At 46.5% G+C, this 124,731-nt stretch overlaps 10 protein-coding genes across 18 annotated transcripts; 5 read left to right on the top strand and 5 right to left on the bottom strand.

Moving 5' to 3' along the window:
• Positions 1-29,034: 29,034 nt before the first annotated feature.
• On the bottom strand, positions 29,035-32,535 carry LOC120681199 (LRR receptor-like serine/threonine-protein kinase EFR). Its single transcript, XM_039962721.1, has 2 exons — positions 32,453-32,535; positions 29,035-29,833 (listed from the first exon to the last, which is right to left on the bottom strand). The coding sequence occupies exons 1-2, from the start codon at positions 32,533-32,535 to the stop codon at positions 29,035-29,037; spliced, it is 882 nt and encodes a 293-aa protein (XP_039818655.1).
• Positions 32,536-36,876: 4,341 nt separating this feature from the next.
• Positions 36,877-47,994, top strand: LOC120681198. The gene is made up of 4 exons (XM_039962720.1): positions 36,877-37,043; positions 47,127-47,240; positions 47,581-47,711; positions 47,880-47,994. The coding sequence occupies exons 1-4, from the start codon at positions 36,903-36,905 to the stop codon at positions 47,992-47,994; spliced, it is 501 nt and encodes a 166-aa protein (XP_039818654.1). The 5' UTR covers positions 36,877-36,902.
• A 1,228-nt stretch (positions 47,995-49,222) lies between these two features.
• Positions 49,223-51,045, bottom strand: LOC120683017 (uncharacterized protein At4g06744-like). Its single transcript, XM_039965032.1, has one exon. It carries the CDS (start codon positions 50,815-50,817, stop codon positions 49,459-49,461), a length of 1,359 nt encoding a protein of 452 aa, XP_039820966.1. The 5' UTR covers positions 50,818-51,045; the 3' UTR covers positions 49,223-49,458.
• A 3,612-nt stretch (positions 51,046-54,657) lies between these two features.
• On the bottom strand, positions 54,658-59,554 carry LOC120682431 (filament-like plant protein 7). 4 transcript variants are annotated; one of them, XR_005678449.1, is made up of 5 exons: positions 59,173-59,554; positions 56,073-57,908; positions 55,897-55,954; positions 54,972-55,711; positions 54,658-54,879 (listed from the first exon to the last, which is right to left on the bottom strand). XR_005678449.1 is itself a non-coding variant. In XM_039964342.1 (4 exons), the coding sequence occupies exons 1-4, from the start codon at positions 59,529-59,531 to the stop codon at positions 55,274-55,276; spliced, it is 2,691 nt and encodes an 896-aa protein (XP_039820276.1). In that variant the 5' UTR covers positions 59,532-59,554; the 3' UTR covers positions 54,927-55,273. The 4 variants fall into 4 exon arrangements, 3 of the variants coding, with proteins under 3 accessions (XP_039820276.1, XP_039820279.1, XP_039820278.1); XM_039964342.1 differs by lacking the exon at positions 54,658-54,879 and having other exon boundaries at positions 54,927-55,711; XM_039964345.1 differs by lacking the exon at positions 54,658-54,879 and having other exon boundaries at positions 54,936-55,711; positions 55,897-55,939.
• A 1,461-nt stretch (positions 59,555-61,015) lies between these two features.
• Positions 61,016-64,076, top strand: LOC120683493 (UDP-rhamnose/UDP-galactose transporter 5-like). Of its 3 annotated transcripts, none has more exons than XR_005678810.1 (6): positions 61,016-61,146; positions 61,554-61,737; positions 61,910-62,094; positions 62,179-62,379; positions 62,580-62,964; positions 63,163-63,300. XR_005678810.1 is itself a non-coding variant. In XM_039965569.1 (6 exons), exons 2-6 carry the CDS (start codon positions 61,602-61,604, stop codon positions 63,499-63,501), a joined length of 1,023 nt encoding a protein of 340 aa, XP_039821503.1. In that variant the 5' UTR covers positions 61,016-61,146; positions 61,554-61,601; the 3' UTR covers positions 63,502-64,076. The 3 variants fall into 3 exon arrangements, 2 of the variants coding, with proteins under 2 accessions (XP_039821503.1, XP_039821504.1); XM_039965569.1 differs by having other exon boundaries at positions 62,580-62,741; positions 63,163-64,076; XM_039965570.1 differs by lacking the exon at positions 63,163-63,300 and having other exon boundaries at positions 62,580-62,741; positions 62,834-63,062.
• Positions 64,077-74,283: 10,207 nt separating this feature from the next.
• LOC120682619 (polyadenylate-binding protein 2-like) lies at positions 74,284-79,634 on the top strand. Its single transcript, XM_039964591.1, has 9 exons — positions 74,284-74,773; positions 75,753-75,871; positions 75,952-76,608; positions 76,698-76,775; positions 76,882-76,971; positions 77,718-77,849; positions 78,217-78,387; positions 78,643-78,846; positions 79,100-79,634. The coding sequence occupies exons 1-9, from the start codon at positions 74,497-74,499 to the stop codon at positions 79,343-79,345; spliced, it is 1,974 nt and encodes a 657-aa protein (XP_039820525.1). The 5' UTR covers positions 74,284-74,496; the 3' UTR covers positions 79,346-79,634.
• A 1,031-nt stretch (positions 79,635-80,665) lies between these two features.
• LOC120682618 (2,3-dimethylmalate lyase-like) lies at positions 80,666-84,124 on the bottom strand. The gene is made up of 8 exons (XM_039964589.1): positions 83,749-84,124; positions 83,296-83,507; positions 82,297-82,578; positions 82,091-82,213; positions 81,740-81,890; positions 81,456-81,667; positions 81,281-81,317; positions 80,666-81,156 (listed from the first exon to the last, which is right to left on the bottom strand). Exons 1-8 carry the CDS (start codon positions 84,071-84,073, stop codon positions 81,026-81,028), a joined length of 1,473 nt encoding a protein of 490 aa, XP_039820523.1. The 5' UTR covers positions 84,074-84,124; the 3' UTR covers positions 80,666-81,025.
• Positions 84,125-98,835: 14,711 nt separating this feature from the next.
• Positions 98,836-100,039, top strand: LOC120680612 (transcription factor TGA9-like). Its single transcript, XM_039962112.1, has one exon. It carries the CDS (start codon positions 98,936-98,938, stop codon positions 99,782-99,784), a length of 849 nt encoding a protein of 282 aa, XP_039818046.1. The 5' UTR covers positions 98,836-98,935; the 3' UTR covers positions 99,785-100,039.
• Positions 100,040-101,001: 962 nt separating this feature from the next.
• LOC120684044 lies at positions 101,002-102,104 on the top strand. The gene is made up of 2 exons (XM_039966140.1): positions 101,002-101,606; positions 101,703-102,104. Exons 1-2 carry the CDS (start codon positions 101,148-101,150, stop codon positions 101,805-101,807), a joined length of 564 nt encoding a protein of 187 aa, XP_039822074.1. The 5' UTR covers positions 101,002-101,147; the 3' UTR covers positions 101,808-102,104.
• A 4,808-nt stretch (positions 102,105-106,912) lies between these two features.
• On the bottom strand, positions 106,913-113,770 carry LOC120682317 (adenine phosphoribosyltransferase 2-like). Of its 4 annotated transcripts, none has more exons than XM_039964155.1 (7): positions 113,405-113,758; positions 113,116-113,226; positions 111,378-111,470; positions 110,716-110,865; positions 108,952-109,010; positions 107,486-107,564; positions 106,913-107,227 (listed from the first exon to the last, which is right to left on the bottom strand). In XM_039964155.1, the coding sequence occupies exons 1-6, from the start codon at positions 113,568-113,570 to the stop codon at positions 107,508-107,510; spliced, it is 636 nt and encodes a 211-aa protein (XP_039820089.1). In that variant the 5' UTR covers positions 113,571-113,758; the 3' UTR covers positions 106,913-107,227; positions 107,486-107,507. The 4 variants fall into 4 exon arrangements, with proteins under 4 accessions (XP_039820089.1, XP_039820087.1, XP_039820088.1 ...); XM_039964153.1 differs by having other exon boundaries at positions 106,913-107,232; positions 113,405-113,757; XM_039964154.1 differs by having other exon boundaries at positions 106,913-107,232; positions 107,490-107,564; positions 113,405-113,757.
• Positions 113,771-124,731: the final 10,961 nt, after the last annotated feature.

Below are 124,731 nucleotides of genomic sequence, written 5' to 3'. Positions count from 1 at the left end.
ATGCAAGCTATCCACCTAAGCAATGCATTATCACATACATTTAATATCCACTAAGTAAACATGCAAGTTGCATTGTCCAATTAAGCAATGCACTATTACAAACAATTAAAATCTACTACCACATACGACTATAATGTCCATGTTAGTAAGACACATGAGAATTTTATTGTCCATGTCATCATATCACGCAATCCGCTAATTCTTTGTGATATATTTATACAATATCATGTTCTTCCATACATATACATCTCCTAACTCTTAGTGATTAACATCGTAACCCTTTTATATTCCTTCGCCGTACCCGCGGCAACGCGCGGGGAATCCTCCTAGTTCTTATTTTGCTATGTACGATTGATGATCAACATGTTCCTTTCTCATATTTTTTAACTACAAAAATATATCAGCTATTTATTTGTCATTAATGACTACTCACTTTTGTGCTCCCTCGGTTCTAAATTATAATTCGTTTGACTTGTTCAATCCTAAATTTGACCACTCGTCTTATTAAAAAATTTATACATACATAGTCAAATTGAAGTCATTCTTAAAGACCTTTTGTTAATAAAGCATGCTACAACAAAAGAAGTGATATTTTCCACAAAATTTTGAATAAGACAAGTGATCAAATTTAGAATTGAAAAAGTCAAACCAACTATAATTTGGAACGGATTTAGTACTTTTTTTTATCTATGTTATAGCCCTGTTCGCTTGTACTTATCGGTTTTACTTATCAATCATGGTACAATGATCTTTTCTTACAACAAAACAACATCAGACGGTTTGGTTTATTAGTCTTTTTTTTTGAAACTGGGTATCACTTCATTACTCAGCGGCTAACAACTCGTTAGCAACAGTATCTGGTAGAGAGGTGGTGATCACCTCCTCACCCACCCGGGCATTGCCACTGTACTCATAATTAGATTTATGCCATTACAATTATCATATTTCTAAGATATACTATTACTATTCGTGATATCGGGAGCATGCCATTATAATTTCACATTTCTTGAAGATATACCATTACATGCCATTTCGATGTGTTTATAAAAAAATTTAGACTAAAATACCCCCATCTTCAACCTCCCATCTCTATCTCATTTCTCCCCCCCATCCTTGACCTCCGGAGTGGACACCGGGCCGTAGCAGACCTGCTGCTCTGCTCCTACCTGGTCGCCGTGCGCACCTCGCCGGCTCCCCCGCGTGCGCCGCCCTGCTGTGGCCCCTCCGCGCGCCCCGCGCGTCGCGCTGCCTATTGCCGCCCCTCCGTCCGCGCCCCGGCTCGCCGCGAGCCTCCTGCGTCGTCGGCCTGCGCGGAACAGATGACGTGGGAGGGCCGCGCGGCTGCGGCACGCCATTATTCTTGGCGTCGAGGGCGTCCGCGGCCGGCCGCCGTGCGGAGCGAGGCCGCAGAATCGATTTGAGGTTGCTGTGGTGCTTGGCTTCACGAGCCTGGTGGCCGGGAGCCGTGGCACCCGCGGCGGTGGTTGGGCACAGTGGGTGCGCAAGCACTGGAGTCATGGATGGAAGCTGTGCTTTTTTTTAGCGAAGTCATGGACACGGTGCTGGAGGGAGGAAGAAGACAGGGGTAATTCGGTCATGGAATGTTTATAAACATGTTGAAGGGGTATGTAATAGCATATTTTGAATAAATGTGAAATTATAATGGCACACTTCCTATATTGCGAATAGTAATGGTGTATCTCAGAAACGTGACAATTATAATGGCATAGATCCAATTAACGCTTGATTAAATCTGGACCTTTAAATTTCAGAAGAAAGAAGCCAATTAATTAAATGCAAAAAAGATTTTACATGCCGTTTCAGTTAGCATGCATGCAGCCATGCACGCAGGGGAATCTGGCATGGCGCTGAGGCCCTTTTTACTCGGAGATGATTCAATTTCAATCTACTACACACATGTTACATTTAGTTGTTGTCACATTAAAATAGAAAAAAGTATACAAATGTGTCATATTTAATTAGATCTATTTTGCTGAAGGCTTGGAGAAAATCAGATAGACTGATTCCATCGTATATGTAACCCTTTTTAAAAAGAAAAAAAATTATGTCAAGTTACGAAAAAATATTTCAACTCACACATCTTACATCTAGTATAGATCTACTAGATATTTAAATCACACGCCATGTCACTTTTTTTTTAGCAAATCCAATTTCACAAGATATGATTGGCACATGTCACGTGGCGAGATGTCAAAAATGTTGCATGCAATCTGCTATGGGTATGTGACACGCTTGGACGGGACAAAAAATATTTCTTGTCTCAAATTTAATGGCCGGCACATCATATGGTAAAAAAATCTGGTTGGCAAATGTCACGCCACGACAAAAAAAAAACGTTACACCCAATTTGCTACCAGTATGTGATGAGTGATTGGTATGTGACGTGCATGTCACGGAGGGGACAAAAAAATATGTCTCAATTTAATGGAGGGCACATCGTATGGCAAAAAAACAAAAATCTGGTTGTCAAATGTCACGTCATGGCAAAAAAAAAAAATGCCCACCCTCATTACACACATTACCCAGGGCAGCCTGCTCGTGAGCGGCTTGATTACAGACTCTACCGATGAATTCTCACTCAAAATGATTAAAGTTTAAAGCTAATAGAGACTTTACTTCATCGATCAGATGACCCACTGCGGAATCATCATAGGAACTCGACTTGATTGCCTTCACCACTTCCTGAGCGTCGGACTCAACGCTGATGCGACCAATGCCCAAATTCACCGCCCACTAGACTCCTTGTAAACAAACAATAATCTCGGCATGGAAAGGATTCAGCATTCAGCATATGCTTTATGCCTCCTCTGCCTGTGATCACCGCTTCACCGTCGCTGTCTCGAATCAAGAAGCCCCAGCTGCCCGAGCTCGTCGTAGGAAGGAAAGAGCCATCACAATTTAGCTTCAGTGTGCCTCTAGGAGGTTTTCTCCATCGAGTGGGCTGAGCCCTCGGCTGGGCGACAGTTGTGCTCCCCGCCATGTGCATCTCCTCGACATAGCACTCCACACTTCTAGCTAGAATGCTTGGGCCTCTTCTTCTCCCATCCTCTCTAATAGCATTTCTCTCTGACCACGTAAACCAGAGGGCCGTGATCATAAGCAACTTCTTTTGTTCCCTGGCCTTTAGAATCAGTTGGACCGCATCCAGCGCAGATTGTGTAAGCGCCAGTTCGTTTCTTTAGCTTCCAAACCTAGCAGGTTCCAGAGATCCCTTGCACCTTTGCATTTGAAAAAAAGATGACCCCCATCCTCATCCTGATGATCGCATACAGGGCATTTCACTGAGATCACCATACCTCGACGCACAAGGTTGCACCGAAGCGGGTGGCTGTTATGCGCGAACCGCCAGAGGAAGTGTTTGGTCTTGTTGGGGCATTGCAACTTCCACATCTGTTTCAACACACCATCCGGTGCTGAATTGCTGCCACTTTGTTGTCCATTCGTCGTTCTGTTTCTCAGCTGATCGTCACGGGCTACCTTGTACACGCTTTTCACACTGAACGCGCCACGTTTATCAAAGTGCCAAGCAGCTGAGTTGTCTCGTCCATGATGCACAGGGAGAGCTAGGATTAGTGCCGCATCTTCTTCCCAGAACAGGTCACGGGCCAACTGTTCGTCCCACTGTCCAATATGGGGATCGATCAGTTCATCTACCTCTCTCAACAGGTTATGGCCCCGTGGGGTGAATGGGTGATTACTCGTCTTGAGAATTCTCTCGGGATCCACGGATCAGTCCAGATGTTCAGACCTACCCCGTCTCCTACCCTCCATATCAGGCCCTTCTTCACCACCTCCAGTCCCTCAAGAATGCTACGCCATGAGTAGGACATACCGCTCTTCCCTCGTGCTTCCAGGACTGTGGTGTTGGCGAAATATTTGGCGTTCAGTACTCTAGCACAGAGAGAGTTGGGCTGCTGCAGCAATCTCCAGCTTTGTTTCGCAAGCATCTCCAAATTGATCGAGTGTATGTCTCGGAAGCCAAGGCCACCCTCCTCCTTTAGCTTCATCATTTTGTCCTTGCCCAACCAGTGAATTTTATGCTTTCCTTCTTGGTTATTGTTACAAGTAACGGCGACTAAACGATGAAACAAGCAAGATCAATCACAGCGGAGACACACAATTTTACGTGGAAAACCCATCCAATGCGAAGGGGAAAAACCACGGGCACCAGCCAGCAACACTTCTCACTATTTTCAAGAGTTCGGGTTACAACGCCGTATGACGGCTTACAAGAGAATGAATCAACATGGGGTATATGTATTGTACCGCGGGGGGCTCCCCCCAGACGTCCCTGGTGTGGCTCCGGCCCGGCCTTCGGCCCTCCACGGGCCTCCGCTACGATCCGTCAGAAGTCGGCCTGTGTCATGGGTAATTGAATTTGGAACATATCCAACAAACTACACCTTGAGACAAATTCCTCTTGTAGCATAAATCAACACCTTCATCCTGAACATAACAAAGAAAAAATACTTCTGGCGCCAAATAGCCTCTTGGGCTAATCAATCAAACCAACTAAGCTTGAGCACAGCTCAAACTTAGCAACAGAAACTAGCTTTGTCAATATATCAGCAGGATTATCATGAGTACTAATCTTGCATACCTTCAGCTCACCTTCTTCGATCACATCATGAATAAAATGGTACTTAATATCAATATGTTTAGTCCTTTCATGAAACATCTGATCTTTAATAAGGTAAATAGCACTTTGACTGTCACAGTAAAGATTGATGCAAGAATTAACTCCACACAGCTCACCGTACAAACCTTTCAGCCAAATTAGTTCCTTGCACGCTTCAGAAACTGCCATATATTCTGCTTCAGTAGTTGACAAAGCAACAACAGACTGTAATGTAGCCCTCCAACTCACAGCACAACTGCCAACAGTGAACACATAACCAGTCAACGACCTTCTCTTATCCAGATCAGCACCATAGTCTGAATCCACATAACCAATAAGTCCCTTGTCAGTTCTGCCAAATTTCAAATAAGAATCTGCTGTGCCTCTGAGGTACCTGAAAATTTACTGAACTGCCTTCTAGTGTTCTTTACCAGGATTAGACATGTATCTACTGACCAAACTCATAGCATATGCTAAATCTGGGCGAGAGCAAACCATGGCATACATCAAACACCCAACAGCACTAGAATAAGGAACTCTTGACATGTATTCAATTTCTTGATCTGTACTAGGACACTGTGCAGCTGATAATTTAAAGTGAGGTGCAATAGGGGTACTAACAGCTTTTGCATCTTGCATGTTGAAACGCTGAAGAACTTTCTTAACATAATTTTACAGACTAAGAAATAGCAAACCAGATTTTCTGTCTCTAGTAATTTCTATAACGAGAATTTTCTTAGCAGCACCAAGATCTTTCATGTCGAACTCACTACTTAATAATTTCTTCAATTTTGTGATTTCAACTTTACTCTTAGCAGCAATCAGCATATCATCAACGTATAACAGCAAGTATATAGGTGATCCATTAACATGCTTGATGTAAACACAGCTATCATATTTAGACCTTTTAAAATCATGCGACATCATAAATGAATCAAACTGCTTATTCCATTGGCGAAGGGACTGCTTCAAATCCTTGCCAGACACTATGAACCCTTCTGGCTGGTCCATGTATATGTCCTCCACAAGGTCTCCATGCAAAAACACAGTCTTCACATCTAACTGCTCAAGCTCAAGATCATGTGAAGCAACAATACTAAAGAATGTACGGATTGAACTGTGCTTTACAACTGGAGAGAACACATCATTATAGTCAACACCTGGAATTTGACTGTAACCTTTTGCAACTAACCTTGCCTTAAACTTTGGAGGCTCGCTTGGAGATAGACCCTCCTTTCTCTTGAAGATCCATTTGCAGCGGATGGTCTTCTTTTTCTTAGGCAAAGGCACAACCTCCCATGTACTATTCTTCTCGAGAGACTGCATCTCCTCATGCATAGCTGAAATCCAATTCTCACGATCACCACAACGAACAACTTCTGTATAAGTTGCTAGCTCATGACCATTCTCCACCTGTTCAGCACAACTCAAAGCATAATAAGACAAATTACATTTTTTAATAAGATGTTTCGGAGGTCCACAACCCCTCTTTGATTTACGTTGAGCAATAGGCAAATCCTCCTCTAGCTGCAAAACATGAGGTGTTTGTTGAACAACATCATGAGCATCATCATCAACAACATCATTGTCCTGGTCATCAACAGGCTCCACCTGCACACCTGTCTCATCATCAACATGCTCCACCTGCACGCTCATACGCTGCAGCTCCTTTTCAGAACTATCTGGAACATGATATGAGGACAAACTGTCATTAAACATCACAGATTCATTGAAAACAACACTCCTACTCATGAAAGTCTTTCCTATTTTGGGATTCCACAATTTATAGCCTTTAACTCCCGAACCATAACCAAGAAAAAGATATTTAACGGCTCTAGGCTCTAATTTTCCATTATCAACATGAGTATAAGCAGTGCAGCCAAAAACTTTCAACTGTGAATAATCAGCAGGCGTACCAGACCATACCTCAATGGGAGTTTCTTAGTCAGCGGGATAGAAGGCGACCTGTTTATCAAGTAACATGCAGTATTAGCAGCTTCAGCCCAAAAACGCTTGCTCATCCGTGCATTGGACAGCATGCAACGAGCTTTTAAAATGATGGTTCTGTTCATACGTTCGGCCACACCATTTTGTTGCGGAGTGTGCGGAATGGTGTGATGCCTAAGAATGTCTTCCTTCCTGCAATAATCATTAAAGGCATGCGAACAAAACTCTCCACCATTATCAGTATGAAGCAATTTTACCTTCCTTTCAGTTTGCCTTTCTATCATAACTTTCCAGTCCTTAAAAACAGCAAAGGTATCATCTTTATGTTTCAGAAAATATGGCCATACTTTTCTAGAGTAGTCATCAATAATAGTAAGCATGTAACGAGCACCACCAAGAGAAGGCTTACGAGAAGGACCCCATAAGTCAGCATGTACATAATCAAGAGTACTTTTGGCGGTATGAACTGAAGTGTTGAATTTCACCCTTTTATGCTTCCCAAAAATACAATGCTCACAAAACTTCATGCTACTCGAAGTGCAGCCATCCAGCAAGTTTTTCTTCATCAATTCTGCCATACCAAGTTGACTCATATGTCCCAAACGCATATGTCAAAGGTTAATTTTACTAGGTTCACCATTAGTAACAGTAGCAGCGGAAACAGAACCAGGTAATGTACTTCCTCTAAGAACACATAACTTAGCAGAATTCAATTCACCTTTCAAGCAAATAAGAGAACCTTTTGGTACCTTTAGAATGCCATTTGAACCGGAGTATTTAAACCCTTCTGCATCAAGCGTGCTCAGCGAAATAAGATTTCTGGACATCGATGGTATATATCTGATATTTTGCAGCGTGTGTGTCATGCCATCATTAGTCTTGATCCGAACAGAGCCAATGCCCACAATGTCACATGGGCTATTATCTCCCATGCGCACAACATCTCCTTTCTGCACAGGCTTACAGGAACTAAACCAATCTTTGTTAGTGCAAATATGAAATGAACATGCAGAATCAAGAATCCATTCATCATGACCAGAAACACAACCAGCAAGTACAACCAGACAATCTCCCGAATCAGAGTCAGCAGCAGAAACAACGGAGGCCTTACCATCAGAATTATTTTTCTTCTTCTCCTTATTCTTCAATTTCCATCAATCTTCAATCATATGAGATTTCTTCTTGCAATAGTTACAGAATTTCATCTTGGGACCTTTGGACTGGGAGCAGCCTCTACCGTCATTGCTCTTGTTATGATCGTTGTTGTCACTCGAGGATCTATGCTCAGATCTGCCTCTCACATGCAAGGCATTGCCCTTGGAGGACGATGTCCCGTCAGACTGCACCATGCCTTTCATCTTCTCCCTGGACTGGAGTGACTCATAAATTTCCTTTAGGGTGAGTTCATCATGGCTCAAAAGTATGGTGTCACGAAAATTAGCATACGAATTTGGCAATGAACATAATAGTAAAAGACCTAATTCCTCATCATCATACTTCACCTCCATCGACACTAGGTCGGCAACGATCTTCTTGAATTCAGATATGTGGCTCATCACCGAATCATCCTCCTTCATCTTAAGAGTGAACAACTTCATCTTCATATGTATCTTACTGGTTAGATCCTTGGACATACAGATCGATTCCAGTTTCAGCCAGAGTTCTGCAGCAATATTTTCCTTCAACACCTCCTGCAAAATATCATTATGTAGATAAAGCTGAATTAGGGCAATTGCCTTCTAATCCTTGCGGATATCCTCAGGAGTCCAATCGGACTTCCTCTTGCCGAAATTATCCAGCGCCTCATCATAGTCATGAGTTTGCACCAGAATCCCTCGCATCTTGACTTGCCATAGCGAGAACCTCATGTTGTAATCCAGCAATGGAAGATCAAACTTCATCGACGCCGTCATGGAACCCTAATATGCAACCACAGCTCTAGTACCACTTGTTACAAGTAACGGCGACTAAATGATGAAACAAGCAAGATCAATCACAGCGGAGACACATGATTTTTCGTGGAAAACCCCTCCAATGCGAAGGGGAAAAACCACGGGCGCCGGCCAGCAACACTTCTCACTATTTTCAAGAGTTCGGGTTACAAGGTCGTATGGCGGCTTACAAGAGAATGAATCAACACGGTGAAACCCTAATCAAGGGTATATGTACCGTACCGCGGAGGGGCTCCGCACCCCCCCAGGCATCCCTGGTGTGGCTCCGGCACGGCCTTCCTCCCTCCACGGGCCTCCACTACGCTTCGTCAGAAGTCTGGCTTGTGTCATGGTCAATTGAATTTGGAACATATCCAACAGTTATTCCACCAGAAATGACAAATCATCACGCCGATTTAGTCACACGGGGTTTTAGTCAAATCAAAGCAGCCCATGGCGTAGGTTGGGATTGCCTGTGCCACGGCCTTGGTTAGGACTTCCTTGCCGGCCCAGGACAAGAACTTTTCATTCCAACCTTGCATGCGCTTCCAGATTCGATCTTTTAGATAGGCGAAATATTTATTTTTGACTTCCCCACATGAACCAGCAGCCCAAGGTACCTTTCATTCATGGTTTCCTTTGTTACTTGCAGCAGGTTACATACCAATTTCTTGTTTTCTGGTGTTGTGTTCTTGCTGAAAAGAACAGCAGATTTGGCTTTATTTATCATCTGGCCAGAGCAATCTTCATATAATTGGAGTATAAATTGTAGGTGCCTGCAATCCCCTTCATTTGCCCGAAACAAGATTAAGAGTCGTTGGCGAACAATAGGTGTGATATGCTTGGTGCACCATGACAAATTTTAACTCTTGCAAGTAAACCATCATCTTCACCCTTTTTCAACAGAGCTGAGAACGCTTCAGCAGACAAAAGGAAGAGGTAAGGGGACAGAGGGTCCCCTTGTCTCAGGCCCCTCTCTGGTATGAATTTTCTAGGTTGCCACTGACCTTCACTTGATAGCTGACCGTTGTAACACACTCCATAATAAGAGATATCCAATTTTCATGAAATCCCAACCTTTGCATCATTTTCTCCAAGAAACTCCATTCAACCCTATCGTATGCCTTACTCATATCGAGTTTAACAGCTGCATAGCCCATATTCCCTTTCCTTTTATGTCGGTACTTTTACCACTCGCCTACCTTAGGATGCCCTAAGATAGGAGATGGTTGAGAGCAGATCGCCGAATCTGGAACTTGAAGGTAAACGCAAGAACACAAGACACAAATTTAGACAGGTTCGGGCTGCCAGAATAGCGTAATACCCTACGTCCTGTGTGGTGGTTTGAAATATTGCGCCCTGCGCTGGTTCATCCCGATCTAGGTACCCCGCCCTCCTTTATATAGTCCAGGGGGTGGAATCCTAGTCGGTTTATAAGGTAGGAGTCCCAGGAGGATTACAAAGTAGAGTTCTAGGAGGATTACAATTTCTTCCTTCCTTGTGTGTATCCGGGATCTTCCTTATCTATGCGGTGTGCACAGTCCCGTGGGCCCGGGTCTGACAAGCCCCCGAGCTCTTCGTACTGCAGGCGTGAGTACTTCTGAAGTCGTCTTCGAGTATTTCGAGTGCTCCGTCGAGTGCTTCAAGTGATCTTCCGAGTACTTCCGGCTGCATCGAGGCTGTGAGGTGCTCAAACCCCGAAAGTCTTTTTTTATATGGTGCGCGATGAACTCCGCTCCATATGGAGTAGCCCCCGAACCTTAGGTTGAATCGCAGAATCAGGCTGAGGGTCAAATCAGTCTTCAATCTTCTGGTCTTTATCTTCCAAAATTTTGAAAAATAAACCGTCGATGACACGTGTCCCGCAGCCCCCGAGCCTTGAATCCAAATTCTAAGATTTGGAATAAAGGATCCAAAAGTCGTGGTAGGCAGTGTAGAATTTTTCTTGCCTCCGGTCTTCACATGAGTCAGCATCGAGTAGTTTTGCGGCGTCCAGCCCCCGAGCCTGCGAGCTAGGCAAGCCATGGAAGCCACGTCGAATAGTTTTTGGTGTCCAGCCCCCGAGCCTGAGCGCAGAACGTGCCAGCAGCATGCTCCAAGTCTGATTTCTTGTGAGACAAATATAAAAATATATTGTAAAATGATATACATGATATCAAGTTGGGAGTGAATCCCTGCATTGCAGAAAATGCTCGTAAAAGAATGGGAGAGAATCCATGCATTTAAAAATGCATATAAAACTTTTTTTTTGTGCCTTGCGGTCAGTAGTTTCCCCGAGCAGTTAGCCTATTACGTGTAAGCACCTGATCCCTGATAGCTGTAGCCCATAGCGCAGGGAACGTGGCCACATGCACGCGTAGGAACATAGGCGTACAGAAGAGTCAAGGTTGGCGTGTGCTCCTCGAGTACTCGAGTACTTTAGCGACCGTTGATAGAAGACAACGAAAACAGAGAAGAAGTCGACAAGGCGACAAATAAGATGCGCGGCGCGCATAAAGCACTTGAGAGTGCGGGTTGCGGACAAAAAAGTCGGCAAAAGTGCGGGTTGCGCACAAAGTAATCGATTACGGTGTAGCCCCCGAGTGTAGGTTCGGTCAAGAGGCATACACCAAAAAGCAGTCGATCTTGTGAAAAACAAGTCGAAAAAGGTATAAGTGACTTAGCTTGACTGAAGCCGACGAGTCGGAATCGATTCCGACTAGTTAGTGACGGTGCGAGGCCCACTCTCGACTAGTTTTCTAGTCGAGAAAAGTAGTCGAAGTAATCAATGTAGTCGATGACAGGTCGAAGTAGTCAACAGCAAGTCGTTGAGTGCCCTCGCGGCACAAGCTGGAGTTGAACCAGGTAGTCGAGGTCGATGGCTGGTCGATGGCGGCGTGTCGGTGTTGCAGTGCGAGTCGAAGTCATGAGCTAGACAAATAAACTCCGATCCTTGCATGCATGCCAAGACACACACGTTAGCTAATAGAAATAATTAGGAATACATATTATCCTAATCATGGGAAGGAAGAAGTTAAAATAAGAAAGAAAAACACTTCCCGTGCATATATAGTCTTGCGTGATGAGTGGTCAAAGGCTCAAGGCAGATTGTTTGCCCCAACCCACGTGATTGATTATTGCATGGGTCCATGTGCATGCACATGCATAGGTAACGCACGGACTCCGTCTTCGATTCCACCTCGAATATTATTCTTGTCTCAGTCTTGATGCTTGGTATGGTTGGATATTACGTATCCGCTTCATACTCGAACTCGACAAGAACAGCTCGACGATGGACATGCTTGTCCGCTCCGGACTCGTATTCGACGAGAATAGCACTTCTCCGCTTCAATCTTGATGCCGCATCTTGGGAAAAGAACCAAATCGCTGCTTGAATTGGTTGATGCAGAGGCCGTCGACTCGCCGAGTAGATCGATTGTGTTGATAATGTCCTTCAAGCTCACCCAATAATCGCGACGATCAGCCCCACGGTGGGCGCCAACTGTCGGTACTTTTACCGCTCGCCTACCTTAGGATGCCCTAAGATAGGAGATGGTTGGGAGCAGATCGCCGAATTTGGATTTTGAAGGTAAACGCAAGAACATAAGACACAAATTTAGACAGGTTCGGGCCGCCAGAATAGCGTAATACCCTACGTCCTGTGTGGTGGTTTGGTATATTGCGCCCTGTGCTGGTTCATGCCGATCTAGGTACTCCGCCCTCCTTTATATAGTCCAGGGGGTGGAATCCTAGTCGGTTTACAAGGTAGGAGTTCCAGGAGGATTATAAAATAGAGTCCTAGGAGGATTACAATTTCTTCCTTCCTTGTGTGTATACGGGATCTTCCTTATCTATGCGGTGTGCACAGTCTTGTGGGCTCGGGTCTGACATTTTATTCACCAAATAATGAGTTAACTCATAAGCCATGAGGATATTATTCGAGATGAGCCGTCTCGGAACAAAGGCACTCTGATTAGGCATGATGAGATCGGGCAAGACTTCTCTTAATCTATTAGCAAGCACCTTGGAAATCACCTTGTACACCACATTGCAGAGGGTGATGGGTCTCAAATCGGTAACCTTTTTTGTGTGCTGGACCTTCGGTATAAGGGAGATGATTGTGTCGTTCCATCCCTCATGCATCCGGCCACCCCTCAGGACAGCCATCACTTCTTTGGTCAATTGCCCACCCACAACATCCCAATATTCCTTGAAGAAAATGGAAGGCATACCGTCTGGCCCAGGAGCTTTTAGATCCCCGATAGCATCCAGTGCCCTTTTTAATTTCATCCTCCGTGAATTCAGCCATGAGAAGTGCATTCATATCGGCTGTGACACCGGGTTGCACTGCATCGAGAAGTTGCTGCAGGCGTCCCTCGTCATTCTCGGCACCGGACTTGAAAAGCTGCGAAAAGTGGTTAGCAATAAACTATTTTTTCTCCTCCTCCTCCACTACCCAACCTCCATCTTCCTTCTCTAAATCACTTATTCTATTCCTTCTTCTTCTAGCCGAGCACGCGTTATGAAAATAAGTGGTGTTGCGGTCTCCATATTGCAGCCAGTTTACATGTGCTCTTTGTCTCCAATAGATATCAATTTGCTCCTCCAAGCGATCCACTTTGAAACTCCACACCGCCTCCTTCTGAACCGACTCATCACTGATCGGTTGTTTTCTCCACTTCCCTGATTCTTTTTTCGCCTTTCTAACACGTTTCTCCAAATCTCCCAGAACGTTCATACTCCATTCCTTTAGACTGGTCGCCACCCCCCTTAGGCTCTCCCTCAAGCTACTCTCATTTTCAGGCCTTAAACCCCAAGCATCCTCCACCACCTTCCGACAACCATCCTCTTTTAACCAGCTCGCCTCAAATTTGAACCCACCACCTCCACCCCTACTCCTTGAAGTTAACCCTACTTCCCCGAAGGGCCATACTGGCAACTTTTGGAACAAAAAAACTCAGTTGATTTTTTCGCAACGAACGGACCAGATGCACCCCGTTTCACCCAAAATTCTTGTTTCTTGTGTTATCGAAGTTTCGGTTTCCAGCGGTGTCGGTATTTTTACTGCTCGCCTACCTTGGGATGCCCCAAGATAGGAGATGGTTGGGAGCAGATCGCCAAATCTGGAACTTGAAGGTAAACGCAAGAACACAAGACACAAATTTAGACAGGTTCGGGCCGCCGGAATAGCGTAATACCCTACGTCTTGTGTGGTGGTTTGATATATTGCGCCCTGCGCTGGGGTGTTGTGCTCTGTTGAGCTATCTGTTGGTTCATCTTCTGCCGATCTAAGTACCCGACCCTCCTTTATATAGTCTAGTGGGTGGAATTCTAGTCGGTTTACAAAGTAGAGTCCTAGGAGGATTATAGAGGAGTTCTAGTTGGAGTCCAGTTTCTTCCTCCCTTGTGTGTATCCGGAACCTTCCTCACATCTATGCGGTGTGCACAGTCCCGTGGGCCCGGATCTGATAAGCCCCCCGAGCTCTTCGTAGCCGAGTACTGCAGGCGTCGAGTACTTCTGAAGTTGGCTTCGAGTACTTCGAGTGCTCCGTTGAGTGCTTCGAGTGATCTTCCGAGTACTTCCGGCTGCATCGAGGCTGTGAGGTGCTCAAGCCCCGAAAGTCTTTTTTTATATTTTGTGCAATGAACTCGCGCTCCATATGGAGTAGCCCTCGAGCCTTAGGTTGAATCGCAGAATTAGGCTGAGGGTCAAATTAGCCTTCAGTCTTCTAGTCTTTTATCTTCCAAAAATTTGAAAAATAAGATGTCGATGACACGTGTCCCGCAGCCCCCGAGCCTTGAATCCAAATTCCAAGATTTGGAATTAAGGATCCGAAAGTCGTGGCATGCAGTGTAGAATTTTTCTTGCCTCCGGTCTTCACATGAGTCAACATCGAGTAGTTTTGTGGCATCCAGCCCCCGAGCCTGCGAGCCAGGCAAGCAATGGAAGACACGTCGAGTAGTTTTGGTGTCCAGCCCCCGAGCCTGAGAGCAGGACGTGCCAGCAGCACGCTCCAGGTCTGATCTCCTGTGAAACAAACATAAAAATATGTTGTAAAATGATATACATGATATCAAGTTGGGAGTGAGTCCCTGCATTGCAGAAAATGCTTGTAAAAGAACGGGAGAAAATCCCAGCATTAAAGAATGCATAAAATATTTTGTTTCATTTCTTGCGGTCATGTAATTTCCCCGAGCAGTTAGCCTATTAAGTGTAAGCACCTGATCCCTAATAGCCGTAGCCCATAGCGCAGGGAACGTGGCCACATGCACGCGTAGGAACATAGACATACAGAAGAGTCGAGGTTGGCGTGTGCTCCGCGAGTACTTTAGCAACCATTGATAGAAGACAAAGAAAACAGAGAAGAAGTCGACAAGCCGACAAATAGATGCGCGGCGCGCATAAAGCACTCGCTGAGAGTGCGGGTTGCGGACAATAAAGTCGGCAAAAGTGCGGGTTGCGCACGAGAAAAGTCGGCAAGAGTGCGGGTTGCGCACAAAGCAGTCGATTACGGTGTAGCCCTCGAGCGTAGGTTCGGTCAAGAGGCGTACACTAAAAAAGCAGTCGATCTTGTGAAAAACAAGTCAAAAAAGGTATAAGTGACTTAGCTTGATTGATGCCGACTAGTCGGAGTTGAATCTGACTAGTTATTGATGGTGGGAGGCCAACTCTCGACTAGTTTTCTTGTCGAGAAAAGTAGTCGAAGTAGTTGTTGATGAATCGCAGTAGTCGATGACGGGTCGAAGTAGTCGACGACGAGTCGTCGAGTGCTTTCGCGGCACAAGCTGGAGTCGAGTCACGTAGACGAGATTGATGGCGGCATGTCGACGTCGCAGCACGAGCCCAAGTTAGGAGCTATATGAATAAGCTCCGATCCTTGCATGCATGTCCAAAACATACCCATTAGCCAATAGAAATAATTAGGAATATATGATATCCTAATTATATCCTAGAAGGGAAATAATTGGAAATTTAAAAAGAAAGCAAAAGCTTCCCGTGTGAATAGATTTCGGTTGCATGGTGCTGCAGCTTTCCGTGGATGTGGCTGTTCAAATCCCGAAGTCCCCTCCGAGGTGATAGCTTCCAAGATAATTATCGCACCATAGCCTCCAAACAGATCAGATCAGGACTCAGGCGATAGCCTCTAATCCGATTCTGACCAGAACTCGTCAGGTACCGAGTTGATGCGAGCCGGTACCCGGCGATTCAGATGCAAAACTATGTAACCCTTCCAATCAGGTGCGGCCGTGCGGGATCCTTCCTCCGGCAGTGCTTCAGCATGCACCACCGATTAGCCCAACGCCAACCTCCATGATGGATCAGATCAGGTTGGGACTCGATGGAGGGGCGGGTTATGATGCCGTTCGATGGTTTACCATCGCTTTGCACCGAGTAAATGGATCTCGATGATGAGGTCCTTCAAGCTCTCCCAATGATCGCGACGATCGGCCCCACGGTGGGCGCCAACTGTCGGTATTTTTACCGCTCGCCTACTTTGTGATGCCCCAAGATAGGAGATGGTTGGGAGCAGATCGCCGAATCTGGAACTTGAAGGTAAACGTAAGGACATAAGACACAAATTTAGACAGGTTCGGGCCCTCGGAATAGCGTAATACCCTACGTTCTGTGTGGTGGTTTGATATATTGCGCCCTGCGCTGGGGTGTTGTGCTCTGTTGAGCTATCTGTTGGTTCATCTTCTACCGATCTAGGTACCCGACCCTCCTTTATATAGTCCAGGGGGTGGAATTCTAGTCGGTTTACAAAGTAGGAGTCCTAGGAGGATTACAAAGTAGAGTCCTAGGAGGATTACAGAGGAGTTCTAGTTGGAGTCCAGTTTCTTCCTCCCTTGTGTGTATCCGGAACCTTCCTCACATCTATGCGGTGTGCACAGTCCCGTGGGCCCGGGTCTGACAGGCGGTACAACGGTGCGAAACTCACCCGGGAGGGCCGTTCTCGCCACTTTTGGAAAAAAAAACTCAGTTGAATTTTTTGTAACGAATGCACCCAATCCACCCCGTTTGACCCAAAACTCAAGTTCCTATAGTACAATGGCGCGAAACTCGCCTGGGAGGGCCGTTTTGGCAACTTTTGGAACAAAAAACTTGCAGTTCAATTTTTCTCAATGAAAGCACCCAATCAACCCCGTTTGACGAAAAATGCTTGTTTGGTGTGTTTTCGCAGTTTCGGTATCCAATTGTACAACGACCCGAAACTCACCCGGTAGGGCCATTCTGGCAACATTTGGAACAAAAACCATGGTTCAACTTTTCGCAACGAACACAACAAAAAACTTGGTTGAATTTTTCACAACGAACGCACCTGATGCACCCTGTTTCATCCAAAATTCTTGTTTGTTGTGTTTTTGAAGTTTCTGTTTTCGTCGGTACAACAGTGCGAAACTCGCACAGGAGGGCCGTTCTTGCCACTTTTGGAACAAAAACTCAGTTGAATTTTTCGCAACGAATGCACCCAATCTACCCCATTTGACCCAAAACTCAAGTTCCTATAGTACAATGGCGTGAAACTCGCCCGTGAGGGCCGTTTTAGCAACTTTTGGAACAAAAAATTTGTAGTTGAATTTTTGTCAATGAATGCACCCAATCCACCCCGTTTGACGAAAAATGCATGATTGGTGTGTTTTCGTATTTTTGGTTTCCAATTGTACAATGGCGCGAAACTCACCCGGTAGGTCCGTTCTGACAACTTTTGGAACAAAAAACATGGTCAACGAACGCACCAGATGCACCATTTCACCCAAAATTCTTGTTTGTTGTGTTTTTGAAGTTTCTGTTTTTGGCAGTACAACTGTACGAAACTCGCTCGATAGGGCCGTTCTCGCCACTTTTGGAACAAAAAACTCTCGCAACGAACGCACCCGATCCACCCTATTTGACCCAAAACTTTGGTGTGTTTTCACAGTTTTGGTTTACAATTGTACAACGGTGCGAAACTCGACTGGGGGCACCGTTCTGGCACGTTTTGGAACAAGAACTCGTTTGAATTTTTCACAACGAACGCACCCAATCCACCCCGTTTGACCAAAACTTTGGTGTGTGTTCACAGTTTCGCTTTACAATAGTAAACGGCGCGAAACTCGCCCGGGAGGGCCGTACTGGCAACTTTTGGAACAAAAAACTCAATTGGATTTTTCGCAACGAACGCACCAGATGCACCCCGTTTCACCCAAAATTCTTGTTTCTTGTGTTATCGAAGTTTCCGTTTCCGGCGGTACAACGGTGCAAAACTCGCCCGGGAGGGCCATTCTCGCCACTTTTGGAACAAAAAACATAGTTGAATTTTTCGCAACGAATGCACCCAATCCACCTCGTTTGACCCAAAACTCAAGTTCCTATTATATAATGGCGCGAAACTCGCTCGGGAGGGTCGTTTTGGCAACTTTTGGAACAAAAAACTTGGAGTTCAATTTTTTTCTCAATGAAATAACCCAATCAACCCCGTTTGACAAAAAAACACGCAGTTTTGGTATCCAATAATACAACGGCACAAAACTCACCCGGTAGGGCCGTTCTGGCAACGTTTGGAACAAAAAACATGGTTAAATTTTTCGCAACGCACACAACAAAAAACTCGGTTGAATTTTTCGCAACGAACGCACCAAATGCACCTCGTTTCACCCAAAATTCTTGTTTCTTGTGTTATCGAAGTTTCTATTTTCGACTGTACAACGGTGCGAAACTTGCCCGAGAGGGCCGTACTGGCAACTTTTGGAACAAATAACTCAGTTGAATTTTTCGCAATGAGCATACCAGATGCACCCCGTTTCACCAAAAATTCTTGTTTCTTGTGTTATTGAAGTTTCGGTTTCCGGCAGTACAACTGTGCGAAACTTACCCGGAAGGGCTGTTCTCGCCACTTTTGGAACAAAAAACTCAACGAACGCACCCAATCCACCCAGTTTGACCCAAAACTCAAGTTCATATTATACATTGGCGCGAAACTCGCCCAGGAGGGCCGTTTTGGTAACTTTTGGAACAAAAAACTTGCAGTTCAATTTTGCTCAATGAAAGCACCCAATCTACCCCGTTTGACGAAAAATGCATGTTTGGTGTGTTTTCGTAGTTTCGGTATCCAATTGTACAACGACGCGAAACTCACCCGGTTGGGCCGTTCTGGCAATGTTTGGAACAAAAAAACATGGTTAAATTTTTCGCAATGCACACGACAAAAAACTTGGTTGAATTTTATGCAACGAATGCACCAGATGCACCATGTTTCACCCAAAATTCTTGTTTCTTGTGTCATCAAAGTTTCTATTTTCGGCGGTACAACGGTGCGAAACTCGCCCGGTAGGGCCGTACTGGCAACTTTTGGAACAAAAAACTCAGTTGAATTTTTCGCAACGAACGCACCAGATGCACCCCGTTTCACCCAAAATTCTTGTTTCTTGTGTTATCGAAGTTTCCATTTCCGGCGGTACAACGGTGCAAAACTCGCCCGGGAGGGCCATTCTCGCCACTTTTGGAACAAAAAACATAGTTGAATTTTTCGCAATGAATGCACCCAATCCACCTCGTTTGACCCAAAACTCAAGTTCCTATTATATAATGGCGCGAAACTCGGGAGGGAGGGTCGTTTTGGCAACTTTTGGAACAAAAAACTTGGAGTTCAATTTTTTTCTCAATGAAATAACCCAATCAACCCCGTTTGACAAAAAACACGCAGTTTTGGTATCCAATAATACAACGGCACAAAACTCACCCGGTAGGGCCGTTCTGGCAACGTTTGGAACAAAAAAACATGGTTAAATTTTTTGCAACGCACACAACAAAAAACTCGGTTGAATTTTTCGCAACGAACGCACCAAATGCACCTCGTTTCACCCAAAATTCTTGTTTCTTGTGTTATCGAAGTTTCTATTTTCGACTGTACAACGGTGCGAAACTTGCCCGAGAGGGCCGTACTGGCAACTTTTGGAACAAATAACTCAGTTGAATTTTTCGCAACAAATGCACCCAATCCACCCCGTTTGACCTAAAACTCAAGTACCTATTATACAATGGCGCGAAAGTCGCCAGGGAGGGCCGTTTTGGCAACTTTTGGAACAAAAAACTTGTAGTTCAATTTTTCTTAATGAAAGTACTCAATCAACCCCGTTTGATGAAAAACAAATGTTTGGTGTGTTTTTGCAGTTTTGGTTTCCAATTGTACAACGGCGCGAAACTCACCTGGTAGGGCCGTTCTAGCAATGTTTGGAACAAAAAACATGGTTGAATTTTTCGTAACGCACACAACAAAAAACTTGGTTGAATTTTTCACAAAGAACGCACCAGATGCACCTCGTTTCACCCAAAATTCTTGTTTCTTGTGTTATTGAAGTTTCTGTTTTTGGCGGTACAATGGTGCGAAACTCGCCCAGGAGGGCCGTACTGGCAACTTTTGAAACAAAAAACTCAGTTGAATTTTTCGCAACGAACGCACCCAATCCACCCCGTTTGACCAAAACTTTGGTGTGTGTTCACAATTTCGCTTTACAATAGTAAACGGAGTGAAACTCGCCCGGGAGGGCCGTACTGGCAACTTTTGGACCAAAAAATTCTGTTGAATTCTTTGCAATGAACGTACCAGATGTACCCTGTTTCACCAAAAATTCATGTTGTCGGAAAGGTACTCGTCAAAGTCATCAGAATTATAGTCGTTGAGGTTGAGACGCTCTGTGGAGTCATCCTCAGGTTTATGGACTTCGGAGATGCAAACCATGAGGATTTCACGGCAAAGATCTTGAATTTCTTGGTCTTGTTGGCTTGAGGGTGGGTCTAGTGGAGTGCTCTACTGGAATGGAAGATCTGTTGGCTGAGAGCCGAAGGTATTAGAATCTTGCATCTCCTTTAGGTGCACTGTCTATCCTTGCGGCGTTACATATATGACCAAGTTTGGGAGGGAGTCCTGATCGGACTTGAACTTCTTAGTCGAGTTGGATTTGACTTCTTTGTTGTACTGGATCAGGTCATCTAGCTCGTCCTCTGAATCAGAAGAGTACTCAGAGTCAGAATCGGTTAAGCCACCGATTTTAGAATATGTGTGTTTTGGGTGAGCGAGATGCGGGATGCCCATCTCTTCGTGAAAGGGCGTTCTCGTTCATCCAATGTAGCCATGATTGTGTAGGAGTTAGTCCTTCAGGCTCCTTAATCCAGGGTTTGTCAAAAATTGACTTGCTGGATTGTTCTGGAGCTTTGGATTTTCCCTTTTTGAATTTGGCCAGTTCCCAAAGAGCGTCAGCATTCTAGGGTGGATGGGCCATGGCGTCCATGAACAAGTCGACGTTATCTGACCAATCTTCGAGGTCATCGAATGGTTCAAAGTTGTCGAGGTTGTTCATGAATTGGTCGAAATCCTGGTTGAATGAGGAATCGGCTGGTTCAGGAATCCGAATGTGAGCAGGTTTTGGTGAAGGATTTCGAGGTTTCCTGGAGAAAGACAGTCCCATCCGAGCAAGCCGGGGGTTTGTCATTCTAGATCTCCCACGGATTCCTCCTTCCAGTTTCTGCTTCATGTTTTGCAGAGTGCCTTCAGCCATCTTAATGCAGTCGACGAGCTTGGAATCTACTCGATCAATCCCTGAGTATATCACCCGACCATTCCTATGGTGGGTTCAATGCTTTTGGGTTCTGCTGTGATTTAGATGAGCTAACGGCGGATTCTGCAAGTTTGATGCATCCCTCTATTGATCAAGAAACCTGATTTACTCCATCGAGTAGTTCATGGTTGATGATCTTGGGGCGTTTGATTGAGGGCGTCACGTATTTTCCGAGGGCTTCGGAAAAGTGAGGTTTTTCGGAGTTAGAATTTGTATCGAACTCGACTGACCCGAGAAATCGCGTTGGAGTTGACATGTTTTCCGCGTTATCCGAACTGAGTTCAAGTACAACTCTTTTTCCGTCGAGATCTGCGACTTGCAGACATCGGCGGGGTGGAGGGTGGCTTTCGGTTTAGGCGGGTTGGGCGTGACAAGGTGGCTGGAGAAGCCACCCGATCCGTCAGCCGTGCATACCCAGGAACCGAAAACAAAGGTTGTGCCCTCGGGCACGTTGTTGGCGTCGTTTGATCCGGCCATCGAATTCGCCGATGAACTCGCCGAATCCCCTACCTGGCGCGCCAGCTGTCGGTGTTTACTGCCAAGCCTACTCAGGGATACCCTTAGTAGTAAAGTTTGTAGGTATTGATCGACTGCTCTGGAACTCGATGGTGCAAGGAACACAAGGATTTAGACAGGTTCGGGCAGCGAGTTGCGTAATACCCTACATCATGTGTGGTGGTTTGTATTGCCTTAGGTGTTGATGATTCGAGGGGGTACCTGCCCGCCCTTATATATCCGGGGGACAGGGTTACATGGAAAGTCCTAGCCGAGTACAGTTGGAATCCTACTACAACACAATCGGGTAGTTTCATTTGTACTACGGCTAGTTCTACGCTTATACGGGTAGTTACAAGAGAGGTAAGGTACATGCATGAGCTATCCCTTACTCTAGAATATTCTATGCCTATAAGCAGTCCCGCTGCCCCGGGTCTGACAGGTTATCCAATCGATCAATCAATACAACTTTTATCTTTTTACTTTTTCTTGCCCTAGCTTTTCCAATCTATTACTTGTTGTTCCTCCTTCGTCTCTACATCGATTGATTGCATTCTAGGTGCCCTACCAACCCTAGAACAACCTTGCCTGTGCCTGCCCCGACGGGTCTTCCCGGGCTAGCGTTCGTAGGCTTCGTCACCGATCCTGCCGGCAGCGACCGGTCTGACCGCTCCTTGAGACCAGTCTGACCGGTCTGTGCGGCGGCACTGCAATGCGCTCCTCTGCTCGCTGCATGTTCGAGTGCGTCCATGTGTTGGCCGTGATTTGCGTCAACATACTTTTTGGTGACTCCGCTGGGGAAAGAATCAATCGGCTGCCATGGCCGGTAAAATTCCAAAACCTAGTGATGTTGATGCCGCCAACATCAAAAGGCCGACTGTCTAGCAACTTTCGGCTGAACATCAGAAGGCTCTTGATGACATCCAAAAGAATATCATAGAAGAAATGGAGAAGGAGATCCAGAAGCTGGAGGAAGAAGCCATGAAATAGTACATCTCACACTTCTCCATCGACCGTCAAGGGAAGGTCACACCGGATGCCGCCTTCGATGCTTCACAGTTCGAGGTACAATTCGATGAGAATGAACAGTCTGTTCTTACTTCAGAAATAGCTAATGCTGTAGATGATGCTGTTTCTTCTTATGTTAATAATAAGTTGGAATTTATTGGTCAAAATATTCATAATATATTTGATGATCGATTTAGCCGGATAGAATCCCATCTTGGTATGAAGCCTATCGGTAGTGATAATAATGCATCTACATCTAATATCGATAAGGCAATGAATGATTCGGCTAATTACAAAAATCCAACTAGTAATGCTTTAGTAATTAATTCGGCTAGCCAGCATAACCGAATTAATTATAATTCAACACCACATGCAAATGTGCCACATGGGGCAGCAAGTTCGTTGCAGCATTCTACGCTGCCGAACTTTGCTCAACATCATGGTATACCTAATCGGCCTATGGCCAATGATTTTGGATCTGGCAGTATTAAAAATGAAGTGATTAAAATCTTTAGACAAACTTTTGGTATAGATCCAAAAGGGAGATGCCGATCATATAAAAGACCATACCCTAAATAATATGAACATGTTGCATATCTACAGGGTTTTAAAATTCCTGAATTTGTTAAAAATTCACTGGTGATGATAGTAGAACTACAATAGAGCATATCGGCCAATTTATCATACAATGTGGTGAAGCTAGCACTAGTGATATTTACAAATTGAGATTGTTTTCTTTATCTCTATTGGGTACTGCATTTACTTGGTTTATTTCATTGCCACCCAATTCAGTTCGTACATGGGCCAATTTAGAGCAGAAACTCTGATTATTTCTTTAATGGTGAAACTGAATTGAAATTGTCACATCTTACATCAGTTAAGCAAAAGATACATGAAGGTGTTAGTGAATATATTAGAAGATTTAGAGATATTAGAAACCGATGTTATAGTTTGACAATTTCTGATAGAGATTTGGCTAATCTAACTTTGGCTGGTTTACTCGATTTTCATAAAGAAAAGCTAGATGGACAAGAATTTCTAGATGTTAGTCGAGTTCTGCAAAAGGCTCTGGCTAATGAAAACCGAGCTAAAGAAGCTTTGCAAAAGTCCAATGGAAAGCTTAATCATCTTGTTTATGTTCTTGGTTGTGAATCAAATTGTTTGGATGATGAAGGCAAGGATATTTATGCTGTTGAATTTGTTTGGCCGTCTAATGATAAACCTTGCACTTGCGGTTCTCTCAAGCCAATTCAGAAAAATCTGCAAGATAATATTAAGTTTACTTTTGATGTATCCAAATGTGATAGCATATTCGAGGAATTAAATAGATTAGGATGCATCAAATTGTCTAATACTATTCCGCCGCTTTAGGAATTAAAACGGCGTTCTTATTGCAAGTGGCACAATTCATTTTCTCATGCAACCAATAATTGCAATGTGTTTAGAAGGCAAATTCAATTGGCCATTAATGAAGGACGATTGGTTGTTCCACAAATGCAAATTAATAATAATACTTTCCCTGTGCATACTGTTGAATTACAGAATCCTAAGGTTTTAATTTGGCCGAATCAAGCCGAATCAACAAAGGGGGAAAATGTGATCATTGGTGAACCAAGATCTGAACAGGTCAAGAAAGTTGTAGAGAAAAAGTCCCCTGAAGCTTCATCAGAAATTTCAACGCTCGGGGGGCAAGAACAGAAGAAGGGTGCCAGGTCTGTACAGACCGGTCTGGAGACAGGTCTGATCGGTCCCTCTGGGTGTTCTGGAAAAAATTCCAGAAACAACAAGAAGAAAGGAAGGCTAAGTTCCAAGCAACTCTTGGCCAAATATGAAGAGAAAGGAGCTACCCAGAGGCAGAAGGAGCACTCAGATCAAGCTAAGGATGCAAAACCATCGTCAAAGTCTCGTGAGCAATCGGCTTCTCCTTTGCAACAAGGTAATAACAATTTTGCACGATGTTTATTTGGTGAGCCGGTTGCTCCATAGTTCTGATCGTATCCTTACTATTACACACCTTTGGATTATAGTAGAATGTATATGCATCCATACTTTATTCAATATTCTTCTACATATCCAAGTTATGGTGCCTCTCGAAGACTGATTGTTGATAGCAATAATCTGGTCAAAAGTAAATCTGATTGCAACAAGGAGGGTGAGAAAGATATAAAGCAAGACAACCAGTATTTACAGCCGATGTGGTGTCCCTCAGACTTATCTCACACCCAAAAGAGGAGGCTGCAACGGATGCGCAAGAAGGAGTCCATGGAGCAGCAAGCAGAGGTTGTACCAGCAAGGTTGGCGACTATGAAGCAGGTATGGAGACCTAAGCAAGTTGTTTCGTCATCAGCTTGACGAAGAAGCAAGATATGGCCAATAGAATTTATCGCCCTTAGAACAAAATATGGCCGATGCATGTTTATCATCGCCCTTAGACAATTTTGGTCCAGAGGCTTGTTTTTTGGCATGCTAGCATCACCAAAAAACAGGGGGGCATATGTTGAGGACCAAAATTGACACAAGTCGAACAGACCGGTCTGACCGGTGGGTCTGACCGGTCTACCTGGAATCTAAGTAGAATTAGAACTCTTGTAGATTTAGATCCGTAAAAGGATTTCTTGTGGGATAAGTCCACCCCACCCTACAAATATAAAGGGTCACGTTCGATTGAGGTTATCCAATCGATCAATCAATACAACTTTTATCTTTTTACTTTTTTCTTGCCCTAGCTTTTCCAATCTATTACTTGTTGTTCCTCCTTCATCTCTGCGTCGATTGAGGGCGTTCTAGGTGGTCTACCAACCCTAGAACAACCCTGCGTGCGCCTGCCCCGACGGGTCTTCCTAGGCTAGCGTTCGTAGGCTTCGTCACCTATCCTGCCAACAGCGACCGGTCTGACTGCTCCTTGACACCGGTCTGACCGGTCTGTGCGGCGGCGCTGCAATGCGCGCCTCTGCTGGCTGCACGTTCGAGTGCGTTCGTGTGTTGGTCGTGATTTGCGTCAACACACTGGTAGACGCTGTTATCTTCTTGATCCATATTTGATCGGGCGAAATGGTGGCATTCTTCTTGGAGACAAGCGTCAAGGATATGAAGTGCCTCATGTTGATAGCTCTTCTTGACAAAATCAACGATGGTATGTCCATTGCAGAACATAGGGTCAGTTGGCCTTTTTCCTGTTAGTATCTCCATCACTACTACCCCGAAACTATACACATCTCCAGAAATCGAAATATTGCTTCCTCCAGCGTAATCTGAATATCAAGTCAGAAGGGCAACAGAAGGTGAAAATTCATGTAAATAAATAATGATTTTGGTTTGTAGAGAAACGAGAGTTATGGCTAGACAAGAAAAGGTACCTGGAGCTATATACCCTATAGTTCCCTTCAAACCTATTGAATGTATGGAGCCCAAATCTTCTCTTGATGCCAACATGGATCTAAGGTAGAACCTCTCCATGCCGAAGTCTCCCAAATGAGCAATCATATCATCATCCAGAAGGATATTGCTGGGCTTCAAATCACAGTGGATGGTAGGACTCTAACAGTCATGGTGCAGATATTGCAATGCATCAGCTATATCAACAACTATGTCTATCCTTTGAGTTAGGCCCAGTTGATGCAGAACATGTCTGTCGCCTGTTGGGTGCAGCCAAGTATCCAAGTTGCTGTTGGTCATGTACTCATAAACTAGAGCTTTGAAATCTTTTCCCCTATTATCAATTGTAGAGCATGCTGTCAAAATCGGAAGGAGATTCCTATGTCGAATGTTTCTCAAAGCCATGCATTTTGTCATGTAACTTCTATCTGCGTCTTGCATGTCAAGGTGAAAAACCTTTACAGCCACAAGCTTGTTTGGTTGGGTTAACCTTCCTCTGTATGCCGAACCAGAGCTTCCTCTCACGATCAAGTTGAACTCTGCAAAATTATCTGTGGCTTGTACTAGAGCTTTGTAAGTAACTCTAGGAAATTGCTCACCTGGCAGTGGTAGCTGAATTTTTCTCGATGTCCTCTTTCTGATTATTTTTAAATATACCAATAACATAAGCACCAAAGAACCAAGTACGGGGACCAAAATTGTAACCAACGTTTTGCTTCGTCTTGTTTCTTGAGGAACAACCGGGCACGAAGGCATGTGAAGCTCCCCTACTCCTCCACATAGGCCCCAGTTGCCTTCGAGTGAAATTGTATCGAAAATGGCCTCTCATGCCATATTTCAATATATTGTTTTGGCGATTGATGACACACACAACACTTGGACTAATATGATTGTTAAGATGATCATTCTCAGGCTTTTAGGTTCAAGTGATGACAAAGAGAAGATAGACAAAGTTAGGCCCGAAGGGCCGCCCCTACGGGGGTTCCGCTATGGTATTTTGGTGCAGAAGGGAATCAAAGCCAAGTCAGCTTATAGCCACCGGATGAACCGATGGTTCAAAAAGAGGCATCGGTGCATTTGGCGTACTGTGTTCCAGAGACGATGCAAGTCTCGCAAGAGCCAAGTCTTTAGCACCGGTTGAACCGGTGAAGCATCGGTGCATACCATCGTTGTAATGACATCAGCTGTCAGGAGTTCAACGGCTACTTCGGGTTATGAGTGACCGGATGAACCGACGCTACCCTAGCCAGAGGCATCGGTTCATCCGATGATACGCAGATTTTCTGCTGACCGTTGAAGCAACAGCTACAAGACTTGGTGGCCTATATATACGCCTCACCCCGGCCATTTGAAGCTTGCTGGAGTTGCTGAACATCCCACACACACCCAAGAACATCTCCAAGCCATACAAGAGCATCAAGATCATATCCTTAGCTTTTAGCACTAGCTTGTAAAGTGTGAGTGCTAGAATAGCTCTTAGTGAGTGAGATTGCAAGGCCTTTAGCCTTTGTGCTGTGATTCTCTAGTGAACCAAACAAGAGCTTGGTGCGCCGGCCTCCTTGGAGCTGCGAAGCTCGCCGGCAATGTCATCGACCCTCTGACTTGGTGTGGAGCGGCGACGACATCTTTGTGCGGGGGACGTGGAGACCCTCATCCTTTGTGGAGAAGCTCCTTAGTGGAACCCGGGGCCAAGGTGACCGTGATTGTGTTCACGGAAAAGACTTGGTGGCCGAGTAGCAATACTCTTAGTGAGTGCTACAACAACGTGAATGTAGGTGTGCCTTTGTGGCTAACCGAACCACGGGATAAACACCCGCGTCAAGAGTTTGCTATCTCCTATCCCGCTCTTTAAGCTTCCGCATTTAATACTTGCAACCTTTGTGCATTTACTTTCATAAAATAGTTTCTTGTTAGGAAAGGCTATAGGGTGCATTACTCTTTGGGGATAGGGGTTTCACACTAGAACAATCTAGTTGCACATCTAGATACCTTAAATTAGTTTAAGTTTTGTGCAAACTAGTTGGAGCCATAGATCTAGTTTTTTATTAGTACCTAATTCACCCCCTTCTCCTCTTAGGTTAGAGCACCCGATCCCTTTCAGAAATGCATGTAACATTCCTGAATGCCCCTGTCCTTGGTATCTCTCCTTCTAGGTGATTGTTAGATAGATCCAGCTGGGACAAAAGTTGAAGATCGCTTAGTGCAGTTGGAATGGTGCCTGATAAATTGTTTCGGGAAAGATTGAGCGTTGCCAAGTTTATAAGATTTCCCAAAGACACCGGGATGCTTCCTGAGAGGAAGTTCTGGCCCATCTGGATGGTTTGCAACTGTTGACATGTGCCTAGAGATGCAGGTATCTCCCGTGAATGCTTGTTGGATGAAAGGTCTAGCCATGTAAGCTGCTGGAGATCACCAAAAGCAGGAATCGGACCTTCCAAACTGTTGTCGTATATCAAGCATTTGGTTAATGTGGCTGTTGTCAGAATCTCCTCGGGTATAGTGCCGTGGATATTGTTGCGACCAAGACTCAAAACCGATAGCTGCGGAAGGTCTCCTATGGTGGACGGTATGAGACCTGAGAAGCTATTGCCGTACATATTGATAGCTACCAACTTGGTAAGATTTCCTATAGATGATGGAATAGCACCCACGAAATTGTTCATTGGAACATACAAACCTTGCAAGTTTTCCAGCCTCCCAATCCACTCTCCAATTGTGCCTACTACACTGGTGTGGCCAAACGCAACCCAATTCAGGTTACAAAGGTTGCCCATGCTCGAGGGGAGAACACCTGATAGATTGTAATCACCGCCCAAAGATATGTAACGAAGAGAGGACGAAAGGTTACCGATGTAACTTGGCACGACTCCCTGCAGCTGGTTCCCATAGATCCCAAGCATTTGCAGATGGCTACAGTTCCGGAGTGCATTGAAGAACTGCCAGTCTGCACTGTCCTTTGCTTCTAGATTGTTTAGCTCCAGGTCCATCCGAACGAGGCCAGGAAGCATGCCAAATGGAACACGGATTTTCCCTCCAAATCGATTTTTTTTCTAAATCCATCTCTTAGATCGAGGAAAGGTTCCCTAGTGATGCTGGGACAGAACCCTCAATCATGTTCGTAGCCAGATCAAGAAACTGGAGGCTAGGGAAGGCGTTACCGATTGCAGGAGGCAGCTGACCATCTAACCTATTGCCTATCAAGCTTAGCAACTCTAGCAGAGATAGATTGAAGAGGCTTTCAGGGATCCCACCGGAAATCCTATTCTCTGCTAGCGACAGCGTCCTCAGCTCTGTCAGCTTCCCAATCCCTGCAGGAATGCTACCACCGAGCTGGTTGTACGTGAGGCGGCGCTCTTTCAGGGAAGTGACGTTGCAGAGCTCCGGCGGGATGATCCCGGTGAGGTTGTTGAAGCGAAGGCTCAGAGACGTCAAGTTGGATAGCCTGCCGAGTTCCGCGGGGATTCGCCCCACGAGGAAGTTCCTCGACAGGTTTAGTGTCCTCAAGGTGGAGCAGTTTGTGAGTGCGCCCGGGATACTCCCCTGCAACGTGTTGTAGCTGAGGTCAAGCGATCGGAGCTCGGTGAGTCGGCCGAGGTGAAGAGGTATCGGGCCGGAGAAACTGTTGGTGGAGAGGTTGAGGGCGGCGAGGGACGACAGGTTCCCGAGCGAGGCGGCAATCTGCCCCGAGAGGCCCTGCCCGGCCAGGTCCAGCGCCACGACGCGGCGCGGTCGGCCGCCGCACCAGACGCCGTTCCAGAGGCAGAAGTGGGCGCTGGCGTTCCACGCGCTCAGGGCACCTCGTGGGTCGTTGGTGATCGCGCGCTTGAAGTCGAGGAGGGAGCGCAGGTCAGCGCTGTCCTCCCTGATAGGTTGTATTCTTCTCTGTTTCTAGACTAGGATCACATCTAGTGTACGAATCGAGTACTGGGGTACAAGTTCTAGGTGTAATATCAAGTGATTCATTCTAAATCTAGTATAAGAGAGAGACAGAGAGAGATAGGTGGATGAGAGACACAGACCATCCGCGGGAGTGGATGCAGAGGAGCCGTTGCCGGTGGGCGCCATCGCGTCGATGGAGCCGAGAATGGAGGCGAGGAAGTCCGGCTCTTCGAGGCGCTGATCCGGCGGCGGCAGTGGACGGCGCAAGTCCCGGCGTCCTTCAGGCCTCCACCGGCACTGGCCGATGACGGGGTTGGCGGAGGAGGACGTCGTGGTCGCGATGGCGGAGCTTCCCGTCGGCCTCGCGCTAACCCTAGATCGGTAGGGACTGTGGGAGAGGGTTGTGGCGGCGGTGAACTTGGGATACTGTGCCCCGGGCCCTCTCCCTATTCTTTATAGCGCGGGCGACGGGGGCCCACCAGCCATGTTTGGCTGAATGCCCCCGATCAGGGCGCAAATCAAGGGATTGGCCAGATCTTTGGATCTGGCCGTTGGAGATCAATTCCAACACTCCCAGCCGAGGGTGACGCAGCTGACGCTTCCAGCCCCGCAGGTCACGACCAGCAGTGCCCCAAGCGTCAGAACGAAGAGCCTGCTGGGCCTAGAACCAGCTCATGTGACCTTCGTCATCTGCAAAATGATTGAATCTATGAAACAATGCCACTCGATGTAGCAGAAGGCCAATCAAGTAAACCAGAGATTACCAGCAGTGCTGCACCAAGTAACAAGCTGGACTGCATGTGCCCTATCGACATGACGAGGTTTGCAAATTGCAACAGGCAAGAACTTGAATTTGAAAGAAAATGCACACGCTGATGAAGAGAAGAAACCGGACACCTCCAGGAGCACACGACAGGTCTCCTGTTTCTGGTCTGAATGGAGAGGTTGTTACACTTGTATATATGAGTAAAATACAATATAGGGTCAAAAGTAAAGATCTACGGGCCAGAACCAATCGAAATGCTTGTACTAGATCAGCCGTCTGATGCTGACTTCTGTTGCATGTTGGACTCAAAGTCCTTATCCAAATATTTTTAATTGAATACTGCTAGGCGGCTGACCAACGGCGGCCGTAAGTTTTCCCAGATTGGCACATGATCCCAGGGGCATTTTTCTCAGTCATATCAGCCAACGCTTTGGCAAATGGCTCAAATATCGTGAAAACAATGTTGATGTGTCCTGCTCTAGCACTGAACCTGTCAACTGTAACTGGAAGAAAATATGGAAGTTGGATGTGGCAAAATGGCAAATAAATTTTAAGATTTTTGTTAGGCAATTGGCTCATAATTCGTTGACGGTTAGGCGTAACTTTGCAAGAAGAGACAACCTTGATATAATTTGCCCCATGTGCCACCGGTTTGATGAAGATGCAAGCCATTTGTTTTTCAAATGCAAAGAAGTTAAGCTCAATTGCCGACTTCTGAACTTGGACAAGGAAAGATTAATGCTGGCAGCTGAACGATCAGCACATACATGATTTTCTGGGAAACAATATGAAGCTTCACTAAGGAAAGACAACAAGAAATTATTCTTCCGATGTGTTGGTGGTGGTATGCTAGAATCTATATCTACAACTCTTTAATTGCTATTTCTCTAACACCTGGTGCAGCCATGTCACCTTGATTCTTTTTAACCACCCGATCTCTAATCCAACGGCAGCAAGGCATTCAAGTCCCACTCCCTCCCTCCGCACCTACATCCAGCCAATGTTGCTCGCACACCTGCCTGCCATGCTTTCTGGCCGCGCACCTCCCGCTGCACCTCGGCTGTGCGCCTCCCCGCCTTGCCCGCCCGTGCCGCGCGCCTCCCGCCACACCTTGGCCGCGCACCTCCCGCCACGCCTGCCAGTGTCGCGTGCCCGTCCTGCCTCTGTCGCTCGCACACGCACCCGCCCGGCTCGCACACCCCCGCTGCTCTCTCTTCCGCATGTCCTGCCTCTCTCGCTTCCACTCCTCAGCCTAGCAATTCATGTCATTCATGCTAATTAGTGGAGCCGTTCTTCTGCCTCTCTAGCTTCCATTCCTCCACCCAGCAATTCATGTCGTTCATGCTAATTAGTGGAGCCGTTCTTGGCACTAATAGCATTCATGCCTAGCAATCACTTACGTTTCCACCGCTACTCTGTTGTTTGAAGAAGAGCAGCCCCCCCCCCCTCCCCCCTCCTGTACTGCGTCTGTGTGACTTTGATTCAGTCCGGCGCTGCGATCTGATCAGATGTTCAAAGGTGCTTCTTCTTCTTTTTTAAATCTCTCTTGCGGATTCCATTCACTACCACTGTTTGCTTCTGTTTGCATTGACGTTAGAACAGAGATTCAAAGCTTCCTTTTTTTTAATCTTCTATGCAGATTCAGGTTTGTTTTTTTTCTTCCGAGAGGTTAGACGCAGGCGAGCTCGACGCCATCTTTGAAGACGATGTGCTGAGGCACTGGGATGAGATGGAGCAAACAAACACCAAGAAAGAGGACCAAGGCCAAAGAACCTGCCGCTGCTGTGTCACAGTGAGGTGAAGGAAGCGCCGCCCTGCAAGGTCGTCGGAGCAGACCATGCCGGATAAGATGAGAAGGCCTTGACTTTTGAGCTCCTGTCGCAGACTCGCAGCCCTCCAAGGTCGTTGGAGCAGACCATGCCGGATGAGGTGAGAAGGCCTTGACTTTCGACCTCCTGTCGCAGACTCGCAATACTTCTACATGTCGATCATGCAAGCGGTGCGAGAGCTCAACGTCCCCTCACCCTCCTGAAAAAGCACTGCACGGAGATGGGCATCCCCAAGTGGCCGCACCGCAAGATGAAGAGCATGTAGGCCCTCATCAACAATGTCCAGGTGTCCTATGTCGCTACCCATAGTTTCAATTTGCAATGCTCTGCATCTGATAGAATTTTATTGACACGTAAGCTTTGTGATGCTGTTTGATGGCCATGCAGGTCCTGCAGGAGGCGGGCAAGGCGACCAAGGAGCAGTTAAGGGTGACAGTGTACGTGCAGCTCGAGGAGAAGACCAAGAGGCTCAGGCAGGCCTGCTTCAAGGCCAATTACAAGAAGAGACGGCTCTTGGCTCTTGAAGCCGGGGAGGCACCAAGAAACCACAAGTCCTAATCCAAATCATGAGTTGTCAACTTATATATGAGTACAACAGGGAACTTCCACTAACCAATGCCATCCCCAAGGCAATAGAGAACATTCATTTAAAATCACCGCAGCAACGCGCGGGGTATCACCTAGTAACCTATATAGCTGACACCCACTAACTATTTTTCTTTTCATGCAAAGTGTCCACATTAGTCCCCACTAAGTATCTCACTCGCAATCCTTTCATACAATGTATTCATATTTCCATATTAATTACAAAAAATATCCATATCGTATCTCTATATACGTGCAATTTTTATCTTTAATCTACCAATATAAATCATATACATACTCTATTCTTTTCATCACCTATTCTTCCATAATGTGATGAAATATTCTGTTGGTGTTTCTTCTACTAGCGTATTGATTTTTACCAGATCCGATAAACAAAAAATATCCATGTCATCTCTGCTATGTGCAATATTTTTAATCTTTAATCTATTAATGTAAATTCATATACATACACTATTTTTCTCATCACCAATTCTTCTATAATATGATCAAATATTCTATTGGTGTTTCTTCTATTAGCTTATCAATTGTTACCATATCCATAAAAGATATAACATGCAAGTAAAATTCATATCATCTATTTCTCTCAACATGCAAGCTATATATCCACATCATATAGGAACTCATTATATCAGACTCCACATCACTATCCACTACGACCATCTATTTATATCTTCCACCAATTTTCAGTGAATGTTGCTATGCAATCACTTTAGTGTTTCTACTTTTAAATTTCACCTTAAAAATTTATTTAAGAAATCTCGCAGCAACGCGCGGGGTATCGCCTAGTAATAAAGTAAATGTGAGTCCCTCATCTATTGGCGAGCATTCGAAGAGAAGCCGAGCTCTTGATCAATGCTTGAACAAAGAACCTGGGTTGTTTAGTTTCTGACTAGGCTGTGAAGTTTTTGTGTTTTTTTTTGTTTTCGGCTTGCAGTTCTTATCTTTTAAATCAGTTTGAGACTGGCCAGTGCGCATTAAATGCGACCTGTGGTGTAAACTTTGTTCATTCTTCTATCTTAATACAATGATGTGCAAATATTTTGTGTATTCAACAAAAAATATAGTAAATGTGGGGAAACGCAAGAAGAGTAGTATGAACGTTATCAATAATGCTCAATACTATATGATATGCCGGGACCGGCAGCTCTTCTACCGCAATACTGCACAAACATGCCAAGGTTGATGGGGATCAGGTGATGGCTGCAGGAGCGTGGGCAACTAATTAAATGTGTTCTGAGTACATAACAGTTTTTTAAACCCATGATTTAAATAGCGAGCTATCGAATTTAGCATTTCCATGTTCTGGCCGCTATTGCCGCTATAGCGGCCGCTATAGCGGCGCTATGACCGCGCTATAGTGACAGCTACACGCAGTAGTGTTAGCTTGTTGTGTTCCAAATAGCGCGCTATAGCAGCGCTATGGCCGCGCTATAGCGCGCTATTTGTTAAGTGGACCGCAAATTACCATAAGAAATGAGCTAATCGGCAAATTATCATCAGAAATTATCATAAGAAACGCAAATTATCATAAGAAATGATCAAATCGGCAATTTTGCCAATAGCGTATGGATAACGCGCTATGGCGCTAAATGCGTTTAGCGGCGCTATAGCGCGCAATAGCGGCAATAGCGCAAAAAAGTGAAATTGCGTCGCGGCGTTTGCTTTGGTGCGCTATAGCGGCGCTTAGCGCGCTATTTTTTCATGGTTTTAAATAACTAAATAAATTCAGACCTCAGCAACACACATAGCTAAGTTTTACAGTATTTTCAAGATCCAGGCTGAGCAAAATAATAAGAAAAAAATACCCAAATGAAAGTAAATCAAAAGCATAGTCTATCATTGCTTCACCATCCATTCTTGGCAAAAAATATCCAAAGCAGTGACCTTTAGTACTTTACTTGCCAAATGGAGTGCTCCCTTATGTCGTCACATTGCAACAATGACCAAAACCGTAGTAAGTATGCTCATCTGAATCTAACCTGCATAAACTAGGCAAACCATTTTTTCTCAAAGAATAATATCGTTATACATACACCAAATCACCACATTAGAGCTACAACCTCATAATATCAATATTCTATCTTTAAATTTATACCATAAATCAATTCTCAAGGTAAAAAAAAGTGAAGACAATGACTAGATGAGGATCAGATGGTCTACGTAGGTGGAGATCAGATTTGGGTTATGACAGCACTTCATGCACTAGATGTAGGGAGTGCTCTCAGTGGGATGGGTCTATGAAGAGCGGTACTTCATTTACTCAATGAGCCTATACTTACAAGGGAGGGATTAGAGAAAGAATATACAATCTAATGAAGATGGGTGGCATGGAGGATGGTATGAAGGACTAGATCTAAATGCATGACGAAGATAGCGCAACTATCAATAGGGATGACAGACGAATTGGGCGGGAAACCCCCTGCCTATTTTGCTGTCATACTTTTTCATTGGAAACATAAGTAGGACCGGGATGACCGGTAGCGGACTTCGATCAGCATACACGGTATCTGGAGACAAACAAATACTGACAGAAATATAGTACAAATGGATGGAAATCGGGAACTTAGATAGCCAGATTGGGATGAAAGATTTTAGTATGAACTCCATGACCATGACTCACAATGCAACACACACACACACACACACACACACACACACACACACACACACACACACACACACACACAATGCTCATAAATGCACGACACTTCACATAGGCATTATGGCTTCAATTAGGATGGACCTATCTTTCCTTAAAAAAAAGGATGGACCTATCTTGGATAGATTAAAAATGGGAAAAATACGGGTCCATTCTGGATGAAAACAAGATCTTGCTAATACGAGTGGTATATACTCTTCCCTGTTTCTTGTCCTGTTCCCATATTTTTGTATCATATTTCCTTTTCGTGCAAATATGAGATACATGTAGAAAAACAGAATCCGTCTTCATCCCTGTTATCTTATTTTAATGATGTGGATGAATGTTGAGAGATCTTTGAGGAAATAAGTTAGCAAGAATAATTTATATAGATATTATGGATTTTAGATTTCGTTTTAAAGAGTATACATAGTATTGATCATAGAAAGAAATAAATGATTGCTTGTTTGCCAGAGTGCGAGTAAACATGGAGATATCTTTTAAGAAATTAAATAATGTTAGTAGGGATGGATTGAATAGATACCATAGATATAGCTTCACTGACACCTTATCGTATTGGGAGCCAAAAGTTAATGATGAGCTATTACTAACTTCCATTACATGCGTCGTCCATCGATCATGTTATCAATTGTCTTCCAACCTTGATTGCATGGCTCCAAACAAGATAATTTTGTATATTGCTTATAGATAAATCATATTTCAATGATCTGGATGAATATGGAGAGATCTTTTGAGGATCTAAATAGTATTCGTGGGATTAATTGTATAGATCTGATATATTAAGGTAGATTTGGCTTGGCTTTATACCATAAAGCGCATTGATTGTAGCAACAACAATAAATGATGGGCTATCTAAAAACCAACCTTCCATCCATAGATAGATTATATTTTGTGACTAAAAACCTAGTAATGATGGTGGAGATCCAAACAAAGCAGGTTACAGCCAAATAACATCTATGTAACAAATACTATAAAATCGCCTAGAAGAGACGAGTGCTCTATGGAATAGTTTGTTTTTTAGAAGTTTTGTATTAAATTAATTAAAAATAGAATAGGACAAAATCTAGTTCTCCTTTTTTCCTCTATATATTCAGCTCTTCCCTTCAGTAGAACACTAGGCTTCGCCTTATTTATATCCCCTTACTCTCTTCTAGTACCTACAACTAGCCAAGCCCCAACCAAGCTAACTTCAATGGAAGATTCAAGTACAAATGATGTGTACTTGGGGCTATATGAAGTTCCAACACCTATATGGATGGAGGAACATCCTTTATGCAACGTTGAAGATTGGAAGGCATTCCAAAGGGAAAGGCCAGATGGGCGGCATGACTGGGTAAGTGATTTAAGTTCTGTTGTATCTTGAAGTTTTCAACCACATATGGAAACCTCTCTTTCATTCTAGCTATTTGTCTTTAGAGGAGTATTGGTTGGTGTGGTTTCCAATAACAAACATTGATGGACGTAGAGTTAATGTCCAATGGATGAGAGCTCTTGAATCTATGTCCCAAGATATACAAAATGAATAGAGTAATACACCTTGTTAAAAAGATTAGTTATTTATGATTATTCATACAATGATCAGCATATAAAGTTTGTGGTAAAAATATTACAAAGTATGAGTTAAGGTGAGTAAAGTCCTATAGGGATTTAGATGTGAAGATGCAACAAACCTCTAATTCTATCCAAAGTGAAGTTGTTTAGACTATATCAATTTTTTATATCTGTAAGTAGCCTGCCTTTTCTGCTTACTAAGTGCCATATAATTATATTTATGATGTATGCAAAAGAATTTAGAACTTTTACTTAAAGATTAAAGTTTCATGTAAAGGTACTTTTGCAAAAAAAAAAAGTTGCTTGTGCATTGTGATCGTGAGAAGCTACTTTTCCAAAGTTACTTTTACAAAAGCATTCACTTGAGAAACTAGTTCTATTAAAGCTGCTCTTGCTTGTATATGTCGTTAGGAAACTGACAATATGCATGTGTTACACACGATAGGCAGAGTTAGAAGAATATTGGGGGCCACTATTAAGTTGATGACATGTGATGTCTAGGATACCACATTAGGGAAAAGCTAGGGTGGTGCCATCATTGGACGATGTCGTGCCCGTGGGTTACTTCAATCATTAAAGGGATAAGCAAACTTAGAACTTGTACTTAAAGTTCAAACTTTCATGTAAAGGCACTTTTACAATTGCGTGTGCATTGTGACTGTGTGAGAAGCTACTTTTCCAAAGCATCTTTTGTCTTATGCACTTAAAGTTTAAACTTTCATGTAAATGCACTTTTGCAATTGCTTGTGCATTGTGACTGTGAGAAACTACTTTTACAAAGTCACTTTTACAAAAGCATCTTTTGTCTTATGCATTTGAGAAACTAATTTTTATTAAAGCTACTCCAGCTTGATGTCATTAGACAACTCGCAATAGGCATGTGTTACACAAGATAGGCATGAGTTAGAAGAACACTGATGACCACTACTAAGTTGATGACATGTGACGTCTAGGACACCACATTAGGGAAAAGCTAGGGTGGTGCCATCATTGGATGATACCGTGCCCGTGGATTACTTCAATCATTAAAGGGGCGAGAAATCAACTTAGGACTTTTACTTAAAGTTCAAACTTTCATGTAAAGGCACTTTTACAATTGCTTGTGCATTGTGACCATGATAAGCTACTTTTCCAAAAAACTTCTTTTGTCTTATGCACTTAAAGTTTAAACTTTCATGGAAAGGCACTTTTGCAATTGCTTGTGCATTGTGACTGTGAGAAGCTACTTTTCCAAAGTTACTTTTACAAAAGCATCTTTTGTCTTATGCACTTGAGAAACTAATTTTGCTAAAGCTACTCCAGCTTGATGCCATTAAGCAACTCGCAATAGGCATGTGTTACACAAGATAGGCATGAGTTAAAAGAATGTTGGGGACCACTACTAAGTTGATGGCATGTGACGCCTAGGACACCACATTAGGGAAAAGCTAGGGCGGTGCCATCATTGGATAATACCATGCCCGTGGTTACTTCAATCATGAAAGGGACGAGCACATGTAGGCTAATACAATCATTGAGGAAAAGCTCTATGTTGAGAACATGGCACACCATCAAGAAGAACAATGGTGCACAATGTTGGGGAGGAAGTTGCACAATATAAAAGGTTTCAGAGGACGAAGTGTTGAATGATAGGTGGAAGGGGAAATAGAAAAGTATTTGAGGAACTTATTTAATGGTAGTAATGGCTCATTTGTGATGAACTCTGGTAACTAGGATTACTGCAACACTATGTCAGAAATCTGGAAAGAACACACCCAATCTAGTGATGTGAAATATAACACATCTCTAACATGACATTAGTGACAGGTTGAGAGGAAACATGTTACTAATAACTTGGTCCCGACAAGGCACCATCCAAGAGTCTAGGATGAGTAGTGGCTACTTTGTTGCGATCTCTATGGTGTCCAAGATGATTGCAAGTCTGCAACCCACAACAGTTAGGGAACCAAAATTTATCTTGCTTCTGGGTAGTAGTCCAATTGGAGCCTTTTGATACTTTAGCTTCGGGAAAGGGAAGACCCAAAAGTATTGTGTTACTTTGGGTTTATAGCTTTTCCCCCAAAATCTAAGGAGTCTTTAACATGTATGCCTTTATAAAAATTACTCTTGACCTCCATACCCCTAAAAAATTAACTCGTGCATGTATGCCCTGGTGCCAAGTTTTCTTTACCCCTGTGCCCTTCCATCCATGTTCTGTTAGAAGATAACAATTTAGTAGCTCTGACCAGTGGGACCAACCTAGTGAAATGTCCATATTGCCCCTCATCCCATCAACCCTACCCTCAATCCCCTCCCAGATTTTTCCCACCCGCGACCCTCCTGCCCGAGCCCACCTCAGACGCTGCCACTGGCGCCTCCTCCAGCTCTCCCACTCCTAGGTCTTCGTAGCTCGCGCTGCCGCCTCTGTCGGTCATGCACTCCATCCCTCGCCCTTCCCCTTGGGCGCCCCCTCCCTGAGATCCTGGCCAGTGCCCCTTTCCTTGAGATCCCGGCCAGCGGGCGCGGGTGGGGCAGGGCCTCCGCGGGGCGAGGCTGGCTGGCGGGTGAGGGCGGGGCAGGGCCTCCATGCGGGCAAGGCAGAGCCTCCACCTGCCATCCGCCACCCTACTGCCGCCTATCTGTCACCCACCGAGGTTCGCACGGTGCCGCATCTGACTGGTCATCGACACGTCCCAGGCCCAGGCGAGCACCCCCACGGCGAGGCACCCGCACATCAACGACCTAGCTTACATGCCGGCGGTCAAGGATGGCAGGTTCAGCTTCAATCTCCTGGTGGGCGGGTTCATCGACCCCAAGAGGTGGGGCGAGGCGTTGCCGCTCAACGCCTGCGTCCCCAGTGACGACAGCATCCTGGTCTGCAAGGCCATCCTCGAGGCATACAGGGACCTCGGCAATAGAAGAACAGGGACATATTCAAGCTCGTGCAACCTATCGACCAGTACAGCTCTGGCGAGCTCCGTCTCATGGTGGAGCAGAACATCGTGCCCCCAACGTCAGCAACAAGAGGAGCGACGCGCTACTCGCAGAGCCGCTGCTATGGGAGCGCCTTTCGCCATAGTCATCGCCTGCTGCTCAATGCAAGGGCCTTGTGGCATGCACGGGCAGCCAGTTCTGTGGCCACGCCATCATCTAGACCAAGGTGCGGGCACTGCAAGTGATGCGGAAGGTGGAGAAGCGGGTGGTCGTGCCTCGGGTGGTGTGGATGCACTGGACCGGCTGCCCCAATAGCTGCAGCCAGGTGCAGGTGGCCGGCATCGGCTTCATGGGCTGCCTCACCAAGGACAGCGACGACAACATCTGCGAGTCGGCGAACCTCTTCATCGGCAGCCGCATCGGCAGCGACTCACACCCAGTGGACGTGTACAAGAAGGCCGTGCCTTGCAAGGACCTGGTGCCCATCGTGGCTGACCTCCTGGCCGAACTCCCTAACTCCTTTATCTAGCACCTCCCCCCACATAAGGGCAAAATTATCTTTTCCCAACTCTGTTAGCCTCCATCACAGTCCATTTCGTCCAAAAGGGCACGGGGGTAAAGAAAACTTGACGCCAGGGCATACATGTGTGAGTGATTTTTTTTAGGGGCATGGAGGTCAAGAACAATTTTCATAAGGGCATACAAGTTAAAGACTCAAATCTAAGAGCAAAATCATGAACAAGCATATCACTAGACTCAAGCTCTAAGAAAAAATAATGATATTGTTAGAGGATGGATTAAATTAAGCATAATGCACGTAAATATCCCTTGTGAAATTACCTCTTAATATATAAAGTGGTTCAATTCGAATTATCACCAGTGATGACACAATTCAATAAAGTTGGGTATATTTGTCATGGGGATTTGCTCAAGACAAAGACTCAATGTAGTAGGAAATAAGACCACTTGAAAGAGAAATCTTTAAGCCATGTGCAACAAGGCTCAACCAAGTTACAACTTGCGGCCACATTGCTGCTTGAGAGGCCACTGCCACACATCCCCTTACATGCTACCCATGCATACATGTGGCTCCGAACGTGACATGGAGGCACTCTAGGACCCTCATCGGCTTTAGGGCTGGATGTATTCTTTGCCATGCCCCCAGGGCCAATCCTGCAGGAGTGGCCTAAGGTGTCGCGCCAAGTGCAAACTCATTGCCTCTGAGTCTACAATATGTCCAAGGTTTGTAGAAGTGCTAAGCTGGCGAAGAGCTCAACTACATCAATGGTGAAGAAGGCACAAATCAACCTATGTTGGTGTTTATACCTACTTGAAGAAGAGCATGCGCCGCTCAAGGAGGTCATGAACAACTACATCACCATGTTCTGCGGTCCCCTTCCACCTCACATCATCGTGGCCCTCACTACACTCTTTGGCACCCCCCTACACTCAACTAGATGAGGCAATGAATGAGCGAGTTGGTGGTGATATTGAAGAGGTGCAAACATTGATTGTCGAGGCTAATATGTGACTTCTTTCCGCCAAAGCTCAACGCTTCTATGTCTTTCTTCATGTCATGTCCCTTGGTCATGTCATCTAAAATTTGTAGTTAAGTAATGAGCTCATCGCAGTCGCTCATATAAATTTGTATGGCTTTGTCCAGAATTTCATGGGCATTTGATGGTATCAGTATCTGTGATGTGCTCTATTGACTGGTGGCTCATTTGCTCCTCATTGAGTATGCTTGTTTTCTATAAACCTATAGTCTAGCAGTGGTTCTTCACTGGTTTGGCACCGCGGAGTTCATTGTTAGTGCCATGGAAATGCCAAATCTTGATATTGTTGGATAAGTATGCACAAAATGTTGGCTTCAAGCTTCTGCCAACTTGCATGCCTTCTAGAGACCAAGTCAACTTCTATTAATGGAGCTTTGGTTGCCTTCTTGGGAGGCTACAAACACAACAATTTCAGCTACGAACGTGTAGCTAGCACCAGAGGAGGCATCCTGTTAATTTGGAATGACAATTACGTTGAATTACGGGACATCCAAGCGTCAGTGTTAATGAAGGAATGCGCTACCTTATTCATCATCACGGTTGTTATGGCAAATCTTGTCATAGCCGCAAACCTACCTTCCTAAAAGAATTGAGAAGCATTATGCCCTCAAACGGCCACAAATGATTAGTCCTTGATTATTTCAACTTAATTTATCGAGCATGCAATTAAAATAACTGAAACCTATGCTTGGGAAGAATGAGAAAATTCCGATATGCCATCCTTCTGGATAAAAGCTAGGACCTCGAGTTTGAATAACATGGCATACGAAAGCACTTGCCACCACATGTCAAATCAATGTGTGCTTCTCCTCATCAATTTGATTGGCATGTCAACCGCGTCCTTCCACTAACCAAAATAACCGGATCTATGGATGAAATTTGAAGAATTTGGAATGATCCAACAACACACACTCAACCAACTTGCGTCCTGCACTACAAGCTTGCTAAGACATCATAATATTTGCACAAATTGAGCCAGTCCATCCTCTATGAGAACACATAAAAACTACACATGGTCTAGGAAATAATCGAGTACCTGGATATTGCACAGGAAAGTAGGGAACTCTTTGATGTTGTGTTCTAAGTGAGAAAATGTCTCAAGCGTCAAGTTATGTGGCTTGTTGTCATTGAGAGGGCTAGGAAAATATGGGCCTATTGGGTCACCAACCTAAAGGAGGGTGATACAAACACAACATTTTTCCATCTAAAATAAACATGCGCATGAAGAAAACCCATATTTGGCACTTACAAAATGAGTGAGAATGGGTCATATTGTATGATGATAAAACCTCTATGGTTAATGAGTACATCTTCATCATGGGATCCCCACATGCACAAATGATAGGTTTCATTTGGGAGGCCCTGAATATACAACTCTATGATCTTTCCCACCTAGATGCACCTTTTACAAATGAAGAAATCTTGAATGCTATCTCTCTGACACCGTCGGACAAGGCGTGGGGGCTGGATGGCTTCACTGGAATTTCTTCAAGACCTATGGGGAGATCATCAAAGAAGACCTAGTGACAACCATTAACTCCATTTATGACCTCCGCTGTCTAAATCTCAACCTTTTGAACTCGGCAAACATCCTAATACCAAAGAAAGAAGCCCAAACAAGATCACATATATAGGATGGTTAGTCTCATTCATAGCATGGTGAAGCTGCTCACTAAGGCCCTGTTTGGTATGGCTCCAACTCCAAACTCCACTCCAGAGTTGAGTAGAGCTAGCCAAACACCTCAGCTCCAAAAATTGATGGAGCAACCTAACTCCATGTAGTTGGTGGAACCCTAGTTCATTTTAATGGAGCACCTCTCCAGCTGCTCAAATATACTCTCAAATCAACCTAGACGTGAAGTTTGGAGGAACTTACCCACCACTGCTATCGGTTACACAAGAAAACAGTTTGTTTTTTCCTTCCCACCTCTGTCTCCCAACCTCCCTCTGCAAGCCCCCAACTGCGCCCTCGTCTCATTGTCGTGCCGTCGCCAGCCACTGTGCCCCGTCTGTGGCACCTAGCCCTCCTCACCGTCTACCCTGTCGCTGCACATAGTCCCACACCCCCTCGCCCTCCTCATCGCCCATCCTGCCGCTACCACCATGCCCCATACCACGGCTCCTCATGACCTCACCCTCGCCGCCGCCCATCCCACTACCACGCCCTGTCCTACGGGTCCTCACACCTCGCTGCCACCCGTCCTATGCCTCCTCGCCCTCACCGCAACCCTGCAACCTCTTGCCCTCACGGCACCCCACAGCCGCTCATTCCACCATCCAGCGGCCCCTCCCACAGCTTGCCCTTGCCGCATCCCGTCTCGCCACCACGCCCCCATCTTGCTACTCGCCCTTGCTGCTGCACCCTCATCCCATGGCTCATTGTTGTCGCTGCCCCCTCATCCCATGACACTTTGTCCACACCCCCATCCTGCCATAAGAAAGGGTAAGAATGGCAAACCACCTTCAAAATCCTTTTTTGGTGCTAGGTAGCCAAACACCCTATCCATGTAGCTCCAACTCTACCTAGAGCATGCTTAAGCTGGAGTTTTAGAGTGGAGCAAAAAAAATGTGGAGTTGGAGCCATGCCAAACAGGATCTAAGTTTCTGGGCCTATGCCTAGTGTCAGCGATGCACGACATCATTTCTAAAAGCGAAAGTGCTTTCATTCGCGATTGTGACATCCATGGTAACTTCTTCTATGTTCGCAGCTCAATATGGTACTTTGACTAACACAAAATGATAATATGTTGAAAAAGCTAGAAATCTCAAAAGTGTTCAACTTGTTTTACTTAATTATTTGCTATCGCTTATACTGCCCCCCCCCACACACACACAAAGATGGTGGGACTAGATTTCCGCAACCTTCTCCATTGCCGTGTCAACATGTGTTGCTTAACGGCATTCCGGGATCACTAATTGCCAATGGTTGAGGACTATGACAAGGAGACCCGCTCTCGCAATCTTTCAGAAAAAGATACCCGCTCTCGCCACTCCTCGTCATACTTGCATTGACCCGCTGCAGCACTTTCTCAACCTGGCCTCCAAGGCAGACATCCTAAACTAGGTCACTAGAAACCATGCAAGGCTACTTGTCTCCAGGTGTCGCTGCGGGAAATGGGCGACTACAAAACTACTCGATTGCTTGTTAGTTGTGCGCTTGATCGGATATGGTCTAGCACGCAAAGACTCGAGGATTTAGACTGGTTCGGGCCTGGAATGCCCTACGTCCAGTATGGGGGGTGGTGTTCTTGCTCTATTGCTCTCGAGCCCGGGTGCTCAAAGTTCAGAAGGGAGCTTACAAGCTGGTCTAGCAGTGTCGAACCCGTGGGAGTCCAACCCATTCCTATGTGGGGGGCCTTCCCTTTTATAGTCCAAGGTGGGGCCCCCTTTTACAGATATCTAGCATTGTGTCTTGGCACCGTCGAGGTGCAATTCATCCTTGTCAGTCGTCGGGGCCCACTCGATCGGTCGGGAGTGGATGAGCCTGATCTTGGCGATCTTCTGGTGCAAGGGATGATCCTGGCAATCTCCTTGAGCGGCGTGTTCCCCCGGCGCTGTCCCATCCTGGCTCAGTCGGGGCAGCGAGACCACTCGGGCGGTCGCTTGGGGGTCTCCTCCGGTCTTGTCCGCCGGAGCCTGCGTTCCTTACCTGCGGGGCTATCTTACATAGCTCTGTCACCGGACAACGCGCCCGGTGAGGGGGGAATTACCGAGGCCTGGCCGGGGCCGTCCGATCACGGTCGCTGTCATAATGAGGCGGTGCACAGAGGCAGCCATCATTACGGCGAGCGGAGGCAGCGTCTGCGGACGCCCCTCCCGATGTATCAAGGGGCCCATGCGAGCGGCGCTGTCTCCTTGTCAGGGAGTCCTGCTGGCTTGGCCCTTGCCACAAGATAAGGAGGGCTGGTGCCTTGGGGCTTGCACGGATCCTGTCTTGGCCGGCACGCCTGTCAGGAGGCGCGGCGCCCTTGGAACGCACGTCTCAGGCAACTGGCATGGCTCCGACCCAGGGCGCTAGGTCGGGGAGCCGCCATGTGTCCCGGGAGGTCGGGCTCCTGAACCCATTGGCTTAGCAGTGAAGCCATCTCCCAATGCGGGTTAGCGGGCCGTCCCGTCTTCGGCCCAGTAGGTTTGCTGGGTCTTGTTCTATACAAGTCGGGCCCGTTAGGGGTCCTGGGTTTACTCCCCCATCACCAGGTATGTTGATGATGCGGTCATTTTCAAAAAGACAGCTAAGCATGAAGTGACCACTTTGAGACATCTTCTCTAACCCTTTGGTGATGTAACAAGACTATAAATAAATGTGCAAAAATCCTCAATGGCACCGATATGTCATGAGTGACTTGATCTGGAAGATATCCCGGAGGATTCTTGATCTACTACATTTCTATATGTGGTAGCACTCTTGCATATTAGTTTGGCTCTCTAGAAAATTGCAGCTGGTGCGAGCAAACTTCTCAATCAAGTACCTCAGACTATCGCTTAGCATCAAGTGATTATAGAAAGTTGACTTCTATCCACTCGCCAATAAGGCTACAACTAGCTTGTCGAGGTGATGGGGGTCGCAACGAGATGCAAGCGGAAGGGGAGGGCAATGTGGATGAAGTAATAAAGTCAACCCTCTCTCTTCCTAACTGATCTACCTCTTGATGGCCTTGAGCACTACAAAGGAGGTCCTTGAATTTGTTAACAAGTAACCGAGGAAGTTATTGTGGGTGGGAGATGGCAACCTCAAATGGGTCAATGAAACTCGCACAACGGTCTATGAAACACCAATTAGCATTGATGAAGTGCGACAATAGTAAAAAGTAAAGATCCATAAAATGAAAGCGTATGAGAGAGTATAATAGCCTTTTTTTGATACACGGTGATCAAGTGGAATAACTCATGAACCACCAAATTGAATCACAATGTTCATATGTATAGGCTATGCCTTTGCTAATGCGAAAGCCATCGCTCTACCATAGATAAAACGGATAGTTAGGAAGTGTCCATAACCTTAAAAGCTTTTATTACTAGAAGAAAATGTGAAGAGCTAGGAAACTGAACTTTCGCATATGCAATCATGGAAATTGCAATTTCAAGTAATGTTCTCTTTCCAATAAACGGTCTTTCTTATATTATTCAATCTAACTATGATAGATATTTCATTGTATCAAAAAGCAACTAGCATTGCAATGTGATTCGCACAATCTGGCTACAATTTGGCCACCAAGTCAACAACTTGCACACACACAATTAATTGTGTGATATTATACTAGCTCGAGGCATAGTGTTGTATATGATTATAATCTAGCACATTTAACTAATTATGTATTAGCTCGATATGTTATTTTACTTATGAGTGGTTGGTACAAATCCCAAACCTGTTAGCTAGTAACATTTGTTTCCTGTAGTTCTACTCTCATCGGGAATACACAAGGATGTTCCGCTCGAAACCTAAAGTTGAAGCATTTCTAGAGGCATTGTCAGAAGGAGCAGACATGTTCGAAGGAAGAAAATTGCATAAGGTACTAATTTTTTTCTAGAAAATTCTATTGAAGGTACTTGTATTTTCTTTTACCCAATAGTAGCTTCCCTTTTCTGTGTTCTAAAGTTGGAAGTCTGGTTTTCTCAAATAGAAAGTTCAAAGTTGAAATTCCCGCTAGCAGTTTTGTGTTAACACTTGCATAAATTGAAAATAAAAATTGTAAACTGACACCTTTTATATATGTATGTTGTGGGTAAGAAAATTTTGTACTTTAAACAACAATATAATGCTGGTCGAATTTTCCCTTTTCATTATACACATACTTATTGTTTTGTATTTATTTGATGAATATTGTTTTGATGCATTCTTTGGTGTTGCAGAGAACAATGGACTTTGATGATGCTGAAAGTGGTGGTATGGATTCGAACAATGCATTTTCAATATTACGTCACATTGCCAAAAAAATATTTTTACATCGTAGACTTGAAACACATACCTTCATTCCTTTTATGTCAGATGTCAATAATAATATAGTTAGAAGAGCATTGTCTAGTACATTTAAAATGGAGATATGAAGTGTTTCCTTTTCAACTTACGCAAAAAATATGGTATTCTATTATCTTGTTGAACATTGAGTGGTATATTTGAGATCTCTTATTCTTGACCCAATATTTTGCAGGGAGCACTACCAGGAGGACGAGGGGAAGAGGAATGGGGAGGGGGAGGGGAGGAGGATGGGGACAGGGAAGAGGATGGTGGTCTGCACCGGTTGCATATCGTCCGATGCTCCGTGAGATGGATAAGCTGCCCCCTGGTTTCATTTAGATTTGGGAATATGATTTTCAAGAGGAGCCTGCATGACAACTAGTTTATAAACTATCATGCGCTGCCGTTTAAGAATAAATGCACAAGAATAATTGTGCGCGCCACATCAAACCATCTGATGACGCTGTGTTTTCATGAAATGTTTGTGTGTGGATCAGTTTGTGAGGTTTGATTTCCGTACCGTTTGTTAAACTGGAGATTGATGCTGCGTGCTTCAAAATTAATAATATTTGGTGACAATTTTACCATATATATCTTTGCATGAGATGCTATATAGAACCAGAGATCGTCCTAAATATATATTTTCTGGTGGAAGGCGAAGCATATAACTGCATGAATAGTTTTCTACAGGTCCTATTATTTGTACTCCATCAATTATTGGGTATTTCTAATGCTGCTACCATACTAGTACGTCTTAGCCGTTTGCGCAGCACTCGTGGAGGGTAATAAGCTCCTGCTCCATGAACGTGAAATGCACATTCTAGTGCTCCATCCTTCTGGTTTTAACGTCATAATCATAGGCATGCATTGGTATGCTTGCTTATTATTAATAATATCTTACTATTATTTCTTCAGATTATTGTGTTTTCTTTTCCCACCATAATTGCCTTTGCTGATGCGCACCGCGGCATTAGGCCAGTCTCAGTGGGAGTGTCATCGACACAGTTGCCAAGACTAAAAACTAGAGAACTGTGCCAGTGGAGTGTCATGGTGATGACACTCCTCTCACATTGCATGACACTCATCTCTTCTCTCTCCTCGTACTATTTGTACGTGTTAGCAAATTTAATGTCCATAACACTCTTATGACACTCCCACTGAAATTGGCCTTACAATCTCACGATTTCATACTGGTGGTCGTCGTTTGATTTCATTAGTACTCCCTCCGTCCTGGAATGTAGGGCATTCTAGAACTCAAAATTTGCCTTCAAATATAAGTCATTCTAGATTGAAAGTGGACCCAATCATCTTAATTGTGCATCATTTTCAGGTCTTTCTCAACAGAAAGACATGCATGCAACCATGTATTGAGGTGCATGTGGAAAAGATGCATTGGAAAATGGCATGCTACTTTAATTAGCACATATTTAATGACCCAAATAGAGTTCCAATGCATAATAATTAAGGGTAGAAGAGTCTTTTCCATATAACTATAATTTGTTCTAAAAACTCTAGAATGTCTTATATTTCAGGACGTAAGGAGTAAATGGTGGCATGCTGCTCTGAATTTAAGTAGGCCATAACAGTGGATTGATCATGATCAGACAGAAGGGGAACATTGCTGGACAGGGACACAACACACCAACACAACGGGCCAAGCGACCGACTACTGATCAGTCGCTTCACGGTCACGAGACGCACAGCGCGCTCTGCGCTTTTTCAGCCTGTGCGTGCAGTGCCCTCGCCGTCGCCGACCGGCCCAGGTCGCGACCTCAAGGATGCAGCGCCGAGTACGTCCGGTATTTGTACTCCACTGCCGCGCGCGCGTCGTCCTCCTCCGCGGCCTCGCCGGCGGCCGGCTCGCCGGAGCCGTGGTACTTGGGGCGGCACGGCACGTAGTCGCTGACGGGGCACGACTTGGGCTGGCGGAGGAACCTAGCGCACTCCTCGTGCGAGCGCTGGTTGGGCGCCCACTGGATGCAGTTGCGGTCGACGTTGAGCCTGCCCTCCTTGATCAGGTCCCAGCAGCAGGACCCGAGCGACGTGAAGTAGTTACCGGAGAGCGTGAGGTTCTTGAGGCGGCCGAACGCGAGCCGGCAGAGCGCGTCGGGCACCTCGCCGTAGAGGAGGTTGTCCGCCAGGTTGAGCTGCTCCACCTTGCGCAGGCACGCGAACGACGCCGGGATGGTGCCCGTGAGCCGGTTGGTGCCGGCGTCGATGACCGTGGCCTTCTCGAGCAGGCCGAGCTCGTAGGGGAGGCACCCGCTGAGGCTGTTGTTGAGGAAGAGCACCTCGAGGAGCGTGCCGGCGTTGCGGGCGATGGACCTGGGTATCTCCCCCGTGAACCTGTTGTTGGCGAGGGAGAGGTAGTTCACCGGCGACTGCCCGATGTTGTCCGGGAGGCTGCCGGAGAACTGGTTGTTGTTGACGAAGATGGCCTGGATCCGCGGGAACCTGCAGAAGACGCCGGCAGGGAGCTCGCCGTAGAAGCTGTTGAACCGGATGTCGATGAAGGTGGCGTTGGTGAGCCCCAGCACTTGGGCGGGGAACGGGGCCGGCGCGAGCCGGTTGTTGCTCAGGTCCAGCTCGTAGAAGTACTGCAGGCCGCCCAGCGCCGGCACGGCGCCGCCGAAGTCGTTGGAGTTGGCGTGGAACAGCGCCAGGTCCGGGAGGCTGTCGACGAAGCCCTGCAGGGAGTCGGAGCGCAGCATGTAGCCGTTGAAGTCGACGGACGCGATGGTCCGGTCCGTGACGTTGGGCGGCCGCTCGCAGAAGAAGCCCTTGTAGCTGGAGCACAGGTCGGTGCCGCTCCAGCTGCGGGTGATGTCCATCGGGTCGCACGACACCGACTGCCCGAACTGCTGGATCACGAGGTACGCCCGGTACAGCCGCTCGTTCTCGAAGTCGCACGGCCGGGGACCCGACGGCGACGGCGCCGGGCTGCTGCTGCTGCTACCTCCCTGGCCGCCGCCGCCAATGCCGATGCCGATGCCGACGCCCCCGCCGCCGCCGAGGCTGACGTCGAGGTCCTCCCGGCTCGGCCGGCTCGCTCCCGCGAGCGCGGCGCACGAGACCACGAAGCAGAGGAAGGCGAGGCCCCGCGCGGCGCGTGGAGAACCTGCCACTGCCATCTCCCGGATCCTGATCACGGGACGCGTCGGTGGCACAAGACGAGGGAAACGACGAGGCTGCTGCTGCTCCCGCGCTTTTCACGCGAGCCGAGAGAGCCAGCTGGTTCGGCGCGGCGCGCCGGCGTCCTCCTGCCAATCTCCCCGCGAATCGGATGGTGCGACACGGAGCACGAACGCGACCGCGCGACCGGCGCGATCGAGTGGGCGACGGGCGACGGCATGGCCGTCAGGGCGTGCTGGTATATAAGCCCCCGCGCGGTGCGGCGGCACGGGGGAGTCAGTGCGTGCTTGCATTAACCACTTCACCCTGGCCAGCCAGGAAGGTTCGGTTGTTGGGAGAGGCAGGAGCGATGGCAATTCGCATGTGGAGTATATGTTGCTCCAGTACTCTGAAAGGAAGGATCTGTACTGTAATTCTTTTCTGTATTTACTGTCCTTTGGCCGGCCGGGATTGTTTAGTTTCATGTGAGGAGCGATGGAGCATGTCCTGTTGCCTGTTCGGCTGTAGTTATGCAATTATATGCAGTACTCGGGTCCAAATAATTGGAGGGCTTGAATAGTCTGAGGCTCTCTGCTCTCTGGTCTAGTAATTTTTCAAAAATAACTGGAAATATTTCATTCAGTGTCAGCTTATAGAAGTTTGTTAATTTGGATCGGTTCTTTCTATAACTAGAGAAGATGCACGTATTTAATTTTTCTTCCATCAAGTAATGATGTTATATATTTTCTTTCCAAAAATAATACACATTTTTCTTTTCCTTCCATGAAACAATGATATCAATTAATATCCTTCCAAAACCATCAAGCACTGATGCCATTTATTTTTTTCTAAAAATAATACACATCTTTCTTTTCTTTTCATAAACAATGATGTCAATTATTATCCTTTTCAAAAAATGACGTGAATTATAGGTTAACATATGTGCAAAGCAAAGTATGTGTATACTAAAAGAAAATAATACGTTAATACACGTCTTTCTTTTTCTTCCATAAACAATGATGTCAATTATTATCATTCCAAAATAAAAAATGACGTAAATTATGGGTCAATGTATGTGCAAAGCGAAGTATGTGTGTGCTAAAGGAAAGTAATATGTGGATACAGGAGGTGGGTATAGAAAATTCCTGGTGTAAAAAGTAATAGGATTTTGGTGGAAAACATTGACGAAACCAATCTTCTCCTTCCTTTCGTCAAACCTTTTGGCCTAATAAGTGAGGCCTCCGTGAGGGGTACGGTGGGTCTAATCTTAGTGAGAAAATATTTCAATTGTTTCAACTTTTATAGTATAGATTTATAGTATAGATAGACTAGTCTTGCTTTGGCCTTTGGTTCACTAGTTTAGATGAATTTATAGAAGTTTGGTTTTGAATAAAACGAAATTTCACTGTAGTTTGGAACAGAGGGAATAGTAGTACTATAGAGTGAAAACTGCATACTCATATTCTTGAGCACCAATAATCATTGTCCAAGTATCTGCACCGACCCCCTGATGGCGAGATGATTTGTTCCTTAGCTTCGCGCAGTCTTCTCCCGGAGAAATTTTTTTTGAACGAACGGGCACGAAATGTGCCTATTTCATTGATATAGGAAAAAAGAGAAGGAGTACAACTAAAATTTGTAAAGGAAAATTACGAACGTACAATTACATCTCGCAAAGTACGTGTGATGTGTGTATATATCTTACCAGTAGTGTTCGAAAGAAAATAGACAACCAAAACAGTGTCATCCCGTCGTGATTAGGCAACTTGGGGCGCATCATGTCAACACCAAAAATAGATAACTTCGTGCCCTATACATAACATAACCCTACCAGCCTACCTAATGGAGTAGAAGACAAATACGTAGAATTTTTTTTAAAAAAAAATTGTGGTCAGGAAGTGCATTATTGGCTGTGTTTAGTTCTAAAATTTCTCTCCCCAAACTTCACTATTCACCTATCACATCAAATTTCTTGCCTCATACATGGAGCATTAAATATAGATAAATAAAAAAACTAATTGTATAGTTTTGATGTACACGACGAGACGAATCTTTTGAGTCTAGTTAGGTCATGGTAGGACAACAATTATCATAAACAAATAAAAAATACTACAGTGTACTACAGTGTCCAATGTGACTCTTTTTACCACCATTTTACCTATGTAAACACAGCCATCAAAGCGCGTAGTTCTGCCACTGCCTCTCACCTCAGTTACGATCGATTTGACAGGAAAAGTTCTTCAGAACTTTCTACAGTGGAAGAATCCGTCTTCTTCCTTTCTACAGTTCCAAAGACCGTGCATCTCTCGGACTCTGCACATGAATTTCAGCGTGTTTCCGAGAAGAAAACAGAGCCTGCACTGCACGAGGCCACTAAGGGGGTGTTTAGAAACAGGGACTTCAAAAAAGTCCCAGGGACTTTTTAGTATTTAGAAGTATTAAATAAATATTAATTATAAAACTAATTGCAGAACCCTGGGGCTAAACTGCGAGACGAATCTAATGAGATATCTTAATCTATGATTAGCGAATGGTTACTGTAGCATCACTGTAGCAAATTATGAATTAATTAGGCTCATTAGATTCGTCTCGCGAAAAAGCACTCAGCTGTCAAAAAACATTTATAAACAGATTTTATTTAATAATATAAAATAGTAAGATTCCTTTTGATGTGATATGGACTTTTGAAAAAAGTCCTGGAGCCAAACAGGCCCTAATAAACTTCCACCAGTGAAGTCGGCTACCAGCTTCCAGGCGATGCAAGCTAGCAGCTCCAGCCGGCAGCGCCGACGGCGAGCCGACCGCAACTCCCACCGGCACCTATCTATCTGTCAGCCGCGGCGCGCCCCGGCGGTGGTTGCGGTGGTTGCGCGGGCGCTTTCGGCCTTTCCGCGCTCGTCTCGTCTGCCCCGCCTCGCCGTCCCCTCCTCTCCCGATCGGCGCCAGGCGCGTCCGGCCAAAGCCAAACTGACGCGGAGCACGGTGCACGGACGTCAAATACAAAAGGAGGACCTGCGACCTCGAGGTCACGGGCTGCCACAATAGGCGCGTGGACGAGGAGGGCGAGCTGCGCGGCCTTGCCGGCTGCGGGTGGATCCGTGGACGGGGCTGCACTTGCTGTTCGTGTCCCCTGCACACGCGCCGTGCGCGGCAGGGCAGTGTCGCTGCGACTGCGAGGGGTTGGTTGCCTTGTCCTGCGCACACCAGGAGGCCGCACGGCAACAGTCTTCGTTCAGGCGTCTCCCGCCGGTGCCCCGTATCTACAGTTCTACACTGCCCGCGGCGCCCGGGAAGCCACCCAACGCCACAGCTCGCCGTCGGTCTCCGTACCGCGACCACCAGCGGCAGCTGGTTGATCTGTACGAGGAAAGGAACTGCCGAGCTGCGCAGGTGTAGCCTGTAGCTAGATGTAGGTGGCTAGGCGCCGTGGACGGGCTGGATTGCTCTCTTTTGCACGGGCTGGTTCAGTGTCAGTGCACAGTTTCACATGATAGGCCTTTTTTTGTTTGGTAAGAAAAGTAGCGCTAGTGAATTGTAAATAACTTTGACCATTAATTATGGTGTCAAACGAAGTCAGCTTACAAAATCAATTTCCGAACCGCGCGCTAGTGACCCTGAATAATTTTGCAAATAGACTTCATTTAGTACTTCATGCATGCGAGATTCTTTTTTCGGGAAGTATGCGTGCTAGAAAACTAGCACAACCAAAAAGGCCATAGTTAACTAGACTGAAAATTAAATTAGTAATCGTATCAGATCAGTTCCATGGAAATGAAATTTTCCGCACATCCCATGAAACTGGGTCCTCTTTTTTTATCATCTCAGCAAAATTAATAATATTTAATATTATAAAATCTTAGTGAAACTCAATTAAGACCGGCTTTAACTGCGTAAATCATCAGATGAGTCAGATCCCATCAATGTGCTGCTGCTCATTGGCACATGGCAGCTGTTGCGAACTTGTGGCCAAGATCGTGACGGCGAGCAGATCAATACACCGCTTGCTGAAACGATCGGTCATCCTCCTGACCGCACCCTCCCATAAATCTGAAAGCGTATCACCAGCACCCGCGGTCTGCAACCTGGTAACTGGTATGCGATTTCTTGTCAGTACAGATCTATTGTAGACTAAAAAAAAGAAATAAATACAGATATATAAAAATCCAACGTGTACCATTTTGCAGTTTTACACACACACTTCTGGAGCGAACAGATTCCAACAAATTTCTGCAGTACAGTATTGCTCACATCCAAATGCATGCCCAATAAATTACACACATCAAACATCATACGGCTAGGGTAGCATTGCTCTTATTGGAATTGGAAATAACTTAGAACAGGTCGAGTATATAACTTATGACGCAAGAACGAGCTTCCAAGTACTGACGACAAGTCGACAATACGATAGCTTAATTTCGAGGTCCAATGCAAACCAGTGGAGCATTGCAGTTGCAGAACAGCGGTCAGGGATCTGTTTCATGCTTTCTTTCTGAAGACAAGCCTACTCAGCAGTCTCGCACGCCGCTTCTTCTTTCTAGCGTCAGCTGAAGCAGATGCTCTGGGTGACTTCGGAACCATCGGGCGAGCAACGATCGGGGTCGAAGAGCCACTTTTACGAGCCTTTGCGCCCGTGGCAGGATCTTCATGTTCTGGGCTCCTTTCAGTTGCGTCAGGCTCACAGCTGTGTTCTTTTGTGCGTGCCGCTTCTTCAGACGTGGGAGGACTGAGATCATCAGGCTTGGGATCCGCTTCGGCAAGAAGGCTTGCAGCTGGCAAGAGTAAGGTACCACACTTCTCTTTGTCTGATGCATCTGCACTTGCCGGGCTTTCTAAAGCATGCAACTGCTTGCTTAGGTTAGCGATTGTTTCCTGGCATTCCGCAAGCTTCTTGGCTGCTGCAGATATTGCTGAAGTCTGCAAAAAGTTATAAGAATTATGTTTTCCAATCATAGGCAGCTGAATTTTCAGTCTTGCTTTGCCATCTTCAGAATGTCAGCTAAGTCTATATTATCTCTATAAAAATAGTAAATGCCTGGGAAAATGTGTCAATTACGATTTGTAGAAAGACAGAAGTTTCTGAGAATGACATCAAAGATTACCGTTTTTTGTTTCCCTCCCTCTCCTGCTATTTTTTCTTTGCTCCTGTCAGAAGAAACACTGCATCACGAATTATAGGAATTACTTATGCGCGCTATACAATTATCAGCGACGGTGCAAAAGTGCTGAAAATATTAGCATCATTGATGATTCTTCAAAGGCCAAAAAACGAAGTTACCTTTCTGTGTCACGGTATACCGGGTGCTGTTCCTGACAACTATCACCCGGCACTTGACTAACAGCCAATAATTCTTCATCAAGATTAGAGGTGAACTCAATGTGAGAATGATTTTCTAAGGTTACATCAGGGATCTGGCCTTTGGTTGTCTCAATCAGTTCTTGATGTTTCTCTTGTTGCATTCCAAAAGCCATTTCTGATTTTGTACTATGCAAGGCATATTTTTCATGAATGCTTAATGTCCTCTGGGATTCATTTTCATCAGAATTATTTGTAATGTGGTCCACAACGTCTAGTCCATCAAGGTACAAAAAACATTGGCTCACTAACCAATCTAGGATCAAGCAAACTTCATCAGTAAGCTTTTCAAGATTAGCCGTTCCATCTAATACGGCACGACAGACATGAACCAGGTGCTCAAGTCGCAAAGTGAGTTCAGACTTCTCATGAAGAAATGATCGGAACCTCGTAACATTGTCTTTAGCAGATCTTTCAACCATGCTACTGACTCTTTCTATCAGAGTGGCCACCATTTTGTCTATTTCTGCCCTGTTACAGGATAAGTGTGCAACATCATTTCCTTTGGCAGAAATCTCACTCCTCAGTGCATGTGTTACTTCATCGATAATGCTAGCAACACTTATCTTGCTGACTTGATGCTTATGTATGATCACATTCAGAACGTCCTGAATCCACTCGGGATACTTGTCAGAGAAAGCATCATCAGGGATGAGACCTCTGAGAACTGTTTCTGAAACAACCATTTTTGAGTCTGTATCAGGTGTATCCTCAAACTGATGTGGGGCACTTGAAGGTCTCGAAGTCCTCTCTATCTTCTTGATTTCCAGAGGATCAACAAGCAATTGAATGTCGGATCCTGTGATTCTTCTGCCCCTACTTCTAATCTGAGACACCTGTTGCTTCCCGGATCTTGAGTGATCCAGCTTGACTAATGCACTGACCATTCCTTCTGGATGGTTTTTCTCTGTTAAACCGTGGCTACCACCAGACAACTCTTCGTGCTGCCTCTCTAGTATTGACAACTTGCATGCCTCATCTACGTACTTCGACTGAATAAACTGCAGGTCACTCTCCTTCTGCGCCAATAACTGCCTCAGATGTCTGTTTTCCTCTCCCAATCCCTGCAGCTTGACTTGGTAACCTTCAGATACTGAATGGCTCGCCCGCAGCTGCGGTTGTATTGCTCCGCGGGGCCTTCTTGTTCCATTCTCAGCAGAACTAGCACCTTGTCGCTTGACCTCATCTTTCATTTTCGCCAACGCTGTAGGACCTGGCAGACGCTTTTGAACCATGGTCCGCAGCCTCTGGCACTCTGCTTCTAGTTCAGCTATCTTCTTCACGCTCTCCTGCTGCTGCTTCTCAGCAGCATGGATTGATCTGAGGTCATACTCCCGCTCTTTGTTCCGAATCTCAAGTTCCTCACGAAGCATGCGCACGTCATACTTAAGGGATGTGCATTGTTTCTGTGAGAATTCAAGCCTTGCCGTCGCATCAGTTAACTTTTGGTCTGAATGTGATTTGGATTCTTTCAGCTCTTTGATCAACTTCTCCTTTGAGTCAACAGTGTTACGAAGATTGTAGTTTTCAACGATGACCTTCTCAAACTGCTTATTTGCATCCTCAAACTTCTGCTGCAAATCCTGTGTTTTCTTCTGCTCCGAAGAGATCTTATTAGCTGCTTCAATCACAAGGCGCTCTTTCTCGTCTCTAACAAGCAGCAGCTGCTCCACACAGCACCTAAGGGCTTCCCCGGTCTCATTCATTCTTCCTGGATACTTGTTTCTTCCTCTACGAAGCGTAGTTATCAAGCATCTTCTGAAATAACAGAGTTAAAATCTTATTTGATGTTAGGTGCGCGATGCATGCGTCTTTTCTTATTCACTACTCCCTTTATTTTTTCTAACAAAAGTTGGCAAGTTGGTCAAACTCACATACAGGATAAACTATCAACCATGAACTATCATGATCGTCCGATTTTAAATCTTAAAGAGTGGGAGGGAGGTGGTGAGAGCACGAGCAGGAGATGACCTTTCAAGGCCTGCACGGGTGCTAACTTGGCACATACCACCACATTGGACGGATGACATGGTCCAAAACCGGGGTGGTTTCGGTTTGTGGGTGTTAATCTGCACGGTTTTGTTAGTTCGCTTATGCAGGATGTCAAGTTTTGTAGTTCGGTTTCAAAATCAGATGATCGTGATAGTTAATGTTGAAAAACATACTTTTCTCTATTTAAAAATACCAAATACTAAAATTAAATTAATTTTGTAAAATATGACTAGGTTAAAGGGTGGACCTAACCAGAAAGTTAAATGAGGACTCGAGAGTGCACGTGACTTTATCTATACCTATTTTTAAAACGAGTAAGATTTTCACCTTAAATTTTGGTTTGGTCCTTCTTATTTCATTGATAGGTGGGCCTTACTTCATCCCGTATGCGAGTTCGACTAGACTTTTGTCAATCAAAATCCTCATCGGAACCCAGACAAACCAATGTAATCGTAATCGAGAACCGGACAAATCAATCGGAATCCCAATCAGATCCCGCATAATCAATGCCTTGCATGATCACAACATGATGACAACACGGCCTGGGAGTAAAACAAGCACAAAGTTGGTGATATTATGTAGATCTATTATATTAGCCGTAGTAACGCACGAGCACTATGCTAGTATCTTTTAAAGTAGGATAAAGTTTAGTAATCTACTTCCTCCCTCCTAAACTATTAGTCACTTTTTTTTGTTTTTTAGATATAAAAATTTTGTTATGTACCTAGATATATTTTTATATAAAGATGCATTGTAAAATTTATATGTCAAAAAGACTAATAATTTGGAACGGAGAAATATATTATGTAGAGCACATATACCTGTGAAGATTTTTTGCATAATTTTTACCATGATACTGTACGTGCGAACAAGAAGAAAGAAAAGGCAAAAAGGATCGGGATACATCAACGAGTCTAATGACAAAATGCATACATCCATTTACCCCCGGTCGATCAACTTGGCACCTACTTGTGCCTAAAAATCAACACGACTTCAACTAAAAAGACAAGCGTATTGGTCTCGATCCTACCTTGTTCCAGTACCTCCTTGGTAGTAGTCCCTAGCCTGGCTAGTTCCGCCCGGTGAACTCCTGCCAAATCGCAATGGAAATAAGATGCTAGACTGAAGGCTCCTCTCCTGCCTGAATGCCTGATGACGAACCCAAATGCGGCGGAGGAAGCCGGAGGAGAAGACAGAAGACGGCACGAGCCCCTGTGGTTCGATCGGTGGTTGGCTCGAGGTGGGACGTGCGAATCCGGCCGTCACCTCGCTCGAGCGCGCCGGCCCGTCCGGAGCCGAGGTTTCAAAGCTACAGCGCGAACGGGCCTTTCGCGAGGCCCACGCGCGAGCGGTCCGGCCTGGAGCGGCCTGATCTATCTCCAGTTGCATCGCATCCGTCCCGGGCTCCCGGCAGATCAGGAAATTCAGGATCAGACCTGTCGCGTTTCGCCGGCAGCTGCGCCGTCGGCAGCGTGCGCTGGTGCGTGCCGTCGATGCTGCAGCTTATCTTGCGCGTGATCTCACTGTCGAATCTTTGTTTGGGAAGTACGGCTGTGGCTGCGGCGTACGTGGATGATAGGTGCGCGCCAGCCGAGCTAGATCGGCTTTATCTTTTCTGTTTTTTGAGGAAGTCACCACCCTTTATTGATCGTTCAGATGAACTGTGGTACAAATACCTTCAGGAGGTGATAACAGCCACACTTGTCTTTCTAACTCACAATTAATACAACTTCTAGCTAAACAATGAGCATCTACATTGGACACTCGACCTTCATGAACAAAATCAAAGGGCTCAAAAGCACTTGCGCTGGCCTTGATCTCTTGGACAATATGTCCGTAGACTCCCTTGCCATCACCCTTGGAACTCCTCACAACATTCGCGTTGTCGCTCGCGAGCCGGACCTCTCTGAACGCCAGATCACTCTACGTTCATGCCATTTGCATTTGGGCCGGCCCCAGGTGAACCTCTTTTTGGGCTGTGAGGACAGATTGGCTCGTGACCCATTGGTTTTCTCGGGCCTCCTTTCCAGCCTGACACCCAAATTTGCTTTCGTGCAAACCCACAATACTTGTATATTGTTCACGGATCTCGGTCCAGCAACGAGGTCAGCGAATTTCACTGCAGAAATGGCCGTGGGCCGCACCAGCAATTTTCTTCCGGGCGTAATCCGGCCGGCCGCGCCGCGGGTTCTATATATCTTCCGGAAGATTTTTCTTCCACATCTTCCAGTGTTTGAGATTCGTACAACAAATCATATCCATTGAATCCTCATCACTCCCTCCCTCAACCCTAACACTGTTTACCCTCCGCCTCCTTCCTACCCGCGTGTGCCGCCGCCGCCGTCCCCGAGCAACCAGCCGCCGCACCGCCTCTGCGCCTCCGCTCGTAGCTTGCCGCGTGCGCCGCTGCCCCACCGCCTCCGTCCCCAGCTTCTCGCCGCCGCGCTCCACCCCTGCTCGCCGCCGCGCTCCAGTCGCGGCGGCCCTCCGCACCCGCTCCCGCCGCCGCGCGCCTCCGCGGCCGGCTCCCGGCGCGGCGGCCCTCCGCGCGCCGCTCCCGCCGCCGCGGCTGCACCGGTCCCCCGCACGCCGCCGCGCGGAGGCTTCGCCACGCGCCACCGCTGCCACGGCTACCGTCGACGAAGAAGACAAGTTGAGGAAAAATGTTGATCTGGATTTGAGAAATGTTGAATCTGTTCTCTCCAAATGTTGAAATAGATTTGTAAAAATGTTGAATATACTATTTTGAAATGTTGATTTTTTTTTAAAAATATTGAATCTAATTTGGACCTAATGAACATTATAAATGCATAGCTTATGTATCTTGTGCAAGTTATATAGGAGCCCCGGCGCACACACCACGTTTCCCTCGCCATCCCTCCTCGGCGTCGTCGCTCGCTGGACGCAGGGCACCTGCTGCTTTTTCGTCTGCTCCCAGACCTCCCGTCCGTCTCGCATGCTGCCTCCGACGGCGTCGACGACGGCTTCCTCCATCGCGCCGCCGGTAAAACCACCGGTGATCACGGATCACCTCCCAGCTCCGCCCCCTTTCTCTCTGCTTCATTTTCGCTCGGACGGGTATGGATTGCTTTCTCCACCCATCCCCGATACACAGTTGTTGCCTTGTTGGGGGCTTCGTCAGTTTTCTCCTGCTCCGCGCGGCGTTTTACCCACGTTACACTCCAGGATGAGCCCTTGCTCAACCACTACTTTCTTCAGCCTTAGTAGCGTGATGTTCGAATTCCTCGTCCCCTTTGATCAATCGCGTCTCCGGAATTCGCGAGCGGCGGTAGCGCAGACTGACTAGATTCGGGGGCCTGACAAAAATGCTGGGGTTTCTGTCTTCTGTTGTTGGTGCCACTGCCATACCCTGATGGACTCCCTCGCTGGTGATGGTGATTCCGTGCTTAGGTGCTCTGAAACCTGTATCGGTGAAGGCTCCCGCGTGGAAATAGGAGCATGGGTGCGGCGCCAAGAGGCAAGCCGGGGAACAAGGTTGTGCCAGATGCTGCGGCGTGGGTGTTCAACATCGTCACCTCCGTCGGTATCATCATGGTTAACAAGGCCCTGATGGGTACTCACGGGTTTGCCTTTGGTATGACAAGTCTCAACCTTCACCGTACCTTTAAATCTAAATACAAATAAACTAAGCTATGCTTATGTCATAGCACAATGCTAATCTTTTGGGCGACATCTTTTTCAACATGGATGTTGTCATGGAAAGTGACATGCTATTGTTAGCACTGAACAGTCATCCCCATCTGCAGTTACGACATTGCCTGGGATTCACTTTGCAACTACAGCTTTGGTGGCATTAGTACTGAAATCGTTGGGATATCTTGAGCCATCGTATTTACCTCTTCCAGAGCTTATGAAGTATGTCATTTTTGCAAATATATCAGTTGTTGGCATGAATGCTAGCTTGATGTGGAACTCTGTTGGATTCTATCAGGTGAATAAATTATTGTTTTCTTTGATGCATTTAGAGTGGTTTATGTGTACATATGCTAAATTTTGGCATCACCCTTTTCTCCAGATATCCAAGTTGTCCATGGTTCCAGTTTTATGCATGCTGGAAGTCCTATTTGTCAATATCCGTTACTCAAGGGACACAAAGCTTAGCATTATAGTTGTCCTACTAGGAGTTGCAATATGTACTGTCACTGATGTTAGTCTAAATACCAAAGGGTTGATAGCTGCTGCAGTAGCGGTTTGCAGTACTGCATTTCAGCAACATGTAAGTATTGACAAAACTAGAATTTTTACATTCATTTTGTGGGTACTTGTACTGCTACAATAGCACTAGAAGCCTGGGCAGATTTCATGTTAGACGAAACCATATCTTTATCATGCATTATTTACTTTGCCAGCATTGATATGTTTTCATTCCTTTGTCCTATCTTTCTAATTTTAGTACTTTGGCCTTCTTTTTGGCAGTACATCCATCACCTTCAGAACAAGTATTCCCTAAGCGCATTCAACCTCTTGGGTCATACTGCTCCAGCCCAAGCAGCATCATTGTTACTACTTGGGCCTTTTGTGGACCTTTGGCTAACCAATAATAGATTTGATACTTACCGTTATAACAACGTGGTGACGGTAAGTGCTGTTCTGTACTTCAGCCTGGCTAACAACTTGCCTTAATTTCTCTTGCACTCCAATTGGAATTATAGCATATCTACTCCACGTAGGGATGACTTACATTTCAGGATGGAGGGAGTATCATGTGAAGCTATAAATACAGCAAAGCATTTTTTTGGGAATAAAATCTGTGGATGGAAGGATGGCCGTGTAAACGCAAAAATATAAACATTGTGTTACGGTAGGCCAGTGCCATTTCAATATATCCCAACCATGAAAAAACACAGGGATATGAACACACAGAACAAGTTTACATTACATAATTTTGCCTATGAATCATATCACCATCTATTAGCAACTTAGGACCAGTATATTACTGTTTTACAATAGGTGGGTGAACTGATGGCTGATATTTCCTTCTCATCCACACCCCTTCCAGTTCTTCATAGCACTGTCGTGCGTAATTGCAATTGGAACCAACCTGAGCCAGTTCATATGCATTGGGAGGTTCACAGCCGTCTCATTTCAAGTTCTGGGCCACATGAAGACGATCCTTGTGCTCACCCTGGGGTTCATCTTCTTCGGAAGAGAAGGCCTGAACGTTCATGTCGCATTTGGTATGATCCTGGCCATTGTGGGTATGATTTGGTACAATCATGCGTCCTCGAGGCCTGGAGGCAAAGAATGCCAAGATTACAGGGAGCAGGTGCCGGTCCACCAGGTAGACATCGAACTGGTCGATCAACCACCACTGGTGAAACCTGACGGGAAAAATTGAGACGAAAGCCTTAGAGATTCCATACTCGACATCCATTTGCCCCTTCCGCCTTCCGGGTGTAGCCGCTTACTTGGTAGTTGGTAGAGATGCCGGGAGTACTGTACATTTCTCCCAGTTTCTTTGATGAGCAAGCGACGGTGATGCAACGGCACCTCGCGGCAGGAAGATCACTGAGATACGCCTGGAGGCAGATCCCCGTGATGTGATGCCCAACAAACATGATCTGCAAAATTCTGTGGTGGTGTATACTGGTACTATACTAATAGCCAGTAGGAAGGTAGGGGTAGGAGAAAACGTGCCAAAAAGAGACTGGATCGCTCATCCACAACTACCAGAAATGAGAGAACAAATCGAGTTCTGGAATCAACTGGTTTGGAGCCTGCTGGTGTGAATTTTTCACCTTTTTTTTCTTTTCTGTGATTTAGGCTTTGTTTGTTTCCCATTCTATTCCATTCTACAAAATAATCTCGCATGTATGGTGTACTAAATGAAGTCTATTTGCAAAATCTTTTTAGGAGTGGGTGTAACTTTTCGCGGCGAATCTAATGATGGTAATTAATCAATGATTTGCTACAGTGACTACCCTCTAATCGCGCGATCAAAGATCTCATTAGATTTTTCAGGGTCACTAGCGTGGGGTTCTGAAGTTGGTTTTGTAATCTGTGTTTGTTTGATATCGTAATTAGCGGTCAAAATATTACTATTTACTAGCACAGCATAAACCAAACATGACCTTAATTTGCGATTTTGTTCCTGCAAGATTTCAGTAATTTTTATATGCAACCGCACAATCTCGTAGCGCAGAGGACGGAGCGATGTGCGGTGTATCAGTAATTGTTTGCGGCTTGCCCGTATCAGTATGGCAGTCGTGGCCCAGCAAGCATGGCGGTCTCCCCGGAAAAAGCAAAGCAGACAGTGAGACAGAGGAGGAGGTGAGCGACGTACACAGCGGTGATGGCCCGTGGGGGAGCTTGGGCTGGAATCAACATTTTTTTGACTGTTTCCCTTTCTGATGCGACAAACAGAAAGTTTGAATGAAACTTTCCTCATCAATTTTAATGGAAAAATCAACGGATAAAGGTGCATCGGATCTTCTTAGCTTCTAGATCCTATTTAGATCCATACAGCTAATCTATAATCTCCAGTCGGGACATGGTCCTCAGAGGTTTTGCTGAATCTTGAACAGTGAGGAACGAGAGTACTCTATCCTACCTGTGATGAGTGAATTGTCAACCATGCGGTATGATCGTGCGCTTGGTCTTTGGATTGCAGGTACACGGGCGTCGAGTGTCGACGGGGAGCTGCCGTGGAGGTGCTGTGGCCGATGGACCGTGCGGTGGACGGCAGTGAAGGGCAGCCGGGACCGGAGCTCGGACCGGGCGGCAGCTGTGGCGTCCACTCCTGGATCGAGGGCGCAAGCGGCGACGGAAGGCGGGTTTCTTGATTTGCGCCACAAAACCAAGGAGGCGGACGGCGGTTGAAGACGCCAAGTCGTGGAGGTGACGGGCGTCGGTCTCGGGACTGACGGAGGCGACGGGCGTCGGGCGGCGTCTAGGGATGTCAGAAGGCCGAGGCGGGAACGGCGTTTAGAGCCACGGCGTGGAGGCGGGAATCTTCCCGCGCGTGAGCTTTTGGTGGTTTTCTCAAAACCGGCCACCTACCCGGGTTTCGCGGACCCTCCAAAACCGCGGACCGGATCTTCGTCGACGTGGCGGCATCGCAGCAAAGACTTCGAGTCGAAGAAAAAAGCTCCGCCGTCGATCGAGACTGTACAGCAGGGTGCTGCTGACCCGACCGGTCTGACCGGTCTGGCCGCAGCAGCCGGGTATAAATACCCCCACCAGCCCGTGGCTGGTTGAGTCTCTTGAGTCTTTTGTTTTCTCTGGGTTTTTCCTTCTTCTTGCCCCTGTTCTAGGTTAGGGCCAAGGACTCTAACGCAAAGAGAGTTTAGATTATAGCTATTCTCTTCAATTTAGTGGTGGATGATGGGCGGATGGCTCTAGCTGTTGTATAGGTGAATTCCTCTGAGAATTAATGGATAAAATTTATTTGTGATTCACTTGTGTGTGCTGAGCATCTCGTCCTCCCCTTCTCTCTTGCGTTTTGGGTTCAATTCTCCTCTTTTGGTGTGTTTCTTGTTTGGAGGAGACCAACCCTTGAATTCGTGGTTTGATGGACTCTTTGTGACGATTCTAATCCTTCTAGCCAAGTGATAAACTACTGGAATCGAGAGTTCTCACGAATTGGCGATTTTGTGTTCTTGAGAAAACCCCAATCCTCTTTGATCTTTCCTCGATTTCTCTTGATCCGTGAATCTTTTGGGTGAGATCTTTTGGGGTATGTTCATGGAGTAGTAACGAAGCTTTCCACCAAGTTTGGTTGGATTTGGATTTTGTTTGCTCGATATTCGTGGTTTGAAGGTTTGTTTGTGGGTTTTCTGGACGAGACCGGTCAGACCGGTGGGAGAGACCGGTCAGTCTGAATTTGAACTGCACGACAGGTCAGACCGGTCCAGTACACCGGTCAGACCGGTCTGTGTGTGCTGTGCTGCATTTTATGAAGTTTCTCTCGCTTTTGCTTCCGCGCTGCGACCTAGGTCTTTTGCTTCGAGATAGCTTGTTTATAGCTATTCTCGCTTACCTAGATTCGATGCCTTGCGGTGATTTTGGGACATAGGCCGACGTTACAGATTTCGGAAGAAATTTTAATCGGCTCCCATTCACCCCCCCTCTGGTCGCCAGTTTCGGTCCCTCAATTGGTATCAGAGCTTGGTTGAGGTTTTCAATACCTTAACCGGTTCGAAAACCACTTGTCGACCATGGCGAGTCTTGGTAAGATCCCGGTGTTTTCCAGCGAGGACTATGCCTACTGGAAGGTTCGCATGAGAGCCTTCTTGCAGAGCATGGGAGCCGAGGTCTGGGAAATTACCACGAACCAGCTTTACGAGGTGCTGGCTGTTCGGACCACGCCTCTCCAGGTGACCCAGTACGAGGCTAACGCCAAGGCCGTCAATGCCTTGTTCGCTGGCGTTTCTCATGCGGAGTTCTCACGCGTCCAGGGTTTTCAGGAAGCCCACAAGATTTGGACGTGCCTTGAGAACTACCACGAGGGTACACCTCAAGTGAAGGCCAGACTGTTCGAGACTCACCGGCGTGAGTACGAGAACTTCACACAGGAGCCGGCTGAGAGCATTGACCTGATGTTCAGTTGTTTTCAGTCGATTGTGAACAAGGTCAATGCGAACAGATCTGCTGGTGCCCTTGAGTACACAGAGCACGAGAAGGCTCTCAAGTTGCTCTACACACTTGACCGCTCTGTGTGGGATCTCAAGGTGAATACGATCATTGAGTCTGCAGGCTATGAGACTCTGACCGTGAACGAGCTTTTCAGCAAGCTCAAGGCCACGGAGTTGGATAACCAGACACGAGCCAAGCTCAATGGTGCCCCTCCTTCCAAGAGCGTCGCTCTTGTGACTGGCCTAGGTGGATCGAGCTCTAACGCTAACTCTGCTCTTGGCTTTTCTCTTGCCTCTTTGCCTTCTGTTTCAGATGAGAAGCTGGAGACGCTGGGCGACGACGACTTGTGCCTCCTCATCAGCAAGTTCCAGCGCGTCTACCACAACAGGCAGAGGAAGAAGAACCCCGGTTGCTACAAATGTGGCGATCTGAACCACTTCATCGCCGATTGCCCCAACAAGTCCGGCGGTGGCCAGAACAACTCCTTCGACTACTACCGCCACCGCGACCGCGACGAGGGAGGCTCCAACAAGGAGCATCGGCGCCACAAGCACCGTAGTCGTGACCGGGGAGGACGCTTCGACAAGGAGTCGCTCAAGAAGCGCTTCTAGTACAAGACCAAGAAGCGGGAGAAGGCCTTCCTGGCGCAGCTCAGCGACCTCGACAAGAGCTCCGACACTGACCGCTCTTCTTCACCGACCTCCGACGACGACGACAAGAAGAAGAAGCGGGACAAGGAAGCCACCGGCTTCATCGGCCTTTGCTTGGCGGCCGGTCGGCGCAAGAGCTTCTACACCATGGCGGGCGAAGCTGATGGTGCTCGTGCGTCTTCGGGTGGACATGCTACACCGACGCACTCCGGCTCTTCTCCTGGATCCGAGAGTGATTCAGAGGTAAACTCCACGATCGACCTGCTTGATACAGATGTTAGGGAGTTATACGACGCTCTCGACAATTAGAAGAGGCTGCTTAAGGAAGCAGCTAGAGAACGTAGAAAGCTTAGGGCTGAGCTGGCTTGTGCTAGGGTGAAATCTAGTGAGGAAGAGTGCGCTGGCTGCATATCTCACATGAATGATCTTATTGCTCTCCGTGCCAAGCATGATGAGAACGTCGCGAACTTAGATGTTGCTAAGACTTCGCTTTCTGACGTGTCTCACGAGCTAGCCAAGGCCAAGCATGAGCTTGAACTTGTCAAGGACGCTCCCATTGTTAGTGATGTGCTTGAATGCGATGAGTGTCTTATCTTCAAGTCTGATCTAGCTTCTTTGCAGTCCAAGTTTGCTACTATTGTTTGTGAACTAGAGGAGCTTAGATCTAGACCTGCTTTGCTTGGCGCTTGTAAGCTTTGTCCCACGCTTAGGTTGGAGCTAGAGGAGAAGAATGCTTTGATCAAGTCTTTTGGAAAGACTAAGGTTGTAGAGTCTAGCCCACTTATTGACTGCTCTGTTTGCCCTGGTTTGATTGTTGATTTAGATAGTATTGCGGTAGAAAAAGCCAACTTAGAAAATGAGAATACCTATCTTAGGGCGATTCTGAGTTGGGTTTCTAGCAGTGAGCCGCAGTTGGGCATGATGATTAAGCAGTTCAAGCGTGGTGATGGGTTTGGAGTCGGTTACACATACACGAAGTTAGACTTTGACAGGTTGTATGGTAAGATTAGCAAGACTGCTGGAAACACTGCTAGCACTAGCACGCAGCCTTCGCTTGTTGACCCCGCGGATGGTGTGCTTAAAGAACCACCGAAAGCACCTCCGCAGAAGCAGGTTTGGGTTCCAAAGCCCAATGCGCTGAGGAACCCCCTCGACACGCTCCCTGCTGCCACAGCCCAGGTTGCCCAGAAGAAGAGGGCTGCTTCTCCCCGTCCGCAGGCTAGGCCTCCACCTCCCAAGCGTGAGGTGAGGTACCACTGCGAGTTCTGTGACAGGGAAGGTCACCTAGAGGAGTTTTGCTTCAGGAGGAAGCAGGCTGTGAGGAGAGAGCAGGAGAGACGGAATGCGGACATGTACTCTGCTCAGGTGCATGGTCCTTCTCGGCGTGGTGGTAGGCAAGATGCTAGGGCGCGCCGTGTAGGTGGAGGTCAGGGAGACGGTGGTGGTTACCGTGCTCCAGCGGGTGGTCGCTTTGCCGGCCGTGCTCCTGGTCATTTTCAGTACGGCTATGGACCACGGGACCGAGGCTTTGGAGGAGGTTTTGAGGCTCCACGCCTTCCTCGCGGTGGTGTTCGTCAGCCTCGCGGTAGACGGGACAGGGGATACGCTTTGCCTGACTTTGGTTACCCTTCCGTAGAGCAAATGGCTCGTCACTGGTTTGCTTCTCACTTTGCTAACCCCAGTGTCGGGACGTTTGTTCCCCCTATGTCTCGTTGGTGATGCAGGTTGGAGGCCTGGAGAACAAGTGCTCCATGGATCTTGGTCTTATGCAGGTTTGATCAAGACTTGATGGTTCTCCAAGGCTAATGGATATCCTGTGGTGGTTTGTGTATTATATGTACATTTGAGTTTGCCCCTTGAGTTCTTTGTACACTTTCTGTTTGTGACTTGTTGTAGATTCTTTTTCTCATACTTGCTTTGCTTGCTAGGTCTGTACTTGTGCTATGGTGGACTAGCCACTCTGTATGCTAGTTTTGTGGTTTTCATATTGTCATGACTCTTGCTAGCTCAGGGTGTGTGATTTGTTCAGTTTCCTTCTACTTATGTAGCTTTTGCTTCTTAGTTCTAGTTGCTAGCTCAAGTATCTCTTTCATATCGTCTAGCTACATTGGTTCATGCTATTGAGTGCCTTTAGACTTTTCTAGGAATATCTTCTGTCTTGATATGTTCTAGAGTGTCTTTTGGTATACTTTTGCATGTAGCTTGACTAACACCTAACCATTTGCTTGAGTTTTGCTCTGGATCTTTGGTGTTTGCTTTTTTCTTGTGTCCTAGCTTCTCTTGTGCTAGGTATCACTTGTTGAGGAGGAGCTCTACCTCAGGTGCCGATGATGATCCGGAGTTACTGCGCCGGCTGCAGGCTCCGGCCTCTTCTGCTTCGACTACCTCAGCTCAGGAGGACGATCCAGTACCACTACTTCCACTTCGATCGTTCACCTCTACAAGAACCTGTTCGAGCAGAAGATGGATCCGCTGAGGACGCAGGGGAGGTGACCTCGAGCTTGCTATGCTCTAGGTCCAGCGGGATCTTCATCGAGGTATGTGAGCGTTCGGCTTGTACGTTTTCCTCTCAGGATGGACTTGTGGTTTTCTGATTGTTTCCTTTTCCATGGTACTCAGTTGGATCCATTTGGTCTAGTCCTGTGTGTCTTTGAGCCGTTGTATTTGCTGAATTCTTCAGTTGCTTAGCTTTTGGCTTTTCTTTGTCTTTCTCTTAAGTTTTAGCTTGGTTAGTTACATTGTGCATATGCATTGTACATGTTTGCATTTTGCATTGTCTCACTTGCACTAGCATTCTTGTATACATTGCTATGATCTTCTAGTGCCTGCTAGTGTGAGTTGATAAACTTGATCATGTATAGCTTGCTCCATTGTGTATATGATATCATCTGAGTTAAGCTATTTTGTTTTAAAAATCTGAAAACATGATCACCCTGTTTTGGCTACTAGTTTGTTAGGGTGTGTTGATGTGCTTTGCTATCTTATTCACGCTAGTGTAGCCTTTCGTTCAGCAATTCATATTTGAAATGATCTAAATCTGATAAAATTGCTTGAACTATTCTGGAAATGGATTAAAAAGACCTAGGTGGGATTGCTTGTCGCATTGATCGAGCTTTCGGGACGGCTCACTTTGCACTTGTGAGAACCCGGGCAAGGCTGTGCATGACTGAAACGAGTGCCTTAAGCTTCTGATTGTCTTTGGCATATGCTTGGCCTCGTTGCTAAGTAAAGCATGACAAGTTTTCAACCCCTGGCATTAAGAATTGCTTGCTATAAATTTGATTGAAAAATGAATGTTGGCAACTTGTTTTGGCTGGTTTGGCTCACCTGTATGAGTTTGAGTAGCACTGCTTTCCATTCCCTATTTGTTAGTGCTAGATCATGGGTGATGCTTTTACTTCTCCTAAACTGAACTTGCCTAGCTCTAGATTGATTTGATATACCCTGTTGAGCTAGATGCAAGTCTTGTTTATGGATGCACACGTGCTTGTGACTAGATGTCGCTCATATCATTGTATCCCTGAATGCTTTCACTTACACCTCCTGCATCGCATTCATTGCATAACATCTGTTCAGGGGGAGTCTCAGCTTTAGGGGGAGCTTTAGGTCTTTTTAGGCTTGATGTGTGCATGTGCCAACAAGGGGGAGAATTTTGAGAGAAGTGATCGAACAAGGGGGAGACTTGTTTGATTTTTGAATTGTTGTGCACAGGGCTTTGAGAGTGCATCATTTTGGGAGAGTTGCACTTGTGAGAGGGAAAAGCTTTGCTTGGGGAGTTTCTGCTTTGTTCTTGGCTCCTGGTTTTCCTCGTTTTCCCTCTGCTCCTTGCATGACTGCATCGAGCGTTACCTCTGTCTTTGAGGAGTCATGTTTTTGGCTTTTGATCGATTGCGTCGAGCCCTTGCCCTTGCCTTAGGGGATCGATCTCTGCTTGAGTAAGTGATTGTTCTTGTCTTTCTAAGCTTTGTGTCACTTGCTTGAGTTCTTCACTTTCTTGCTTCTCTTTTTTATCACTTCTCTGCTTTCAGGTGGTGTGTTGACAATGCACTCATCAAGGGGGAGATTGAGGAACGAGAGTACTCTATCCTGCCTGTGATGAGTGAATTGTCAACCGTGCGCTTGGTCTTTAGATTGCAGGTACACGGGCGTCGAGTGTCGACGGGGAGCTGCCGTGGAGGTGCTGTGGCCGATGGACCGTGCGGTGGACGGCGGTGAAGGGCAGCCGGGACCGGAGCTCGGACCAGGCGGCAGCTGTGGCGTCCACTCCTGGATCGAGGGCGCAAGCGGCGACGGAAGGCGGGTTTTTTGGTTTGCGCCACAAAACCAAGGAGGCGGACGGCGGTTGAAGACGCCAAGTCGTGGAGGTGACGGGCGTTGATCTCGGGACTCACGGAGGCGACGGACGTCGACGGCGTCTAGGGCCTCACTGCGGGCGAGGAGGTGACGGGCATCGGGCGGCGTCTAGGGCCGTCAGAAGGCCGAGGCGGGAACGGCGTCTAGGGCCACGGCGTGGAGGCGGGAATCTTCCCGCGCGTGAGGTTTTGGCGGTTTTCTCAAAACCGGCCACCTACCCGGGTTTCGCGGACCCTCCAAAACCGCGGACCGGATCTTCGTCGACGTGGCGGCATCGTAGTAAAGACTTCGAGTCGAAGAAAGAAGCTCCGCCGTCGATCGGGGCTGTACAACAGGGTGCTGCTGACCCGACCGGTCTGACCGGTCCCCTGGACCAGTCTGACCGGTCTGGCCGCAGCAGCTGGGTATAAATACCCCCACCAGCCCGTGGTTGGTTGAGTCTCTTGAGTCTTTTGTTTTCTCTGGGTTTTTCCTTCTTCCTGCCCCTGTTCTAGGTTAGGGCCAAGGACTCCAACGCAAAGAGAGTTTAGATTATAGCTATTCTCTTCAATCTAGTGGGTGGATGATGGGCGGATGGCTCTAGCTGTTGTATAGGTGAATTCCTCTGAGAATTAATGGATAAAATTTGTTTGAGATTCACTTGTGTGTGCTGAGCATCTCGTCCTCCCCTTCTCTTTTGCGTTTTGGGTTCAATTCTCCTCTTTTGGTGTGTTTCTTGTTTGGAGGAGACCAACCCTTGAATTCGTGGTTTGATGGACTCTTTGTGACGATTCTAATCCTTCTAGCCAAGTGATAAACCTACTGGAATCGAGAGTTCTCACGAATTGGCGATTTTGTGTTCTTGAGAAAACCCCAATCCTCTTTGACCTTTCCTCGATTTCTCTTGATCCGTGAACCTTTTGGGTGAGATCTTTTGGGGTATGTTCACGGAGTAGTAACGAAACTTTCCACCAAGTTTGGTTGGATTTGGACTTTGTTTGCTTGATATTCGTGGTTTGAAGGTTTGTTTGTGGGTTTTCTGGACGAGACCGGTCAGACCGGTGGGAGAGACCGGTCAGTCTGAATTTGAACTGCCCGACCGGTCAGACTGGTCCAGTATACCGGTCAGACCGGTCTGTGTGTGCTGTGCTGCGTTTTGTGAAGTTTCTCTCGCTTTTGCTTCCGCGCTGCGACCTAGGTCTTTTGCTTCGAGATAGCTTGTCTATAGCTATTCTCGCTGACCTAGATTCGATGGCTTGCGGTGATTTTGGGACATAGGCCGACGTTACAGATTTCGGAAGAAATTTTGATCGGCTCCCATTCACCCCCCTCTGGTCGCCAGTTTCGGTCCCTCAAACAGACTCTATTTTGAAAAAGAATCTTGAACAGACATGAGCGCATTTTATGCTACATTGTCAGTTTGCTTCAATGCGGAGGTGGAGGGCCGAGCCCGCCGCGTCGAACTCCACTTGCGAAGGAGGAGGGCTGCGGTGGCAGCGTCGAGCTCCGCCATGGTGGACTTGAGCGCGTGAGTCGGCGGAGGAGGAGCTCGTTGGCGGTGGTGATGCGATGCACAGGGAGTCCGGGGTTGCGAGCGGAGGCAGGCACGGAGTGTGGGGTGGCCGCGGAGGCCGGTGGGCAGAGGTGGGAACGAAGAAGATAAGCGTGACACTGATATATGAAGCCGAGCGGTGCAGTAATATGTGAAGAATTTAATTTAAAGAGTCTATTAATTTAGCCCTCAATTTAGAAACTTTATATATTTTACCTAACTTCCCACACTCTATTGTTAGCTAGCACTCCCTCCGTTTCTAATTATATGTCGTTTGACTTTTTTTACTTCAAATTTGACTATTCGTTTTACTCAAAAATTTGTGCAAAATATCAATACTTTTGTTGTGACTTACTTCATCAATATAAATTCCTCAATAATGAGTTAAATTTGATTATGTTTTCATAATTTTTTTGAATAAAACGAGTGGTCAAATTTAATGTAAAAAATCAAACGACTTATAATTTAGAATGAAAGAGTACTCCGTACTATGCTCTTGTTCGTACAGGTGGTCCGGTGCTCCGGGGGTACTCCGGTCATCCCAGTGCCCCGTCCCAAATCGAATCGGTCAAGGCTCGATTCAACACGACGCGAGACCAGCGAAGCCCGGCTCGTCCCCCGAAGCAAATCCGGTTCCGTGCCAAGTGCCAACTCGAATCCAACCAACCGCCCCGAATGCGAAAAGGCCAAGCAAGCAACGCAAGCCAGCCAAGCGATACTCCCCCACCCCCACCCCCACCCCCACCCCCACCCCCACGCCACTACGCCACACACGCTCTCTGCTGCGCGCGCAGACACACCGGCACAGCGGAGCCCAGCCGTGCACCGGGCGGACCCAGTCCTGGAGCACCAGGCCACCAGCTGACCAACCAGCCCAGCTGCCCAGGCGCCACGCCACTGCTGGCGCCAGCTGGTGCACGAGCACCGAGCCCACCGTGGCGCGCGCGCGAGCAAACCCTAGGCGCGGGCGCGCGGCCCCTCTCCCTCCTATAACCATCTGCCCGCCCCCGTCGCCTCGCCCTCCTCGTTGAGAGAGTCGTCCCCCCCGCGAGCTCTCCGCCTGCGGCCTCTGTATCCCGCAACCAAAAACTACAAAAAAAAATAGAAATCCCCAAATCCGCGAGATCTATCAGTATCGAGCGAGTTACCAATCCGATTGCTAGGGTTTAGATCCGATTTTTTTCGAAAAAACTGAAAAAAATTTGGTCGAGGGGAGGAGGAGGCGATGGCGGCGCAAGTGGCGGCGGCGGTGGCGAACGGGAGCGCGGGCGCTGTCCCAGCGGTGGTGTCGCCGGGAGCGGTCGGCGTCGGGGTCGGCGTGGCGCAGCCGCTCCCGACCACGTCGCTCTACGTCGGCGACCTGGAGGGGTCCGTCTCGGATTCGCAGCTGTACGAGCTCTTCAGCCAGGCGGGGCAGGTGGTGTCGGTGCGCGTCTGCAGGGACGTCACCTCGCGCCGCTCGCTCGGATACGCCTACGTCAACTTCAGCAATCCCCTGGATGGTATTGTTGCGATCTCCTCCTTGCGCCGCTCTCGTTCTATCTGTTTCATTCGGGATAGGAGGATTGTTTTAGGTTTGGGCGTATTTGAATTGCGGTCTGATCAGATTGGGCTACGATTCGATTTTGCATGATTCGATGATTCCGATGGCATCTGTAAATTGCATATCAACAGCGATTTCCCTGCTGGTAGGTGGTGGATTGATTGCGTTTGACAATTTTGGTAGATGTTGAATGTTTCATTTCTAGCAGAAGTCAATGCCTTTGTTAAGTGGATGTGTTGCTTGGTGCAATGCCACTGGCATAATTATGTTTGGGTATCGGGAAGGTTGATTTGGATACTTTTGTTTTCAGCAAGGGGGAGGATGATGGTGGGCAATTTAATTTTTTAATCCTAGAGCCTCGTTGAGGGTGTAGTCTATAAGACTACGGGGCTTAAGATGCTTACAGTTTAACCCCAGTTTTACTTGCTATGTTTTTAAGGTATACATATGGACATGAGTTTGCTGTATGCTACAAAATTGCTGGATTGCTGATTTGATGTAATGTAGTGTTCTATGCGGCTGGCCTTCATGTGTTTCTTAACTGTTTTGTTAGATTACATAGACATAATAGGAATGCAACGCCTCAATTAAATCATAAAGTTATCTGGACACAGTTGAAATATCCATTTAAGAAGTGTCATGGTAAAACAAGGATGCTCTTCAAATTTTAGGATTTAGTTGAAATTTGACAATGCTAAAAGGTTTTGGATTCCAAACCTCTATTCAAAGCCCTTAGAGGAGATATAAGTTGCAACATAGTGAAAAGTTGCGTGCAAACTGTGGCATAACGAAGACAATGTGTAAATTTACTGGACATGATCCAGTGGATTTCGTGTTTTGTTGTGGTGTCTGACCTCACAGTATCATGCGCATGTAGTTTGTTCATTAGTGCCAAGGTAAAGGACTTGCGATGGCTAATTCACTATTCCATTTTACAGCTGCAAGAGCACTGGAATTGTTGAACTTTGCTCTGCTTAACAACAAGCCTATCCGTGTGATGTATTCAAACCGTGACCCAAGCAGCCGCAGGAGCGGATCTGCAAACATTTTCATCAAGGTACTTGATCATCTGGCGGTTTCTTTAGTTTTTCATTGTCATCCTAGCTTGGTTTCTAACATACCTCATCTTTTCTCCAGAATCTTGACAAGGCAATAGACAATAAAACTCTTCACGAGACCTTTTCCACATTTGGTACCATTCTCTCATGTAAAGTAGCCATGGATGAAGTGGGCCAATCCAAAGGCTTTGGTTTTGTTCAGTATGAAAAAGAAGAGGAAGCTCAGGCTGCTATAAAAAGTCTTAATGGGATGCTTATCAATGACAAGCCTGTTTATGTTGGACCTTTTCTTCGCAAGCAAGAGAGAGATCATTCGTTTGACAAGACAAAATTTAACAATGTCTTTGTGAAAAATTTGTCTGAGTCTACCACAAAGGAGGATCTAGTCAAAATTTTTGGTGAATATGGGAATATTACCAGTGCTGTTGTGATGATTGGTATGGATGGCAAATCAAGGTGCTTTGGTTTCATCAATTTTGAGAATCCAGATGCAGCTGCCCGTGCTGTTCAGGAACTTAATGGAAAGAAGATAAATGACAAAGAGTGGTATGTTGGAAGAGCTCAGAAGAAGTCAGAAAGAGAGATGGAACTGAAAAGGAGATTTGAGCAAAGCTTGAAAGATGCTGCTGACAAATATCAAGGACTGAACTTGTACCTCAAGAACTTGGATGATAGCATTGGAGATGATCAACTTCGTGAATTGTTCTCTAACTTTGGCAAAATTACCTCGTACAAGGTGCTTTAATGTTTTCCAATCTATTTTTTCCTTTTATTATACATCTATCTCTTGATGGTCTATTATAGCTGACTGAATTTGTTAAATAGGTGATGCGTGATCAAAATGGTCTTAGCAAAGGCTCTGGTTTTGTTGCGTTCTCAACTCATGAGGAAGCATCTCAGGCTGTAAGTTCACTTCCAGGATATTGAATTAACCGCCAGCTAGGCCCCTTAGAGAAAAGTTTGAACAATTTGCTGTCACATGTCATTAACAAGTTTTCTTTCTATACAGTTGACTGAAATGAATGGCAAAATGATATCTGGAAAGCCACTGTATGTTGCATTTGCACAGCGCAAAGAAGATAGAAAAGCAATGTTACAGGTATATTCCTCAAACCAGCCGAGTCTCCATTATGCTAATATTAAATGTGAAATTAGGGTACCAGTGTTTACTATAGATTGGTACAAACTATAGATTAGCACATAGCAGCATTTTTATTTAAAGCTTCATGTAAAAGAAGAGCTTGGCGAGTGATTGGCTGTTTGCCATCTAGAACAATGTTGAAGCAACAAAGAAATATTGACCATGTAGGGAATTGCCACCTCTATTTCATGATGTAAGGTGCCCTTCTACTGCCTTTTTTACTTTTAAAATGTCTTCTGAAAACTTTAGAATTAGAGTTCAGAACCTGAACATTTTGTTTGGTCTGAAGAGGCATACTGCTTTTTATTGCTTCCTATTGTGATACTGATGTCTTATTTTGCACTAAACTCAATTGATAACAGTACCCATTCTTGACAATTTGTTTATTTCGTAAATATTTTTGAATTTGTACAGATTTGGTTTAGTTTCTTCCCCTTTTTTGTAAGGCATGCATGCAACCCAAGATTCAAACTTCTTAATCTTTGACCAACTCTTAGTGTTGGAATTTGTAGATTATACTATACAAATGTGGTACTATTGGATTCATACTTGTAAATGCTTTCGTATGATGTCAATTTTATGGTCATAAAAATTATAATATATAAGATATTCAGTCAAGGTGTGACCATCTAGGCTTTACAAAAAGAAAAGGAGTACTATATAGCATATTGAATTGCTGACAATGCGCATTCTATATGATCCAGGCACAGTTTTCTCAGATGCGCCCTCCTGTACCAATGACACCCACTATGGCTCCACGCCTTCCAATGTACCCTCCTATGGCTCCTCAGCAACTCTTCTATGGACAAGCTCCGCCAGCTATGATACCCCCTCAGGTACCATGGAAACTCTATTTTTTTTCATTTGAACATTACCCACAGGTTAAATCCCTTGTCTACAATTTCGATATGAGAATTAGCATGTTCCCATATTTTCTCAAGATTGTCAAGCACTGGTCTCTGCAGTCGTGGTTATGAAAATTTTATAATGTACCATATTCTTAACCTGGCATAGAAAGTGAGGCATAGTTTATTATTCTATTGCACTTATCACTTTCAGTTGGTTAGCAACACCTGTCCTGTGTTCAATCACTTCCTGATCATTATGTTATGTACTCATTCTTTGCATGAAGCATTTCATTTACAGTAGCTAATGTGCTGAACTAAATGGATAAATATTGATGGTATATTCACTTTCTTCCAGCCGGGATTTGGTTTCCAGCAGCAGCTTGTTCCAGGGATGAGACCTGGGGGTCCCCATATGCCAAATTACTTTGTTCCGGTTGTCCAGCAGGGCCAACAGGGTCCGCGCCCAGGTATTAGGCGTGGAGCTGGGGCCCAGGGCCAGCAACCTGTGCAGTCATTTCAGCAACAGGTATTTTTTCATCAAATATTCCACCATTATGCTGTTTTTTTGTGTGGTTAGGATGCTACTTTGTTGGTGGAAAATGGTTCACTTAGATTGTCAGCTATTATGGTTCAGTCCGTTGTTGTGCTCATTTCCACAATGCTTATTATCCCAACTCCTTGAGGCTCGGGAAAAGAATCGGTAGTTTTGGCATTTGTTCTATGGCCTATGGGGAACTTGTGAAAGTGCATGTAAAGTGATGTATCTTGTCATGTTTCTCAGATGCTTCCTCGGGGACGGATGTACCGCTACCCAACCGGCCGCAACATGCCTGAAGCTCCAGCGATTCCAGGAGTTGCTGGTGGTATGATTCAGCCATATGATATGGGAGGCTTCCCTGTGAGAGATGCAGCCTTATCACCTGCTGCCCAAATTGGGACTCTGACTTCTGCCCTCGCAAATGCTACTCCTGAGCAGCAAAGAACGGTATGTCCCTAGTTGGTGTTCAAGTAATCTCTGTGCAGGCCATCGTGTCTCTATCTCCTACATTGTGTTCAGTTGATAGGTTCATTATCCATTTTGACCTTTTGCAACAAGTATAAGTTCACTTGGATATGAACAATGGTATCTGCTTCTGCTAATAGTTTTGTGGGTTTAAGGCGTTTACAGCCACTTCATTGTTGCTTTTGTTCTACAGCAATCTTCTTTTTTTCTTATCTACAACCTTTTTTCCATGTAGATACTTGGTGAAAACCTATACCCACTGGTTGAGCAACTGGAACCAAACCAAGCGGCCAAGGTCACCGGAATGCTTTTGGAGATGGATCAGACTGAGGTTCTCCACCTGCTCGAGTCCCCTGAGGCTCTCAAGTCCAAGGTTGCTGAGGCAATGGACGTTCTCCGCAACGTAGCCCATCAGCAGAATCCAAACACCCCAACCAGTCAGCTTGCTGCGTTATCACTGACCGAAGGCATTATCTCCTAACTTGAAAGTCATAACAAACTATCTTCAGTTTGCAATTGCGTGTGGTGTTTCCAGAGGTTATCCAGTAGATGACAGTATTGCTCCTTTTTTTTCTTCCAATGGTTGGATTTGTGTGAGTCTTTTCCATACTGGATGCTAGGTATTATTTTGTGCTGTTTGGTGTCTGACCGTCAGGCAAAGTGTTTCCAAGTTTGAGTACTATTGGGGGCCGTGGTTACTTTACCTGTCTTTTGCACAAGTGTTGCTACTCCAATGATTGAGTGAGAAGAACCTTGGGATTTTAGTAACTTTTGCGGAATATCTTGTGATGTGATGTCATGATTCATGTTAGGGGCCCATGTAATTTAGCAACACTTCGGGATTTTGTCTCTGGTGGTTTGTTGCTTGACATTGTTGCCAGCCGAGGACGGAGGAGATGATAGCAGGGGTTGCTTCTGCTCTGGGGCCGATGGGTGTTCTAGTTGCATTGCACCAATCCCCTTGTGATGTCTTGGAAAATGCTCTGGGGCCGGTGGGTGTTCCAGATTGGGGAGTTTTCAACTTGGCGCCTTGGCGGGCATAGCTCGGGATGTGTTCGCACTTTGGCTCCGACAGGTCATGCACGGCGACGATGGCGCCGTAGCGCTCTTCGTGCAGCGGTAGATGACGAAGCATCCAGAACCAGAAGTGGGGATCCTCCACCTTCAGCGCCCTGTGCACCAGGCAAATTCGAGGCGAACTGTTGAATCTGTTTGAATAAGCATGGCAGCTCGAGCTAGCAAAGCTAGCGTAGAGAGTGAGGGTATCAGGGTCGGCAGTCAGTGCATGTGATTGGTGAATAAGCAGTTACTCCCTTTGTCCCAAAATATTTACACTTTTAGGATTGTGTACGGTAACCAAAGTAGACGAGAAATTACTAAAAATACCCCTACTAATGTCAGCTGGTTGCACACACGTTGATAACAGAAAAGAGGGTCTAGCTAGAAGTCTTCAGAGTCACTCGTTTTTGGAGCCTGGGCCAAATAGTACCATCGTTGCACTCGTCTCCACGGAAAGAGCTAATAAAATATACTCACTGTCCCTGATCTGGTTCGTGCTGCATGCGTCCCGGTCCGGTAGGTTAGCTGTGCAGGTCTATGCGATCGTTTAATTCAGGACAAAATTTGAACTCTAAACGTGCAATAAAACTGGGACGGAGGGAGTACGCAGTTGTGCGTGTGCTGTGCGCAACTGAACGATGGATATCGTGTAACAAAAAGATGTAGGGTGCACAATGATGGGACCCTGCAAGATTCAAATATAGGTCGATGACAGTCACTGCTTTTGCTACAAGAAAAATTGTGCAAATAGAAGCACATGCTAATCCATAACTCATCAAGAGTTACTCATTTATTCGGAATCAACTTAAGGGTTTCTATCACAGAAACAAGGATGCAGAGAAACTCATCCTGGAGTACGCAGCTAGGCTAACATCTTTGCCTGACCAATTGGATGTAGGCAGGAAAGGCCTAGACTTCTAGTCATGTAATAATAGTTCATGGCAACATAACCAATGTCTAAATCATCTTCTTAAACTCCTAGTTGGATTGCTCTAGCTCACTGTCTAAAACAATGAACAACATGCCAGGACCACCATATGCTACTTGAAACGTCCATACTTTGAGAGTCAGACAGTGTGCCAGCATAGAAGCATACGCACGTTCAAGCAATGAAAACCTGGATCCTATCTCCCATGGCATCCTCAAAATCAAGCAGTATCTGACCATTCTGGGGATTGTCTGCATCAATAGGCGCATTCCGAAGCCTTTCCATTATATTAGCTCCAGCCAAGCCTGCAAAGAGGGGAAATGAAATCACATGAAACATAGATACACGCATACAAGGATTTCCTTTTATTTCTTCTGAAAATGCTAGCACTTTTACACAATCATGCTTCCCTTATTAATAAGTACAAACCTGGAATAATTCTTGTCATCCCTTCTAAGAAACCAGCCTGTAGTAGAAAAGGGGAATTAAAGGGATTAGCCATTTAATTAGTGCTGAAACAAGTAGATTGCAGGACATTTGCAGAAAATAGGAGCAAGAAACTAATATAGCAACTGAGCCCATATATAAATCAAGGATTACTTACAGGTATCCTGGCATCAATTTTCTGGATTCCATCTCTTCCTGTAATCTTTAGTCGAAGAGTACGAGACCACATTCCAGTTGAAGGTCCTCTGCCGCCACTGGAACCAATATCGTAGAGCTGAGGCAATATGTCAATAACAGGTTCTTGTGTTTTTCCAGTCGTGGAACTGGAATATCCTGGACTGCTTGGTTCACTTGTATAATCACCATAGCCTGTAATTGAGGAACTGCCGGTAAAAAAAGATTCATTCATAATCAATGTAGAACAAGTCTTAAGGTCCATACCAGTCCTGTATGATGATTGGGCTGGTGTCACAACATATTGTTTTTCTTCTTCATAATAGTGATTAAACCCAAGAGTATCCTTGATCTCCTCAAATGATGGCAAGCTGCTTGGGGGAGGTATGCGACCACCCTTTATAGCAATAAGAGCATCCTGCAGACCATGCATCTTATACAGTCCGGTTCATTGTGGAAATTTAGCATATAGCTGCAAATCCTACTTATATGCCACAGGATCATATGACAATCAATGTGCAGAACTGCACTAGGATGTCCTTAGTTGTGTAATGAAATAATGATATACACAAATGAGAGTCAGTAACATGCAATAATATAGATAAATAAACAACAAACCTCCATTGCACGCATCGATACCCCAATTAGAGATAATGGATAGGCAATGATTTTATATCCTATCTCTTCAAGTTCGACAGGGCTCAGTATAGGAGTTTTACCACCGCCTTCTAACATGTTGGCCTGCAGTTGGATTACATAGTATGATAGAGCATTGCAAGTATACGGAAAACCTGAAAAGAACTGGTGCATAGAGCATATCTAACCATTTTTGGAACTCCAGGTGCAATAGCGCAAAACGCTTTCATCTCTTCTCTTGAGGCAAGGGCATCAATGAATAGAACATCCGCTCCAGCATCAGCGAAGGCTCGTACTCTCCATAATGCTTCATCAAGAGACAAAGCTTGCCGAGAATCTGTCCTTGCCACAATAACAATATCAGAGCCACTCTCATTCCTTGCATCTACAGCAGCTTTTATGTGCATAATTGCTTCCTCCCTTGAGACAACCTTCCTTCCTTGTGTATGGCCACATGCTTTTGGCGACACCTTCAGAAAACTATATATCATATCACTATAAGAGAAACTTCAAAGAAATGTCTATCACAATTTCATGGATAATCAGTATATGTTACATCGCTTGGGAGCACAATTTGATAATATATATAAAACATATATTGGTTCTGTAAGATACAGAATTCCTGGAATGAGAGAATGTGAGATCAGAACCCTGCTCCAGATTCAAAACTATGACAATTGCAACAACTACGACTGTTTCACAATGCATGATCCAATTTAACTTCAACATATAGAGCACATAGGCAAAAACAGTGTACAATCCAACTAGCACAATATTCAGATCAATGCTAGATTTCAACACTCAACAGATAAAAAACTTGTACAAGACTAGCAAGAGGAATGCCACCTTTTCTGTTCATGTTTTTAGAAGCGGAACCTTGATTTCCTTGGAAATACTATTTTGACAAGAGAAAACAAAAATATGTCCTAATTGCCACAGCAGATGTTCCTAGTGGCAGCCTTGTAGATGAGCATAATTATTGTCCTCAAGAGATTAGTTTACCAAGCAATCACTGATAGGCTTTAACAGCTTCTTTCAGTCAGGGCCGTGATGAACAATCAACAAGAAAACTCATGGTAACCGTACACATGATCCAATGACTAAGTGAACATAAATGAAACCTAGACGAGCAGAACAAGCACAATCTATGGGGAGAAATCTGCAGCTGTTATCACTTGAAAGCATACCTGATCTTCAAGAATCATTCCAGCAAAACCAGCATTAATAAACCCTTTTACTGTTCTCTTGACATTCATAGAGTTTCCGTAGCCATTATCAGCATCACCAATCACAGGGATTGATACGGCTTCAGTGATAAGACGTCCTTGATCAATCATTTCCCCATAGGAGATAAGACCAACATCTGGCAATCCAAGCCGTGCAGCGGATATTGAGAAACCTGCAGTGGAGAACGTGGATCAATGAGTGGGATCACTAGCACCACCCTTATACAGCCGCTTGCAGGCTAGCACTAGCAACAGATCACAAGCAACATGAGCGCAGCTAGAGTCTTAGTGAAATGCTCGTCAGTCGTTCCCCAACTGGAGATGTCAAGCGTGAGAGATAAGCTGTTTTTCGCGGGCTGCAGAACCGGGAAGTAGTCCTCCTGCTGCCGCAGAGGCGAAACAGCGAGCACGTACCGCTCGTGAAGCAGGCCCTGAACCCGGCGCGCTCGACGAGGCGTGCGCTCAGCGCGTCGTAGCAGGCAGGCGCCTGGTGCGCGCCCGGCGTCTCCAGCACCCGCCGGAGCGCTGCCGCGGGCGTCTCTCCTGGGGCGCCGGCGGAGGCGGCGCAGCGGGGGGAGATCCTGACGCGGGCGAGAGCTCGGGCGGAGGCCAGCGACGAGGGGGCTGCTACGCGCTGGAGGCTCGGCGGGGCTCGCGTGGCCCCGGCGCGCCGGGAGGAGGAGCACGGGGATAACGAGGAAGCGAGCGGCGGGTGAAGGAGCGCGGTGTAGCACGCCATAGCCGTCTCCCCGCTAGGTGCCGGTGGTAGTCGGGTCCGTTGGTTTTTGCCGTCTCGGTGTCCACTGTCGAGTGTCACGTGACTCGCGAGGCAGCGAGTGGGCGAGGGCGAGCGGTTTTTTTATTTTTTTTTCGTTTTTTACAGAAATATATTTTCGTTTTCGAAATTTACAGGAATATACCCCGGCCGCCCCGCTGCCGGGCGGCCGGGACCTGGCCGCCCCGCTGCGGGGCGGCAGGGGCTTTTGTGCAAAATTTTTTACGAAAATATTTGCGCGCAGGTCCCTAGGGGCCGGTCGCCCGGCAGCGGGGCGGCCGGCCCTGGCCGCCCGGCTGCAGGCCGACCGGCTCTCCCACCCTTATATAAGGGTTGGCTGGTCCCCCACTCCTCATTTGCATCACTAAAATTTCAGAAACCAAGAAAAAAGAGGGAGGGGGAGAGAGGCGAAGCCGTGCCGGATTTTCAAGGGTTGGTTGGTTCAATTAGATTGCTCACTGAATGTAGTGTACTGAAAATAGAAGGGTAGTTACGAAACATAAATTTTCGGTTTGCAATACAGTTTTGTAAACAATGCTACGATTACAAAGCAGAGGCCTAAGGCGTTCGTACTACTATGTACTTGAACAATGAAAAGCATGGCATGTGCAACACGATAACCTCGTGTTGAGAGTAAACCTAACATGCCTTAGGAAATGTAAAATGCCGGGATTACATGGTGGTGTTTTACTGAGTGCACCGGGGATATTTTCCCTTCCTAATAGCTTCAGACCCTGCTTCCTTAGCACGGCGGGCCCTCTCTCAGTTCCTCTCCCTATCAGCTTCACGTTCCTCTGCCTTCTGACGTTCCACTTCTGCAATCCTCTTCTGAATCTCTTCCTGGTTTTTCTTGCGCTTCTCCTCCATCTGTTCTTCATGCAGCATTCGTTGCCACCTTTGTGCAGCCCACCTTGCTTGACGCTCCACGTGGTCCTTATCCTGCTGAGATTGTTCGGTGTCTAACCACTGCACGAAATCACATAGAGGCGGTGGAGTCCTTCCCCAAATCATGTTAGAGGTCATTACTAGATCTGAAAGTGACAAACTCTGATAGTGTTTTGTAGTACCTTTGCTCGGTCCTTGCCGTAATGCTTGAGCGGGTCGTACTCGTAATTCTCGCACATGAAGAACCTCTTGCCAAAGTCGTCCCCCAAAACCCTTGATTTCATTAGTTTGCACAAGGATCCGCAAAAACACATAGGCACCTGGACTCCTTGGGAGACTGTTTCTGTCACCTTACTCCATGGAATGTAGGTGGATCCTGAGGATGCCACGGTGTTGAGCCCTGGAAATCACAAGTGAGCAATCAGATTGCTAATATACTATATCAACGCTAATCATTATCAATAACTACACCTAAATGTACCACTAATCACTTCTAATAATAATTAAACTGATTGCTAAACTACTGTTTCAACAAAATACTTTCTACAATTTTCTAACATTTTCTAATTTTTTTAATATTATCTTTCAATTTTTAAGACTTTCTAATACTTCTCTAACAATTTTCTAGTACTTTCTAATACTTAATCTAACACTAAATGTACTGTATCAACACTAATCATTACAATAATTAAATTGATTGTTAATCTACTGTTTCAACAAAATTAATTACAACATAATCTATTTGTAAAGCGTAGAAGAATTTTGGTTACCTGCAGTCGCCGGCTCGAAAATCTGGCAGGGCTTTGCCTCTCTCCCTCCCTCCCTCTTTTTTCTTGGTTTCTGGAATTTTAGTGATGCAAATGAGGGGTGGGGGACCAGCCAACCCTTATGTAAGGGTGGGAGAGCCGGTCGCCCTGCAGCCGGGCGGCCAGGGCCGGCCGCCCACCGGGAGACCGGCCCCTAGGGACCTGCGCGCAAATATTTTCGCAAAAGTTTTCGCACAAAAGCCCCTGCCGCCCCGCAACGGGGCGACCAGGTCCCGGCCGCCCGACAGCGGGGCGGCCGGGGTATATTCCTGTAAATTTCGAAAACGAAAATATATTTTTGTAAAAAACAAAAATATAAAAATAAAAAAATAAAAAAACCGCCGAGGGCGATGCGAGGATGGGTCAGGTCCGAATCGGCCCATCCTCTGGGCGTGGCAGTTGCGGCCCATGGGCTAAACGTCCAGTGTCCCAACACAGGTTTGTCACGGACAAGAGTACGGGATGGAATCGACCTTTTTGAACATTTGGGATGGACCTTTATATCCGCGCCGCGCCACCCGGGCCTCTCTGCTCCCAACCCCAGCACCAGCAATCATCGGGGTCTTCTGATCTCTTCGACCGGCCGTCGCATCATCAGCATCCCTTTGTGAGATTTTCAACGGCGGTCAGCGTTGATCACCAGGATTAGCTCGCCCTGTCGCCTGTCATGGCGGCGTTGCTCAAGCCCAGCGCCAACGCCTTCGCGCTCCTGGAGAGCAACGACCCCGGCGACACGCGCCTGGCCGACCTCGGCGACCCCGCCAAGGTCAACGCCGCCGTGAGCCTCCCCGTGAACATTAACAGGAAGCAGCAGCCGCAGCAGATGTCCGTGTGGAAGGCAAACAAGGTCAAGGCCGAGGCGAACGGCGCAGGCAAAAACAAGCAGCCGCAGCCGGCCGCACCCAAGACCAACAAGACCAAGACCAAGACCGGAGCGGACGCCGGCAGAAACAGGACGCGGCAGCAGCCCGCGGCATGCAGGACCTAGGTCAGCGGCGCCACCGCGAACGCCGGCAAGAGCATCAAGAGGACGCAACAGCCCGCCAGAGCCAAGGCGCAGGTTAACGCCGCAGCGAGCGCCGCCATTGCCAAGCTGTTTTAGTTTTAGCAGCAGCCCCCCGCGCCTGCCAACCTCACCCAGATCCTCTTTGGCGATGCCTACCCTTCTGCCCGTGCGTTCATATACAAAAATCGGAAGCCGAATGTGAGAACCGCCCAATTTAATACTATTTTAAACGAACCGCCGGTCATTATCATCCAAATGAGAGTTAATACGTGATTGCCGGAGAGCGTGCCACGTGTTATCTCACATCTAGAGACACGAATAACCGACACGTCATTCATCCAAAATAATATCAAATCCGGTAGTCCCGGTATGTGCTCCAACATACGCCCAGAATCAGCATATATGCATACCGTTTACAATCGAATACATCACCAAAGAACCACAAAGAGCAGTTTTTACATTACCAGAGTTCGAAACTTTACATTAAAAGTTTAACATAGGAAGGTTCAAACCGTCGTTGAAGCTAATAGTTGTGATGGCAAGAAATCTCAGGAAGGTTTATAGAACCTTAGGAAGAGAAACTTAGATTCAAAGCTCTGCACGTCCTACGTTTCTAACCATACTAGGTCTATCAATAGTGAGATGTGCAAAGGTGTGAAGAGACTTATACGAAAATATTAGCAAACACCCAAAGCAACACAATATGTATGATATGATGCATGCATGCGAAGTATGAATGCAACATGACGTCTCCTCACATCGTGAGCACGCCTTAACGTTCTAGCACTCACTCACGACCCAAAACAACCGCATTGTCCAGCAGCGCTACAACCCACCTACTAGCACTTAGGACAATGGGTGATTCCCTCCCTCTCAACCCCAGTAGATAGCTCAACAGGTTTCCAGCAGGCGAAAGGGTTGTCCTACGCGCCCGCTACCCATTAAGACAAGAGGAGTTAAGCATATTTTAATTAAACAAGTGAAGCAGTAAGAAAGAATTATCTCTAAGACGAAGGAAGAAAGGTAGCATTTTACCTTAAGTTCAAATGTTTAAAAAACAGAAATTTTAGTGGAAGTAATCAAATTTTATTTTACTCTCACCCCACTAAGCAATTTCTAGGTTCACTTTATGGAACCTCGGCTCTGATACCCGTTCTGAGAACCGCCCAATTTGATACTATTTTAAACGAACCGCCGGTCATTATCATCCAGATGAGAGTTAATACGTGGTTGCCGGAGAGCGTGCCACGTGTTATCTCACATCTAGAGACACGAATAACCGACACGTCATTCATCCAAAATAATATCAAATCCGGTAGTCCCGATATGTGCTTCAACATACGCCCAGAATCAGCATATACGCATACCGTTTACAATCGAATACATCACCAAAGAACCACAAAGAGCAGTTTTTACATTACCAGAGTTCGAAACTTAACATTACAAGTTCAACATAGGAAGGTTCAAACTAATCTCCATTACAAGCCTTGGGCTCACGAAAGCCATATTATTCAGAAACTTAAAGATTATTATATTTACATGCTCTCATGAAGTTCGATTACGATAAAAACATACTACGATGATGATGCCTTGCTCAAGGACATCACCATAGCCGCAACGACCTACTTTTCCCCCACATTTGGATCAGCGGGGTAGAAGTGGCCGAACACCACTTCCGGCTCACCTGCAACTAGGTTTAGAAAGCAACCTGAGTACAAAAGGAACTCCACAAGACTTACGCGATTAAATAAACAAGGATCATGCAAAGGCTCAAGTAAATGCTTTAGGGTTAAGTAATTATTGCATAAGCAGAAGCTGTCTAGACTATCACCTAGCAAACTTAATTAATCTTGCCCAACCCCCAGAATATTTTAGTTGATTAAGAGAGTAACATACTAAACATAAGGTCCTCACTATGACATGAATCCAAAGCCAACAACACCAAAACTCTCTATGAAGAATTCGACAAACCAAGAGCTTGCTCATATCCGAGAGCGCGGCAATTCGAATTGATTATAACCTTGCAAGGGTGTACTACTTTACCCACACGACGCGAGGACCATGCGGCTCACCCAACCGATCACATCGGGCAAGGGGGTACTCCCGTCAACTGTTCCCAACAAGGCTCGATCATTGAACCTCACACCTAGCTTACGAGTAGAGACTTAGTTCCACCAGGGATATCTCTAAACTTTCATACACATAGGTCCACCTGGGGACACACTAAGCCTCTCTGCATAGCCCGTAGCCACGTATCTAGGACTGCACATCAATGATCAAGTCAAAAAAGGTAATTGGCTCATTTGTACCATTATATTGGATATGTGGTAGCACGGAAATGTGCTCAAGGCCGATGGCATCCACTCGGTCCTTAATCAATCCAAGCGGACTATGCCCATGTGACTTCATTCTCTAGGCCCTACCATTCCGCTCGAATCTCGATACTACCAAACCCTTACCACTAAACCGAACCAGTGTGATCAAGGATAACCGGTAAGTGTCATACTCCAAACTATCCTTTTTAGTAAGCGAAAAGATTATTCTAAGCATAGCTCAGCATCTAGTCAAGTTAAGTGAGTATCTGACTAATATGTGGCAAGGACATGGTTGAACAATTCAAGAAAAGATAGTGCAGCAAAGTAGGTACAAGAATGCAATACATACATACTATATATAACCCAACATTACCCGGTGAGATAACTAATTAAATCAGGTTAAATAGGAGTAAGGATTCATGCTTAGTTGCTTGCCTTGGTTAACTTCGGGCTCGACCACAAACTGGACTCCGGGTTCAGGCTCGACGGACTCGGCAGGCTCAACGGGTTCGTTCTCCGACGGTTCAGTCACTATAATACATGAATGAGATGCCAGAATTAGCATGATGCCATGATTGTGCAAGAAATGCTATGCATGAAATGAGATGCATGCATTAGTGTGATACCCTAGATTATGCAAGGGTGACAAGACATGCATAATGAATGGCACATATGCGATGATGCACAAACGTAACACACGCGACAACAAACAATCACTATCGTACATGCGAACAGAAATGCCAGATCAAGAATTAGCAAATAAACTTATACAACAAGCATAAATCACAAATTAAATTGAACATGCAGAGGACATTACAAGGAACTCAAGAAAATTAGATTTACATCAAAATCATTTTCCTAGAATTAATCATAAATATATTAATTTTCAGCTACTCTAACAAGATAAATCAGAAAAGGCATGTAAATTTAACCAAACAAATTCAATAAAATTACCATAGATACTAGGCATGAATACAAAGCTAACAAAACTAGTTTTGCCATTTTATCACTTTCCAACAAAAAGTTCTGCATTAAACCATTTTCGGACAGGGCATACGAAAACACACTAAAACCTTAACAAACAGCAAGGAAACATGCAAAATAATATTTTTTCCTAAGTAGATCTAAACCAGAGGAATCCAACAAAACAAGTTTCACCTTTTCCTGAGCTATACATGAATTTTTATGGATTTTAGAAGCTAACAGCTAATTTATGCATAAAAGAAAAAGATACTTTACATCAAAACCCCTGGACTTTTCTAAAACTGTGCAGCACTATTTAGAACTATTCATATGAGTCACGGACTTTGCAAAAAGGCCCCAGAATTGTTTCTATTCTTGCGCAGGGTCCCTGGCCTAGTCAACCATGGTCGACCGGTCTTTGACCGGCCATGGCTCACCAGCAGCTCGCCGGCCGGCGACGGGGCCGTCGCAGGTGGCACCAGCGGGGCTGAGCGCACCTGCAGTGCACCATGGCAGGGCATAGAGCCGCGCAGGGGCGGTCCGCGGCGAGCAGAGGCATGGCGGCGGCGGCATGGCCCAAAAACAAGCGTGGAAACTATGCGAATGTGATGGAACATGAAGAGCATGAGCTTTAGAAGGTTACTTACATCCTATTTGAGCCGTTGGGTGGGCGAAACGATGGCCGGAGGATAAAGTTCGACGGTGAGGGGCGGAGTTACTGTTTGTGGGGAGGTTCTATGTCGCTAGGGAGACTGTTCCGATGAGGGATTCGGCCGGCCGGGTTGGGGGTTCGATGGAGGAGATCATGGGGCTGCTTCCTGTGCAAGGAATCGAACTTTGGTGGCTTGTGGGAGGAGTATTGGCGACGAGGGTGAGCTCGAGCTTGAGCTCGTTAATGGAAGCGTGAGGAGGAAGAAGAAGGGAACAGGGAAAGGAGAGGGTGCCTGGTGAGTAGATAAGGCCGTGGGAGGCACAGGGCGAGGCGACGACGGGCGTTGACACTGAGGATGGTCGACACGTGGTACAAGGATGGATGCCGGCGAGACTGACACGCGGCACGCGCGATGCGCGCCCCGGCGAGCTATTTTTTTTTGGGCTGTGACACCGAATGCTCTGGATAACGCGAAGGACGGCGTCGCCGGCGGTGCGCCGACATACAACAGCAAGGGTGGCCACCCCATCCCCAATGCGCCAGCGCCTGCGACTGTACAATTGGAACCGCCAGCTCTCGTGAAGGCTATTCTGCCACCGGCACCGCCGCCGACATTGAACGACTCGGTCCAGTTCCCATCCCTGAAGTAGAGAGCCGATGCCCGCTGCTTCGCATTTCTTAGATATTTTTTTAAAAAGGTAGTATTTCTTAGTTTCGGTCCTGGAGTATCCGTTTATAGGTACCAGTGTTATCTGACGTCAATGTGTCCAGAAATGGTTTGAATTGTGCAGTTGTGCCCAAATTTTCCTACTTTGCATCCTATCTATTTCCAATCCATGTGTTTTTTTTAGAAAAAAGAATAATTGAATATCCCAGCTTCTATATCGTAGTACAATATATCCAGCCTTTATTACAAAAGTGACTTGTGGCCAACAAAGCGCAATTAGTGTAACCAGCTTATAAGCAAAGCCTATTACTAAACTACAACCCATTCTTCACAAAGATATTGATTGTTGTAGTTTCCAAAGCTCGAAAGTCTTCTGGTATAATTTCATTCTTCGTAACAATCTTCGCAAAGGAAAAGCGCCACATCGTCCGCATACATGGAGACACGGTGCTTGAACGCCCTTAATCCTTAACCTTTTTGGGGAGGCAACAGGGCTCAAGACCAACCTGCAAAAAAGCAATGTACTACCCATTAGAGGCGAGGACACGGATATATCAACTGTTCAGACTTTGCTCCCGTGCGCCCTTGTGGATTTTCCATGCAAATATCTTGGCTTGCCTCTTTCCCTAAAGAGACTAACCAAGGAACAAGTGCAGCCTTACATCGACCGAATTGCTGATCAACTTCAAGGATGGAAAACAAACCTAATGACTAAGGCAGGGAGAAGGGTCCAAGTACAATTCGTGCTTACTGGAATGCTCATTTACCTCTTCATGGCTGTTGAGTTCCCATCATGGGCAATCAAAGCGATAGACAAACTTCGGCGAGGATTCCTTTGGAGAGGCCGCAGGGAAGCACGTGGGGGCCATTGCATGATTGCTTGGCTCAAAGTATGCCGGCCCAAAGAACTTGGTGGACTCGGAATTTCAGACCTTAAGACACTGGGATGGTCACTAAAGATGCGTTGGATTTGGCTGCAAAAAACATAGCCCAATCGTCCATGGGCGGACTTCAACATACATATGCCCGAACAGATTAGAGCTTTTTTCGCAGCAGCCGTATATATGGAGGTTGGAGACGGCACTACTACTCTTTTTTGGACAGACCGCTGGCTCCATGGTCAGAGTATTGCTGACCTGGCGCCTCGCCTTATGGCTGCTATCCCAATAAGAAGATGCAAGAAGAGAACAGTACAAGAAGCTCTTGTCAACCATGCTTGGGTTTCGGATATTCAAGGTGGTCTTCCTGTTGGAGTTCTCTTAGACTACCTTCGGTTGTGGGATATTCTGTCTAACTTCCCGATGCGGCCTGAAATGGAAGATAAACACATATGGCTTTTTTCAGCTAATGGGCAATACTCTGCGAAGACAGCTTATGAGGGTTTCTTCCTGGGGGCAACTGTTTTTAGACCTTGGGAGAAAATCTGGAAGACTTGGGCTCCCGCCAAATGCTCTTTCTTTATGTGGCTTGTTGCCCATAACAAAGGTTGGACTGCGGATCGCCTAGCAAAAAGAGGCCTCCCTCATCCTGATCGATGTCCTATGTGTGACCAAGAATCAGAGACAATTAATCATCTCCTTATCGGCTGCTCTTTTGCAAGGGAATTCTGGCATCGCTTCCTCTCACAGGTCGGCCTGCAAGCTCTCTCTCCGCAGCTTTCAGATTCATCCTTTTATGACTGGTGGGAGAGGATCACCATTGACAGTAGTGTTTTAGTGCTTCAATGAATCAACTCTCTTATCATTCTTGGGGCTTGGACTATATGGACTCAACGAAACAATTGTGTCTTTGATGGAGCCGCCCCTGATGTGGTTCGGGCTCTTATTCTGTCCAGCGAAGAAAAAAAAGTTATGGTCGATGGCGGGAGCTCAAGGAATTTCCTTCCCTACGGCCTCTACATTAGTGGAATGAAAGGAGGGGCGCTGGTGGTCGTTTTTTCTTTTTATTCTTGTCAATAGGCGCGATTGCTTTAGGAATCCTGGGGGCGGGTGTGTGAGTGCTAAGATGTGTGTTCCGGTGTGAGTTTGGTGTTGGGTTGTGTCTTTGTGTTGCTTTGTATTTTCAGGGATCTTTCCCTTTCTTTTCTTAATATAATGAAGCACAGTTCTCCTGCGTCTTTCGAGAGAAAAAAATCTTCGCAAAGATTATTGAAGTCAGCAAGTGGCTGTATTATTAACCTTACTCTTAAATCTAGGTTTCGTCCCTTATAAACTCTAAAAATAAACATTACTTCCGGTCTTCAATCGTTACTGCCCGCGGGAGAGTCTGATTCCTTCGCAGATTGTGGTTGAACACTCGGCACTGGGTGGACAGAACTAATCGGAAAGCCTACTTCGATTGCCTGGTAATTCTCATCACATGGGTGGATGATCTGGAAGGGACATACGTGGATTTTTCACCAGGAGGTCTTGCAAGCCGACGGAGCTGGTGACAAGGATCGGAAACGAGGGGAGGGCTTAATTTGGATAAGCCAGTGGCCATAGGCTATTGTCGGATTTCATTCAGATAGGGGGGCGCCTCAGGGTTCGCTGTGGGGCGCGCCTCTAATTTGGAATTATCTCTTTCTGTATTGGTTTGTTGTCGCCGTGCATGTGTGCTCAGTGCTCAGCACTTCTGTTGCTGTAACTCTCGTCCCTTTTAATGAAAAAAAAAGCCATGAACCATTAGTGTAAGATGGAGAAGCTCGCCTCCAGAAGCAACCACATGAGAATTTGGCAATGGGACATGGAAATGGCTTCCATGATGTTTTTTTTAGATCAGGCTTCCATGATGTTTGTGCATGTGGGATATGTATCATATCTGAATATTGTATATGTCCGCGCCCATCAGATAATCTGATTTGGTGCCCATCTTTGTTGATTTGTAGGCTTACCTGTGCATTCCTATGTTACATGTCTTTTCTTAATTGGCACAAAAAACATACATGCCTTCTTTCATTGAGTACCGTAACTTCATGTTTGCAATTTGTTAGTGACGATGTAAGAGTACCTCCAAGATACGCGGGTCAGGATATATTGAGACTGATGAACTTAGACAAGTTCCATAAAGAGTTTTTGCTTCTAAAATTTCCAATTAAATATTGTACAAACTTAGCAGTTAAATGTTGACTTAATATGGGTTAATATGGTGTGCCAGAAGGTTAAGAACCAATTTTTGGTGTGGGCACTTAATATGGCCCCATGACCCGTTGTGCAAACTTTGCATTACAACACCAGAGACACTAAAACATCTTTGTAAAAACTGCTCGTTCACTTGTGCAGTTTGGGATCAGCTAGTTAATTGGCTAAATTTGCACCAACTAGCAACCAGCAGTTCCGTGAGTTCTATCTACAGATGGTGGAATAAAATGTCGAGCGATGGTCGCGAAAGAGAGTAAATCCTTTTTTGACGGACTCATTATTTATTTCTGGTGGAACATTTGGAAAGAGCGCAACAGACGAACGTTCATGCATGAAGAAAAGACCGTGATAGAGATAACTTATCTAATCAAGGAAGATGTCCAACAGTTTCAACAGGCGATAGAAGTAGTCAACAGAATCATCCCAACCTCCTAGTGGTTTTCTTTTCATTAGTTTGTTGTTTTCTCCTAGTGGTGTGTGGTGTTACCCCAACCTCAGTAGTTGTGTCTGTTTTCGTGTGGCGTCTGTTTTGAGTGGGGTGTGGTGTGGTGTTTCGAGTTGGGTATCTTGGTATTCTAAAGTCTTTTCTCCTAATAAAAATCGGCAAAACTTTTGCCATCCTTTCGGAAAAAAATTTGGTGTGGGCTAAAGTTCTTTGTTGACCAATCTGACTTGCTCAAATGATATTGCTTTTTGAAAGGAAAAATAGAAGAAGAAACTTTTTTTATGAACACAAGCTACATATCTTTGTGTTAAGAAGAAAGTTGAATATAGTGTCAAACAGATTTATGAGTCTTTATGCAGAATGAGGAGGACAAAATAGGATGTATGCATCATCATGTCCAAATGGATTACGATTTCACTCCGTTTCTAATTTATTTTACCACAATTTGGGAAATAGCTTGATACGATAGTTCCTCTTTTTTTTTTAAAAAAAAAGTCGAAGCCAGAGCTAGAGTGAACGTTCCTCCGAGCCGGAACTGGAGTTCGTGGGCTCGTGGCGGGAAGAAAAAGGGTGCGACCCCGGCCACGATGTGCGACAGAAAGGATCTGACGATGACGCGCGATGTCTCGGCTCTCTCGAATCTGCTTCCGCGTGCGCGCATCACTGTTTGATTCTTGCTGTCGCGCATCGCAGCGACGGAGCTGAGCGCTCTCTCATTCCCATACTTTATTTAATCCGGAAATTTCGGTACTTCGAGTCCACGCATTCCCGTGGTAATGTTGTGCAAATCCGAAACGACTTTGTCTCGGACCTTACCGCGATGGAGTCGGCTCGTACGATCGATCGCCCGGACTCGGACCTTACCTAGTTTTTATTTTATGTAACCGTGTAATGAAACCTTGCATTGAGACTAGCCTAAGCCAAATCAGATTTCTTACCGAAAACGTAAACCCATCGACCTCTCTTTCGCGCAGCATTTGTAGCGTAAATTTCGCAATTCCCCCTCTCCAAATTCCCAAGTTGTAAAGGAGTTCTTTGCGCTGCCGGCTCTTCGTCCTCCATATATATGCGTCGGCTGCCGGCTCTTCGTCCTCCATATATATGCGTCGGCTATAGGTGGCCAAACGGGCGGCCCGGCCTGTTTAGGCACGACCCGCTTAAGCACGAAAATATTAACGGGCCGTGCCGTGCCTGCCCATGGGCTGAAGTGCTGGCCCAGGCCAGCCCGAAATTGATTTAATCGGGCCGGGCCGGGCCGTTTGGCCCAGCAGCCCGGCGGCCCGAAAATGTTTAAATAGGATTTACTAATGGATAACATAATATTTAAACGGGCCTATCGTGCCGCCCATCGGGCCGATCGGGCCGCCCTTTTTCGGGCCGTGCCTGGACGTGTCCATGGGCCGGGATTGAGGCCCAGACACAGCCCGGCTATCGTGCCCGTGCCGGCCCGAGCCCAATAATATTCGGGCCCGTGCCGTACTCGGTCGGGCTAATATGGGCCGGGCTTCGGGCCCATGGGTATCGGGCCAAATGGCCATCTATAGCGTCGGCAATCGCCTGGCCCCAAGCAAGCATCCATCTCGGACTCTCCGTCGAGTCCACGCGCATCATCGTATATATAGCGATCCGGTGATCCGGTCGAAGCCTTGATCGTCGCGCGACATGGCGGCAACTGGCTTCAACCCCTGGACGGTGCTCGACAGTAACGACCCCGGCGACGTCGTCGGCAAGGCAAAATCCAAGGAGGACGCGGCGGTCGCCAAGAAGCCGGCGGCGCGAGGACCCTGGGCGCCCGCGTCCAAAGCCATGGAGGCGTCGACGCCGGCTAAGAAGAAGAAGAACAAGAAGAAGAATCCGGCCGCTGTGGCTGCCAGCCAAGCTAACGGGAAAGGCCCCGCCGGGAAACAGAACGGCGCGGGGAAGGTCGGCAAGAACGGCGCCTCCGGCGGCGCGAAGAACCAGCAGAGAGGCGACATCAACGGCTGCCACGGAGCGCCGACGAGGGACGGAGGGAGCAGCAGAGAGGCTACAGCTACGGTGCGCCGATGAGGGAGCAGCAGCGGGCCCGGCGGTGGACGCCCCGGTGGAAGAGCAGGCTGCCTTGGAGCCACCTGCGTCGCCGCCGAGCTTCGATAACGCGAATCACTTCCCAACTCTGGGACGGTGATGATCGGAACTATACGTGCTGGATAGATAGACTTGCTTCTGCATGGGGTATTCGTGCTTGGTGTCTTAGGTTTTGTGTGGCTGTTCCTCTATATTAAGGTACCGATTTTAGAAAAGTTTCTATTTTTCTTGGCTACCGGTATTTGCCTGCATATTAGTAGTTGTTAGTTGCCAGGGAGTGTGTTTACAACTTCGGCCAAAACCACCACAAAATCATATGGATCCAGTGCCCTCGCCGCCAGCCCCTCCCGCCCGACTCCGGAGACGCCATCGCCATCGTAGCCACACCCTCCCCGAACCACCGCTCTTCCCTACCCTTCCCTCCCCCGCTCCACCACCGACCTTCACCCTACCGGCGTCGCGCCTCTGACGCCGATGAGGACCACCCTCTCCTTCTCAGTCCCATCCCCATCCCCATCCTCCAACCCCTCCTCCACCGGATGCCCCCGCTACTGGCACCGCCCAACCGCCATCTTCCACAACTTGGTCGACGGCGCCATCGCCGCCGGCCTCACCGCCCACAATCCGCAACTTTCGCCAGTCCAACGGCCTCCCCGGCCATCCCTTAAAACCCGTCGGCCATGAAAACCCCTAAACCCCAAACCTCGAAACCCTAACTTGAATACTTTTTCGCCCCACCGGTGTCTCCGCCACCGACTGCTCCACCCACCTCCGGCACGCCTGTAGCCGGAGTTGTTGATTCTGTTACTTTCTTCTATTTCTTGTTACTTTGTTTTTTTTTGTGAAGTTACTTACTCTTATGTTAGTAGAAGTAACAGGGAGTGCTCGAGAGCCCTCTCAATGTAGTTTTTTTTTCGCAAACAAAAGCTTTGAAAAGGCCACGCCATGCGCCATTATGTTAGTAGAAGTAACATGGAGTACTCGTACTCGAGAGCCCTCTGTGTAGTTTTTTCGCTAAACAAAAGCTCGTGCGACATATATAACATGCAAATAAAACACTATTATATTATATTATTGCTATCGGCTGGAAATTAGAAATCGGACCTTGGATACACCACCATCAACATTGCCTTTATTTGCGGCTAAAATATATATTACTCTGTTCGCTTAGCTGTGGCTGGTGCTGATTTGTTATGAGAGAATAGTACTGCTGACTGGCTGACTGCTGGTGGCTGGTGCTGATTTAGTATAAGAAAACGGTACTGCTGGCTGGTTGATTGACAAGACAAGTGAACACATCAAGCGTTGGCCCATGCCCAGCCACCAATACCTCTCTTCTTTTGTTTCCAGCAAAGCTTTTTTGAAATAAAGTTTCCAGCAACAAAGCTGCTGCCCGGAAAGAGGCATGGATAGGATAAGGATCACAGGAGGATCGATCGATAGCTAGGTTGTGTCGCACTGTCGCTCGATGCCTCCATCCAAAATATCAGCGGTCGGCAGAGCCATACAGATGAAGTGACCCAACGCAAAACCGGTGCTCCAAGCGGCCCAAACTTCCATGCACCAGCTCACCACGCTCCCCAGACGAGGGCCCTGATATTTTCTCCGCGTGTGCAACGTCGAACGATCGGGCAGCTCAGAGCTCAGCTCACCTCTTCCGTGGCTGTGGCTCCGTCCCATAGAAAAAGTCAACGTGAGCTTCTCACGCCCGCGTTACAACTTACAAGTTACAACTGGTGGGCTGGCGGCGGCGGAGGTGGACGGAGGCCACCGAGCCAGCCAAACGTCACTTCACCCACTGGCGCGCCGGGCCACACACTCCGCTGGCCTCCACTTCCCTGGCGTGACGGCGTCGTCGTCGTCCAGAGCCGGTACTCTCCGGGCACACGTGGGCGTCCTGCATGTCCGCCACCTCAATACGCCCGGCCGGCGCGCTACCTTCCTGGCTGCAGCCACGGCCTCGGCCCCCTCTCCTCGGCTGGGTCATGGCGCGGCCACCCGCTATAAATCCGCCCGCCACGCCACGGCCGCGCGGCGCCAGCGAGCCTTGCCGCCCGTCGGATCGGACGGGAATGGAACCGGACGCCGCGACCCGACGACGCTTCCGCCTCTGGCTGCGCGGGCTGCGGTCTCTGCGCGGCGACCTCAGGTCCGCCCGCTGGTCCGACGACCAGGCCCAGCTGGGCACCCTGGTGGGCCGCTTCGTGGCTCACATGGAGGCCTACTGCGCCGCGCGCGCCGAGTTGGACCCGGTGCTGTGGCTGTCCGCGCCGTGGGCCAGCGCCGCGGAGCGCGGCGCCGCCTACTGGCTCGCCGGGTGGCGCCCGACCACGCTGGTCCACCTGCTCTACACCGAGTCCGGGCGCCGCCTCGAGGCGCAGCTCCCGGACCTGCTGCTGGGCGTGCGGCCGGGGAACCTCGGCGACCTCGGCCCCGCGCAGCTGGCGCGGGTCGACGCCCTGCACCGGCGCGCGGTGGCCGAGGAGGACGCGCTGTCGCGGGAGATGGCGCGGGTGCAGGAGGGCCACGGCGGCGTGGTCACCGCCGGGATGGCGCTGGACGCGGCCGCGCTGGTGGCACGGGTCGGGGCGGTGCTGCGCGGAGCGGACGCGCTGCGGGTGCGCACGATGCGGCAGGCGGTGGAGATCCTGCGGCCCGCGCAGGCGGCGGAGCTGCTCATCGCCGCCGCAGACCTGGAGATCGGCTTCCGCGAGTTCGGGCTCAAGTACGGCTCCGGCCGCGACGAGTAACACCTGGGTCACCTCGCGGCCCGCCTGGGCCAGCACAGTTTTTTGCGCCCACAGTTTTGTGTGGGTTGTTTTACTGGACCTGGAGCGGGAAGGAGAGGCGCTCCCTAGGTCGTTGCACTTCCTGACGTGTGAATGCATCCGACTCTGAGCGGGGAGAAGCGAGCGTGTCAAGCCAAAGGCCCGTGGAAGGGCATGATATGCCCGGTGTTTGATAATAAAGACCAATGAACGGTCTCATGGTTAATTTGGACGCTATTTTTTTTATTACACAGTACAACTCAGACACTTACAACACATTTACACTCATATATATTGAACATCTGCTGATTTTTATCACTATATTTGTATATATACCTCACACCATGACAAGGAAAAAACAGTGATTCGTATGAAAAATACAAGAAAACAACATAGGAGCTGTAGTAGTACATGCGGCATCAACGCCCATGAAAAAAAAAGGCTGAGATTGTTGACCAAGTACATCTCATGAAAAAAAGAGAAGAAACGTAGTCCGATAAAATTTTCCATCATAGATTGGACCAGTGTCACCCTAAATATTTAAACAGACTAAATGGTTACCTACCATTTAGCTATTTATTCGAACTAAACAATCATTTAAACTGACTAAATGATGATTAAATTGGTAAACAGCTAATTAAACGGACACGGCAAGCCACCGTGTAGCGTGTACAACAAGAAAATTTTCTCGTAAGAGCAATATGATCAGTTGTAAATTACCATGGTTGCTTATGCAATTTTGTGTAGATTAAATCTCTATTTTTTGAGGCAATATATTGTAATATTGATATTACTCTAGGACATTTAAGGTAATTATATTGGGTTTTACAGAAGTTGTGTGTGTGTGGGGGGGGGGGGGGGGCAAAATATTTTTTTTAGTTTTATTACGGTAAGCAATTTTTTAGGAAGTACCCAAAAGCACATTTTTTTATTTTTGGACTGACATGCACATGGTTTTTTTTTGGGTTCAAATGGCAAGCGCATCTGTACCTGACATTTAACACTTCGTACTTCCTCGCAAAAAATTGAGTTTGTGTAATAAATTGTAATTGTATCTACAGCATCTTGGCACATGGCCCACTTGCCAAGCTCAGAGGGAGGGCCATAGGATCCTTTCTGCATAACAAAGGACCCCACTCGTCAGAGGGCAGCGACACCACACAGACGCCAACGGTCAAGTGCCCGCGAACCTCCAAGCGACCCCAACGGTTACTTTCGCCGCGAAATGCTTTCTACCCCATCCAACGCCGCGCTCTACCCACTCCTCTGTTTCCACGCCACCACTGTACACCTCCCAAAATTCTAGAGCGAAGAGCGAGACCTCACCAAGGATCAAGCAATCAGCATGAGTAGCGCGGCCGGGGAGAACGCCGGAGGCGGCGGCGGCGCCGCGGCGCCAGTGGTGGTGGTGGAGCGCGTGGTGACGGTGGAGTACCTGGAGCAGTCCATGTCGCGGGAGCTGCTGGGCAAGTTCCCGGACTCCTCCGCCTTCGACTTCGACTACTCCCAGAGCGGCATCTGGTCCCCGCTCAACAAGGTCCCGCGCGGCTCGCCGGCCCCAGCCTCCCGTGCCGCCGCGGCCTGTGCGGGCGAGGCCGAGGGCGCCTCCTCCTCGACCGACTTCCTCGTCGCCAACCCGAAGCGCAGGGCGAGGGCTGGCGGCTGCTGGCTCAAGGACTCGGCCGCCGGCGGGAAGTCCAGGAGGCGGCGCCGGCGGCTGAGGCGCGACAGGTCCTTCCTCGACCTCCACGAGACGGGCAGGGCCAGTCTGGACTTCTCGCCGCCGGCGCCTTCCCCTGCGAAGGTAGTAGCCACCTGCCTTTAATCCTGTCTCCATTAAGCTTTGCTGAAATCCTCACGAGCATCACGGGATTCCCACTGGTTGGTTGGGCGGGTTCAGGAGGGCTGGAGGCGGGTGCTCAAGGCGGCCATCAGGAAGTTCAAGGGGCGGCAGCGGCGGTCCCGGCAGGCTCCCCTGCTCCAGATGATGCTCCCCATGGTGTGATCGATCGATCTCGCGCGATCCCACGATTTGCTTATATTTGTTTGGGTCTAATTCTTTAGATTGATTTTGGATGCTATTCCACGCGGGCACGCCCTGCTTTCAAGTGCAATTGAGTTCCAATTTGTTGCAATCGTGTAATTGAGTTCAAATTTGTTGCGATCATACTGGAGAGTATGATTTAGTACATTTTCTCGTTCAGTTTCCGAGTCTTCCTTTTTCCACCATGACGGCAATTATCACTTGAAGTCTCATGTCAGTTCATTCTTGTTGATCATTTAATGTTAGTCTTCTTTGCCATATGTGACCTCGATCCCTTCAGGTGGAGGAGTCTTGCTTTTGGGAAGCGTTGGTTGTTGGCGCCTGCGGAACAATTCAGGGAGGGATGGGAGCTAAGCTTCCGCGCCATCGATGAGCCTGTTAATGGGCATCCAGGCGCCACACGTGTCGATAGACTTGGAAATTTGCCGGCGCGTCCTGTTAAAACTGGTGGCGGTGGACGGTCCAGGTCAGGCGCGCAGGCTCCTCAGCCGCCGCTCGCCGAGCCAGGTACCCCAGCCGTCGTCGCCATCGACGTCGCCGCCTTCTCTTCGATGGACATTGGCGATGCTGGGGAGGCCTGCCCTTGCTGTTAGTTTTCCTTTTTTCCATCGGCAAACGATCCGTTACGGTTTCTGTACAAATCTTACCGATCCAGGATTCTACTCGGAACTGAAGCAGCGTACGTTTCATAAATAAATATCCCGTGCATACGGTGTCGTTCCGGCAGTTCAACCTCGGCCCTCGGGGAAGTCGGGTCAACCTGCCATCCATCGAGAGGGCAGGGTATGGCTTCCAACGGCGGCGGCGCACCGGCCGACGTGAGGCAATGCATATGCGCGCCCACGACGCACCCGGGTTCCTTCCGGTGCCGGCTCCACCGCGGCGTTGGCATGCCGATGTCGGCCTCGTGCCAGCAGTTCGGCGACGCCGGTGCGCCGGGCTCCGGATCGCTCTGCCCCAGCCACAAGCGGAGGGCCGCCTCCCAGCAGCAGTTCGCCGTGCACTCCACCACCGTCGGCGGCGGCATGTCGAGATCGTCTTCTGAGGAGCTGTTCCACCCTTTGGCCGTTCCAAGATCGGCGTCGTGTCAAGATTTCTCTCCAAAGGGGTGACCGGAAGCGGGGCTCGTGTTTTTTTTTGTTTTTTGTTTTTGATAAAAATCAGGCTGCTCTTTTGGCTCGAATTAAGTTACTGAAACTAACATGGAGGATAACATTCTGTTTGTTTGTTGCAAAGTCCATCCTCTTTCTGCAACGTAACGCGTTTTGAATCTTTGCCTTTTGTTGGAATAAAAACTAAAGAAGCTACGGTTCGGTTCTTGCAACGTGTAGCGTCCGAGCTATGGATTTTTTTTTATTTTTAACCTATTTTTCAATTTTATTTTAAAAATAACCCACCCGGACATATATTTGCAGATCTAACCTTTTGGTCGCGCCGGTCTGCGTGGCGTGACAAAAACACGCTGTCGCGCTACATGCATTGGCGTGACAAGATGTGCCACGTTGGCACGCTTCGGAGCGCTCGGAAGCGGTCTGCCAGCTCACATTCCACGTGTCAACCTTGTCACGCCACTCCCACCGGCGTGACAGTACAGCCTTGTCACGCCACCCCCGCTGCATGACAAGGTCTGACTTTAAAAAAATCATATCTTTTTCATACGAACTCGGATGGAGATGATTTTTATACGAAAATTGTAGCTCTCAACGAGATCTACAACTTTGTAGTTTTGAGTTTTTTCATTTGAAGTCATTAAGATGGTTAAATAATTGATTTAAACTTTTTACATCATATTAAGCACTTTACCTCTATCGGATCATCTCTAACTTGACATATTTATCATGGTTCTACAAATTAAGTTATATATAATGTTTGATATATGAAATAATATGGACTAAATAATAATAGTTCGATAAGAGATACAATGAGAAATCAAACTATATCATCCTTGTGTATGAAATATAATGCAACACCCTAGATATTAATTATAGCCATAAAGTAGATCAAGTATTTTTTTGAAAGATTAAGATCTTAAAATATGATAACAGTTTGAAAAAAATACAAATGTGTAAGTTTTATACTAGTAATTAAGTGGTTTAGATGAAATGAGTACTTTGTTGTTCTCCATTTTATGGTCTTCTTTTCACTATATCTCCTTTGGTCAGCGCAACACTTATCGATTGCACTGCTTGGTTTGGCTAGCCAAGATCATCGCTCAAGGTGCCTCCATGGTCCCACCACTCTAGATATATATTATATTAATAAGCAAGTGTTGTTATAGAAAAAAAAGAGCCACCACGTTCATCGAGAGGGTCTAGAAATTTATACATTAATCTAAAAAGGAGAAGGATTTACACCATTGGATTTTACGAAGAACTAATGATCTAAACTGACTCAAGAGGCCATATCATATACAATTGAAAAATATCTAATTTCATAATTAAAGAATTAAAAAATAGAATATAATTATAGAGTCCATGCCGAATACAAAAATTCGTCAGACTTTCCCACCCAATCAAGACTACACCGTATGGCACGTCTAATGGGGATCAAAACAGGTTGATCCTGATAGATGGAAGTAAAATGATGGGGCATGATGATGGGGTCAAAACAATATAATATATGGATGCAAAAGAATGACACAATTATTGATTGTTTTATATGCTTATTTGTATATGGGCTTCCAACAACGTCAGGGACCGTAAGAAATTCGGCACAACGGTAGTAGAGAAGTCTCCATACAGGTGGTGATGGCAAAACGGTTGTACATATGCACATGTAACTTCGGAGTTGATTTGTACAAAATAGATATAATGTATATGTACGTAATTTGATAGGCAATGTGAAAATATGTGTAATAAGACTTAGTGATGTATAGTGGTTGAAAAACAAACTCTAGGGGAACAAACAAAATAGGCTGCTACAACAAAGTATTTATAATAAAAAAAACAAAACGTAGCAAAACTAGCCACGCTATTAGCATGGACCAACTCACAAGTTAAAGCTATAATTAATAATACCTAGAGTGTTGCATTATATTCCGTGCTCAATGATGATATAGTTTGATTTCTCATCGTATCTCTTATCGAACTATTATTATTTAGTCCATATTATTTCATATATCAAACATTATATAGAACTTAGTTTGTAGAACCATGAGAAACATGTCAAGTTAGAGATAATCCGATAGAGGTAAAGTGCTTAGTATGCTGTCAAAAGTTTAAATCAATTATTTAATTATATTAATGACTTCAAATGAAAAAACTCAAAACTACAAAGTTGTAGATCTCGTTGAGAGCTACAATTTTTGTATAAAAATCATCTCCATCCGAGTTCGTATGAAAAAGATATGATTTCTCTAAAGTCATACCTTGTCACGCCAGCGGGGGTGGCGTGACAAGGCTGTATTGTCACGCCGGTGGGAGTGGCGTGACAAGGTTAACACGTGAAATATGAGCTGTCAGACCCCTTCCGAGCGCTCCGAAGCGTGCCAACGTGGCACATCTTGTCACGCCAATGCATGTGGCGCGACAGCGTGTTTTTGTCACGCCACGCAGACCGGCGCGACTAAAAGGGTTAGATCTGCAAATATATATCCGGGTGGGTTATTTTTAAAATAAAATTGAAAAATAGGTTAAAAATAAAAAATATTCCCGAGCTATCCGTGCGTTTGATACTACTAATACAAAGGAAAAAAGGTAACTGGCGACCAGTCGCGCTCCTGGGCGAGCGCACGACCGCCCAGCCCAGCAGGCCGCGTGCAAAACCGGCCCATCTATCCCCCCCCTTCCCCCACCGCATTCCGACTGGTCGCGCGACCCGACCGCGACGCGTGCGTCGCCGCCGCCGGCCCACCGCCGGGTTTGGGTCCGGGGTTGCTGGGGGAGCTTCATCCCCGGCAGGCCTAGAAGGGGTCGGGGGCGGCGGCCGGCCTGGCGGAGGCGACGGGCGCTGGGCGGAGGCGGAGGTGGCCGAGAGGCCGCCGGAGCGGGCGGTGAGAGAACGGCCGGTGGGCGGCGGGAGCGGCGGGGGCGAGGAACGAGAGTGGTTAGCGTGCGGGCGGTGGCGGACGGCGGCGGAGGCGGCCGAGGCCGCCGAAGCCGAAGGTGGCGGGGGCGAGGAACGAGAGCGGTTAGCGGGCGGGCGGTGGTGGGCGGCGGCGGAGGCGGCCCAGGCCGCCGGAGCCGGAGGCGGCGGGGGTGGCGGGGGCGAGGAACGAAAGCGGTTAGCGTGCGGGCGGTGGTGGGCGGCGGCGGAGGCGGCCCAGGCCGCCGGAGCCGGAGGCGGCGGGGGTGGCGGGGGCGAGGAACGAAAGCGGTTAGCGTGCGGGCGGTGGTGGGCGGCGGCGAAGGCGGCCGAGGCCGCCGGAGCCGGAGGTGGCGGGGGCGGCGGGGGCGTGGCACCGGAAGAAGAAATTGCGGAGGAGTAGGAGGGTCACGCGCTGTCGGGAAGAAATGCGGTGGAGCAGGGGGGTCGCGCTCTGGCCTATCACGCGATAGGTCGCGCGTTATCCCGGTCCTAATACAAACGTAGTACTATGAGTAATGAGTTGGTCTGGACAGCCTCCGATTCGTTACGGGAGCCGTTGCTGTGCAGAAGAGGACAAACGGAGAGATCCGAGGCGATCGCTAATGATATTCTGGAGGGTTCAAGCTTCGGAGCCGACGGCAAGAAACTAGCGGATCTGCGCCAGCGATCGCAGCAGGCTGGCAAGGGGCAACGCCGCAACGGCTCCTCCGGGTGTCGCCCTCCTCGGACCTCAGGTAGCCGACCTCTCCCAGGTTTTGCAACGCCCCTTGTCCACCTGCACAGCACAGCTCAGCAGTGTCCGGGAGGAAACCTAAACTCTGAACTCCAGGGCATCTAGCCAGGTGGTGGTGGTGTGCAACTGCACCCAAGCATATTCTTCGGGAGCTGATTAAACAAACGCTTTCGCAGTTTCAATCTAGCACTGTCGTCCAGCTTTCCCAAAGAGATGTCCTCCTTTATGCTGGCATTACGTATGGTTGTTGTTGAACAGCCTTTAGCGAAAATGAGCTGAACAAGACACAGAAAACGTACGGTTCTCGTAGAAAAACCGGACAGCATCAGCAAGGTTCTCTTTTTTCCCCTTCCATTCTCTGGCCAACACTGATGTTCTCGGCGGGAATAGCTACAAACTCTCCCCTGTCACGGCTACTAGAAAAACACTAGACGGGACGTGGTACAGAGACTAACGTTTCACCCAATCCACCTCACCCTCTACATGCAGATACATAGCAGCTGGCTCTGGCCCCTGGCCTCAACACGGTTTACTGGAGAGTACTCGGCGTCCATTCTTCCACCTCACGCTGCTTGCAAACAATGAAGCTTTGAGCTTGTTTTTCTGAGGAAAAGCTGGAAAGCTTTTCTGAAGAGGTCACAAGAGAGAACCGGTATTAGCATTCGTAATTTATAAGGCTGCACGCTACTGCTATTTCTGCTGCTTCTCTTCACCAACAAATCGAATTTGATTTAAAGAGCGATCTTTTTTTTTACCAAAGTTAGGCAGCGAATTTTGCAAACCTGCCTAGCATTGTACTTGCATGATACGTTTGGAAAATCACAAACTTAGAACGGCTGGATACCAGGAGAAGTTTCCGAAGAGCTTAAGAGAGCAGTACCTGCCTGATCTTTTACCACGTCCTATTTGCGGGACTCCACCAGAATGTAAACTGGTTTTCCGTTGAGCTTGTAGAAATCCTGCACGTAAAAGATGCAACCCCAGTTATCAGATGTTAGGGACTAGTATACCTTGCTATTCCTCTCTTTCATAAAAGACAAAAGAAGAGAAAAACCGAGGCAACCTAGGTGGCTTAAGAAAAAACAGTCATCCAAATTCACCTCAATGAGGAGGCGAACCTGGGTGGACTAAGCATAAATCCACAGTTGCACACCCCTCTTTCATTATATCCAGAAATACCAGATATGCTAGATTCCAAAAAGTGAAGCTCTTACATATTACTTTAGTTATGGTCAACTAGCATATCAACCCGTGCTACCGCACAGGCTAATTAGAATTAATATAAAATTAAGACTTATAGCTAATAATTATAATTATCTAATAACCCTCTTTCATCTATTAAATATTCTAACGCATACTCTAAAATATATATTTATTATTATCTAGTTGCAATAGATTTAATTTTGCTAGACACCTCCACGTGTGTTTGATATATTTAATTGAATTGTTTGTGAATTGGTATTCTTGTCTCATCATATATGAATACATGGTGGCACATATCATGGGTAATATTTTTATTTAAATAATAATATAAATAATATATTAAAAATGATAGAAATAGTAATTTAAAATTTTATATTGATGCACTTTAATATTTTAGATTCAAATTTGGGGTTTATTTGCATTATGTTTATAATAGCCATAGTTGGGTAATTTACACGAAGATTATGGGGTTACTTAAATTTTTTTATAATGGCAGAGGTGGGTAATTTAGATACTTGTTTAGAGAGTTACTTTAATCTATTTTTATAATGACAGAGGTGGGTAAATTTATTATAAAAGATAACAAATTCAATGACTATTATGATTAGAGTTGTCGGATTGATGGTCGGATATTTCTAATTTTTGTAAGAATTTCTAAAATTTCTCTATTTTTTTAGAATCCTAGGTGGCTTTACGTGGAGGCTTAAAAGAGTTTCCAATTAATAACAGTAAGATGGCTATCCTATCCATAGGAAAGATGTATGGTCATGTGGTATGTAAACTGAGGTAAGTTGTTCTTGTCATCCATGTAAGAAGAATTAAGCCCTTATCTATCACTCAAAGTTACAGCCTAGTACAAGATAGTGGGTCGTTTGACCTTAGAGTTGAGTTTTACTTGTAAAAGGAAACATTACCAGCATGCCGATCTTATTTCATTTTTTAATATATACAGTCACATAGGTACAGTAACAAGTAAACTAGTTATTTTTTACACTGTTCAACTTTTTAAGTGGCTTTTCCTCCCTTCAGACTGAGTTACAGGTGGAATACTTCCTCATCCTCAGTTTCCTTTCACAAACTGTGCCTGTAAAAGGTATATTGGTGGACCTTGACAAAAAAAAGGATATATACAGATACTCCTACCTTAAACTTGGGAAGCCCAATGAGGCATGCACACTCAACCACGTCAGCTCCGGCGCGTTCTGGAAATGCGAAAAAAATTCAGCATGCATGCAAAGATTCTTTAGAATTCTCTCATGAAGTATGTAACAGAGAACACGGTAAGTAAACACCAGAACATACGCTGTTCGGATATAGTAAAAATCAATGGTCTATGCAAACAAGATTTATTAATTCGAATAAGAAGAGGAAAGAAATATAGCTGAAACAGTGGCAGCCCTTGTTTGTTTATTCTGGCCGTGTTTAGTTCCATGGGAGTGTAAACGCAAAAATTTTTTGCGACGGAATCTTACTAATTTGAAGTACTAAATGAAGTCTATTTACAAAACTTTTTGCACAGATGTGTTGTAAATCGCGAGACGAATGTAATGATGCTAATTAATCTATGATTAATCAATAATTAGCGGATGGTTACTGTAGCATCACTGTTGCAAATTATGGATTAAGTAGGCTCATTAGATTCGTCTCGCGATTTACAGCCCGTCTATGCAAAAAAAATTTGTAAATAGACTTCATTTAGTACTTCAAATTACTAAGATTCCTTCGCAAAATTTTGCGTTTACGGGGTGAAAACTAAGCAAGGCCTCTATGAGACATGAGTGCTCAACTCTTATCTGCAAACTTTTCGCTTGTAGCATAAAAAAAAATCGAGATTGTGCATCCAGTCTCATCGGAATCATGCCTATAGGTAATTAGGTACCCATAGGACATATCATTCAGACAAGATTTTGTCCTATGAATAAACAGCTTGTCCCGCTTAAGGACAAACTTTGATTATAGTCAAAAGAACATGATGCCCTCCATCCACTCTACATGTCATCACTAAGGGTGTGTTTAGATCCCCAAAACCCCCCACAAAATCCAAACTTTCCATCACATCAAAATCACATCGAAACATTAAATATAGCAAATGACTCATGCATGGATTACTAAATATAGGTAAATAAAAAAACTAATTGCATAGTTTTGATGTACGTTGCGAGACGAATCTTTTGAGCCTAGTTAGGTCATGGTAGGACAATATTTACCACAAACAAACGAAAAGGGCTACAGTGTGCTACAATGTACTACAGTGTGCTACAGTGTGCGATGTGACTTTTTCTCCCACCTTTTCAAGGATCTAAACACACCCTAAGTTGTTGGCATGCTTGTTAACACCAGCACACCACATGATACTCGATGCACTTCTTTACGCAACAATCTCTGAATTAGGACGGATCCAGAAACCATTGGTGAAAAGATATTCTTCCTCGAAGCAAGAAATCTAGAATAACATGTTTAAGTTCGGATGTGGGGAAAAATTGCTTTCCGTCTTTAGAGAACATATATTATAACATGGTTGAATTTGCAGCTCACTTGATCAAAAAGCATAGAGTGCTTGATTTCTAGACACTGGTGGTTTTTGTTCTAATACTCAACTAATATACCTCACGCAGGAAACCATAAACAACATGGTACAATAGTATCTTTACATTACACTTATGAACAAACGGGGGAAAGTTCCTGCATGATGTCACAACAAATAAACGTTCAACGGTAGTATTTTGAGCAATCCAGACAACGAACATCAACCAGGAAGATATATAAGTGCAACACCTATCCGAATTCTTTATGTTGATTTCATTACATATTTAGAGCACTAATACTAATGAACAACCTTGCGAAGTTGATGGCTTACATGCACATACATATCATATGAAACATAGCATGTAATTAAAAGGTACTAACCAAGAAGTCTGATTGCAGCAGAAAGAGTTCCACCAGTTGCAACCAGGTCATCAACCACCACTGCGCGCTCCCCCGGTTCAATAGCTCCAACATGCATCTCCAAACAATCCGTCCCATACTCAAGCACATAACTTTCAGAGAATACATCACCTATAATGTTGTAAAAGCAACAGTTATAGTACATCCTGAAACTAAACAAAACTGCATTCTACAATGAATCTAGCCAGTTATGCTTTCCTTTTGGACAAATGATTGAACGCTAGTTCAAAATTTTTTATATAACGATGATTCCGCATAATGACACAATCTTATGATATTGTTTCTAATAACTGCATAGCATATTGTTTTCTGGATTTCATTGTGAAATAAAAGTGATAACTCCATGTATAATTGTTGTTTTCACCGATATGGTAGATATGCATGGTATGACATGGTTCAAAGTATGTAGTGTATGGTGTTTTATTTTTTTCTCGAAGTTAGCTCGTTAAGATGTTTGTGGGCAAATACACAAATACATTCATTAGTCGTAAGTCTTTGCTTCCCTTAACACTAATGCAGACCAAATTACATGAAAGTAAATATGCCAAATTGTTACATTCTTCTATATTGCAGTGACCTAATATATAAATTTTGGTTCGCATTTACTTCTTCAATCACATCACCTGGAAGCTTCTTAGGTTTACGCAGCGGTATGAACTTTGCTCCAATGGCTAAAGCAATGGCTGGTCCAAAGATGAAGCCTCTGGCTTCAATACCTAATAAAACATGCAGAACCCACCACACATTTTAGTTTGCGACGGGTATATGAAGTTAGATTTGAGCATGATTACACCCACGGTAAAAAAAACACAGTTTTGACATTCACCATGTGATGAAAGGAGTAACTTGACACCGCAATGAAAGCAGTGGTGATGTCTAGGGTGCAAAAATACAGGCCCCCAAGCTAGAAAAATGCCGTTGAAGAAGATGACACAGGGAACACGCGCACCGGACAAGCGGTTGATCGATGAACCCAATCCTCCAGGCGAACAGCAACTGTCCAGCGGGAAGTGGTGCTCTACTTGGCTGCTGCCAGGACAACAGGAGATCACTGCGATGCGAACATGCATGCAGCCCCGCGCGGGACCATGTCATACGCGCGCAGGAGGACCAGGACTCGCCGCTCGCGCGTCCGAGAACAAGGCCGAGCCGGCCGACACCGCATGTGCGCGCCCGCAGCCGTCCGATCAGGATCCCCGGCGGCGCCCCACCACCGGACCACCCCCCACACACGGGGCCGGTCCCCGCCCCCCGGCACACGAGGTGCGCGTCTCACTCGCACTGTCGCTGCTCGTGAGATCGCGCCGAGCTGAGCTCGATCGACCGATCCCCCCAATCAGCAGCCGTCTACATGCCCTCCGATCCCGGCATTGAATGCGCGGGGATTCCGGTGGACCACCGAGCCGAGGCACAGGCAAAGCCCCGCCGCCCACTCGGGGCGCCATGGCGCGGCCGGACACGACCAGACGTCCAGACCCTGACGCGAGACCGGACGCCGGCTTTAGCTGGGTCATGCCAGCAGCATGGGCCACGGCATGCGGCCGTAAACCGCGCACACGCCCGCGCGCGTAGCGAGCAGACGCCAGGTAGTCCTCGACCTGGATTTTATTGCACATGACCAGGGCGCCAGATGGACATGGCACCAACATTTTTTTAGGGCATTGTTTAGATCCAAAAACTTTTGGATGTAAAACTTCCGTTTATATTTAGTAATTATTGTTCTATCATGGATTAACTAGACTAAAAAAATTCGTCTCGCAAATTACAAATAAATTGTGTAATTAATTATTTCGTTTAGTTATATTTAATACTTCATATATGTATTGAAAAATTCGATGTGACAAAAAAATTTGTAAAGTTTTGGAATTTTGAAGAGAACTAAAAGCCTGGGATTTGTATCGACGCTGAACTCACCTAGTACCCAAACTGCTGCTGCAGTTGCTGGGGGTTTTAATTTACTAGAACAGTAGGAGCAGCAGATTGGAGGCGAGAGTGAGAGAGAGAAAAAAATGGCGTAGGTGGTGGTGATGACCTGACCTGATCGGCTGATCACAACGAACGAACGACAAAGCGTGGGGGACAAAAGCACCACGGAAGATCTGCCCCAAAGATATTACGGAATCTCAGAACACCGCCGCGCCGCCCCCAGTCCCAGTGCCCCGCCAGCGCCAGGGACTGACGCCAGCACCGAGCAGCCGGCGGCCGGGGCACTAAAAGAACGAGAGGCAGGTAGGCGGAGCGGCCGGCACAGAGGAGTGCGGTGCCGCGAGCAGGCAGGCGAGCGGCGGCTCGTCATGAACCATGATGAAGCAATGATGATTCGGCTTTGGTGGTGGCTGATTTCCGGTTCGGGTTTTTTACCTGCGACGGCCGCGATGCCCATGCCGCGGTAGCGCTCGACGAACATGTCCACGGCGTCCTTGAACACGGCCGGCCGGAGCAGCAGCGGCGTGATGTCGTTGAACATGATCCCTGCATGCATGCGCGCCGGCATCGGCCGGGAAAGAGATGATGAGCAGACGTGCCCCCGTGTGTCCCCGCGCGCGCGCGCCGTGCCATCGACGTGCCCGAGCCCGATGCAGGCCCGGCCTCGCGCGCGGGGTTCTCGAGTCAACCGAAATGATTGTGTTCGAGACGGGGATGGGCGGACCTGGCTTGGGGAAGTGGGGGACGACGCGGATGGCGTCGGAAATGCCCTGGAGGCGCGGGTCCGCGGCGCCGCGGCCCTTCTCCTTGGCCGCCGCCGCCGAAGCCTCGTCCGCCACCGCCATGGCGTTGTTGCCGCCGCCGGTCTTGTTGTTCTCCTGCTCCCCCATCTCACGCGCCCGGCAGACCCAAACTCTCCGGCGTCACCCCCGAGGCAAGAAGATCACCACCGGCTAGTACTAGTAGGCAGTAGCCCTTCCCGGCTTCCCCCTCGAGGCCTCACCTTCACCTGGACCTGGCTGCTTGCTCCCTCGATCCTCAGCTCCTCCCTCTCCAGCTGTCGCTTAAGCGGCAGCTGGGGGCGCCTATAAATAAACGCGGGGAGGCCAAGACCAGGTACAGCCCGCGGGGTGGCCGTAGCTCAGTGGACAGTGAAGGGGGAGTTGTTTCTATTTTTTTTATCTTTCGTTATCCGTGCGAACCGGCCGCCGGGTCCACCGTGCTCGAGACGGCGGGCGAGCCCAGTTCAGCGGCCTCACTAGTTCACTCTATAGTTGGTCAGTGCCCGGTTGCCAAACCCCTTTCTCCGTTTCTCTCTGGTCCCTGTTCACGAGTGAGGCAGGGCGTCAGCAGTAGCCGTGTCAGCATTGTAGATTTTTGGTCCCGTCGCTACCTCGGCGGGCATGGCTAATAATAGAGTTAAGTACTTGGCTTATAACTAACGAACAAAAGTCAAGCAATACAATAATTAGATTCTTATTTGGCTCTAAATATTTTTTTTTATTATATAGTTCTATTCTCTTTCCTCTTCTCCTCACAAAGATTTCTATTGGGACCCACTATTATCTATGAATCCGTGTCTAGCTTGGTGCTTAATTTGGAGTCAAGTTCTCTTCTCTCTCCTCACTTATCTTCTCCACGTCATCAAAATTGCTGACTAGCTTGGCTATAAACCCATTATTATTGTACGTGCTCTTAGCCTGTCCGCACTGGGTAGCCTACCCAGTGCGGTATCCGTCGATACAGTACCGGTTTGCACAAAAATTGACTGCAGAGGGTACGGTAAAAACCCAATGCTATCTTGCCGGACGAGCTCCCGCATGCCATTTACAGCGCAGTACGGACACCACGCTATCCTGACGTGCGCGGGCCCTGTCTGTCCTTCCCGCGCCGTCCCCAACTGCTGGAGAGAGACGCCGGACGGCCGGAGGGAGACCCGAAGCCGCCGCGCGCCTTGCCGAGCGGCCACGAGGAGCGGCGCTAGAGCCGAGCCATGGCCTCCGGCAAGGGAGGGGGAGGGAGAAGGGGGAGGACGACGGTGAAGCGTCCCCTCATGAGAGAAGACTTAAATGTGTTACAAACATCAGTCCCAGGAGGCTGATGACACATTTATTACATCAGATGGTTCATTACCGTACAACTCTACGCGGTAGTGAGCAGAGAAGCGCCACTATCGCGAGGATTACAATCCACACACACGCAACGATATTAAATATAAAAAGAAAGTCATCAGAGTCTTGCGCCATGCAGTAACTCCTGCGGGTGACCCAAATCCACAAGCAAGGCTGGGTGCAGGACGGTACCCCTACTCAACATCGTCAGGTACAAAGTCTGGATCTTCCTCTGTAAAAATAAAGAATGGGGTGAGTACAAACGTACTCAGCAAGTCCAACCACACCCGCGGAGGGGGTATAAACAGAGTATAATGCACAGGGTAAATCAAGGATAAGACTATGTTTTGATTTGCGGAAAGCAATATCTTATGCAGGGGTTCATTTGGAAGAAAGCATTTTCCAAAACCAGTTTTCTTGAACCGAGTAACACAAAGGGTTGATTCACACGGGATCCAAGTTTTAGACTGCTACCGGATTCCTCATCCACCGTAGCACACGGCACAACTGCCGGACACATTTCCAAAACCACTCACGCCAACCCATCCCATAGTAAACACTAGTTGTGAGACCACACCATAACTCGCCCAATACCGTGGGCACGGACTATTCGAATAGGTTTCAACTCTGCAGAGGTGTGCAACTTTACCCACAAGCGGGGTACCGCAACTCGATCACCTTAGTGTCGGTGCAGATCCCAACAAAGCCCTTACCCACCTTAGCTAGACCTGACTAGCCATCACGGGATGCACCAAGGCGTCATCGACCTTTCACCTAGGTTTAACCGGTGCATAAGTCACTCGGGGCTTATCCCTTCTCCTTAGTCACCCGTTGCTCTCAGCTCTCCTGATGGCTATCAGACTAACTAGTGGGGTTTATGCTAAGCCATTGCCCATACAACGGTCGAGTGGTTTGCACGAAAGTGGAGTTAGGTGAGATGTAACACCAACTCGGTCCTTAGGGGTGACAAGATGGATATCTCCCTTCCTTGCTCTGCCACACGGGCACGAGCACACCAAACGGCAAATCGCACTGAAATGCCATCCATCCCGTCTAGACTCATCTTTCGAAAATCCACTTTTATCCCTTCCCCCACACACACCTTTTCTTTATAAAATAAGTTATAATGTATGTAAGATCCTAAGCGTTCTAACAGCGATTAACGTCCAAACAACATCAGACATTAATCTAGGTGGTCAAGGAATGATCATAACAAATCAAGGGGTGGCTATCCAACCGTGTTTTCAGCAAGCAAAACATATGTAATTTTGTAAAACAGGCCAATAGGTTGTGTTTATAAAAACTAGGACAAAAGCATGCATCAAAAGGATGGGATTGAACTTGCCGTCTTCGAAGCCTTCGGGGAGATCCTGGTCAAAGCACTGTCCTTCGGGCTCGGGGTCGCGGAGCTGGTCCTCGTTCACGGGCTCGCAGTACTGCTCGTCAACGAGCTCTCCTTCGTTCACAACGTGGTCTACGACACGTACAAACAAACACACAATCAAGAAAAAGAAATAAAAGTTTTATCGTTGAGCTCGAATCGGAAATAATTAAGATACGGAGTTCGGGATAAAGTTGTTGAGCAATTTCCTAATGGTATGGCCAAAACTATGACACGAGAGGCGTGGTAAAGTCTCGGTTTGGTCGGAGTTGTTTTGGCGCATGAAATGATAAGTTAACGGGTTAAATAGGGGTCCGAGGGCTCAATTGCGAATTGTTTTTTTGAAAGGAAGGGTGTAAGCATCTAGGCCCTCAAGGTATGTTTCGGTGATTAATGACAACCATTATTGTGACTAATGAGTTTGTGCAGCTTAATAGATCATTATCGCTCATTTGGTCATATGTCAAAAGAGGCCCCTCAATTTCGGTTATTCAAAAAGGCGATCTCGGTTTTCAACTTATATATGTCAAGGCTAAGGATCTTTCTAGTCCTAAGTGTCACAAGGTTGAGAAGGACACTTAGGTTAGTATAGGTTTTATAGTTTTGTAGTGATCGCACTATTAAGAGGGGTTAAGGCTAAGTAACTTGAGCATGGACATGGTCATTTGAAAATGGATGCACACTATGGTCACTCAGGTTTCTAGAAGTTCAAATAAGTGGTTCTCAAACTATATCTCAAGAATATTTGGATTTCATTCAAGACTCAAATCAGAAAAGACAAAATCAGAAAAAGTCTATACACCGGTTTAACCGACGCTCTCAATTTTCTATACGTCGGTTAAACGAAGTCAGCAGAGTCTGGACAAATTCAATACAATACACCGGTTAAACCGACGTGTTTGAATTTAACGTCGGTGCATTAGTCCAGAGTTGGTTTTTCCAGGGTATTTCAAGTTCTATACACCGGTTAAACCGACGATGTTTGAATCAAGACGTCGGTGCAATTGACCAGTGAGATGGTTTTTCAAAGGAATTCAGAAGTTGTACTCACCGGTTAAACCGACGATAGGTTTGAGTTAACGTCGGTGCAGTTGTCCAGAGACTTGGTTTTTCAGTAGTTCAGTGGACAACTACACTCACCGGTTAAACCGATGATACGTCGGTTAATCTGCCCAAGTTGTAACGGCTAGTTTTCAGAAGGGGCAGATTACATTCACCGGTTAAACCGACGATGACTATTGGAGGGACGTCGGATTAACCGGCGCTACGCAGTTTTCTGGCAGCTTTTCTCCAACGGCTCTATTCGTGTGAGCTGCCTATATATACCCCTCCAATGGGTCATTTCGCCCACTCTTGACACCAGGCAACATCCATACACTCATACTATAGTCAAGAGCCACATTGAGCTTCATCATTCACATACTTGTGCATTCAATCAATCAAGAAGCAAGATTAAGGACTTGAGTAGAGAGAAGCTAGTGTGCATCCGTTCTTGGTGATCGGTTCTTGCTCAAGTGAAGGCCTTAGCTTGTTACTCTTGGTGATTGGCATCACCTAGGCGATCTTGGTGATCGAGGTGTTTCTCGCGGAGCTTGCCAAGGATTGTGGGAGCCCGAAGAAGAAGATTGTACGTGGCTTGAGCTCCACCACGCCGGGATGGTGAACGGAGACTCTTAGTGAGCGCCCAAGTCTCGGTGACATGGAAGGTGACAAGACTCTTTGTGAGTGTCACAACGTGGATTAGGGGTGTGTGCCAACACATCGATACCACGGGAAAAAATCCGGTCGTCTCTTGTTCACTCTCTTTATTCAAGCATTTTCTTTCATGCAATTTATTCATGTGCTTGACTTAGAGATCATAACCTAGCTCTACCTTGCTAGGCTTTACTTTGTTTTTATCTCTCTTAGCTTGTGTAGGTAGCTTAGTTATCCGGTTAGTGAATTGGTGCCCTACTAGCATTGCATAGGTTAAGGTTGCTTTACTTTGTTTTAGAAATTGAAAAAGGCCCAATTCACCCCCCTCTTGGTCCATCGATCCTTACAATTGGTATCAGAGCCTCGTTGCTCATTTGGATCATTAGGCTTCACCGCCTAGAGCTATGGCCAAGATGGGTGGTTTGCCGCCTCACTTCGAGGGCAAGAATTTTGCTTATTGGAAAGTTCGCATGGCCGCCTACCTTGATGCGATTGCCCCCGAAGTGTGGTTGGCCACTAAGACCGGGTTCACCGGAACTCCCACCACCGAACAATTAAAATGGAATGCCAAGGCTAGAAATGCAATTTTCGAAGCCATTAGTGAGGAAGTCTTTGCTAGAGTTAATGGCATGGACTTAGCAAGTGATATTTGGAAGGAGCTCATTGAGATTCATGAAGGCTCCACTAAAGTTCGTGAGCAAAAATATCACTTGTTTAGAGCTAAGTATGATTCTTTTAAAATGCTAGCTCATGAAAATTGCAATGATATGTACTCTCGCTTGAATGTCATTGTCAAGGACATTAATGCTCTTGAAGTTTCCAAAATTGACAGTGGCTCCATCAACCGCAAGATTCTCATGCTTCTTCCTAAGCCCAAGTACAACATTATCAATGCTATGCTTCAAAAGGAGAATCTTGATACAATGGAAGTGGGAGAGCTTGTGGGCGAAATTTGCGCTCATGAAATGAGTATCCTTGGTATGACCGAAGAGCCAACAACAAGCAAATCAATTGCTCTCAAAACCAAGGCCAACAAGCACCGCAAGCTCAAGATGGTCAAGCAAGAATCTAGCTCAAGCAATGAAGAAGAACATCATCATGAAAGCTCATCCGATAATGAAGAAGATGGGGAACTTGCTCTCATGATGAGAAAGTTCACACGCTTGAGCGACAAGATAAACAAGAAGGGTTACAACTTTGACCCCAAAAGAAGGATGTTCCGGTATAGGGAAGATGTCAAGTACAAAACATGCTACAATTGTGGGGAAAAAGGACACATCTCTCCCGATTGCCCCAAGCCGGACAAAAGAAAGAAGGACAACAAAGGCAAACATCGCCATGATTCAAGCGATGATGAAGAAGATGAGAAGAAGAACAAGAACAAGAAGCTTGGGAAGAAGAAGAGCCATGACAAGAAGACCAAGCTCTTCCCAAAGAAGAAAGGGCACACCAAGAGAAGCTTCTTGGTGGAAAAACAAGAATGGGTGACCGATGTCTCATCAAGCGAAGATTGAAGTGATGAAGAAGACATCGTCACCATCGCCCTCACAAATGAAGAACCATCACTACCTCCACCTCCAATGTGCCTCATGGCCAAAGATAACTCTAAGGTATGTGAGAGTGAAGATGATAGTGATGATGAGCTTGACCCTAATGAGTTTGCTAACCTCATTAATGAGTATACATCCGTTATCAAGAGGGAAAAGGGCAAAGTCAAGGTTCTTGAGAGCACTCGTGCCAAATTAGAGCTTGCCCACTCCGATTTGCTTGGCAAGTACAATGACTTGCTCAAAAAGCACAATGAGTCACTTGTACTTGCTAAGCAAGTTGAAGAGAGCCACAAAAAGCTTAAACAAGAGCATAGGGAGTTGGCTCACAAGTATCAAGAACTTGAATTTGCCTATGAAGCAATTGACCCAAGTCTTGAGAACTTTGCTCATGAAACTATTGAGAAGGTCAATGCTTCTACTTCATGTGATGACCTACTCATTAATGCAAATGCTACTAATGTTTTGCCCGAGCTTGCACCTTCTAGGGAAAAAGAATTGATGGATCAAGTTGCAAGCCTCAAGAGTAGTGTGGAGAAGCTCTCAAGAGGAGAATACATCCACAAAGAGATTCTCTTCAACAATGCCCGTGACTATGGCAAGAGAGGTCTTGGTTCATTTCCGGAGCCAAACATAGCTACTACTCCTTCTCCGGAGATAAAGATTAGCTTCATCAAGGAAGTTGGATCATATTGCCAACATTGCCAAGTCACCGGGCACCACACTAGGGAGTGCACTTTACCATCACGTCCTCTTCCTAAATTACCCAAGAATTACTCTTCAATGTTTCAAAATAACCATTTTCTCTTGAGTAAAGTGAAGGGCAAGGTGAAGGCCAAATTCATTGGCAAACTCACTAAGGAGTCAAAGAAGAAGCTCCCCAAGCAACTTTGGGTCCCAAAAGCTCTTGTCACACATGTGCAAGGCCCAAAGCTTGTTTGGGTTCCTAAAACTCAAAAGTGAATTCTCATGTGTGTAGGTGAACTACTAAGCCGGTGGAAAACATTGGATACTTGATAGCGGTTGCTCTCAACACATGACCGGCAATGATAGCATGTTCACCTCTCTTGAAGACCCCGGCGATCATGAACATGTCACCTATGGTGATAACTCAAGGGGAAAAGTTTTAGGTTTGGGTAGAATAGCTATCTCTAAAGATTTATCCATTTCAAATATTTTGTTTGTAGAAGCACTTAGTTTCAATCTCATTTCTATTGCTCAATTGTGTGATCTTGGACTAACGTGTACCTTTGACAAGAATGGTGTTGTAGTAACTCTTGAAGAAGACAAGTCAATGGTATTCACGGGGTTTAGGCATGGCAACATCTATTTAGTGGACTTCTCTTCAAAGCAAACAAGCACCATGACATGCCTCTTCACCAAGTCTTCTCTTGGGTGGCTTTGGCATAGAAGAATTGCTCATATTGGCATGAGCAACCTCAAGAAAGCCCACAAGAGAGGGATGATCACCGGCTTGAAGGATGTCACGTTTGACAAGAACAAGCTATGTAAAGCATGTCAAGCCGGGAAGCAAGTTGCAACACATCATCCCATCAAGACGATGTTATCTACCTCCAAGCCGCTCGAGCTACTTCACATGGATCTCTTTGGTCCAACTACATACAAGAGCATTGGTGGTAACCTCTATTGCCTAGTAATTGTTGATGATTTTTCACGTTACACTTGGGTTATATTTCTAGGCGATAAGGGTGAAACTCCGGAACTCTTCAAGACATTTGCAAGAAGAGCTCAAAGGGAGTACAACTCCCCAATTGTGAAGATCCGGAGTGACAACGGCACCGAGTTCAAAAATATGAAGATTGAAGAATGGTGCGATGAAGAGGGCATCAAGCATGAGTTTTCCGCCACCTACACACCTCAACAAAATGGAGTGGTGGAAAGAAAGAACAAGACACTCATCACCCTAGCTAGAGCAATGTTGGATGATTATGGCACGTCCGAGAAGTTTTGGGCGGAAGCAATCAACACGGCGTGTCATGCATCCAACCGAGTATATCCTCACCGACTCCTCAAGAAAACTCCATATGAGCTCATCACCGGGAAGAAACCCAATATATCATACTTTCGAGTCTTTGGTTGCAAATGCTTCATCTACAAGAAGAAAAGGCTCGGTAAGTTTGAAAGTAGATGTGATGAAGGTTTCTTTCTTGGTTATGCATCAAACTCCAAAGCATATAGAGTATTCAATCAAACCTCCGGGTTAGTTGAAGAAACATGTGATGTGGAGTTTGATGAATCTAATGGCTCCCAAGAGGAGGTTGTTGGCTATGAAAATGTAGGTGATGAGGAGATTGATGAAGTTTTGAAGAATATGTCCATTGGGGATATCAAGCCGGAAGAGGTGCATGAAGGCAATGATCAAGGGGGAGGACCTTCCTCATCTACACCAAGCACCTCCACGGCGCCCCAAGTGGATGAAGATCAAGAAAAAGATGATACACAACCTCAAGAAGATGTGCCAACGCCAACACCCCAAGTTCAAGAACAAGAAGAGCAAAGTGTTCCACCACAAGCACAAGTCACCCATGATCCACCCCAACAAGCATCCACGCAAGTACCGCTAGTGAAGCATGGTCGCATCTCCAAGGATCATCCAATTGGTCAAATCATTGGTAGTCCATCAAAGGGAGTAAGAACTCGCTCTAAACATGCTTCATTCTGCGAATATCACTCATTTGTTTCTTGTATTGAACCCACTAGCATAGAGGAAGCGCTTGAGGACTCGGATTGGGTGATGGCCATGCAAGATGAGTTGAACAACTTCACCCGCAATGAACTTTGGGTCCTCGAAGCTCCTCCGAAAGACAAGAACATCATCGGCACCAAGTGGGTCTTTCGAAACAAGCAAGATGAACATGGGGTGGTGATACGCAACAAAGCAAGACTTGTGGCAAAAGGGTTCTCTCAAGTCGAAGGTTTGGATTTTGGTGAAACTTTTGCTCCGGTCGCACGACTTGAAGCTATCCGTATCCTTCTTGCTTACTCTTCACATCATAACATTAAATTGTATCAAATGGATGTGAAAAGTGCATTCTTAAATGGCGTTATTAACGAACTTGTTTATGTTGAGCAACCTCCCGGGTTTGAAGATCCGAGGAATCCTAACCATGTTTATAGGTTGCACAAGGCACTCTATGGGCTCAAACAAGCTCCAAGGGCTTGGTATGAGAGGCTTCGTGACTTCCTAATCATGCAAGGCTTCAAGATCGGGAGGGTGGACACCACTTTGTTCACAAAAGATGTCAACGGGGATCTTTTCATTTGTCAAATTTATGTTGACGATATTATCTTTGGCTCAACTAATGATTTACTAAGCCATGAGTTTGCTACCATGATGTCTAGGGAATTCGAGATGTCCATGATTGGCGAATTGACCTTCTTCCTTGGTTTTCAAGTCAAACAAATGAAGGAAGGGACATTCATCCATCAAGAAAAAGTATACTAAAGATATCTTGAAGAAGTTCAAGATGGATGAGTGCAAGCCAATCAAGACACCCATGGCAACCAATGGGCATCTCGACTTGGATGTGGACGGTAAACCGGTTGATCAATCCCTCTATCGTTCTATGATAGGGTCTTTGCTTTACCTTACCGCATCTAGGCCCGATATAATGTTTAGTGTGTGCTTGTGTGCCTGCTTTCAAGCTAACCCAAAGGAGTCACACCTTTCGGCTGTGAATAGGATCCTTCGGTATCTCAAGCACACCCCTAGCATAGGCTTGTGGTACCCCAAAGGCGCTAGTTTAGATCTCTTGGGATACTCGGATTCGGATTTTGCCGGAAGCCGTGTGGATCGCAAGAGTACCTCCGGGGGTTGCCACTTGCTTGGGCGTTCTCTAGTTTCTTGGTCAAGTAAGAAGCAAAATTCCGTGGCTTTGTCCACCGCGGAAGCGGAATATATAGCGGCCGGTGCATGTTGTGCCCAAATCCTATATATGAAGCAAACCCTTTTGGACTTTGGTGTGAAACTAGATAGGATCCCATTCCTTTGTGACAATGAAAGTGCCGTAAAAATTGCCAAGAATCCGGTTCAACACTCTCGCACAAAGCACATTGATATTCGCCATCACTTCTTGCGTGATCACGAAGCCAATGGAGACATATCTCTTCAAGGTGTGAGATCCGAGGAGCAATTGGCGGATATTTTCACAAAACCATTAGACGAGAGTACCTTTGTTAGGCTAAGGAATGAGCTTAATGTGTTAGATGCGGCAAACGTCATGTAAGTTGCCATGTCATATAGAAAAAGGCATACATATAGGACACTTGTCTAACCATGGTAAGATAGTGATGAGCAAGGGTTTAGCTAGAGGTGGTGGTCCACTTGTTTTCCTCTAGGCTTGTAGAAAGGCTCATCATGAAGAAGCTTCCTGTGGGTTCAAACTTGACAAGTAGATCTTAATTTCTTGTTATGCATTTCTTGTCATATAGATGTGCACTTCATGTTTACTTTACTTTCGCATGTGGTTGTAGCTTGCATTATCATTGCATGCGTAAGGGTCACAAAGGAGGTCACTTGATGAAAATGAGACTTGTTTCATATACAAGATCTTAATTCATGAAAAGTGAAAAGAGCAAAGTGTTAGGTACGTTATTGCCTAGTGAGTCATGTCATAGTGAGTTTGAAGCTCTCTATCTTCAATATTCCTATGACAAGGCTCATACATTTTATTTGGCGCTTTGTCTCTCTTGCGGCTTTTCCATGTGTTTGAAAAGAAAATTATTTAAGCAAGTGTGCTATCCTATTTATTTTGAGGGGTAAAGACGCCTATGCAAGTCCATTAGCTTGAGTTTATTTGAGTTTTATAAGTTTATCGGACTTAGCATAGAAGAGTGAGCTGAGTGTGGGGTTTTTAGCTTCACCGGTTAAACCGACGTTCAAAGGATCTATACCCATCGGTTTAACCGGCGTTACTAAAGTTGGGTCTCAGCTCAGGCAGTTTCAGGCGTTTAACCAACGTATACAAAAGTCAGAGCATCGGATCAACCGGTGATCATAAATGCAGATCAGACCTAGCAATCAACCGGCGTTTTGATCAACCAACCGACGAGTACAAATTACATATCATCGGTTCAACCGGCGTTCAGTTTCAGATCTGCAGAGTCTCGGGTGAACTACACCGACGCAATCAACCGGCGTTCAAACCCTACGCGTCGGATCAACCGGTGTTAAAGGAAATCGCGGGTCCCACCTGTCATATATGTCTCTTGCCCGCGCTGCCGGTCTCTGCTTCCTTTCTCCCTTCACGCCGCCGTCGCCCGACTCGATCCATCTCACGCCGCCGCCGCTCCGCAG

This window comes from Panicum virgatum, chromosome 7N (genome assembly GCF_016808335.1).
Source record: "Panicum virgatum strain AP13 chromosome 7N, P.virgatum_v5, whole genome shotgun sequence".
NCBI classification, from domain to species: Eukaryota; Viridiplantae; Streptophyta; class Magnoliopsida; order Poales; family Poaceae; genus Panicum; species Panicum virgatum.
The sequence above is the reverse complement of the archived record's forward strand: the minus strand, read 5'-3'. Positions and strand labels throughout refer to the sequence as shown.

Excerpts from the sequence above, each read along its gene's own strand:
- LOC120681199 (XM_039962721.1), bottom strand. The coding sequence starts at position 32,535 with ATGGTCTGCTCCAACGACCTTGGAGGGCTGCGAGTCTGCGACAGGAGC. Across the intron at positions 29,834-32,452 it reads TTCTCATCTTATCCGGCATG|GGAGGACAGCGCTGACCTGC; the intron begins GTCTGCTCCGAC and ends ACAACCTATCAG.
- LOC120681198 (XM_039962720.1), top strand. The coding sequence starts at position 36,903 with ATGGAAGATTCAAGTACAAATGATGTGTACTTGGGGCTATATGAAGTT. Across the intron at positions 47,241-47,580 it reads AAGGAAGAAAATTGCATAAG|AGAACAATGGACTTTGATGA; the intron begins GTACTAATTTTT and ends TTGGTGTTGCAG. Across the intron at positions 47,712-47,879 it reads CATACCTTCATTCCTTTTAT|GGAGCACTACCAGGAGGACG; the intron begins GTCAGATGTCAA and ends AATATTTTGCAG.
- LOC120683017 (XM_039965032.1), bottom strand. The coding sequence starts at position 50,817 with ATGGCAGTGGCAGGTTCTCCACGCGCCGCGCGGGGCCTCGCCTTCCTC.
- LOC120682431 (XM_039964342.1), bottom strand. The coding sequence starts at position 59,531 with ATGCAACTGGAGATAGATCAGGCCGCTCCAGGCCGGACCGCTCGCGCG. Across the intron at positions 55,955-56,072 it reads GTATACCGTGACACAGAAAG|TGTTTCTTCTGACAGGAGCA; the intron begins GTAACTTCGTTT and ends TTCGTGATGCAG. Across the intron at positions 55,712-55,896 it reads AGGGAGGGAAACAAAAAACG|ACTTCAGCAATATCTGCAGC; the intron begins GTAATCTTTGAT and ends AACTTTTTGCAG.
- LOC120683493 (XM_039965569.1), top strand. The coding sequence starts at position 61,602 with ATGGGTGCGGCGCCAAGAGGCAAGCCGGGGAACAAGGTTGTGCCAGAT. Across the intron at positions 62,095-62,178 it reads ACTCTGTTGGATTCTATCAG|ATATCCAAGTTGTCCATGGT; the intron begins GTGAATAAATTA and ends CCTTTTCTCCAG. Across the intron at positions 62,742-63,162 it reads GTTATAACAACGTGGTGACG|TTCTTCATAGCACTGTCGTG; the intron begins GTAAGTGCTGTT and ends CACCCCTTCCAG.
- LOC120682619 (XM_039964591.1), top strand. The coding sequence starts at position 74,497 with ATGGCGGCGCAAGTGGCGGCGGCGGTGGCGAACGGGAGCGCGGGCGCT. Across the intron at positions 74,774-75,752 it reads CTTCAGCAATCCCCTGGATG|CTGCAAGAGCACTGGAATTG; the intron begins GTATTGTTGCGA and ends TCCATTTTACAG. Across the intron at positions 78,388-78,642 it reads TGCAGTCATTTCAGCAACAG|ATGCTTCCTCGGGGACGGAT; the intron begins GTATTTTTTCAT and ends CATGTTTCTCAG.
- LOC120682618 (XM_039964589.1), bottom strand. The coding sequence starts at position 84,073 with ATGGCGTGCTACACCGCGCTCCTTCACCCGCCGCTCGCTTCCTCGTTA. Across the intron at positions 81,891-82,090 it reads TATCGATGCGTGCAATGGAG|GATGCTCTTATTGCTATAAA; the intron begins GTTTGTTGTTTA and ends CATGGTCTGCAG. Across the intron at positions 81,318-81,455 it reads AAATTGATGCCAGGATACCT|GCTGGTTTCTTAGAAGGGAT; the intron begins GTAAGTAATCCT and ends TTTCTACTACAG.
- LOC120680612 (XM_039962112.1), top strand. The coding sequence starts at position 98,936 with ATGTCCGCCACCTCAATACGCCCGGCCGGCGCGCTACCTTCCTGGCTG.
- LOC120684044 (XM_039966140.1), top strand. The coding sequence starts at position 101,148 with ATGAGTAGCGCGGCCGGGGAGAACGCCGGAGGCGGCGGCGGCGCCGCG. Across the intron at positions 101,607-101,702 it reads CGGCGCCTTCCCCTGCGAAG|GAGGGCTGGAGGCGGGTGCT; the intron begins GTAGTAGCCACC and ends GGGCGGGTTCAG.
- LOC120682317 (XM_039964152.1), bottom strand. The coding sequence starts at position 113,570 with ATGGGGGAGCAGGAGAACAACAAGACCGGCGGCGGCAACAACGCCATG. Across the intron at positions 113,227-113,404 it reads CCCCCACTTCCCCAAGCCAG|GGATCATGTTCAACGACATC; the intron begins GTCCGCCCATCC and ends GCATGCATGCAG. Across the intron at positions 110,866-111,377 it reads TAAACCTAAGAAGCTTCCAG|GTGATGTATTCTCTGAAAGT; the intron begins GTGATGTGATTG and ends ACAACATTATAG.